Source organism: Idiotropiscis lumnitzeri, chromosome 4 (assembly GCF_059441095.1).
Source record: "Idiotropiscis lumnitzeri isolate Australia: NSW breed Sydney's pygmy pipehorse chromosome 4, RoL_Ilum_1.0, whole genome shotgun sequence".
NCBI classification, from domain to species: Eukaryota; Metazoa; Chordata; class Actinopteri; order Syngnathiformes; family Syngnathidae; genus Idiotropiscis; species Idiotropiscis lumnitzeri.
The window spans coordinates 24,055,300-24,199,478 of record NC_142394.1 but is presented as its reverse complement, the minus strand read 5'-3'; the positions used below and the strand labels follow the sequence as shown (position 1 = coordinate 24,199,478).

The window sequence follows — 144,179 nt, the reverse complement described above, 5'->3', positions numbered from 1 at the left end:
GAAGGAGTAAGAAAAGTGTCCAACGCCAACGTGAATTTATTGAAGATGGAATGACAGCCGTCAAGGCTTTCGATGCCTTCTTCGCTGGTCTCACATAATCGAGAAATCGTGATCGCATTCTTCACATTGTCATATGATATCCTAGTGTTTTCATTTTAGTGAGAGTTTTTATCCAATCAGAATTCAGCTCGCTCGTGTTGCCAGGCAGATTTCACAATACCGCTAGCATGCACTATTCGTCCGAGGCCTTCAGATACAATCGTACTGGCGTATGTTCTGTGCCCCAAGGGAGCTTTTACACTCGACAGACAGTTGCGATAGCCAATCAGATCACGAGTTGATGACCGTAAGGCCTTCTCGCTGGCCTTACCTTAAAGGTGACATTTTGCGATCGGATACTCACCCGTGGGGGGGGGCGGCACTCTGCGAAATCAACACACTCGAAAGTCGTAACTGGCGACCGTTGGAAAATCTCAAATATATTCTTGCTTTTTTAAACCGCAATGGCTGAAGGAGGGAAAAGTGTGGATTGAATTGCAGATACACTTGCAAGGCCATTTTTCAAGGGAAGCTAGGTCGTCCAAAACTCACTCAGTGGTGCGTAAGTGTGTTTCTGAATATAATTTGTCCAGCCGAGGTGTCGTAAACGATGGTATTATGAGGAGGATTTATTCAAGTAGGACTAAGTAGGACTTCACTGAAGGCCAAGGTGTGAAATGCACGGCCCGCCACTGGCTTTTACCTGGCATGCATTCCCTTATCATCAACGACTGGGGACATTTGCATTTAAATTACGACGCGCCGAACCATCTCAAAAGTCGAAAGGACTTCACCATTCACAAATAAAATAAAAAAAAAAAAAGGAATAAAAATGTTCTCAGTGAGCTTTACATCCTGTGCATTGTGTACACAAACTGCAATTTGAAGGATTAAAAAATAAAAACGGACATTGGAGACCAGTGATTAGAATTAAAAAAAAAAAAAAGTACCATAATTGATTTTCTGGTCCAATATTAAGTAAGGCAAACCAGTTGACGTCAATCAAGTGCGTTGTAATTATGTGACGGTTAAGACGTAATTAAAAGCATCCCGGTAGTGTTGCAAAACCGTTTTTCATTTGACTGATGACAAAATCGCGACATAAAAACATCTTTCTAGTGTTCACAGAGTCGGGAACGATGAATGAATCCGCACGCATTGGTTCATCCCCGACGCCCGAATGGCGACATTTACGGCAGAGGATATTTTAAGGAACCGCCTCGGTTGGTCCGCTTTAAAATGAAACTGCTCTTCTTAAAAATAAACACGCATGCTCAGAAAATAAGAATGATCCCATCCCAGCCGTGGACGACATGACGGACTTGCGCGTTTCCTTCAACGAGCTCAGCAGGTTTGCGGCCGGAGGCTGATCCAAAATAGCTCAGCCTTACGTCACACGGCAAAGCGTCGACGGCAGACGCTACACATCAGCCCGTCATGAACGAGTAAAATCATGCGCGGGTGTGAGTCGCGGTCGTGATGTATTCCGTATTATCCATCTCATTCCATTTTTGACTCGGTCACACACAGAAAGTCGCATTTCGTGAATATCGCAAACGGATTCTGACTCGTAGTTGCGCAACTCGATCTTAGTTCGGGGTGAAAAATCTTCAAGCCTTTTTCTCCGGTTCAAGAAAATGTTTGCTAAGGAAAAAGATCTTGATTAATATTCTTAATTTTTTTTTTATTTTATTTTATTTTTTTTTAACAGAGAGCTACTTTACTTTTTTTTTTTACTTTTACTTTAATAATCGATTAATACCTATTAATTTATTATTTGATTAGCAAACGGGACCCAAAAAAAAAAAATAAATAAAAATAAATAAATAAATATATATATATATATATTTATATATATATATACAATTTATTTTTTTTAAACAGAGAGCTACTTTTTCCAAATTTATTTAAGGCCGCAATTAATGATAACTTTAATGATCGTTTAATACCGATTAAATTATTATTTAATTAGCAAACAGGACAGAAATATACATACATACACAGATAAATGCATGATGATTCACTTACTGGTTTGGTGGTAAAGTCAAAAATTCGGCAAAAATGTCGATAATTATTTTGTTGGCAAATGTCTTATTTTGTAAAATCAAATCTAATCGACTTCAGAAATTGAGAACATTTACTTCAGAGGCGGTAATTGCAAAGATCTGAAAAATTTGAAGTTGAACAATTCATGAAATGAGTTGTCGATTTATGTGATAAATGCTGTCGATTAATCGATTACTTGCCGCAGCGCTTCTTCTCACATCTATGAAGGGATTGTGATATTACGAAACAGCTATCATGCTTGAGGTTGAAATGAATCAATAAAGCTGATTGGATCGCAAAAATAGTGTCAGGGTGTCGGCAAGCATCCGCACTGGCGCATAACGCGAGCGTCCGTCCTCCACGTGCGGCTTATGAAAGCAGAAGCGATTGGTCGTCCCGCGCTCGTCTGTATTGTCCCGCCAAGGCCGAAAGCCCAGCTGTGCTCCCGCGGGCGGCGCCAACAGATGCAGCGGCGCCGACCGGAGATGCACTTTTTCTTTTTTCATGCACGTACACCCCCCACCAAAGAGAGTGAGAAAAAAAAACAAAAAAAAAACAAAAAAACAAAATCTCCTTTCGAGTCATCAAGCGCAAACGTTTGACTTCACGCTCGACGGGAGACGTATTTATTGAGGTTATTCATTCCATGAATATTTGCAGCGAGAAGTTTCTATTTGGTCAAACGTGTCCCGCGGCCCGACGCGCAACTTTTAGCGCCGCTTTGGCCTCATCCATAAAACATGGCGGCACGCATGAGTGGCCGCGCTGGCGCTAATGTAGCGCAGCGGGCTAATTGCAAATATTTACTTGTTGATGTAGCGTCCGTATAAATATTCATGTTGTCATTCTTCATTGTGCTGAAGCCGGCATCCTGCTGCGGCCAGCCAGTGCTCATCAACACAAACAAATCACACTTTATTCCAAAGAAATCGTATATTTTTTTTTTTTTCCACCTCGACATCTGTTTTCAAAACATTACACAAGCTCTACATTAGCGACAACTGTGAAAATTCACGATGTAGAGCTTTCAATACTTATAGGAACATGCTCACATCTCCAAACAAGAGGCTGAGTGGGCTTGATACAAGTTATTTGTCACGCATACGTCAACGTTTCTGTAAAATTGACACATAATTAAATATTGTACATTTGTACATTTCGTCTAAAAAAGTCAACGAGCTTGATGCTAATATATATTGCGAAACATGATAGAGAGGCTAATGGAAATTAGCATAAATGGTACGCGAATCACAAACTACACAATTCATAAACAGAGGATTAGGCCAAAAACTACCCATATTTTAATTTAAAAAAAAAAAATATATATATATATTTCGATTAATGACTGAATCGGATTTAAAAAAAAAAAAAAAAAATATATATATATATATATATATATATATATATATATATATATTACATAAAAATATATTTATTTATTATATTTTGATTATGTATAAATTAGAGGTTTAGCTCATAACAATATTCAGAAAATCGGTAAATACATTGATAATTGTTGTCCTAAGTAAAGAAGTTTGCATAAAAAAAAACAAAAAAAAAACAAAAGCAAAGATAATCAGTCAGACAACAGAAATTGGAGAACAGTTGCTGTCGAGACGCAGCTGAAATTCAGAGAAATTGGACCATTTTAAGTGAAATAAGGTTTCTTAACAATCAACAAATAGTTGTCGATTAATTTCATAATGGATTAGTTTTCGCTTAATTGTCGCACCTCGAGTATACGTTTAATAAAACAACTAAAATGTTATTATAGTTAACGAAAACTAGCAAAATAAACAAATTTTGATCCATAAATTTAGAATTTTTTTTACATGTATAAACCTGATTATAAATATATTTAACTAATAATTATAGTTCTAGTTCATAGTTTGGATTCAGATTTTTTTCAATAATTTTAATTGTATTCACAAATTTTTTTTGTCAATTTTAATTGTATTTATTGTCTTAGTTTTCGTTAACTTTAATAATCTTAATTTAAACTCGCGTCTCAATATGTCAATTTTGACCTATCGCGTGCCTTCAAGTCTCCAATTGCGTCGCATAATAGAGCATCATGTCAAGTTTGTCCTCAATCGTCGACAAAAGCGACAGGAAGTGAATGCTCAGCTGGGCCTTTTTGGATGTTGGACTGCAGCTTTGGAAGTTGCGAAGAGAGTTTGTGTTTCAAGCCGCCGTCTCACTTCTTTATTTCGACGCGTCCTCACCTCGCCTGCCGTGCGGAAGCCGAGTTGGAGCGAAACAACACGCGCGGAGGAAGCGAAGGACGGCCGGGCTTACGGAGGAGAGGCGTTACGTAATTGCGGCTGTCGACTCGACTAAACCCGACTGGGCCCGCCACTGGCGGCCATATGCTGCTGCTGCTGCGAGGAGGAGCGTCACTTCCACTCGTGTGCGCTGAAGGTAAGGAAAGCTGCGTGCGCTGGCCGACCCTGACGCTGATGGTGGATGACGGACGAGCCGGACGAGTTGGACTCATTAGACGTGGACGTGCCCCCCGGGGGCCCGGCGCTCGCCAAACACGGGAAAAGCGCTCCCGTCTTGCCGTCGTCACGACAACGCCGCCGTCACGTCAGAGACGAGGGCGAGGAGGATGAGGCTCTAAACGATGTTACGCTTCGTCCTCTCACATGAGTCATGTCGTACGAGAGCCGCGCGGGTTGACATGCCAGCGCGCATTGTGCGGGGCAAAGGTCAACTCGCCCCGCGGGCCAAAGATGGCAGACGCGGCCGCCTGGACATTATCAGAGACACAAAAAAAGAGGACATTGACAAAAATAACAGTCACAAGCGGACTGGCTCGGAAACTAAACAAACGATTAAGCCGTCAATTATTTTTGGATTAATCTGAATTGTTTTTTTCATCTCTTTATTCAAAAACTAGATGCTTCAATTATTGTTAATACTATTATTATCATTTCTCTCTCTCTTTCCCAAATAGTCATTAAAAAAAAAATGTAAAAATTGAGCCATATCGGTGGCTGAATTGCGTTGTTTAAACGAAATGAGTTGACTCGGAGGCTTTGTACATATCCACGGACGCTTATACAAGGCGCGTGATTGGTTCCCGGCGCGAGATCGACCAATGAGAGCGTGAGTGGATTTTTCCTGTGAGCTGATTGGTGTCTTCCCTTGTTGTATGTTGCTAGTCACGTCCACGTTAATAAACGAACGGCACTTTTGAACAACGTTCTGTTCGGAAACTCATAACGTTATTCAAATGAAAAGACACCACTCTGAATATCGATAAATGTAATATTATCCAAAAGGATTCAACAAAAAATCTCGGTGTTATATTTGACGCAACTATGTCTTTTCAAATGCACATTAAAAATATTACTCGAACTGCGTTTTTTCATCTGCGTAACATTGCTAAAATTCGCCCAATTCTATCAACGTGTGACGCGGAAATCTTAATCCATGCGTTTGTTACGTCTCGCCTCGACTATTGTAACGCTTTGCTCTCGGGTCTCCCCATGTCGAGTATTAAAAGTCTGCAGTTAGTTCAAAATGCAGCAGCTAGACTCTTAACTAAGACGAGAAAGTTTGATCATATTACCCCGATATTAGCCAATTTGCATTGGCTTCCGGTCCACTTGAGATGTGATTTTAAAGTTCTGCTACTTACTTTTAAAATATTGCACGGCTTAGCACCTTCTTATCTCGTTGACCTCGTGGTACCATATGTTCCGTCCCGAAACCTTCGCTCACAAAATGCTGGTCTTTTAGTGATCCCGCGAGCCAAAAAGAAGTCCGCAGGTTCTAGAGCGTTCTCTATTCGGGCACCAATGCTTTGGAATGCACTTCCCTCAGATATTAGAGGCGCCACCTCAGTAGAAATGTTCAAAACACTATTAAAGACGCATTTATACTCTTGTGCATTTAGCTGAAATATTTGTTGGCCTGTTTACTGCCGCTTTTTTTTTTTCTTTTGTTTTCTTTTCTGCCCCCTTTTCCCCCGGCTGGGGGATTAGGTGACGGTGACCCACTAGGAAGTTTAAGGCATTGACCAACTGGGCATGCACCTGTTCCAGTGATGTCGTCTTCCTGCAGCGCGACATTTGATCAATTTATTTATATACTTTAGCATCTAATTTAATTATTTGTTGGCCTGTTTACTGCCGCTTCTTCTCTTTTCTGCCCCCTCCTTCCCCTGCTTGGGAATTAGGTGATGGGGACATGCTTTGAAGATTACGGCACTGACGAACCGGGAAGGGACCTGCTCTGCCGAAGTCGTCTTCATGCAGCGCCTTTTCTGATTTCCTTATATTTCAGCACTTCATTGAACTACTTGTTGGCCTGTTTGCTATTTCTGTTCTTTCTTTTCTGTTCCCAATTCCCCGAATTAGGTGATGGCGATTCACTTGGAAGTAGCTGTACTGAATTTACACCAACTGACCGGTACAAGATCGAAGGCTCATCTTCGGATATGCTGCCATGGATATTACGGCCCTGGATGAGGACCCACTCCACTGAAGTCATCTTCCTGCAGCACTTCATTCAATTGACTCTTATATTATCTCATCTATTATTGCATAGCATCATTGTATGTGTCAAATGTTGCCCAGTTGGCATCCATTGCAGCCTGGTCATCCTGGAAGGGGGATTCCCCCATCTGTGGTCCCTTCTCAAGGTTTCTCACTTTTCCCCTAATGAGGTTTTGTGAGTTTTTCCTTGCCCTCCTGGGGGTTAAGATCGGGGATGTCGATTGTGGCTATGTAAAGCCCTTTGAGACTGTCTGTGATTAAGGGCTATACAAATAAAATTGACTTGACTTAAATGTGCCGTTCAGTTAGTCCGAGAGTCTGGTCCCCATTTACCATGATAAACGAGAATATGTGTGTGTATGTGTGATCTTGCTGCATATTGCTGATTTTCACGGGAACATATCTGAGATAAATGAGGGCCGAGTGCATATTTCATCACGTTGACTTGTATTCATGACAAAGCTTAAAAGCTGAAGAGGGGCCGCCGCAATGGGAGCTCTGCACCTGTCTGCTGGCATCATCACCATTTCGACTCAACGCGCACTTTATTATTTTACACACACTCACAGAGCACTTACGACCACACTTTCTCAAACACACACAGACACACCTCCTGCTCATTTAGTCGGAATTAATTACATCCATCCCCGTTGCCATCAAGTCCAGAGAGCACCTTTAAAGTACAGTTGAGCATCGTGACACAATTTGTCAGCGCCCTGCCTGACACGTTCTATTCGTCTCTGAGCATTAGCAATCGGTCCAACAACTGATGACAGAGGGGACTTCTTTTCAGGTCCCAGCAGAATGAGCTCGGCCTCCACAACCATTCAGTTATTAACTTTTGATCCATGCAAAAAAAAAAAATGCTTTTTAGCCACAAAGTCGTTGATTGATTTTGAGGAAAAAGAAAAATTTGGTTCATTTGCTCTCAACCCAAAACAACTTGAGCGTCTTCCGGTTGCTGAATTTAGTGATGGCTCACTTGCAAGCAACCATATATTGCAGTCTTAAGACACTCAACCAAAGGAGAAGTTATTTTTATTTAAATTATTTTTTTTTGCCAATGGGGATGAAAACTTGTACAAATGAACAACAATTACATGTTCAAATTAGAACACAAATGTTGTATTGTCCATCAGCAATGATTTTTAGAATTCAATCCCATTAATCGAATGGTTTAAAAAAAATGTTCGCGGCATTTTTTTTTTTTAATCTCATCTGCATGCAATGTCCTGAGATAAAACACCTCACTAAATTTCCATGCGCATTTCATTCAATTTATTTCAACAAGTAGTCCAATCATTATATTCATGCATGAATGTAAAGAGTCTGTCCGATGTTGTAGTCGTTCAATATTATCGTGACTTATTTCAAGAAAATCGCAATATTTGACAATTTGTATATAGTCGGATTCCCTTTGTGTAATATGATGGATATAATATAAAAATGTTTGATAACACAAACTTCAATTGCTCATTTCACCAAAAATTTGTTTAAATTAGTGCTGAAAAAAATTTAATATTTTTTTTAAGCAATTAATCGCCAAAAAAATAAATCTGTGATTAATTGTGATTAATCACATTTTTCAACTACTATTTTTTTGGTGAAACTTGTAACAGATATTTACTTGAATAATATCCTGGAATTAATGCAAACATCACCAAATATGAAGTATATTTTAATTCAAAGCCTATTCTAATAGCTTTCTTTGATTCTTGAATACGATCTAGACGGAGTTATCTTTACAGACATCTTTATTTTTCTTAGAATCTTTTCTCCAAACTTAAACATACATTCAAGCGTTGCTGCAGGCCCAGCGCATGTACAGCTAATATGGTACACTATTTGAATTTGGCTTTGCAAAGTGTGGTCAAGTCAATAAAACAGAGTTAAAATATTTAACTGAGTTCAAATGTTTTAGGTTCAGAGTTAATACTTTGACAGCGCTAGGTTATATTTAATTTATATATTTATATTTAATTAAATTAATTAATTTATTTCATTAAAAAATCATCCATTGATGTTCACGCTAATGGTCAATTTTTTTTATTTTTAGAGACTGTGCAGAGATCTGTGTCGCGTTTCAAAAATGCTGACAAAACGTGTACCAGACGTACGTGATGTATCAGACGAGACAGACTGCCTCTTTGTCCTTTGCGCATTCCAGCACAGTAGCAACGCTAAGGCCGGGCGGCCGCCGCCGCCGCCGCCGCCGCAATATTGTCCAAGCAGCCCTCTGAGTCCATATGGCACACGGACGCCTCCTCCAGCATCGCGAGAGGCGTTAAGATGGAATCTTCCTGAGTTATGAACCCTGCAGGGAAGGCGGCAAATATGGCAGCAGCGGTGGAGGTAGAGGGGGGGGGGGGCGGCTTTGACCCTCGTACACGCTCCAAATAGCAGCGAGCGTATGGAACAACACGTCTGAGGCGCTCTCGGACAAAGCGGCAGCTCAGGTGTGTGCGCAGTGCCAAGGCGCCGCAGCCGCGCTGCCGTTGGATGTGAAACATTGTGACGCCAGGTCACCGAGACCAGTTGGGGCGTCAAGACCGGAAACATCCCAGCTCGCGAAGATGTCAAGTCCGCCGCGGAGGCGCGTCTGATCGCCTGATGCAAATAGCAGCTTACAAGGCGAAGGACACACTCGTGAAAGATGGAAGAAAGATCCTGATACGAGTGTACAGTGAGTCTGGGGATGGCTCGTGAGGACGGAAACCTGGAAAGCGCCAAAATGAGCCACAAATAGCAGACCTCCTGCGACTTTTTCATCATAACTTGAGACATTGTTGATGAGTTAACTCATGATCGATATGACTGCAAAATGCAACGTTGCTAAGTCAAACTGGCTCCAGGGGCTGAATTTTCAAAACATTCTGGGACTGCACGGCTGAACTTCCTTCCAAGTTGGTAGCAGTTGAACTGGAACATTTCGAGGAGTTTGGTCTTTGAAGAACACCGGCACACGACATAAATAATCCTTTGAACTAAAATGGCAGACGTTGCTTCTTGAGACTTTCTGCGGGTTGAGTCATTATAAGAGTGTTTCTCAATTATTTTCACCCACTCTCTTCTGCAACTCGAAATAATTGCATTTTCGTTGCAAAAATAAATAATCTACTTTGTAGAGTTAATACTCGCTACGCACAATGGGCAAGAAGAGCGCCACTGCCAACTACTGGAGTGGATGTGCAATTACACTTAATTGTAGTACAGCGGGGAAAAAAGCATGTTCCCCGGGATCACATGCGCATCACACTGTTTTTTGGGGGGTCTGAATTTAAAAAAAGACAATTTGAGTCTGCTTTCAACCAAATTGGCTGACTTTTCAGGCATGTCGACTTGATACTTTTTTTTGGTGGATCGACTTATATTAGAAATGTCTCCAAAATATCACGTTGCTCAGTGAAACAGGTTTTGTGGGCTGCATTAAAAAGAATAATCCAGGATGGCCTCACCATAACAAAATGGAAGACTTTCTATTTCTTCTGGGATCTTGTATCTTCAGACTTTTTTTGTGGGTCTACTCATAAACACGTTCACCAAATTTTATGTTGCCAACTAAATCTGGCTTTGGGGAGTAAAGGGGGTTATAGTTGCTCGTTTTAAAACTGTCTAAGATGTGTGGCTCATGACTGTTTTTTTTTTTGTTTTTTTTTGTGGGAGCTGGCCCTCGATGATGTCATCATTTTTCTGTCTTCTGATTGGCTGGTCCGAAAAAGCTCAACATGTCTGTCGTGATCGTCACGCATGAATAGATTTAATAAAACATCTCTGGTGTGTAGGCTGTATTCCAGAACGAAAGTTAACTGAAGGTGACGAATGGCCGAGTGTTGTCGGATCCGAGCTGGCTCACGAACATACTGCAGAGGCGGAGCTTCCAAAGGGGAGCCGAACGGCGGTTCCGGCGCCATCTGCCGTGTAGTAAAAGCACGTTATTGTTGCCTTATTGTCGCTTTTTATGGCACTGTTGTGATTTTCACAGAACATAAAAAGACACAAAATTTCATTGTCGAAAATGTCCTGGGAAGACCTGACTTATATTCTTCTTCAGCGCCTGCTGTCCTCTTGAGTCAAATACCGAGAAGCTAATTTATGCTTACTCTGATTTTTATTGTGATTTTTATTCTGATTATTATGCACCAAGCAATGGAATTGGCATTCCCTTTAGGGGGTAAAAATTTTTTTGGCATGCGTCTCGATGAAATTTTAGAGATCCTATAAAGAAACCCCTAAAAATCCTATAATATTCCCTCCTGGAAAGAAAAAAAATTAAAATAAATAAATAAATAAAATAAAAACATAAAAATAAAAACAAAAATAAAAATAAAATAAAACATTAAATTAAAATTAAAATAAAAACAAAAATAAAAATAAAATTAAAAGCCCCCAACAAGCCATCTCAGATAAAATCAAAGCCTTGTAAATTTAATAAATGCATTTAAATGAGATCCAATCAGAAGCCAACCGACGCCAGCGAATGTGGGTGGAGCATGACGGAAAAGCTGGATGATGATTAAGAGAAAGTTTAAGAAAAAAAAGCACTACCAGCCCTTGACAGAAGTTTGACTGATCGACATGTTGACCACAACAGAACACACAAAATAGTCTCAAGGACCGATGTGTGAATTTGAACGAATTCCATAGCGTGAAATTCGACAGCCTTATTAATATTATTTTGATGATGAATAAGTTCTCCTCTTTGGACTGCAGCTAAATAGTGCAATTTGCAGATTCAAACTTAAAAATTTGCTCGGGCATTAGCGTGACTTCCCTCGTTAAAGCCAGTCGGAGGACGTCGGCACGTTCCCGTCTGGCCGCCGTCTCTCCGCGGCAGAAACGGCTCGTTTGGCGCTTGAGCGAAACGCGCCAATTAGCCGAGCGCTTTGTCGCCGTGGCAACAGCATCATTTGGCCCAGTGACGTCGGGAGCTCGTTTAACGTCCGTCTGCTCATGTCCCCGACAAGAGCGACCGTGTCGGAATGAAAGACGGAATGTGGAAAGTAAGCGGACGGACGATGGGGAGGAGGAGGAGGAGGAGGAGATGAAGAGGCGAGCGAGGTCAGTGCATGAGAGTCAATCTTTACCACGAGAGTCATTTTATACCTTGGGGCCGTCTGACGCACACATCTGCTACAAAAGAGGCATTTGGCACAGAGGCGCAGAGTTTTATTCGCTCTTGTTGCACAATCGGCACGCTGTGTAAAGTTGTTTGTCGATGAGCGGGAGGAACAGGGCAGATTATTATCGGGATTATTTTAACATTCGGTGAATTTGTTGATTAGTTTGTCCATTAATCCAATTTCATTTCAATCGGATTATTCTATATAAAAACTGAGTATTATTTATTATTAAGTGACAGCGCACAACATCCATTAAACAAAACTAAATATGATTCAGCTCCTAGTTTGTTCTGTAGCGTAAGAAAATGGATACTTTTTCCAAAGTAAAAGCAGAGGTTTACTAAATATCTTATTTTGAAAAAATAAAAATAAATGCTAATCAGTCTGCTTTGATGGAGAGCGACAGAAATCGGACAATATTTACTAATTCGAAGAATTTGAAAATAAACAAGGTCTCCAAATAATTTGATCATCAATTAATTGTCAAATAATAATCATAGCACCTCTAATTGAGTTACGGGGTTGATCTGTAACATTAGTCGGAAAAATCGGCAAAAATGTGATTTTCCAAATAATAAAAGCAGATGTTTACAATTAGACATTTCTAAGGGAGCTCTCGAAATCGGTTGTGAAAATGGATTCATTTTATAATCGGTTAGTAATCGATGACTTAATTGCTGCGTTTCTAGAGTGGAACATGATTGAAGTCTTGAGTCCAGTAAGACGACGTCAGAAAGGTGAACGATTATTAATCTGCATCACGAGCACAACCGTTCCCGGATTATAAATTCGGCGCCGTTGATCCCTTTATCTCTTGGCCAAATTGATGATCCCGACTCTGATACGCTTTCCCGACTCGGAAACGCGAGTATCGATCGTCTCCATTTCACGTCCTGGCTGAATGTTTCGACGTTCCAACCAGGCCGCCAAAACTCACTCCGCATTCCCCCCCCCCCATCGCTCCCTCACGCCTCCACGAAGCAGCCGCACATTTTGCTTTACTTCCTCACCTCGATGAAGATGATGTCAGAGAAGGAGCTGAGTCATCGCTTTCTGTTTTAACGCCGTTCACACATTAACGAGTGAAGCTAAGAACCAACAAGCGGCGCTAAGTGCACATAAAATCTCCGGCATGCCGTTTGCTGCTATTGCAAATGTCGTACGCGCGCTCATATCGGACTTTTACTGATGGATAAAATCAAACACGAACGCACAGACGACCAACATACTCACGAGCCACGCCTCCCGTCTTGCCGTCGGTCGCCCCGAAGTGAAGATGTAACCTTGTACAAGGTGTGAGGTGTTAGCCGTTCAACCCCCCGCGGTGAGGACATGAAGGAGGCCAATATCAAAATGGAGCTTTTGGCTACGGACCAATACGCACGCACATTTATAGACGCACACAAACGCACACGACACTCCAGGTGGCTCTTCATCACATTACAACAAATGGACGGCACGGCTTGAAGTCTTCAAAGTTTATGGAGGTGTGTGAGTACACACGCGGTCTGGAATACCAAGCACACTCTCACAATCGCTCTCTTTCTCACACACACACACACACACACACGCTAAATGCGTTTTTTGTGCCGTCACTGATGAATGTGACGCCGCGGGGAAGGCAAAGAAAAAGACAAAGACTGCGCTGGGAATGGTTCACTCATTCCGTACTCCTCATCACCATACAGTCGATATGATTTGATTTCCTTTTATATACTGCAAAATATAGTTGACTAAAAAGACCGATAAAGTCACTCGGGAGATGAGAATAAGTGAATGATTCCGAAGGCAAGTAACTGCTCCATTTTCCACCCGTTGTCTTGCACTTACGGCATTCGAGACAGCAACTTGAGAAGAAAAGCCCAGAGTTCGTTCTCCCTCGCCACTTCCTTCAGCTCTTTCATGTGGACCTCGAGGACAATTCAGAGACAGTCTCCAGCGTGTCCCGAGTCATCCTGGGCACTCCTCCTGGTGGGGACTGGTCAGGAACTTTTTAACTCGATGACTGAGCCGCCTCATCTGGCTCCTCGCTATACGGTGGCGCAGCGGCTCTCTGACTCAGCTACTTGACCGATCTTTTAAATAAACTCATTCTTTAAGTCCGGACGCTCCACTCGTGAACAGATGTAAGGATGCGAACTAAGAGCAACTGGTAATTTTTCCAGACCGGTGCAGATTTTGCATCACCATTGACCAATCCGCCTGTCGGTCTCCCACTCGATTCGTCCCTTACTCGTGGAAAAGATACGAAGATTCAAGAACTGCACTCGGGGTAGGAACTCCTCCTTGACCTGAAGGGTATGTGAGGACCGTGACCGAAGATTTGGAGGAGCAGCTGCTCGACTCTGAGTCCCTCCAAGATGAACGAGCTTCTCACCCTATCTTTAAGGTAGATCCCCAGACACCCTGCAAAGCAAACTCATTTCGTCCGCTTGTATCCGTGATCTTCTTCTTTCAGTCGACCATAGGTGAGGGTGGCAATATAAATCGACCGGTAAATCAAGAGCTTTGTCTTACGACTTAGCTCCTTCTTCACCTCGACCGAGCGATGCAGAGTCCACCTCACTGCAGATGCGGACCTATCAACCTGTGCACCTCCCGCTCTGTTCTTCCCTCACTCAAACAGCGTTTAGATGGGCAAGGATCTCTGAAGAGGTCACTCAACACTTTCCAGAATGAGGAACATGGCCTCAGATTTAGAGGTGATGATTCTCCTCTCATCTGCTCCAGCGAGAAGTGGAGATCGTGGCTTGATGAAGCAAACAGTACCACATCATCTGCAAAAGTCAGAGATCAAGTACTGAGGCCAGAGTCATAAAATCCCACCCAATGCCTCAGATGGGCCTAGAAAGTCTTTCAATTAAAAATGATAAAAATTGGTGACTAAGAGCAACCTTGACGGAATCCAACCCTCATCGGAAATCAATCTGGAAGGCGGATCAACATCCAAAACCATTTTTACGAGGACGGAAAAGTCCACATTAGGGGGCTCTGGACTCCAAACGCTCAGAGCCCCCAGTCTCTCCTACTGGACTTCTCCAAGTCTGAAAAACGTAGCTAGATTGGTTAGGCGGACTCCATTAATCCTGGAAGATCTTGCTGAGGGTGCAGAGTTGGTCCAATGTTCCATGGCTGGGACAAAAATTTCACTGCCCCCCTGAATCTGAGATTCAATTTCCCGATGGACCCTCCACTGCTGAATCTTTGGACCTCCTCAATGAGGCTTAGCAGCGTAATCGCCCTGTAGTTGGAACATATCCGCTAGTGCAACTCCCTAAAAATTGACCAACTTGCTCAGATAAATTGGCATTATAATTGCTGTGTGTGTGTGTGTGTGTGTGTGTACTTGTTGATTTCATTGTCATTTGAATTGAAAAGGATTTCTTTCCCAGCAGATGTTTTCTCCCTCCACTCTCTGAAGATTATTCTGCTGTTCCTTTTCTGCTTCTCAACCGTATGAAGCCGTTGCTAGCATTTGGCTCGCACCTCGCTCTCCGTGATGGATGTCACCGTGGCGACTGGCATTACGACGGTGAGGCGGAAGAACTAATTCATTAATTAATAATGACTCACCGTGACAGCACCACGCAAATGTCATTCGTCACGTGAAATGTCATTTGTAAACGAAATATGTTTTGCGACTGCAGGAGCGTACGGCATTTCAAATACACGCCGGTAATATTAAACACACACACACACACACACACACACACACGCCTACAGGCCATTGACACACAGTGTTAGTTTCGTGTTGTGACTTTTTCTGGTGTGCACACAACATGAAGCTGGATGTGACAGTTTGTGTCCACTCATGGTGAGACCACCCCGCCCCCCCCACTCCACTCCACTCCCCAAGTCATTTAGTGATGCACACAGTCAATGAAACACATTACAAAGATACACCCACACATTTCCACATGGATGCATGAAGAGTGTAAATAAAGTGTGCGTGCATAACGGGGACAACGAGCGTCAATAAAGTGCTTGCCTGCATGTAGACAACGTTTCAATTTTTAACATTCAACTTCTCCATTCACTCTCTTTGCTGTTGTGCGTGTGTGCGTGTGTGTGTGTGTACAACACCCAATGAACACATGTAGTGGATGTGGATGAATATAGTTAGTAAATAAAACCCTTTTGGTCTTGGGAGGGTAGACAGGACTGTAGGTCACTGTAGGTGATTTTGGGCGCTGGACAATCTTAGAATCAGAATTCTTCACTTCCCGCTTCCTTGAGCTCTGCCTCGACTGGTCACCTCACACACCAGCAAGGCTACACCCGATGAACTAGACAGGGGGAGGTTTGGGTCATGCAATCTATACTTGGAGAGTTGCACCGGGATATCCGGATCAAGAGACCTCAACAAAAACATCTGGAAACAAAGATAAGGATCCGTATATTTAGACTTGGATCTCTGTACAAGAATCGCAGAATTATGATAACTGGACCACGAGATCTTCATTGGGAGACCTGGACGAAGAGATCTGGACACAATGATCTGCACCAGGAGATCAACACCTGGACAGGTAGTCAAGAAGGATGCAGCAGATCAGAACCAGAGGACCTGAACCAAGCGAACCTGAGAAGGTCTGGACTATGCAATCTGCACCATCAGATCTACATCAGGAGCTCTGCCCCAAAACAAAGATATCTAGACTACGACAACTGCACCAGTAGATCTGGAGCGGGAGATCAGCACTGGGATATCTGGACAAAGAGAATGAACCAAGAACACTCAACATCGAAATCAAGCCCAAGAAATCTGAACATGGAGGCCTGCACCAGTAGATCTTGACAAAAAGATGAACCAAGGGAACGGAAGAAGTCTGAACCTGCAATCTGAAGCAGAAGATTTGTCCCAAAGCACCTGCACTAAAACAATCTGGATATCAAGAATAAAATATTTGCACCAACCTTCCCTCAGAGAAATGGATATGAAAGAAATCTGGATTAGCAAATCTGAACCAGGAGATCCGAACCAATATATTTGGAACAGAAGATCGATACGAAGAGAGCTGGTGTGGGAGATTTGAACCAGGAAAATCTCAATTAGGAGAACCAAGAGCCCAAGACATCTTGACTTAGGAATTTCATGAAAAATCTCTCTCTCTCTCTCTCTCTCTCTCTCTCTCTCTCTCTCTCTCTCTCTCTCTCTCTCTCTCAACACAAAGTAAAAACAATCTAGAAAAATTGCAGCACTCATAATCGTGTATCTGATGTGCAAATGTAGCATGTACAGTAGCACATAGCACAATGTGTAAATGTAATTTATAGTGTGCATGTTCCAATTCCCTGCGTTGACCTTGTCTCTGTGGCGTCCTCGCCCTCCCTCCCCTCGCCCTCCATCTTCCCTGCTCGCTGACGACCATCTGGCCTCAGTCAGCCATCTTTAATGGCTTCATCACGGGCCGCGGGAAGCTGCTGAACCGAGAGCACTGATTGGCTCAACGGACCAGCGCTCCCGTAACCAATGAAATACCCCCCGCTGCATTGACCCCCCCCCCCCCCTCCAAACCCCACCACCACCCCCACTTTGGGCGGCGCTACGGTGATAAATGAAGCCTGCAGTGGTGAACGGGCCCGGTCGGAACAAAACAACATAAACACCAAACCCGCATTCACTGTCTACCTACTAAATACCAGCGTCAATGGAAAACAATTCACAGCACTAATAAACAGAATCATCATGACATAAAAACACGACAGACAACCACTAAACACAACTACATTACACGAAAGCCTTGAACGCAAAAAAAAATATATAAGACGTATAAATACGTCTTTGGGAGGCGGGGACTAGGTTTTTGAAAAGGTGTATGTATGTCTTATGGATTGAATGAGTTAAGAACCACTGCGCAGCACATAAAAAACAAACAAAACAAAAAAAACGGAATCATGGCACATTATCTTCACACTCCACCACAACGCACAATCTTGACAGGAAAACACTCCACACAATTCAGACAAATGCAACCACTAAACAGAATCACGACACCAAACCCTTAAAGCACCAAACACAACCGCGACACAGAATTACTCAACAAAACCACCTCACACACAGCCGCGACGCCGACCCACGACACGCAACCTCAAAAAGAAATAGGGAACCTCTTAATAGAAGCAATATACACAGCAACTACACAACACTTCCTTACATAACCACTACACAGAACCTCGACAGCAGGGGCGCCCATTGCGTCGCTCGCGATCGACGCGTTGCTCGCCTGCAAAGCGGGGGTGTCGGTCGATCGCATTGACATACAGAGCAGCTAGTCCCAGACCTGTTGCATGCACATACAAGGACGCTAACTAGCAAAATGAGCACTTTCCATTTTGTTCCGTCTACTCTAAGTGAGAGGAGGAGTTTTGTTTGGTGGTGGGCTACGTGGTGGGGGGGTCAGGCGGGCAAGGGGGGGGAAGCTGGAAGGTGCTGGTGAATGACCCGCGGGATGTAGATTCGTCCAAGACCACAACCGGCAGCTGCAGCACGAGCAAATATGAAGTCCAAGTACCCGTCTAACGTGCCTAATGTTCATTGGGAGGCGTGCGCAAGATTCGCAATCAGCAGCTAGTGTCGGGATGTCATCAGTAAAGTAAAGACAGAAAATGAATTATAAAGAATTATAATTCTATTTAAAAAAAAAAAAGCCTTGACACACAACCACGACACGCAACAGCGGTTACAAACATTTTACACAGTAAAACTAAACAAAACCACCGCACAAAAAAAACGACACAATCAGTTTATGCCGACATCGATCTCTCTGATTGGATGCAGCCTCTGGTGGGCAGAGCAAAGATAAAACGACAAGCTGAAGGATGAAGGACGTGTGATGTCACCAGTCCGGAAATTAAAAAAAAAAAAAAAAAAAGAATCTGAGCTGAACTCAAAATGACCTGAAGGACAAAAGATTGTGCTGCTGCCGATGACGATGAAGACTGTGAAGTCTTCATCTCTAATGACCATCACGTCGTTAATTAATACATTATTACAACACTCATTAATCACACGCTCATTAAGGACACTGCAATTGGGGGCAACGCTCAACTCTCACTCTGCACCACAAAGTTCAGTGGGTGTGCGCGCGTGTGTGTGTGTGTGCGTGTGTGTGTGTGTGTGTGTGTGTGCGTGTGTGCGTGCACGTGCCGGTCAATGCTCATGATGCAAAGATGATTGACAGGTGAGGATAACAAAGCCACATTAAGATCTGCCTTATTTTTTTGTGCCATCTTAATCCCACTTCCTGTTTGTCTACATCACTTCCTGTCAGCTTCATGATCAGAAATATTGCGGAATAACATTTTCACAATCCAACCTCCACACGCAGTCAAATCCATTAAACACGATAATCAACCTCAACACACAACCATTCGATTCAAACTACACAAAGCAAGATTTTATCAAACAAAATCATCAAATCGCAACCACTAGCAACAAGCCACCGCCCACAATTTCTTCAAACAACCACGACATGATGCCGTCAAACGCAAGCATTTCACACAACTACTACACAACCTCTGCACGCACACGACCTGTAAAAAGAAAAACAGGAAATCCCAAAAGAGACGTTTCGCTGTCACATTCATCTTCGCGCTCGTCGTCTTTTCAGGCGGCATCGGTCGTCCCACGAGAGCAGTGTGAGCGGGAAACAAAGCAGGAAGTGGAGCAACCCAGAACAGGAAATAAATCATCGTGCTTCCCGTTCAGGCGGCAACATGCCAAGAAGAAGACGGCTGAATTTTCTCATACATTTAATCAACAAGCCATCCAAATTCAACAAAATTCATTCCTATCTCATAGATGATTTATTTTCTCGTTTGGTAGGCGCGATTGTTTTCGACAAGTCCAGCACACATCAAACCGGAAAATGACCGAAGAACACAAAGCAAAAGCTGACGGAGACGCCGATGACTCCGGGTCTTCTGCGCATGCGTGAGAAGTAGTACCCCTCCATGCCATAGGTGGCGATAGTCAAAGCGTAGCCTTTTGACGTTCTTGCGAAATAGCTTCCATTTTCACAATTTTTCCACTTTTGTCACTCCTCCGGTTCTTGTCCAGTGCACCGATTCGCTAGCGAACAGCCACTCACAGTGCTCATTCAACCCGACAGCCCGACCCGATTCGACATGTTGAATCGTTTACATCCCAGCGGCATGCAAACGATTGTTCACTAAAAGTATCATGGATTTTGGGGAAACATAAAAAAACGTTCAAGTGATGGGGAAGTTGTGAAGGAGTGCTTAAGTGCGTTTGCACAAACATTATTTAAAGGAAAACACAAACGCCCAGATGTGTAAAATAATCTCCCAAATCCCAACCCAGATTGAAGTCACTGGCAGGGCAGTCACAAACTCATTTTTCTCATTAAGAGAAGTTACAAAAAATATTCAAAAGAAAAGGTGGTGTCAAAGCTCATTTTGAATTCGTTTTTCATGAGGACAGCCATTTTTATTGATTGTGTACTGAACATGTTGACCTGGTTTACTTGGATAATTAGGCTTTCCATTTTTTTTAGGCTGACAACTCTTTGATTTAAGAAAAAAAAGGTAAAAGATGTTAACTCAATGCTTTCTGCAGGAGATATTTTACAGTTTTTTTCTGGAAGTGGCACCCTTAAATTCCTGGAGCCACATTTTCTTGAATGTGAAATAAACGCCTTATATTTGTTTGACTGGCAAAGGTGTTTAATGGGAACATTGCTAAATATTTCATATATAAGTGCGCTCTGTTGAAAATGACTAAATATTGAAACTATATAAAAATGTGAACATAGGCTAGACATTTCGGGAAGTCGGACTTTGGTTCGGACCTTTTAATTGGAAGAAATTTTCGTCGTGGACCTCTGTGACTTTTAATTGAATACCCCTGCTCTAAATTCATTTAATTTAATCATTTAATGTATTGTAAAAAAATAAATAAATACTAGTTGTTTGGAAGCCTTAATCACTCTGCATCTCTTCCAGGTGAGCTCAGTGCTGCCACGGCATGTTGTGGCACAATGCGGTACTACAACGAAGGCACACGCAATGTAAAAAATAAAGCGACCGTGCACTTCATATATTACACTTTTTATCTTTTTTAGAAATGAAATTTGTTTTTAAACATCTCCTAATATCCATTCGCTAGATTAACGTTACAGTTTATTTATTAGCAATGCTGCAAAAGGCTAAAATATGTTCGCCTTGACGCGTGTCATTAAGCGCAATCAAAGTGAAGAATATCTGCAGGCTTCAATAAAACAATGACTTCACTCAACTTTAGGAGCACTTTGAACACTAAATCTTGAGTATGTGCGTGTAGTTATTATAAGTGTGTGTGTGTGTGTGTGTGTGTGTCCATTACATGTGCACGTGTGCTACATGAATTAAATTCGCACGGCGCTCCAGAGGCTCATCAGCCTTTGATAAAAGTCAATAGAGGCTTTCTCCATTTTAATCTTTCTTCAAATAATTCATTATACCCAAGTGCGTGTACGTGTGCTTGTGCAAATGCGTGTGTGTGTGTGTGTGCGTGTGTGAGAGAGTGTGAGTGTGTGCTTTTATGAAAAAGGGAGTACACGCTGAGCCAAATGGGATCTTCCTATGTGCCTCCAGGCAACTGTTGACTGTGCTGGAAAATATTGGACTTGTAAATAGCTGACGTTTCAGTGTGTCTCTGCCTCACACACACACACACGCACGCGCGCGCGCACACGTTTCGGCACTCACGTGCAGGCAGTCGAATGAGGACTTCCTGTCATACGATGTCAACTTTATCTTCTGTTAGCACAAAACATGACCACTAATTGACATGCGTGTGCATTCACGCACGCACATTTAGTATGATTGACGCGTGTGTATGCACACACACACACACACGCGTGGGTGATTGACAGACGTGCATCCGGAGCAGGAAGTTGAGGAGGTCCTCATTAGGCAGTAAAATAGATCATACACTCATCAGCCATCTTGTTTCTTTAATTTTTTTTAAATTTTTTTTATTTATCAACTACTTCCTGCTTCCTCTTCGATCCGTTTCCTGCATTCCATTAGTTCTACTTCCTGGTTCTAGTTAGTTCTAGTTCTATTTAATACATTTCACGAAATAACTCCATGCAGGGAGATGGCGACATATCTTTACGCAATCGGTCCAAATCCCGCCGTGTTGCTCGAAGTAATGTAGTAATGAATAATGATAGCTCGGGTCACCGCAGTCAACGGACGTCAGATGGAATCAACTCACTGAAGTCGGTGTAGATATTATCTTTTCTCTGACTTGGCGACTCGGACCGCCAAGCTCGAGTGGCATTCCAGTGCCCTTTTCTTGGACAGAGGTCGGAAAAGTCCAACATCGCATTTTCCTGGAATGCAGCATTAACATCCTTTTCTGCTTCCTGTTAGATCTTATTTCCTGCTAAAAAAAAAACTAAAAAAAAACATAATCCTGCAATGAGTAAAAAAAAAAAAAAAGAGTTGTTGATTGATGTGTTGAGTTTTTATGTCTTTGACTGTCTTAGGGCCAGGCTAGGCGGTTAGCGCGTTCATTAGCGTCCTGGTGTAAAAGAGCCACGAGGCGTCTTTTTACAACATTAAAATGTGTGAATTATTCAAAAGGACCTTTTGCATAATTGCAAGAGATTTTTTTTTTCTTGCTGAGAATTTTATTCTTGCTCATGTGCACTCCACTTGATAAATGATCTTATCCATCCACCAAAGTTCTTGCGGTGCTGCGGAGAAAAACAAAAAAAATCCAACATCCTGGTCTTAATTCTGGTCCTAATCTCAATACAGATTTCTGGGATTATCTTAATCTTTGTCCTAGTTTAAGATTTGATTCTTGTTTTAGTCTACGTCCTGGTTGCGGTCTTATTCCTGCTCGTCGTCGTGGTCAGAGGCCGGGGTCATGGTTTACTCTGAGGTCCTAGGCCAAACTACGGCCCGGGGGCCACATGCGGCCCGTTAAATGATTTAATCTGGCCCGCTGAACTTGAAAAAAATTAAATGAATAAACCTTGATGTTTTATTTTCTAAATACTGTATATTGTTGGAATGCTTTTGTTCACTTTCGTTTAGAATTAAATCGACCATGTGACCAAAACACTCCATCCATCTGCTCCTGGTCCGGCCCCTCCGTCAAATTTTAGAACCCATTGTGGCCCGCCAATCAAAAAATGTGCCCACCCCTGTCCAAGGCTGTGATCTAGCCATCCGTTCAATTCCTACTGACGGCAGTGCGCAAAATTTCAGAACCTTTGAAGTAAAGCCAAAACGAGAAGAAACAGTTGAAAGAATGAGAAAGTTTGAAAACCTGTGTCATCTCGCTCAGAATGTCAACTTCCATTTAAGCAGCGGGCGATCAAGCCAAGATGCCCGGTCAAGTCTGAGGATGACAGCTGCGAAGGCAAGGACAGAATTTACGAAGAGACAAATGTGACGCTGATAAACGACATGTTAGCCAATTAGCTTGACAGCGTCCTCGTTTGTCCCGTTTTGGTCGACGCGGCCGCCCGAGGGATTCCCCCCCCCCACCCCTTACCCTCCGCCGCCGGCTTTGAAATGCAAATGAGGCGGCGGCGTGGAAAAAGCTGACGCCTGCGGGATCCCTGAATGTGTGTCACATGGATGGCGATGGGCGGGGCCAACGTGCTGTTATGTGGCGATGTGTTCGGGTGTGCAGGGACCAGATGGTAAACTCTCAACGGGTCTGCGGCATCTTGGCGAGGACGGAGAGGAGAAGGAGGAGGCATCTGCTTTTTGGGATTCCGAGCCATAGATGTGAAATGAAAATCGGCCTCGCCGTGACGTTGCTACAAAACGTCATTGCGGCAGCCATATTGGATGTGTAATATCTGCTATTGCAAGTCAATGGCATGAACTTCACAGAGCAAAGTTATTTTGACAAAGAAGGTTGTTTGTTGTAGAACTAGAGTGGCTCCAACTACCTGTGACAAATGACTTGTGTGTTTTTAACATGACTTGATTATTCTTATCTCCAGGCAGCAAATGACTGAGACATCAGAACAGGTTACACGTTTTGACTTTCCCACTCCACTATGGCAACGAAATTGATGTATGATTCAGTGCTGAGGCGAGTCTTTGCATATTTGATGACTATGTTCCAAATGTGATGCCTCCCACCGGGCCGCCATCAAATAGATCCTCCGTGGCACTGCCGGGACGGGCCTTGTCTAAAAATAGCGCGGTCTCCAGTGTTGTCATCGTCAAACGACAGAAGAGGAATACCCCCTAAACTCCCTATCGGTTCTTTGGACTTTCTGGAACTAAAAGTTCCAATCCAAATTGTTGAGCCACCAAAGGTTCCTGGACTTCCAGATGATAAAAGATGTAGTCAAAGAAGATGTATATTAGAAGACTATGAAGAGGAAGATGAAAACGACGATAAAGAAGAAGTTGACATCTGTCGAGTTTGACAGTGCATAGCCCATCCCGAGAAGTCGTCGGCGACCAGTCAGCAGAATGCAAATGCTTTGGCCAATCAATCTCATCTCTTTGGCATTGACCTGGTCAAAGAAATCAATACGTGATCCCGCTGATGCCGACCTTTCCCCCCCCCCACTTCAACGCGTCCAAGATGAACATGCCGACATTATTAGACTCATGTCCTTTTGCATCACAATGCTAATAATGCGAACACGGTCGCACCGGTTACATCGTGAAGATCGTTCCAATCAGATGTGCGTGGTGACCTCAGTCTATCATGGCTGACTTTAACTCATTCACTACCATCCAAGTAAAAAAAAAAAAAAAAAAAAAAAAATGGATCTTTGACGTCTTTAGTCGTCAATGGCAGTATATGAGTTAAGGTGGCAGGCCCTGGATTGGTCACCCAAACAATATCAGGGCAAAAATAGCAGACAGTCAGAAGGACTCACACTGATCCACGAAGGGGAATCAATCTGTGAGACGTTTTGCGAAGTAATTTGTGTTTTGCTGCGATCATCATCATCAATACATAATGTCCATCGGCGAAGATCGAGATAGAAGTGCTTTAACCTGCTATGGTCTACGAACCCGATGCACAATAATCCAAAGTAATCCACTTTGGCCTACTGTGATTCTATAGTCTTTATGACTCAGGTAGTTGTGATCCCAAAACAATGCGATGTAATCCCACATGATCCATCGTAATCCACGATGATCCTCTGCACAGTGCATTGATTGACGCCATTGAACCCGCGAGGACCCAAACTGACGTAAAAGGGGGTGTGGGGGGGGGGGGCACGCCAGCGCACGGATGCCCAGACGGAATTGAAAAAAAAATGTAAATGCTTTCAAAGTCAACGCTTTAGTCGTCAAAACGGGAAATGTGCGTTGTGCTCTCGCTTGCTTCCTGCCGGAGTGAAACATCAGGGGAACACCAGCGGTGTGCTGATAGTGGAGAGGGGAGAGAAGGTAGGGGGGGGGGGGAATCGAGGGGGTTGCACCTGAGAGGCTCAATGATTTATTGCGAGGCGAAGCTGAAGCCAAGTCGCCGGCTCTAATTAGAAAATCCTGCACAGGCAGCAGCCGCTTTTAAATCTCAACGCCGTTACACTGCGGCACCATTGTCGGCATCGCAACTTCGGCACCGCCGCCATTTTGACGACGGCGTGCGCCGGGCGACGTGATCTAATGTGACAGAAGAGGGCGACTTGGAGTTGGAGGCGGACCCTCACATACTTCGAGATTTACTTCAACGGAAAATCTTCTGATTTGTGGCCATGCGACTGATTCAAGTTATCCAATCTCATCCGCCATTGATCCTTTCCACAAAAAAATGTAACGTGAGGTAATGTTTTTTTTTTTTTTTCGTGAGAAACCTGTCTTATTGAAGGCATTCCTCTTTAGACGTTATAATATCCCCCAAAGGAAAACTCTTTCATTCCCTGTGCCAAGATTCTCAACTCAGACCGTGCTCATTTGAAATGTTTATTTTTATCCTTATTTTAGAGAAGCAATTTGTTCAAATTTAATTACTTATCCATTCCTACCGTTAACACCGTCATGTTTTGCCTTAGTTGCTTTCTTGCACGACAGTTTCTCGCCGCCTCGCACTTTGTTAGAAACCCGGACACCCGTTCCATAGGTCAACATCAAATAAATTGGATATCGATTAAACTATTATGATGTTCTAACCTTTCAACAGAATTTTGGGGTCACTGACCCCAAAAGAGGGGTAATATTTGGCAGATGGAACAAATCTAATCGAATGGACCAACGGCAGAGATGTCATTTTGTACAAATATGAAAACGTTCATACAATGACCTTCCATTTTAAGGGAAAACCTCCCTTCATGAGTTTCAGAGTGACCAGTTAACCTTGGAAAAATCGGCGTGGGCGACCTTCGATTGTGAGCACATCGAGCATGTATAAAATGTTTATCTGTTTTTTTTTTCCCGTAAAAATCAGATCTTCACCTCCAATCGTTGATCTGTGCTTTATGGGAGTCATCTTTTAAGGCACGAAACTGCCCGTAGTGGCCCCCTGGGAACAGTAATAAACTGTACATAAGTACACTTTCTTGCTGAGGATTAAGAATATATGACGTTTGTGCTCAAATAATCACCACTAAAAGAGTTAGCGATACGTTTCCTATTATGTGTTAGCATTAGCATGAAGCCTCAACATTTAACTCTTGAAAAGTGAGTTGAGCTGACTGCCACCGTACGGCGCTCTCATGTCAAGAACAAGCTTGCAAGATAAAGAGAGAAATCTCTAAAGACCCACTAGTTGGGTCACTCATATATCAAGGCGCCATTGTGATTTACTGAACCACAAATAACATGGCGGCACTCATGACTCCTCTCATCTGGAAAATTTCTCGCTTATTTTTAAGGCCCGACTGATTTGTCGGCTGGGCGATTGAAATGGCGGATATTATGACTTTTTAAATTGACAAAAATCTGACAATTTATGGCAGGATTTTGCCCATTATTTTTTTTTTGCTAATTAGCACATAACAACATTAGACAGAGCTAGTCAAAGATTACACTCTCCCCCCTAAAAACTTGCCCCGCAAAAAAAAGCATTTTTTTTATCTCAATTGTAAAGTTAAACAAATTCTATAACAACAAATTATAAAATGATCATATGTTTTGCTTTTAATTCATATTTTTATTTTTGTAAGCATTGAGAGCCCAAACGTTTTATTTATTAATTTCTTTAAATCATCAGATCGTATTATTTTTTTTAAATTAATCGCCGAATTAATCGGGTATCAGATTTTCAACATTTTATTCTGCCAAATATCGGAATCAGCATAAAAAAAAAATCAGTTGAGCCCTACTTAGTCTTCTTCATTCTACTTCTTATTTCCGACTAGCTAAAAACATCTTTCTAATCAATCAGTCATGCTGGGTTACAAAAAAGACATTTATCTGTTTCAAAACCCACCAAACTTGTCCAATACATTTGCCCGTTGGAAAGAAAATCCATCGCCTGTGGAGTTTTACGAGCAACTTCCAACTCTTTCTGCCAAAGCGCCACCTGTTGCCGATATACCGCAAACGCTGTAAAAAAATGACACCCAACGAGTGTGACACTGGGCAGCCGCTCCAAATTTTGTCAACAGGAAAAAAAATCATTTACACACACACACCCACACCATCATCCATCTGCTCTGGTCGTTGTCCTATGACCTGCGCACACCTGCTAGCCGCTAATGATGCCAGTAAGGTGCGTGTACGCTAACGTGTTTGTCGTTTGTGCACTAATGATGGCAAAGCTACGTGCGGCAGAAACAACAGCCTGCGCTTGATACTCTCTTCAATGCGCTCGTTTACTCACAAATAGTCTGGTTAGAGTTGCTCACGTAAACAATCATCAAAACTCATTATTACTTTTCTTATACTGTCCGTAACAACATTTGTGAATACTCTAGTTAAGAATCTCAGCATTATCATCACTACTCTGGTAAATATTCGTTGAAGGGGTACTCACCCACAAATCAACTTTTTTGTGCTGATAAACTGGCGTCATTATTTTGATATTGTATTTTAGTGGTTTGTTAAAATCTTGATTTTGGAGAAAAAAAAAAACGTCTGTTTGGCTTTCTGTCCTCTTATTTGACTAGCAAGAAATCCTGACATCACTTACGGAATTTTGATGTAGTCGCACTGCCACCGTTTGGTACATATAAGCTGACCAGTCTCCGTAGCGGGTTGGAGTTGTAATCTTTATATCGATTTTCAGTTTAGTGATTTATTAGCATAGCATTTGGTTAGTTAATTTAGCATAGATTGTGGTAGTATCGAAATTATTTAGGTCAAAGTTTAGTCTTGGGTAGTAATTGTTTAGTCAGAGCACGACCAAGTATAATATACAATATGCAGTTAAAAAAAATACTCTGGATACTGCTTTCTTATTTTTTGGATACTCTGATCAGTACTCTAGTTGATACTCTTGTTCGTATTATTGCTAAAACTCTGGTAAACATACCTGCTAATAGCCTCATTAATATATTTTTTTAATACTTTTGTTAAAATTATCTTAATTGTAAAGCCATATTTTGGACACTAAGTTGTGAGTGTTGTCTTGCAGAGGGGCCAGTACGCTGCCTTGAGGTACACCATTTTGTCATTTGTCGTTCAGTCACACAAAAAAGCTTCTCTTGATTTCCTGCGCGGATGCCGTAGCGTGAACACTAACGTTGTCGGGCGTTTTTCCACTGGAGGATTAACGACACGAAGGAAAAGTGCCGAGTCATGCTTGGTCATCGATAGTCATCAGCTGCTCGATAACAACGCACCACATTGCAAAAACTTGACTAAGCGGCCGGCGAACATCAGAAGGTCCGAGAGACTATTCCCGCGGACTTGAGCTAGCCAAATTGTTTGTGTTATTTCCCGCCTGTCCACAACTTCATCAGTAAACAGAAGCTTCCTGCTCGTTCTCCCGCCTCGGTCTCCCGAGAGCGGGGGGGGGTTAGAATGAGAGTGGGGAGGTGGGTTGGCATGATAGATTGTTCTCCCCCCGCCTCAGTGGCGGGAAATTGCTTTGTTTTGTTAGCGGCCGGTGCTGCGCGATAGAGCGCCATCTCTCTTTTTCTCTTTGCTTATCTGCGAAATATGGAGAAGAAATGACGAGCGCGACGGGCGCGACGGGCTCGGACGTGCGCCGCATGCTCACCGCCGCCGCATTAAGATAAATCACGTCACATACGCATCATAACACCGGCGCACAGAAAGAGGGCTTTTTCGCTTGAACAAGATGAAATGCTTCCCCAATTGTAAAAAAAAGTGTTTGGGGGTGTAGGAATTTTTTCCAGCATAAACAGTTGAGCACGACAAGGAGACGACCAAATCAAAATGGACAAGGTGACGGATTTTTGGAATTGACAAACATGCCCTCCAGACAGCTCGTTAATGTGAAATATGGGCAACGATTTGACAGCAATTCCTGAAGGAGTTTGAGTCTTGTGCATGGAAGGATGTTTGCCATTAGCAAAGCTATTTTGTAAAATATAGAATGACGATGATGACGATAAAAGTAATAAGGAACGAGACTGGAGGCTCATTTGAAAAGAGTAATAGGCTTTAAGAGCATAGAAACCGTTTTCAATTTACTTGATTTCATTGGTCGCATATCATTAAATTGTGGTCAACTGGCATTTTTTTTTTTTTTTTTTTGAAATACTGACTTCTACTCAAAAAAAAAGGCATATTCACTGATTTCATTTTTTTTTTAAATCTTTTCTTTTTTTGACAACCCCAGTTTTTCAGGTGAAATACTAACTGACAGTTTATCCTTTTTTTTTTTTTATGGCAATTTTTACTATTGTACTATTTACTATTGTTAATTCTAAATTGGATTTTAAAAGAGAAAGCAGTTTGAGACAATTATGTGATTTCTAAAGAAAATAAAATGAAATCAAATGACAGAAATCTGATCGTAGGAATGTGACTAGATTGGAATAAAAGTTGACAGCCGAGGACGAAGAGGGAAATCAAAAAGGACAAGATGACAGAGTTGGATTTCACAAACCCATTTCGCATCAGCGCCTGAGGAATTTTGCTTTTCTTTGTTTTTTGTTTTATTTTGGTTGTTGATTTTTTGGTTTGTTTGTTTTTTTACATCTTAATTGAGGCATCCTTGGAAACAAATCAGATGTGATGTGATGTTATGTTTGTTATGTTACTCCGTCATTTGCCTTAAGACCAAAACGCTCTCCCTCTCTCTCTCACACACACGCACGTGCACGCGCACACGGACACACATTGAGCATAATTCTTGTTATTCTTTGTTTCCATATTTTGTAAAATGAGTTTTTAATGCAAAACATTGACTCTTCATTCAAAATCATTGTATAAATTTGAATTGAAAATTGAAAAGAAATGCAAATTCACATTTATTTATAATTTAATTATATTTTAAAACCCAAAATGTGGTTTGCCGCAAAAAGGAAAGGAAATGGAAAAAAAAAACAATAGCTACCCATTGAACATGAACAATGTAAAATACACACTTTATTTTAAAGGTGCGGGATGAAAATGTGACAAAATATTTTGAGCAAACATACTGTAAAATGTAAAAATTAAAATACATTGGAATAAATTAAACTATCTACTGAAAGTAAACTGCTTTTAAATTTGACACCAAACAGAAGCTTCTGGTTTTTAAATCACATTTCAAATTAATATAATAAATATACGTACGTTGTGTGTGCGGCTTTTGGCTGAACTGCACTTTATAAAACATAAGCTTGTTTTTTTTTTTTACATTCTCCTTTATTGTTTCCTGTTACATTTGACAACACTATTTCTCTATTAAATACATGCAACAGAAAAATGATTTGTTGGAGGGTGAGGGATGGGGGCTGGAACGGATTAATGTCCTTTCCATTGATCTCAATGTGGAAAGCAGCATTGGTAACGTGAACGTGATTTTGCGGTGCGTCTGCAGGTTGTGCGGATGCCACGGCCCTAGAGGACTCTTCACCTTTGTGACCTTCCACACTGCTTAGCTGTTGATGTGCACATATATGTGTGTGTGTGTGTGTGTTTGTGTGTGCGTGTCCTTGGGGCTGACGCGTTCGCCGCCAAAGTGAAGTGACAATGGAGGCGGCGAGCGGCGCGCGTGCGATGCGCGTGCACGGCAAGTTGGCGCCTCTTCCCTCCTTCGCCCTCGCTTACGTGACACGCAACATGCTGCCAGGCCACTCTGTCACTGCATATTACAGGTACACACACACACACACACGCACACACCCCCACTAAGTACTTATCACCTAAATAAAACTGTAGTGACACAAGGAAACACATCAGCAGAGTTTGAGGGGAGGTGCGTGTGCGTGTGCGTGTGTGCGTGTGCGCATACCTGCATGCGTTAGCTGGAAGCCACTTTTAAGTTTGACTCGAAACTTAACTTTGTTTTTTGACTAGATCTGGGCAATCTGTACTGTGGGTAGACTGATGTCCCGTAATGAAAGTAGTGACTGTGTTGAGGGTAGATTGCTGTCCCATAGAGGTAGTACAATTGAATTTTGGGCAAATTGGTGTCCTGTAATGGGAGTAGTGACTGTGTTGAAGGTAGATTGTCAGCCAGTGCGGTTCGTGGTCTCTGTGTTGAATGTAGATTGTTGTTCAGTATTGTCTGGAGTGACTGTGTCGCCGGTCGATTGTTGTCCAGTAGTGTTGGTAGTGACTGAGTGGTAGATTGAATGCTGTGGTGGCTGTGTTGTGGGAAGATAGTTTATTATTTACTCGTTTTCATTTGGTTTTCATTTCTCTCGATACCAAGCGAGTTTTGAAACGCTGTTGTACAACCAAAATGAAATAAAATTAAAGTCAAGGTGGCTGATCTGTTGTGGATACAAGGATTCCACACACTTCTGTCCAAATGCCATGTTTTTGTGATTCACGCTCAGATAAAAATTGAGGTGCAATGATTAATTGATAAATCAATTTTTAATCATTTGTAGAAACCTATTTTAAATTAAATAGTCAGAATTCTCAGAATTTCAGCTTTTTAAGAATAAATGCTCAGATTTCTGTCATCCTCTCTGAGAGCAGACTGATTATTCTTGCAGGTGGGATTTCCCTTCAAAATCTGGTTTTATTTTGCAAAAAAACAAAACAAAAAAACAATCATCAACATTGTTACCTATTTCCAACATTTTATAGATCAAACCGTGAAGTGAATTTTCGTGAATTTATCTTAGGGCATTTCCTGCGCTGTCAATTTCAAATTCTGTCCTGTTCTTGAATATAGGGATGGAAATTACAATTTTTTTTAATCTAATGAATTGATTAATGATCAAAATATTAGAGCGATTAAATCAATTCTGAAAATAATCCCGAGATAACCTTTCCACCATTAATATGACCCACGTGACCTGTTCCCGCCGTCTAATAATTGGGGACGTTCACAATGAACCAAACAAATTCAAACTCACGTTTAAATGCACTTGACACCATTTAAAGCGCCTCAAATGAAACTCAAATAAAGCTCAGATGTTCTAGCACACTTTCCTGACATTTTGAAGGTTTTGTGCTGTTGGTAATTCACTCTGACAAGGTTGTAAAATATACAAATGCCGAATAAGTGAAGCACTGGAAATATTTTTTTACACCTCATCCATAAAATGGACAAATGTGATTTCACTCACACACTCGATCGTAGCTCATTCCATCACAGGGGATAATCTTAAAATCAGCACATTCACACACAAACACACACACACACACACACGCACGGGTGACAAAGTGCGGCGAGAGTAGAGGAGAGCTGGATGCTGAACTTGATCTTTTTTTTCCAATTTCCTGTCACGACCCGGATCCATCCATCACGTCCCACACGTGTGTGTCACATGCACACACACAATTACACACTCTTGAGTAACACACACTCAGGCCTGGCTGAGGATACAAAAGCTCTCAAATGAGCATGCTAATATGCCACCACGTCGCGTTGAGAAAAGACCTTTGGACTTCAGCTCAGGTCCTTTTTTTTTTTTTTTTTTTTTTAAGACAAAACTTGAACAAAAAGGATTTTTACTTTACCCACGATTCATCGTCTTTGTGTTTGTCGAATGGCCGAGCACGGTCCAAATCCCAACTTCGGAACAGCTGTTAACGATCCGCTTATCTGGCTCCAAAGTGCCACGTTCAACAACAGCGGATGATGCTGGCAAAAATGTTGATCGTTGTTTCTCAAATGTAAAAGCGTTTGTTTGCAAATGTTTGATTTGAACTAAAAGGATTGCATTCATGGGGAAAAGTATGCAACTGGCATGTCGATAACAAAAACGATCAGTCACACTTTGTGCCTTATTGGCGGTGTATCCACTGATTCTACTTTTTTTTTTTTTTTTTTACTCATAAAATTATTTCAAAAAAAAAAAAAATATATATATATATATATATATTGTTATCTCCGGGTACTCCTGTTTCCTCCCACATGACAAAAACATGCACGTTAGGTTAACTGAAGCCTCCAAATTGTGATTGTGAGCCAATTCAGGGTGTGCCTCTGCCTCCTGCCCGAAGACAGCTCAAAAAGAGACTCCAGCACGCCCGCGACCCCCGTGAGGAGAAGCGGCTTGGATAATAGATGGTTGGATGGAGATATTGTCCCAAGTGTAATTTCTGTTATTAATCAAATAGAATGAAAGTGACCCATGGCTGAGAGCAGGATACCATACAGCTCAATCCATTTCCAAAGGCAATAGCGCCCCCTGTGGTCTTGACATACACTTGACAGCCGGCCTGTGTTTTTCCTTGTGGATGCACGAGTGTGTGTGTGTGTGCGTGAGATTGTATCCAATAGCCTTTGACAGCTTCGCCCCACGGCCTTAGCATGTGGTAGCCGGAGTGTGTGTGTCTGCTTGAATACAAAAACATTGTTTGTTGATTCATGAGCGTCAAGGACAAACGTGTTTACGTGCTCTTCTTGATAACACGAGTGCGCTCTCAAAATGCCGCTTAGCCGTTAGCACCGACGCAGATAGCATCCATTCTGCTAAAGACGACAACACAGCGAGCGCGGATTAAGCTAGGAGCCGACGCCTTTAGCGGAGATTCGCGGCAGCGCACGTCAACTGTTGTTCACGTCCGTCGAGACTTTGGGGGGGGGGGGGGGGGGTTTACCCCTTAGGTCCGCCACCAACTCCGCCATCTCTGACACACCAATAAAACTACTGGACAACAATCTACTCTTTGCTACCACAATTGGACACCTACAATATAAATACAAAAGCATTGAACAACAATCTCGCTTCAACATAGACACCACTATCACTACTTGACAACAATCTACCCATATTACAGTCACTAGTAACAGTCCTAAACAACAATCTACCTTCAACATAGGCTTTTCTACCACTACTGTACATAAGTCTACCAACAACACAGTCACTACACATGGGACAACAATCTACCTTCAAAACAGTCAATACCACTACTGTAATACAATCTACTCACAACATATCCACTACGAACAGTCCTGGAAACCAAACTACCTTCAGCATGGTCGCTATTCATAAAACTGGACAACAATCTACCCTAACACAGTCTACAATCTCTACTGATTAGACTTGTTTCCACCTGTCCTCTTTCTTGTCTCGACCAATTAAATCCACAGCTACATAGGATAGGAAAGGTTCACTGATAGAAAAAAATTTGAAATGTTGTCTGAGACAGTTAAGGTAGTGAGTGTCAACATATGCGGGAAGTTAGCATAGTGGCTCGTAAGGTTAGCGAGCAACGGGCACACACGCAATGTGGGCAAAAGAAACAAAAGTGTGCAAGGAATGCTTCCCTGAGGAACACCGTGTGACATCAGTTGCTTACAACGCTAATTTGAGTTCATGCTTAATAAAATATGTGACATCACAAAAAAAGCAAAATGTTGTTTACCCTTTTTGTTTGAATTCAAACACACATTTGACAAATTACAAAATTAAACCAATTACAATTCTGAGTCGAGGTAGCTCTATGACATCATTTGATGACGTCACAAGTCCGTCAATCAGGCTCCTGAATAATGGCACAAGGTGAGGTTCAAGCGCGGCGTCCATATTGATGAAACTCATGAATGATTGACACGGGAGCCAGGCAGACGTTCGATCGCTGCCCCCACCTCCGCATCCACTCCTCATTCATAAACAATCGTATTTGCATTTATATTCACAAGTCAGCGTCGAGTCACAGTGAGCGTGTAAGAATTACATGGTGAAGAAGAAAAGCTGAGCGTTGCAGACCACGTCAACTTTATTGAGCTTTGATCTACTTTATTGTTCTGCAGCACACCGCAGATCAATCACATATTCCTGTGATTGTATTTTTGGATTATTTAGGACCTAGATTAAACATCAAGGTTGTTATTTGAGTATGTACAGAATTTCTCGATACGAGCAAGCCGCCTTTCAGCAGAAAGTGCTGCAGTGCAAACACAACACACGATTACTTAAGTCATCATTGTTCATCAAACCAACTAATAGACAAAAATGGAGATGAAATAAACAAACAAAAAAAATACTGTAAAATATTATATTAAAATATTCATTATATTTTAAATTAAAAATTGAAAAAACAATATATATATATATATATAAAATAAAAGTGTGCTGTGTAATAATGAATACAATATAATAGTAAAAAGAAGATACATCAAATAAATTGAAAATAATATAAACTAAAACAAGTACATTAAATGAATAATTATTAAATTATTGGTTTAATTAAAAATAAAAAATGTGATGAAGACATTTCTAAATAAAATAAAACCAGAATAAAAGTTAAACTGCTAATATAAAAGAGATTAGATTAAATTGACTTTAAAAACTCAAATGGGTAAATTAAAAATAAAGAAAAAAAAAATTAAAAACACCTTTATATTTCAATAAATTAAGAAAATTAAAAAAAAATAGAATATGAAAAATAGACAGCTAAAGAAAAGTAAGAATGAAACATCAAATAAGGGAATAAATGCTGAAGTAATTATCGAATGAATGACCTGAAGGAAGCACTTCCTGTTTGCTACGCTTCCACTTCCTGCGTGACTGCGGCGGCTGGCGGCGACGTGAGGACGTTGCAGATGTTGGGGGAGGAATTTCAAGGCGACTTATGGACGGGATGCATTTGGAATATGGAATTACATACGGCGCTGCCGCCGCGCCCTCCCCTTGGCGGTCGTCAAGCTTTTACTGCTGATTGCAGCCCCCCCCCCCCCCCCCACACGCACTCCACCTTGCCTCGCCTGTTTACGACGACCACGTGTCCGCCTTGTTTCCACTCTCCCGCCGCCGTCCATCACCTTTGTCTCAAACGGCAATGCGACGCGTTCCGGATGGGACGTCGTCAAGGTGAACCTCCTTTTGACACCCCCCCCCTTCTCATTTTGCGCCCTTCTCCCCACGTATCAGCGGCGTGTGGCCGTCCACAAATCAATGTGAGAGTCTCCGCAATGCGACGCGTGCACAAACCACAGCGGCACCTTCGCCTTCCTTGTCGACCGTTTCGACCCTTTGAACGCTGGCGGCCATCTTGAGCAAAAACACATTTGCGTCATCAAAGGCGTTGTGCGTCTGTATGTGGCGCTACCTTTGCGTTCCCGAGGGAGTTGAGTGTAGGGCTAAAATGAGACCTCACAAACTGTTGCTCACGACTTCAACAACACAATGACGCTTCTGAAATAACGTTCAATCACTAATTTAGGGCGTTAAAGAACGACTTAATTATGCTGACACCGTATTGTATGGCGGCTTTAGCCGAATCTTTAACGGCGGCTCCAGCGGTAGTAGCGCTAGCAAATGCAAGTAGCGCTCAAATTCCGCATACAGGCTGGCGAGAACCGTCAGATTGCTTTTCAAAGGCAGATGACTCCGCAAACTTTGAAGCTGACAGCCTGAAAAGTTGCCGTTTCAAAATGATCACTTTTTAAACAAGGAAGTTTACTCAGGTGTATTGTTTTAGCTGGCAAAATTGCTACAGTCGTTCGAACGTCGCTTCATCTCATACACCAAAATTTATCCGGAGAGATTATTTATGTTAATTTTCACGGGTGTATCTCATGACCCCAAAAAAAAAAATATTTTTTAATTTTTTCCGATGACCCCATTATTCAATAGAATTTTATCTAGGACATCCGAATAGCAAAATATCAATGGCTGCAGCCCTAGTTGAGTGTACTGCATTCTAATTTTTCAAAGCATGTGACCAAGGAAGTTTTTCTTGGCTGTCCAAATTTTAATGTGCAAAATTTCTGGTGACAAGAAATTTTTTTTTCTTTGCGACCTTGAATGCATTCGCTAATTTCGCAAATCTTCGCCGCTCAGTGGGATACGGTTTTTGCTGCGTGTGATTGGGCTGGGGTGTATGTTTGGGTGACAAGCTAGGGTTTGAGTGTGTGTGCATTTAAGTTTTTGGTGTGAGCTCGGCATTCAGGGTTAAGTCACCCCGGCTGAAAAGCAAGCCCCGTCGTCTGTTCGGCCAATCGTCTGCACCTCTTAAGTTTACGCTGGAACATTTGTCATGTGCCGGTGTTGACCTTAAACGACCAGCAGAGGTCACATGCGCACACACACGCCGAGTGAACGCGAGCAAAAAGTTATTGTGCAGTCAATAAAAGGCGTTGAGCGGCGCACACCAAGACTCTCGCCATTTAACCTGTCACAACCGCTTTAGCTGAATCGAAATAAAGCCCGGGCGGAGGCGGCGGCGGCGGCGGCGCGTGGACTCGGGTGTAGCTGCAGCGTGACACTGGCAGCTCGCCGCCTCCATCGCCGTCTTCGCCACTTTTAGTTAAGCATCCCTCCGACATATTGCAGGTTCTGCCTGGCCGTCTCCACTACCTGGCAGGACAATGGCAACGACCCTGACGAATATGTGTTTTCAGCAATACTTCATATTCTGACATCATATATTAATATTAAAAAGTGCAATATTGTCGCGTGACATAACGCTGGGCAATGAATCGAAATTCACTACCAGCCCAGGTGAAATGAATTTACTTTTTGACTTCTATACCCGTCAATGGCAGTGAATGAGTTAATCGAAATTCAATCACGATTACGATTATTACACTCAACGATTACAAAATTGGCATAATTTAAAAAATATATCAATTATTATATACAGAATATATATAAAACATTATTAAAATTCCATACTCATTTCATGTCTAATACTATAGCGAGTACACTCGAGTTTAAAATTTGAGTGTTACAATGGTTCTGTGGCAATTTATTTGTGTATCGCGCACAAACTCCAATGCACTAAGGCAGCCCTTTTTTTTAATTATTTTAAAATAACTACATTTTGTTAGGTCCACAAGGAATAATTATTGCAGAATTATAGTGTTTCTTTTTGGTTTTGTAACCCCGGGAAAAAAAAATCATTGTTTTTAATTTTATTTTTCATTTTTTTTATCATAATCAAGCAGTCCTAGCATCACATCATGATGTGACATTGTACGAAGACATCTTGATGTAACAAGTAGCATCATAGCGTAACATTAAAAAAAAAAAAAATACAGTTTGTTATATCACCATTTACCACTAGATGGCAGACTTGTCTTAGATGCACTTGCGCCATGTCTACAATTATTTTGGGATTTGGGATTTAATTTTGATGTTTGAGAGCCTGTTGCACTGGGGGAAAAAAACTGCGAGTATGTGGTTATTTTTTTGATTGTTCCAACCCTTAATTGTGGAAGGCTGGATCTTTCATACATGCATTGAAGTTAAACCTATTCAGGAACTAAATCGATTGGTTCCATAAAAAACAGACAAATCCATGCATTTGGGCCATATTTGGTGTGACGTCATATCGGATGATATAGTGTGTCATCATCTTGGCATATCATGACACCATGACATTGACATTGACACGCCCCTCCGCAACATTCGAGAAGAAAACCAAAGCGCTGGCATTAAAGAAATATTTGAATGAGTCTTTCATCAGCACATTCGGTCAGCGAAACACGGTAAGATATGAAGGAACGCGGTGATCGTGTTAGCTGAATCCAGAAGCGTGTCACGTACGTTGAGATTGAAAAATAGTCACGCATTGGCGAGCTTCCCCCTCGTGATCAATAACGCACTTGTCCCTTTCTCCGTCGTCATCCTCGTCGCGGTCTTCGCTCCTTCGTCACGTGCTGGCATCGCGGCCAACGCTAGTTTATTGCTCAGCCGGCTGGCAAATTTATTTTTCCAATTTACTCGTCTGCGCCGCTTCCAAACTTCGATTGTGTGTGCGCATGTGTGTGAGGGTGTGTGCACGGGTGCCCGCAGCTCAGCAAATGGAAATTGATCGGCGACGCATCTTGTTAATTGTTTTCTGATCAGCAGGCGTTACCAACCTCAGCTCTCTTACAAATCTTGTTACCATGGTGATATGTTACCAATTTCTGAATACTGTTACGCAACCGAGTCACCGCTACATGAAGATAGAGAAATACAGATACCGATTATTAGTAGGCCGACAACCGATATTTGGAGCTGATATTTAATTTGGGTGACCGGGAAAATATTGGTTTAACATTTTTAAACTCTTTGTTGAAATGCCTTTAGGCATTTTTATGAAACCACTTTTCAGATTTGCAACTGTTTTTTTTTTTTTTTTAAGTTTTCCAAAACTTCAATTTACAGCGTCCTCCATAATTACGCTTTTGCCCGCTGGCTAATGTTTGATTGTTTTCAAAACTCAAAGTGGAATTGTCTTTATTTTATATTGACTTTTAGTGTAAAAATGATGTTGTAGGTGGAGTCACTCGCATCTCAAAGCATTAATGTATCTAACAACGACGAGCTGTGTCAACACCACAGACTTTTTCTGAAAGGCCCACATGAATACATTCCGGCGGTCGTTCGGTAAAGTCTGTGTAAAAGGGGGCTGGAGTTTCACACGGGCATGCAGCAGTGAGGCTTGAATGTTTGATGAGGACACGGCGGAGGCATTTCCCCGCCCGCAGGAGACAAATAGCGAGCAAACGCGGGCGGAGTGAAGCCGACGGGCGCTCAGGTGTGTCAGCCCCGCTAAAGCGACCTGATGAGTGGTGTCAGCTCCGCTTCCGCGCCGCATCCGTTTTGGTCCCTCGCCACGCGACGCGCTCCCTTGCGTCCTCGCAGCCAACGCATCCTGGCTCGTCCCTCGCTAACCTCGCTTTCCCTGCGCTTCCTTTGCGTTACCTTCTTGTCGGGGCGATGCGGCCTGAAAAGAAATCACTGTTTTTTGTTTTTTTTTACTAGAAAATCTGATTTGAGATTGTAGATGTATTACACCGCGTTCCCTCACCCCCACGCCTTCTCCCTGTCGCGTATAGAAGAAGTAAATGACAATTCATGCCCAAGTTTTGCTTCTTTATTTTTTCCTGTACTGAGATTTGCTTAATTTCTATTGATACAAGTTTTTTTTCCCGTCTAACCTAACCCAGCTGCCTTCAGGTGAAAGCCAGACTACGCCCTAAACTGATCGCCGGTGCCTAAATCTGCCGCCAATGGGGTGGTGCTCGCCGCATATTGCACAAAGCGGGCTTCATACGTAGTCATACTCAAAAAATTAGCGTAATACGCACCAGGCAATTAGAATCTTAACGTGCATCTAGAGTCCGATGTAACGGGGAAAAGTCAGTCACTTTTCCAAATAAGATATTTTTGGGCCTCAAGTAATAAATACTGTATACCAGAAGTACTACAAGATCCGTCCAATGTGCCCCGCGGACCGGTCGTCGGGTACCACTGACTTACATTTCAAAAAACACTTATAAATGTGCCTAAATACTATATGAGCCGTAAAAGTCAATGTAGTCTCTACTACCACCACTGGACAACAATCTATCTTCACCACAGTTAGTACTAAAACTAAAGGACAACAATCTACCCACAACACAGTCTCTACTACCCCTACTGGTCAACAATCTACTCACGACGTAGACTCTACTACCCCTACTGGTCAACAATCTACTCACGACGTAGACTCTACTACCCCTACTGGACAGCAACGTACCTTCACCACAGTTTCTACTAACGCCAAAGGACAACAATCTACTCACAACACAGTCTCTACTACCCCTACTGGTCAACAATCTACTCACGACGTAGACTCTACTACAACTACTGGCCAACAATTTACCTACACCAATGTCTACAATCATTAATGGCCAACAATCTACCCAATACACAGTCGCTGCTACCACTACTGGCCAACAATCTAGACACAAATCATTCTCGACTACCACTAACAAACAACAATCTTCGCACAACACAGTTTCTACTACAACTACCAGTTAACAAGGACTCCTATTACACAATCACAATTACCACTTTCTCCTCCATGTTTTCTCCTCTCACAATCCTTCACTCTACACTCTTTTTTTCCTCTCATCACGCTAACACGCTACATGTGTCGGCCATGTTGGAATGCGGTCATCAGTGGAGTCACGCCGACGCACTCCCCGGGCGATGACCTTTTCAAGCCGTCAATCAAAGTGACAGAGGGCAGATTGTCAAGCCCACATGATTTTGACTGACAGGCCTTCTTCCAGCCTGTGGTTACCGCGGTAACCATCTTTCCGTCCGTCCGTGCTTCCGCCCAGTCCGTTGGGGTTGTCACTCGAAGATACGGGAAGTGAGCAGGAGTGAGCGGACGCCGGAGGAGTACGACAGTTACCGCAGCAACCGGAGACGGTGAGGTCTGCGAGGTGGCACTTGGAGGGGAAGACGATGGCAAGGTTTGCGCTTTTGCAGCCAAACTACTTCCTATCCGCGGGGTGGGAAAAAAGAAGCAGAAAAGAGGACGAGACGAGGAGGAGGAGGAAGAGGAAATGCAGTCAGGCTGAGTGATGATGGAGCCGCGGAGCAGATGAACATCTCTGAGGGGACGACCGCTCCATCAATCATACGCCGTAAATCTTCAACATCCATCAGCATCTTCAGCATCCATCTCACTGATGGCCAGCATCGAGACAGGCCCTTCGGGGGAGGCGGAGGGTGAGACAGAGAGAGAATTGGGAGAAAGCAAGGGTCAGCCGGAAAGCGGAGGAGCGTGACCGATAAGGGAGGAGACAAAGAGAAAGAAAGTGGATGATGGACAGAGTGAGGTGGAGGGAGAAAGTTGGATGGAGAAAGAAAGGGAGAGAGAGAGAGGCAGTAGGGGGAAAAAAGGGGTGAGAGAGAGAAAGAAAAACGGGGAAAAGCTTGAGAGACAGTGCAACAGAGACCAAGCGATGAAAGAAAATTAGGGGAGCGCGAAAGTGAGAGAAGAAAAGGAGGAGAAAGAGCGGGTGAGATAGGGAGAGACGATGAGGGAGAGAGCAGGAGAGAAAAGCTAGAGATGAAGAGAGAATGGAAGGGGGAGAGTAAAGAGGGGAGGGACAGAAAGCGAGAGGGGAAGGTGAGAGGCAACGACAGAAAGAACGAGGGCGAGAGAGGAAGAAAATGGACGTGTCAGCGAGAGACAGAAAGACAAAGCGAGAGAGAGGAAGGGAGCGAGGCCTCCATCGCCAGGACCATTGAGCACTTTTTATCGATAGAACTGCAGCAGCCATACTCGTGCGCACACACACGCACACGCACGTTCACAGCAATTAGGCGAGTGGAGGCAGCCTGGCCTGAGGCAGCGAGTGCTTAAGGGAGGAAAGCGAGAGGGACTTTTTTTTTTTTTTTGCACTGTGCTGCTGACAAAACTTGCCACTTTTTACACTCACCAGTCGGCTATTGCGCCATTGTCGGGGTGGGGGGGGAGTGAAATCTATGAATACATAAATAAGCTTCTCTGATGCCCTCGCAGTTGGGCAAGGAGAGCCAGTGTTGTCTTTTATCAAATGGGACAAACAGGTAAATACAATATAAAATATATGAAACGCTTCCTGTATCACTTACATAAATACATGAATCTGAGTTACTGCACATGACACGATGACTTGAGTTTTTGTTTACTACTCTGCCTGGGTTAGTGCCGAGTAGCTTTCGTTACCATGACAACGACTCGACGACACAATGACTCGGGCATTGCAACTAGGCTTCAGAAAGTTGCGCTAATAAGATTGTGCGAAAACAATTATTATTTTTTTTTCATTAATTTTAAAAAATAAGCGCACACCCGTGAAGGCGCGTACCAGGTGGACGACCTATTCACCGCACCACACAAACACGACAAAAGAGCACATTCACGTTCCGTGTACGTCGCTAAAGTGCACTTTTGTCATGTGACGCAAGATTCCCATTGCCGTCACGTGACTAAGTAACATGAATTCATGCGTGTGTGGGTGTGTGCAGGTTGCTGTGTGGAGCTAACATGAATATTTCAAGACTATTTTGAAGACGCTTGGCTTTCATTGGGCACCAACCAAATAATGATTTTGATCGCGACCGAAAAACACGTGTGCATCAACTGGTGAGTGGTGAACGTGCTCTGGGGCCTCGTCGACCACATTTTTGGGAGCCACCGCTGGCAAAAAGTGAGATGGGGATTATTTTCCAAAGATGCACTGCTCCAGTGGTGTCAATTACTCAGCTCGGAATGATTCATGGTAGTCCTTTGTCCTCCTCTTCCTCCTTGTAGTTTTCCTTTTCAACACCCTTCTTTTCCTCCCCTGCTTTGTTTCTCCTCACACTCATCTTCCTCTTCCTCATCCCATTGTAACAAATTCCTCCTAAACCTTCTCAACCTCTTCCTCACCTTCTCTACTCGTCATACATTTTTCAAAGAACGCCTCATGTGTGGAGCGCCTCAAGGCTCCATACTAGGTCCGGTCTTGTTTTCCTTTCATATGTTGCCACTCCGCTCAATTTTTAGGAAATATCCACTTTTTTTCATTGTTTTAAGACGTTTGTTAAGTCAGAGATATTTTTGTAATATTTCCCACTTCCACATCTTCCTCCTCCTCCTCACCTGCTTCCCTTTTCCACACACTCAACCCTTCTTCCTCACTTCTACTCAACACACCTCCTCTCCCTCACCCTTTTCTTCCTGCCCACCCTCCCAAAATGTCGCCCTTCTTTCCCCAACCTCCTTCTTCCGGACCATGGTCTTGCTCACTTTCTGAAGGACCCGAGGAAGATAAGAGTGACCTCATGGTGCGTGTGTGTCAGGTCGATGTCATCAGTGAAGTCTTTGACCTTTGAGGTTTCCACGTGAAAACAAGTGAGCTCACTTCCAGTGTGACGGACACACGTCCAGTCCGCTCGCTCACTCACTCACTCACGCGTCATCCGCCAAAAGCCTCAGGAACACACACACCCCCCCACACACACACACAACCAAAAAAAAAAAAACTTTCAATTCCCATCCCGTCCAGTGAATAAAAAAGATGCACGAATGCTAATGATGAGGTAATGAATGCTTGCGTTCACCAGACACGATGTTGTCCTTCCGATGCTACTCACCAAGAAGTACAAAGCAATCCCGCCAGCTGAAGTACGAGTAACCCGATTTATTTTTGCGGAAATCGGAACTGCAAAATTAAATTCTTAAAAAAGACAAACACAAAAATTCATTTGAATTTGTATTTGTCATTTGCACTGAATACTTTCTGAGGATTCCAACAGCCAAACAAATGGGGACTTTTTTTTGCCACCCCGCCCCTCTATGTTTAAAAAAGTACTTTAGGTCATCTGAGGCAACAACAAGTTGCCGAAAACAGGCGAGCGCACCTTCGGCAGATGCTCGGGGAGCTTCAGGATCTCCCACACTGCCTTGCGGCCGCCCCCATGCCCGCCCGGACCGCAAATTCCCCGACAAGTGTGTGTTCAACTGTCACTACACAAAGTAGGATAAAGAACAAATAATGACAAAAACAGCCCAAAACTGAACAAAAACAAGTAACATTAAAACAACACAAATAATCCAAAACAACGCAAAACACAACGAAATATGGCACAAAAGCAAAACAAAAAGAGAAAGAATAAACACAAAAAAAAACACAAATACAAGTTAATATTTCCAAAAGTCCACAAAGCAACACAGAAACACACAAAAAAACAAAAAAAACGCACAAATCATCACACAAAGAAAACAAAAACACACAAAAAACTCAGAAATACAAAAAATTAAGCACAGACAAACGATAGGCCACACGAATATCCAAACACAAGATAAAACCACACCAAAAAATAAATAACATCACACGCACACGCTCGTAATATCCTCGTCCTCATCATCATCATCACATGCGATGGAAATAAAAAACGCGAGCGTCGATGTCGCAAACGAAATGGAGGCGAGCGTGACGTCGACGACCCCGCGGGCAAAGTTCACCGACTGACGACTCAACTTGTCACCGCGGTGAAGGTCACCGCTTTTCAAGCGTGGCGTCAAGATGACCTCAAGCGCAAACAAACCCAAAAAAGGGGGAGGGGGGAATTGGTCATGTGGGTGAGTGCAAATGTCAAGCGTCACGCGCGTCACCTCAAGATGTCGCGGCGCCCGCCTGACAATCACACGAGTCGGCTAGAGGACGGCCGACTCGATTGGTAGCCCTCATCTCGGCTCATGTGTGATGTTCATGATGTCATCAATGTTGCCTGACAGCGCCTCCTACTGTAAAAAATTTGAATAAAGCCCACGAGCAAATGGGAACAGGTCACATGATGACAAGTGAGCTCAGCCAATCACAAGCTGGAGTCAAGTCGGGAATGGAAAAGACAATAACAACTAAGAGACAAGTAGACACAAAACGCTCATAGCGAACAGCCAATGTTAAAATTTGGGAGCTAGCTTTTTTTTAAATGGCCAAAATCAGCCATTTTTTTATTATTTTTTTTCACACCACCCCAAAATGAGAAAAAATAAATAAATAAATAAAAGAAAACCAAAACTAACAAAAAAAGCAAACAAAAAAATATATAAAAATCGATCGATTTGTTGTAAAGTCAAACAAATACAAAAAAAATTAAATGATCTGTCAGTAAATATTTTTTGTTGCAAGTGTTAAAGATCCATCCAGCTAGGATGAACCATTTTTAAACCAAGCTGAATTTGTGTTTGTTGTTTGTTTTTTTAATCAGAAAAATTATATTAGCTTGCATTTTTAATTTTATCAATTCGTTTTCGAGAAATCAATACAAAATCAATACCGCCGACCAGAAATAAGCATCATGGCCACGCCCCCTCCCATCCCGCCGTGTCTTGGTGGGAGTCACCGGAGGGACAGATTACAATTTGTCCATTCAAAGTCATTGTAAACACGTCGCATGGGCGTGCCAATTCAGAGGAAATCTCCCCCAATTCACTGCAGTCTTTTTGGGGGAGCGAATTTTAGTCCTGATGAATTTTTACATGCATTCCAATTCGGTACGTGCCAATGTTCATCCCTAGCCCGTGACCCTTTCAAGGAACAATAAAAAGTTATATTATACAGTATATATATTCTTTACGTAATTAGAATTCAATTTACTAAATCGGCCTCAAGATTTCATTTCGGTCAGGCCCTAGTACAAATATTTCACTAACAAAACACATAAAACATGCAAATAAAAACAACGTTACGTCGCTTCAAATGCGAAATACGTTTGTCTTTGTTGCCGTTTAGCCTTTGGCCAGTGCACAGACAAAAAGCAACGTTTTCTATTTTCTTTGAGAGACAAGCTAGCGGCGAGCGACACGGCGTCAACATATTTAGCACCCGGCTGACATGCGTGTCCGCGCGCACGCCGGCGCCACAGGACAGGCGGCCTATTGGCTATAGCGACTGTCACTCCACATTAAGCGCGCTCACCCTCAACGTGGCCGGAGGCCGAGCCTGCTTTACATAAGCACGGATGAGTTATAAAGTGCAAACAAGCAGAAAGTTTACCGTCAACCAACCACCACAAACATATACGACTGACGCCAACTAGCTACCTTAGCAAAATGGTACCGTTAACTCGGTCGGAGCACGAATCGGTGCTGACTTGATTTGAGTTGCAAATTGGCCGTCGTAAAAATAAAAAAAAATAAAAAACGCCAGATCAGGATGGTCTGATTCAAGTCAGAACGGCGGATGAAATGTGTACGTTTGAGAGTGATCATCAGTAGCGTTTAAGTGTGGATTGCAATATTTGACGCTTAGCTTCGTGCTAACTTGTAGCTGACACAATTTTAAATGTGGCTAATTTTAACTGAGCACAACGCACCAAAAATTCTGTGTGCCACGCCAGGTGATATTACGAATTGTAATCGGCGGGTTAAATGGCGAGCGCGGCGTCACGTCAGATAGCTTCTGCTCGCTGATCGAAGTCGTTTGTCTCATTTCTGTGTGTTTGTTTTACTTGTGTGTGTCATTTCTGTGTGTGAGCGTGTGTTTGTTAATTGGCAATGTGTGTCTTGGCAATTTTTCTCATGTGTGTTCAATTGACTGTGTTGTGTGTGGGTGCGTGTGTATGTCTGTGTGCGTGTGCGTCATTTGGGATCTTGTCTCATAAATGTGTCGTTAAGTGACTGCGTGTACCTTTATTTGTGTGTCTTTTGTATGTTTGCGCCATTTGCATTATCTTGTCATTAGTGTTGACTTTGTGTGTGTGCGTGTGTAATTAGTGTGATTTTGAAATGAGTGTTTTTGTCTCTGTGATTGTATTATTTGTCTCTTGTGTGTTAGTGAAATTTGCGTGCATTTATCATATGTATATATTCGAGTAATTTGCTCAAACTTTTTCTATGTATGTGTGTTCTTTGTATGTTAACGTGTATGTGAGTGTTTGTTTAATTTGTGTTAGTATGCATTTTTATCATTTGTGTGTTAGTATCCTTCTAATGTTGGTTCCATCAGTGTTTTTCTGCGTGTTTGTGGGTGTGAATGTGCGTGAGTGTATCTTGTGACAATGTGTTGTTGATGTCTATATATATGTGTTTGTTAGGGTCCATTTTGTGTGTGTGGGTGTGTGTGAGTGTTTTCATCATTTGTGTGTTTGTTTGTTTGCGTGTTGCACACATGAGCAGTTCCTTTGTCGGCTGCACATTAATCATACAGAGCACACACAAGCTTGTGCAGATGGGAGTGTTGTACCTTTGAGTGAGTGTGTGTGTGTGTGTGTCCATCGTCTATCACAGAATTCCTGGTCTTCTTCTTCTTCTTGTTGTTTAGGAATTCCGTGAGCTTCCAGGATCCGTGACACGCATGCAGCCAGGTGCTTCTTCCTAATGGGAAAGGTGACATTGACAAGTCAGGACAAAAGAGAGAGAAAAGGGTTTCACAAAATCGTTGGATGGGTGGATGGTTTAAAAAAAAAAAAAAAAAAAAAGGAATTACGACCAAAGTGTAGTAACGGTGCCCCCTGGTGGAACTTTTTTGATCCACCACATTGTACATTTTCGCCTCCACAATTTTAAAGTGTTAAGAAGCTTCGTGTTCTCGTTCCCAGGCACACAATTTACATTTAATAAACAGCGAGATGAGCAAATATTAATTTAGTTGCTTAAATTGACACCTGGCGGGTGGACTTTCATACAACACATTAAAATAAGACTTTTACCCCCAAAAAAACAAGAAAACAAAACACTTACCTCATCGGAAGAATTAAATATCGCTCTCTCTTGCTAGCTTGCCACTATACCTACCTTGCAAGATATCCAATAACGTATGCTCATGACATTAATAACTATTTAAAACACATTCACGTGTATTTTCGCCGGCATTTGGCTGCATAAAAGAGAAAACAATTAATACCTGCTCCAGTGTAGTCATGTTGGCCCTTTGCTTCTTCGAAATTGGTGAGCAGCATTTTGTTTGGTAGCAGCGCCATCTAGTGGACAAATGCTGAATGCTCCTTCCTGAGTGTATCAGTCTTGGGAGATATCGGGTGACTGTCATTAGTGTGTTTTGTAATAGTGACTCCATTTGTAGGTCATTTGTATGATATGAGTATGTGAATATGTGTGCACGTTTCATTAGTGTGTTAACTTTTGTTTGTGTGAGTGTCATTTGTGTGATCGCGTGCCTTTGTGTCATTCGTGTGTGCCAGTTCTGTAATCATTTATCATGAGTGTGTCATTTGTGTTTGTGCTCTGTAATTTGTGTGCATGTATGTCTGTTTTTGGTGTTTGTGTTTTTTTTAACTGTGTTTTTGTCTCATTTGTTTGTGTTTTTGTCAAATGTGGTTGCGTCATGTGTGTTTGCCACACAAGACAAAAAAAATTAACTCTACTCAACCAGAAACCAAAGCGAGAGGAATAATGGATGCAAACTGAATGCGTCTCACTCACTCGAAATCCGGTGTACATTTTTTTTTATCAGAACAGGAGGCACAAGAATCCCTGACAACAACAATTTTGCTTTGACATTGCATATTTTCACAGATATTTCTGATTTGAAAGATCAAAATAGAACAAACTCCTCTGGAATTTTACCACCAAAACTAAACTGGTCCAAGATCAGTGTGTGTTCACTTAGCATGAAATATGGAACTCATTCTCATGACAACAGGATCCACAAAAATCAATATAATGTAAATAGAAGAAAATTTGACCATTGAAAAAGTTTCAAATTTACAAAATCGCCACCAAAATGCAATCTGGTTTGTTCGCTGTATTTTTTTGTTGTTTTTTTTTGCATCTGTTTTATTTAAAAGCCTGATGAGATTTCTGATTGTCATTATTTTTCCATGCAAGTGAGTTCAAAGCACTTTTTTTGATTTCATGGTGAACACTTGCAGACATGTCTCCGTTTCCACTTAACACGCACGAACAATCAGAATCGCCCTCAAAACACAAAGTCCACCGCATATCCTCTCAAAAATAAAATGTTATTTACATTGCGGTGGCGTGTGCGATAACGAACCCGCTATCTGCCTCAGGTTGCATGTTGTTATCATACGCTCACGTGGTGCAGATGTACAGATGTTCTCTCTCAATATCACGCACGTTTTGGGTGTTTTTTGGGGAACATTGATGTTGCCACGGCAACATATGCACGCCTTGCTTGTCAATTGCACCTGGGCCTGGCAGCCAATCAGATGTCAGAGCCAAGCACTCAAGAGGGCTTCGACATTTGTGCTGATGCTTAATGTCGGGCAAAAGTACATGCACTTGTGTGAAAGGTGACAAAGATGACGCTCAAAGGAGGAGTTCTGTTTCAACTGCTACACTAAAGTAAGAGTTAAAAGCCAATTATAAAATTATAAATAAAATATTAAATTATACAGCATCACACGATTTTGATAACTTGGCACAATGAATAAAAACTTTTTCAGACGTTTAATTAGGAACACCCTCCATTCAAAAAGGGTTGTCAGTTCATGTTCATTTTTATTTATTTATATTACATTCTTCCTTATTTATTATCTTGTCTTCAAACAAAAACACCAGCAAACAGTGGGATTTTTTTTTGATTCGGCATTTTGTTATAGGAAATAAATAATGAAAATATTTCTGACCGCTACAAACAACCCCCCCCCCAAAAAAAAAATTATAATAATAAATCGAGCTGTGTTCCACGAGCAAATACTTTTAAAAAAGCGAACAACTGTGAGCAATTTTTTTTTGCTTTTGCTTTTTTTAAGCGACCTACTTTTACATCCTCACAAGCACAACACTACACAAAAGCACTGGGACACTTTCAGAAAATGAACGAAATGTGGACTAAATGTTTGGAGTGAAATGTGAAGGTATTGACAAATGTATAGGACGCGAAAGGAAAATATGCAGAAAAGATTAGGACACTTTCAGGATGTGGGAAAGTAATTGAACGAAAGTATTGGAACACGGATAGGATGTAAAAAGTGAAAACAAAAATGTGGGCGAAAGTATTGGGACGTTGGGAAATGAAACGTGGAAATTGGGAAGAAATGATTGGAACACTTACAGGACGTGAAGTAAATGTTAACAAAAGTTTGGGGACACTGCGATCTGCTGGCAACCAGTTCAAAGTGTATCCCCGCGAAGACAAACCGGAAGTGAAACGTGAATCAAAGTTATACAAAAGCATTGAGATTCCACCCGGAAGTAAAAAAGTAGAGACAATATGTGAATGAAAACGGATTGGCACAAGGGATAAGATTTTCTTTCTTTTCTTTTTAAACATTGCTTTATATCCTCATTCATAAGAGTTGTCAGTATTTACTTCTCCATACAGTATTTGTACTATTATTGCTGAACCAAGCGTTTTAAATAAACCACTGAATTGAATTACAGTATCAAATGTATCTGCGTGTGCGTGTGTTTCTAGAAATAGCACGCAGCATATCATCGTTCAGCGGAGTATGATTTATGTTAATAAGTAGACTGGACAGCACGGCTCAGCGCACTGCGAGGGAATGGGGGACGTGTTATGGAAGTAAAATGTTTACTTGTTGAAATGAGACGCACGCACGCGCGCGCGCACACAAATGTGGGTCATAGTTACCATGTTTTTACCACCTGAAAGTCATCTGAAGGCTGCTGTGAGCATTGTGAAACTCTCACATACAGCCGCTAAATATGTTGGTCAAAATACCATTTACATTGGATGGCATAGAGCATAGGTGTCAAACTGTGGCCCACGGGCCAAATTTGGCCCACAGTGTAATTATATTTGGCCCGTGAGGCTATTGCCAAATGACTACTATACCATTTTACATTCTATATGATAATAGTAACATTCAAAATGTTAATAGTAATTTTAAAAGCTATACATTGTATTGTATTAATAAAACCACTTATAATAAAAAAATCTGAATTTAAATTGTTTTAAAAAAATTAAATGCTGGCCTGCGGCTTTGTTCAAGTTTTACTTTTTGGCCGACTGTGTATTTGAGTTTGACACCCTTGGTATAGAGGAAAAAAAGGTTCATAATGTAGCATTGCTCATCAGTCTCGTGAAGGGATGTGCGCATTTTTTTTCCCTCTGTGTGGCACATTCTGAAAGATTTTAATGTATTAATCACTGGCTGTCAAAGTTTAAGCATGAATTTTGGAGATTAATTTAAATTCTGTCATGCACTAAAAATAATAAACTCAGTTAACTCAGTTGTATTTACTTCCTGTAGCAGCTGACCTCTGCTCACTTTGCAGTCAAACTTAGAGAAGAGTTACTGTCGCAAAGACGGACTTTTAGATCGTTTTACTTTAAAAATTTGCTCAACTGCTCATTGGAGAAATCCAAAATAATTTGCACACTTTGTGGAGCGAAATTCAAATACCATTTTAGTTTACGTCTTTGGTGCATTGTTCAACTGTTTTTCCAGTATTTTACAGGAAAAGAATCCTATTCAAAGGTCCAAAAAAAAGCTATTCGAACAGTCTGAGTAGAAATACAGTTTTATTTTTTTTTCCAAATTAATTCCAAGATTTTACACAAGTAAATACCAGAAAAAATTGCAATTGAAAAAGACGATTAATTGTGATCTACTATGTACATTTTTGTGATTAATTAGTTTAAAAATGTTAATCGCTTGACACTATTAATCAGTCAATCAACCAATTGTATATCGTTTATTTTTGTCTGCTATTTTGATAAACTGGCATTATAAAATGGGATATTGGAACTACTTAATGATTTTTCACAATATTCGGACGGCTGGGTCTTGTTTCCGTTATAAAGTCACCCCTGCATTGAACAGCACCCGAATCCCATCTTTACACTCAGAACCAAGAGCAATCTGCAGTAATAAGGCCACTTTTTTAATAATAATATTCCCTTTATTAGTCCCACAATGGGGAAATTCGAGATTCGAACCCAGGCCTCCTGGGGAGACTGGGTCCTGAATGCGGCGCCTTAGACCACTCGGCCATCCTTTAAAGCTGTTACGAATCATTCTTGATGAATGTTGCTTCAAAAAATCAAGTATCCACTATGAAGAGAAATGTTATACTCTTTGAGTTGTAAACAGTTGAATTGAATCTTTCTACAGCTTGGCCTCTCACCCAAAATCATTCCTAATCGTGTCCACATTAACAAGCGAGCACCGAATGAATCAGTTACTTATTTTACTTTTCGCCAAAACGGCTTCATAGTCCAACAAATGAAAAATCCAGCGCGATCAAAATGGTAGATGATAAATGGAGTGCACTTAAGTAGCACTTTAGCTACATCATATGCTAAGCTAGCCTGCAATCTATGGTCCGATTAGCGTCCAAGTTGCCAAATATCCCTCGTATGCTGCTGTGATGGCGTGACACGCCAGCAATGATATCACAACGACAAAGTTGACTCACTGCCAAGATGGGCTTCATCGACTGATTGCTCAGCAGTTGAGTGTAATGGTCCTTAGCTAGCTAAATAATCCCATACACATGCTAACGTCAAACGCAGAGCACTTTCATGCACTCCCCATGTACGTACGGTAGCGCGTACGTCAATCTGAGACGCGAGTGGCATCCAAACATGCCTCTGTGACAAAACACGTGATAAAAAAACTTTAGCCTTACTCAAAACCCCCAATTGTGATTTAGCATTCGATTTCAGTGGGAAATTCTCATCTCAGTCTAATGAACGTGTTTCAACAAGCTTCTAAGTATTGAGCTATGGAACTGGTCCATCATGACCGTTTCAATTCCTCGCGTGTGTTACTTTTTGGTGATAATCCAGAACCAGGGCCAATATTTAGCATTTTGTCGACAATCGGCATCAGTCTTTGTAATAACTTTCAACGCAGATAAATTTAAAGATGCTTTATTTTGGCTTAAACTCTCTCTCACTCTCTCTCTCTCTCTCTCTCTCTTTGCTGTGCTGGTGGCCCTGCCTGCAGAAGCAGAGTGTTTCTATTTTCCAGGACCGAAAAAAGCTTTAACATGTTGTAAATCACTAAAGTTGTTTCATAAATTTAATGAATAAAAATGCGCTTAAAGGCATTTAAATGAACTCAAGTTTTGTAGTTTTTGTTTTTCAAGATTTTGACACCATTCTCCCTTTTTTTCAACGAAAGAATATCGGTTTGAAATGTCGGTTAGTGGTCTCCATGACTACTAATAATCGGTATTGGTATCGGCCCTTTAAAAAAAAAAAAGTTTACTCAGTCTATCACCAGTCATGATACAATAGACACGTCCAATCATTTTTGTGTTGATCTGTAAAACCCGAGTTATTTTTTCTCCCTAACTTTGTACGGGGCTTTACTGAATGAGTTTCAGAAGAATCCCTAAACACTAAACGTTTCATCAAGATACACGCGTTGGCCAAATTGGGTACTTATTCATACTTCATTTTCACTCATCTGTTATTGAGTACTTTTGGCTGCTTTGTTTTTCTGGAACTTTCTATCCAAGCGTGACGTTTGTTTGCTATCAAGCGCTTATCTCGGGAGGTGCGGATGCGCTTGAGCAGTTAACCCAAACTGAGCTGAAACATTAACTTCAGAAATGGCAAAGGTACGAAAACGCAAGTACAAGCGAGGATGCGTGTGTAAATAAAACAATTCCAACTTTGATATGGTCACAAAATTCAAGACATCTTGAGAAGGATATGTCACATTCCCCATAATCCTGAATATTTAAAGTAAAATTCTTCCATTTAAGAGATGTTTGCCATATTTATCTTCTGGTTCCACATTTGGCAACACAAATTCAAAGCATTCCAATTGAACAATATTCAAAATATTTTGGACATTGTGGAAATTCTTCCACACTTTACCGGAATTCTCAAATTTTCACCCTTCATAAAATAAATAAATAAATAAATAAATTAATTAATTAATTAAAAATCTGCAATTCTGGATTCTTGGGTTGGGGGTCCGCCCGTGACGGCCACCAACCTTTAACGTCAAAGTCATGTTTGTGCTGATAAGCGACATAATATTTAACATACTGGAAGTCACATCGGTGGAAGCTCCGCCCATGCGCAGCCTCAATTGAAAAGTGAGCAAAATGCATGCGTTGAGAAATCGATTTGTGGAAGAGAACAACGAGTGCTAGGGGGCGCTAACGCACATAAATATTGATTCAAATTGTAGAAATGAACTTTGAACTCTCATACAGCAAAACATCACTTTGGACGTTTCATCACAACAATGAATGTTTGGACCAAAAAAGAAAATGCCTTGAACTTCTTATTCAATAGTTTTTATATGTTTCGGTTTGCTGATTACTGGTTAATATTTCAAATCAACTTTAAATTTGAATTAAGGGATCTAATTGACGCAAAAGCAGAAATGCAAACACTGACGAGACAAACAAATTTGCTCTGCATTTGACTTTGTCTGGCTTGTGTAATGATCTCTCACTTGGTTTTGTTTTGCTTCTATTTGTCCACATGAAACAGGCCGATGGGGTCAGAATGAAGAAAAACAAAAAACAAAAAATCTGTCTAAATAAAAACAAAAATAGCCTTTATTAACTTCAGATTATAATGAAAATAAAAAATAATTGAACAATATGTATTTTGTTACCCTTTTGTTACCCTCAGACCAATAGATGTTCCTATTCTTTTGACCACCGTATTTGGCTCCACAAGAGTGTCTAAATATTAGGAACGTCTCTCAGTGTGACGTAGTCCACTGGATCAAGCAATAATTAACACATTGTCCAATTAATACCTCTTTATTTTCATTTTTAAAAATTACATTTTCATACAGGATCACAGTACATAATCATAATTAGATAATATGATATAAATTTTAAAAAAATAGATACATATTTTTGTGCTGGCTTACCTTCCTCATGGCTCATTTGCGTATCGCGCGTCGATTGGCTGGCAGCTTGTCACAGCTGGCGTCCGATTGGCTGGCAGGCGCCTGGCTCGCGCTCTCATTGGCTGCCGGCCCGGCCGAGCAGCTGTGCGCTTTGTAATCAAATCGTGGTGATGCCTCTCGCTGGACTCACAACACAAACATACACACGCGAAGACCTGCGAACTCTGCAAACTCGTGTATTACTTTGCGGGAGCGTGTGCGCGTGTGCTTTTGCATGAAGTTTGAAGCGTGAAGAGGTAAAAATGACTTCCAAGGGCTTCCGGATGGACGATTTTCTTGCTGGATGGGTCGGAGGTCAGTGGATGACACTTCCTTGTGTGCGCGTGTACGCGAGCGTGTGCCCGTGCGTGTTTTGCTCAAAAATATTAAGGACACACCATACACGAAAATGATGCAGACTACTGTATTTTCATCATCAGTTTGTGTGTGTGTGTGTGCGTGTGGTGTAAGTGTGTACGCGCGTGTGAAAGAGTCAGTAATCTATTATTTTGAGTTCATGTGTGTGTTTGTGTATGCATAGTGCCCCCAAAATTAGGAACACCCCTTTGTGATAAATTTGAGTGTGTCACGGGTGTGTCGTTTGTTTGCGTATTTGTAAAACGTGTGTGTTTGATATACTTGTAATTGTGTGAGAGTACTCTATTCAGACACATGAAAAGGTAAAAAAAAATATTGGTGACACGTTGAAATAATTTGTGTGTGCGGATATCATTACTTGTTTATTTTATTTACTCGTTGGTATTTGTCCCAATCTGCATCATACAAAAGTGTTTCTAATATTTGGAAGTGGTGAAATAAGGTGCCATAATAACGCAAAATTTGCATGAGTGGTCTGTAAGAGTGCCCTTGCACTGTTGTTGTTGCAAGCTTGAGGTCAAGTGGGGCCTTCCCGAAATAACTTGAATGTCAAATATAAACTTCATTTGCTCATCAAACATGTTCATAAACAATTAATGGAAGGAAATGTAAAAAAAAAAAGTTATCGAGCTAGTTGTTGGCGCTTAAGAGTTAAGTCCAAATAATCATATCGTTTGTTATATTTTACCTCATTTCTGATGAGTTCTATTCATGTGTGTGTGCGTGTTTGTGTGTGTCTGCAGGAGCTTCTAGTGTGGTGGTGGGACATCCTCTGGACACTGTCAAGGTTAAAAAAATAAAATAAAATTCAAAAATAAAACTGAATAAAATCCTGCGCTAGTGCTAACTGTAAGACTTCGGATTTGGCAGACACGACTGCAGGCGGGGAAAGGCGACCAGAACATGATAGACTGCATCATCACCATCTACAGGAAAGAGACGGTATGACAACGACATGACCCATCTTCGTCAGAAACTTTTCGCAAGTCGTAACGTTTGAAGAGTTTTTTAGTGAAAGGATTAAAATGAGTCCATCTAACTATTTTTTATCAAGTGTTTTAGTCAGCTTTTGCATTTGAGCTCTTCATTTGTGTCAAGTATCGTCCAATACAGCGGTATTGGGTATTAAATGTATTTATTTAATTTGACTAATAAATAATTTCTTCATTAATTTCAACGTCAAATTTAAGTACGTGTTTGAAAATAATTTTCTTATTAGCCACTATTTATTACATTAGCCATCTTCCCTTACAAATTGTTTAGATAAATTGTGCGCAATATATATATTTTCATGTACTTTTCATTGTGAATTCCGCCCTAAGAACTGTGTGTGTATGTTGTGTTGCCGTCAGACGCGGGGCTTCTTCAAAGGCATGTCCTTCCCCCTGGCCACCATCACGGCGTACAACTCACTGGTGTTCGGCTTCTTCAGCAACGCCCAACGCCTCATCTGCAAGCGTCGCTACGGCGACGAGCACCACCCCGCCAACCTGAGCGACGTGGCGGTTGCCAGCATGCTGACTGGCTTGGTGTCGGTGGGCCTGGGCGCCCCCATCGACCTGGTCAAGATTCGCCTGCAGATGCAAACGCACACGGCCGTGCTGGCAGGTAATTTGTGTTTACGTGACGTAAAAATTAAAAATCTGAAAAAATGGACAATTGTTATTCATAGGACAGTAATGTATTTATATGCATAAAAAATATGAATATGTAAAGCAGCAACTATTGCCGACATAACTACACATGTTTTATATAGTTTATATAAGCATTTGAGAAATGGAGTATACATTAAAAAAAATCATGAACAAAATTCTTTAGTATGAATACAAAAAGTTTGAAGACGAAAAGCGCATCATTAAACAAAATTTTTCCCATTAAAATGAATGGAAATTCTTGTCATCTGTTACAGTTTACTCCTCAGAAAGTAGCAAATAATGTTGCCGCGTCTTTTTAATGAGGAAAAATATTGTAATATTTTTTAAAAACAAATATTTTTAAAATTGACATTAAGAATGAATCGGATTTTGTCCCACTGCATCAATTCAACGATGTGCCACCGGGGGGCAGCATTGACAGTTCTCAACTCCTCTCAGATAAAAAAAAAAATATACGACCGAGTAATCGGCCAAACAACTCTTCGTATCTCGAGGCACCGCTGTACAACATACGCATTTGGATGTAAAGCGGCAAGAATAGTCAGCAGCAATCCAAGTTTTGGCTGCAGCAGGCAGCCAGAAGAACGCTTTGGTAAATTTAAAACAGATTTCCTCATCTCAAGGATTTTTGTGGTCTGGAAAGACACATGAAAGCACTTAAAGCTGTCAAAATTGGCATCAGTGTGGTGAGTGTTGTGCATGTGGTGCGAATTTTAATATATATTTTTTTTGTTTTATGGGAGGGAGGAGTTGGGATATTTTGGATGGGGAATGCCAGATGGCTGTGAGCTGGCCGGCTGAGATGGCATGTCATGGAGCAGTTTTAAGTTTTGCAGACGTGGTTGCGATCTCAACGCGCACGTGTCACTGGCTGCTGTTCCATGCGCGCGCACCAGAGCTTATCTGTAAAGTTTTTACTTGAAATGAACTTTTCATATCATCGCGGGGAATTGTTAATGAGTAAACACCTTTTCCAGTTACTGTGTGAAACATTGATGATCTTGTTTCGCTTTATGGCACGGGAGTGGTGTGCAAAATATCATATAAGGCCAATGGAATATTTCTTTTCTTTTTTTTTTTTTTTTTTTTTGGGGGCAAATCTTCCTGAAATTGCTTGATTGAAATCAAAATGTAAAACACCTGAATTCAATTCTGCATATGTTGAGGTCTTTCTTCTATTTTTCCCTCCTTCAATCCCAAAATGAAGCATGTCGTGAAAGAAAATGTTTTGTTGTTTTTTTTTTTTTTTTCGTGTGTTCAGAGAGTTTCCAGTTGGCGGGCGGCGTTTCTCACAACATGGCGGCCGCCGCGGCAGCACCGGCGGGCGTGCGCTCCTTGCACGTTTCCAACGGCGGCTGCGGCGGCGCTGTGTACCGTGGGCCGCTCCATTGCATCGGCAGTGTGTTGCGACGCGAGGGCCTTCCAGGCCTCTACCGCGGGGGCGGGGCCATGCTCCTCAGGGACATACCCGGCTACGCCCTTTACTTCGTGCCCTACGCCGTCTTCTGCGACCTCCTCAAAGCAGACGGCGCCATGACACCGCACCCTTGCGCCATCTGGCTGGCCGGTGGTCTCGCAGGTCAGAAATATGAATTATTATCTGACCAAAATACTTTGAGTCAGTTTTGAGTTTGTGCTTGCTTGAGATTAAATTATTTGGCATTGTCTTGCTTCAGTAACATTCATGACAGGACACTTCAACAGCAAATATAATTGATAAAGACACAAACGATATTCAAGACACAGAACACTTGAAAGAGAAATAATCCACATGAAAAGATGAGTGACAATACAAACACAAACGCTCGTGGACTGAAGTTAATTGAAGGCGGCGATTGCAGATGGTCTGTCACATGACTGGACATCATTTTGGACTTTTGCGACTTCGCCTTTTGCTCTCAAGTAGACTTTGCACAAGCGCAGTTTGTTTGTTTGCTTCTTTTTGGGGGCTTTTCAATATCGGCTCACGTGTCGTCCGGTCGGTCGTCATCTGGAATCCATTTTGCCAGACAAACCACGTGGCGTCTTGCTCTGTTTACCCAAAAGACAAAAACATGGTCTATTTTAACGAATGTTTGGACTTTGCGGCGCATTTACTCAGAAATGCACTTTGACACGCTCGTGAATGACTCCAAAGCATTTGATTTATATTTTTGCAGGTTCCATTTCCTGGGTGACAGCCACGCCCGCCGACGTGGTGAAGAGTCGCCTGCAGGCGGATGCTCACCTGCACAGGAAGTACAACGGTGTCCTTCACTGCATCCTGCACAGCTACAAGACAGAAGGAGTGCAGGTGAGCTCGTGAGCGCCCTCTGTTGGACGCTGCCATCAGCGCATTCAATGCCATGTGACACGTTAACGACCGCCTGTTGAATTTCCTGGAAGATGTTGGCCGACTAAGTGGTTTTCTCGGCTTTCAGCCACAAACATATTCATGGAAATGGATTGTAAACTGTTTAACTCCAAGTGTGCCCACTTTGAACAGATTAGAGTTTTAACACTTGGCGCGGACAAGACTTTATCTCCTCACGTTCACGTGTTTTAACAGTTAAACACTGGATGTGAACTGTTTTAATAATAATTTAATATTATTTTATATTAATTAATTCTTATAAACAAAACCTGGTGTGATCAAATTTAGCTCAAGTTTTAACAGCATGTGCGAATGTTTCTTTAAATTTTATCCCTCATTGAACGCAATGGGCGTGTTTGTGTGTGCGCGTACGCAGGTGTTCTTCCGCGGAGCATCGGTGAACGCCATCCGAGGCTTCCCCATGAGCGCCACCATGTTCCTGGGCTACGAGCTCTCGCTGCAGTTCTTCCAAAGCTTTTAAGGGCAAAGCTGTTGTGGCGGCGGCGCTTCTTGCCGTTGATTTCGTGTGGTTTGCGTCGTTGATGAGAGTTCAACAGTCACTCATGCGCGTCAGTTGAGCTTGGTGCTAAAGGGAACAAGCTAGGCTAGGCTAGGCTAGGCTAGGCTAGCTTTAGCATACATCCCCGTGCAATTAGCAGATTAGTTACACACCTTTAAAGTTTTTTTATTTTTTTTTCAACGTCTCTGTATGACAAGCGCTAACTTTTGTTACATTACAGACCCACAAACGACAAGAAGAACTTTAATTTGGACATTAGTTATTTGAGAAAATGTCTTCATAATGTAAATGTTTTTTTTCTTATATTAAGAAAAGTGTATTATATTCATATTCATGCATGATATGTTACTAGCGCAACTGTATAGCCTGAAATACCAAATATACTGTGTATATGAAACTAATCGGTTACATTGAATCAGGTGTATTCCAACATAAATCACTAGTTTGTTTCGTTATGATGTCTTTGTTGCTTTGATAACGTGCAAACTGCCATTCCAGTGTCTTTGTACTCAAATAAAAATCCATCTTTTATAAAATGTGCGTTTTTCTCCCCCAATTTGGCGCAAACCTGCTCAGTGGGTCAAGTGTGGACATTTGTCCTCTTGTCTGTCAGTAAAGCAACCGGCCGTCCACTGGACATTTAAAAAGTCTCTTTCAAAATAATTCCTGTCGAAAGATAATACACGCTTTTTAATGACACATTTATTGTTTGAAGTGAAATATTTGCATTCATCCACTTCGTATTTTTATTTATTAAACAATATTTGTTACAAGCATGTAGAAAATGGTTTAAATTGATGAATTAGCTGGTTAAGTCTAAGTTACTGTAAATGCATATAAATAAACTGGGGGGGGGGAATGAAGATGAAAGTTCTTAAAAGCTGTTCTACATTGCAATTGCATTTAGTCGCTATATTAAAAGACTGGATAGTTGAAATGTATTTTTTTTATTTGAGTTATTTCTTATTTTAATTGACTCAACTAATGATTGATACAACCGTTTTGTGAAATCAACCATTTATGTACATTATTTACATTTAACAACTGTTAATTTATTAAATAATTGGTCATTATAAAGTAGATAATGAACATTAAATATTTGCAATCAACACACTTTAGTTTTTGCATGTTTTTTTTCTACTTCACATCAAAAGATCACTTGCCAGATGTCAAACCAACATGGATACTGTTGTAAAATATCACAAATTAGTCAAAGGACTTTTCCCTTAAATAATCAATTTCAATATTTTATTTTTTTTTAAAACATGACATCCAAAAAGGACAAACTGAGCTGCAAAGGAGACACACGTTCGTTAACACAGCTGAGCGCCACACGGACAACATGACATGCAAAGCACACATTTGAAAGATTTTTTTTCCAAAAGTGATTGATGACATTCTGCTGCACCTGAAATTATGTTCACCCTCAACCAAATAAAGAAAAGTCCCAAAATGCATCAGGAACCGCCATGGCACAAGACTTTCATTTGCTAACTTGTCTATCACTGGCACGGTGAAAAATAGGGAAAAAAAAAAAAAACAACAACAACCCACTGACAGGTTTGATTCCTCACGCGATGTAAAACTGTGCGCAATGTAAAAACCTTAATATAAGAAAAAAGGCAGTTCAGAGCAATAATGGCAGTTAATTCCGATAACTCTGCGGTTGAGCTAAGCGCTAACGCGCACAAACTTGATCTAACGTAACGTTAAAGCGTGCTCACACGAGCTGATTCCAGCTAACGTGCGCTATAACACGTGCTAACGTGACCTTAATTATTTCTTTGAGCTCCAGTCGTGCAGATCACACTTTCACGCAGATTTAAATACAGCGGTGCCTCAAGATACGAGCGAGGCATCGCACACGTTTTTCAAGATACCAACTGTCCTTGAGCTCACGGTCTTTATTCTCCTCGAAGAAAGATGAGCTGAGAGGAATTGTCGCCTTTATGACCCTAGCGAAGCGAGGCGGTTCAAAAATGGATGGAAGGATAGATGGATGGATATTGCCCCCCCACCCTCACCCAGGTGGTGAATGCGTTCAGATTTCAAGTGAGACGCGACAAAACGGTGACAATGGCGATGACAGACTCATGCGTTCGTTCATCTTGTGCATCCATCCTGCTCAATCCCGATAAAGTCAAAGAACAAGCATATGCAAAAAACATGAAATAGCCCTTTTGGAAGCCAATAGGAGGACAGTTGAGCAAACGTGACCAGTGGAACAGGAAACGTAGATGAATGGACCAATTTTAAAAGAGGGTTCGTTTAACAAAAGGTGGATTTTAGTCCGGCCCACGAATCGGCCCCCGTGCGTGTGATGAACCGACTCGCGTCTCGCGAAACGGGCAAACGACAAAAATTGCCTCAGAGCGCGTCAAAAGCGCCAATACGAACGCTTTGTGTCTGAAGAGACGGCAGTGTGCGTTCAAGCGTGCCTGTATTTCCTTATCCATCATCATCACGTGACCCGGAGGGAGCCGGAACGGGGTCAGGGGCTGATAATTTTTAAGAATAAGGCCGGAAGGTCAAGGCCGGATGGGTACTGAGATAGCGGCCGGGGGACTGACCGGCAAAAAAGGCTCAAGTGCCAAGAGAGAGAGAGAGACAGAATGTAAAAACGTAAAAGCGATATGCACGGCTGTGTGAAGAAGCGATTGAGAACCAAAATAACCATCTAAAGTTGCAATTAATTGTGGTAAAGGAATAAAGTTCAATAAATACTGCCATCTTTACACTGCGACCCTGATCCAAGATCATTTCTGCATTTGACTCGTGAGAAGTCTAGGGTCATCGGGCCATCACTAAACATTTAAATTCATTTCATTGTGTTAGTTTATACAAGGGCGGCATGGTGGAAGACTGGTTTAGCGTGTCGGCCTCACAGTACAGAGGTGTAAGGTTCGATTCCGGGTATGGTCTCCTTGTGTGGAGTTTGCAAGTTCTCCATGTGCCTGTGTGAATTTCCTCCGGTTTCCTCCCACAGTCCGAAAAACGTGCATGGAAGGTTAATTGATCTCTCCAAAGTGTCCTTAGGTGTGATTGTGAGTGAGAATGGTTGTTTGTCATTCACTACCAGTAAAAAAAAAAAAAAAAAAAAGGATCTTTGACGTCTTTAGCCGTCAATGGCAGTAAACGAGTTAACGTAGACATTTGACATCTGAGAAAGTCGGGCTTAAGGGGCATTGTAAAATATGTTTGAACACAATGGGGCAAAGTGACGTTAACACTCAGGTGCGTTTACGCAAAAATAGCCGGCTTTGATGCGCCACGAGAATCTGCCACTCCCAACACATGTGACGGATTCAATTCAACACAAAAAGTCAAATCGGGCAGTGTTGCAAGTTCCTGTTTGTCATTAGGCCTAAACTTTGCTGAGATGAAGGCAAACTTGTCTCGAGTTCAAAACAAGAGAAACGCAAAACGCAGTGTGGAGCCTCCAAGAAATACTTCGGATGCTAACAGATGTAGCAGCATGTGCTAAGTGTCGCCTACCTTTAAACATTTAAGCATTAAGAAGCGAAATCCTAAATCCAAATATATCAATCCATAAATACGGTCTTCCGTTTGCAGAGTTCATGAATAAAGGACACATCGACAACAAGACACTTTCACACGATGATGGTTTCTTCCGACCCGCTCACAAAAAGCAAAAACATTCAAGAAATTATTGCAAAAAGTCGAAAGTTTATGGCTTTGTGGTCAAGTCCCACATCGTCTTCTTCTACTTTGTCACCGTTTAAGTCAAAAGCATGCTTCTTAACTTCTGAGCATCTTAGCCTTTTAGCTTCTGAGCTCTTTAGCTTCTTACCTGTTAGCCACATGCTAACACCGTTAGCTCATCCAAAGGAAACGCTACATTGCTATTTCCTCACCGCTAATGCACCAGCGCCGCAATCCTGGTGCGCCACTAATGTGCCACCAACGCACCGGAAATGCATTACCGATGCACCACTAATATCGTTGACTGATAAAGCGCAGCTAATGTACCTCGAACGCAGCACTAGCGCACCGCTAGCACACAGCTTGACGTCATAGTTCGAGTATTTTTTTTTAAGGGGGTGGGAGTGGGGGAGGTGTCTAAAACAATTGTAATCTTTGGTCTCCATGGTGATAAATTTGAAAGTTTAAACCTCGTCCTCCGAACAGCAAACACACACACACCTCATACCCTAAAATTTCTCATTGCCCAAAATGTGTATTGATTGTCTAAACCACCGGAAACACGTCCAATTTTTAAATAAGAAGCTTGTCACTACGAGGCCCTTTCATACAGATCATGCAAAATTTGGGCTTCCGACAGAATCCAGTGAAGGGGTACGCTTGAACAAAGAGAAACAAAATCTCGCTCGAAAAAAAATACAGGAGTCCAGAAAATTTCCAGGTTGTCAGTACCTTTTCCCAAAGGACAGAAAATGGCAGGATTGAATTGGATTTGGAGGATTGTGTTCCTCAGAAATTTGTACAACAGAGACAAAAGAGCAGAAGCCTTTCATAAATTTGCTTCATGAAGCAGTTGGTATTTTTGACTCCACTAGATGGCACTGTTGGTTTCAATAAAGCAGGGGGGTCAAATCCAAATACACAGTGGGCCAAAAAGTCAAAATTGAACAAAGCTGCGGGCCAACATTTATTTTTTTAAAAACAATATAAAACGCAGATTTATTTTTTTAATTGAAAATTTTCATTATAATTGGTTTTATTAATGCAATACAATATTTAGTTTTTTAAATCACTATCATATAGAATGTAAAATGGTATAGTAGTCATTTGGTAAAGCCGGGCGGGCCAAATATAATTACACTGCGGGCCAAATTTGGCCCACGGGCCAGAGTTTGACACCTATGTAATAAAGGGATTTACGATATGTCAAGTCGGTTTTCTTTCAGAGTGCCATCTAAAAAAAAAAATACAACAACTGGTTCATGAAGTAAATTTGAAGCTCCGGTTTCCCATTAATATAAAGAACCCATCAAACGCAGAATATCAGCAGTTTCCATTTCACACGGTCACCATCCTGCCTTTGCTACGCCTCTGATAAAACCTCGGATGTCGATAAAATTAATAAACAAGCCCCACCTTTAGATTGAGTTATAAGGATGCTCACCGTGTAAACATGTTTGCAAATAGTGACACTATGAGCTTTTCCGGGTTTTCGACTCCCGACTCAATGCAATGTAACATGTTTAAATTGGCAGTGTTACTACTTCCTGTTTGTCAGCTGTCCAATCAGACGACCGAACATTAGCATGCATTTCCCACATCAACTTGCGATGAAGGCACGTGTCCCGAAAAATATATCCAACTTTGGATTTGGCGGCGTCTGCCTGGCGACGGGTGACGACCGATCAACCAAGAGGCCTGATGGCGTCAAATTAAATATTAATAATAAAAAAAAAAAAACGATGGAAGGACTTAAGAAAATCAAACAAATGACACAGAAATTTCTAGAAAAGGCAGTGTGAAGCCGCCAAAAGCTTGGCGAGACCAGCCCTCCCTGAATGTGAATCCTCTTTCGCCCCTATCTTTCTTCCCCATCTACTTCTTGAACATATCCTGCAGAGGACCCGGAAGAAACTTGAGTACGGTATCTAGGATACTCTCATCCTCGTCCTCGTCGTCATCCCCACAACCCCTGGGGATGGCCTTCTTGGGGCGCGTCAAGGAGCCCTCACAGGCCTGCTCCATTGCCGCTTTCTCCTCGGCCTCCTTCTCCTCCTTCTTCTTCAGGCCGTACTACAAACACAAATGACCTCCTTAGCTAGCTATATAGCTCACTATAAAAAGTCCATGAAGGAAATGCAACCACGCATGCATTAGTGTTAGCAGTCGGCTTGAGATTTCCTGTAACGCTAGCATTAGCATTGACAATGCTAAACATGATGTCCATGAGGCTGACTCAGGAGGTTCTAGCCCTTTCACCAATACCAAATGCTCATTAGCATTAGCATTAGCATTAGCACGCGCTAAGGAGCTTGACTGGAAGGCTGACAAAGGAGTTTGCGCTACCTTGTCCCGAATGCTCTGCCGGACCTTTTCCCTCTCGGCCTCCATGCGGGCGTGTTTGGCCTTCCGTTCCTCCTCCTGCTGCCTCAGGGCCTCCTGACGCTCTTCCTCCTTCTTGGCCGCGTCGGGGTCCTTCTCCTCCTCACCGCCCAGCATCTTGCCCATGTCCTTGGTGGCACCTGAACCCAGCACCAAGACGGACAAGCGAAGAGAAGATGGTGAGAGGTGATGGAAGTCAGATGATGGAAGTCCACGCGGCGGCTCATAGTATCGAGAAGCATTGATGGTGTTTTGGTATTACCTCGGTGAGGTCGATAGTGCAGGACCACCTGAGTATATAAATTATGGATACAGCGGCAGAGAAACAAAATTGCCGTGTCTAAATGCTCTAGAAAATAATTTCATCAGCTGCGGAATATATTATAAGATGTATTAAAATTGTTATGTTATTCCTCATTGCAAACATGCAAATTTGTTATCCACAGGTATTGTAGACTATCCAGTATAGAGCATATATTGTAAGTTTTGTGTACTCTACTTTTGGGTTTTGAAACAAATATATATTGCGAGATATGCACCGGAATTCGTAGATGTTGATTCTAAATAATGGAAGTGTTGTCTATGTAATATATGTATGTATACTTATTTATATATTTGTAATTGTGTAAAAAATACAATATAGGAAATGTAAGCAAGTGTTGTGAATTGACTGTCTATATTTAAAGTGTTATTTATTTGGGACATCGATGCGATGGCGGTGTCACAGAACCACTCAGCATCGTCATCTTCAGGCTTTTTCCCGCCTGCGGCGGAGTGCGACAGCAACAAACGCGAGTGTGACAAATGACTGCTCGGATGGTGAGAAAGCGGGGTGGGGGAGTTCAGCGCTCAGCATGGGGGCGGGGCTAAGGTCAGCCTGTCCGCTGCGGGGGTGTGACAGATAACAAAACAAACATCACAAGTGGATCGTATGCGGGGAGTGTCGGCGTTTAATACCCCCCCTCCCCTCCCTCCACAAAAGCAGGCTGAAGGGGATACCTGCAAAATTGGTGGAGCAGTGTTAAACACTTCAGGTTCTTTAAAAAAAAAATGGTACATTCTATCGCCTCCAAATACGAAATTGGCTAATTAACATCATCCCACCGTTCCATGTCATGCCTTTCACACAAAACAGCAACACGTGTAAAATCCATCACCACATACGTGTGTGTATGATATACTGTAGTAACTAACATGTAATAACCTTCTTCTTCATCATCATCATCATAGTTATGAGGATGAAATTGGGGGTTGTGTAAAGGGGATTAAATCCATCCCCGTCCCTGCACTCATTTTTAACCTTTACTCTTCCCCCTCTCTTCTTCATCCTTTCTTCATCCCTGACACCCCTCCCCTTCCTCTCGTCGTCCTCATCTAGGTCGTTAGCATTAGCACAAAAAAGGCCAATTGAAGTGCTCCTCGTTACTCCATTGACGGCGTGGTGCGAAGAATCTGAAGAGTCCTCGCGATTATGAAAAAAGATGACTCGACACAACAAGGCCATCTTATCTGTCGGAGCATCACTGGATCTCGCTGTCCAATCGGACGTCTGCTTTATGTGGAGGCAGGAAGCAGGGAGACAAGCTGGCTCGGGATGGGAAAGGCTTCATGGTGAGATAAAGAAAAGCAAACAGGAAATGAGCAGGGGTGATTGGACAACTGATCCTGGATCAGCTATGCTTTTTATCTACCTGTCCACACTTGATCATATGTATGCTATAAATAGCTCAGACTATATGGTCTACATTCGAATATTGTTCCACGGACGCTTTCCACGACATGTTGGTGATTGATTTTCAGCCCACTGGTCATTGCACAGGAAATCAAAGGCAGAGACTTCCTGTCTGCTCCACCAGATAAAATCCTCGTCATCTGCAACTTTTTTTTTTTTTTTTTTTACGAACGTTTGTTTGATATCCTGCGGGAGGGGAAGGAGAAACCCGCAGGATATAATGTCAACCCAATGAATCCGTTCCAGGCAGCCAAAAATCTTGTCAATAAATACATTAGGATACGTATGTGTATGGATTTATTTCCGTTTATGCAGTCTATTCAACTCAGCATTAGATTTTTTTTTTTGGCATGGCTCATATAAACCAGGCGCAAATTTTGACCAATGTCTTCTAAGTGTCCTTGAAGATAATCTTTAAGTGTGGGGGAAAGCCGCCGACTCTCGAGTTATTTGACCTCATGAACTGTGACAGCGGAATGTTGCCAATCAAAAAGAGCGCTGACTGACCAACAAGGAAGCTCGAATAAATCAAACAAAATATGTCCAACCCAATATTGTTTTTAGTAGAAAGATGGGTTGATGGGAAGAAATGTTTTCAGAATCTTTCAGAATTTATTGCCATTGTCAGTGAATGGTACATTCACAATTTGGATTTTTTTTTTTTTTTTTTTTTAAACATGAAACATGGTGTTCCATTTTTGACGGCATTGCCATTTTTGAACGCTCCCGCCTCCTGTCCATTCCAAAACGGTTTGATCATGTGAAATTTCAGCGTTGGAAAAGAATATTTGTGTGTGGCGCCATGTGTTAAGATCATCAAAATTATCGGAGCACAGCTCACACAGTCGGAGGCAAACTGTGAACTGGGGGTCAGTAACAGATAATCTTTGAAGGTTTGAAAATTATTTTGTGTGCTGCTGAGATATTTGAGGAATAGTTTGGGAAGATAATGTAATACAGATGTTTATTTTTGCCAAATTCCAATAGCAAATTCTTACTGAATTAAATTTGTGATTAAACATGATTTTGTGGTGGTGATGTTGGTGCGCAATGCTTTATAAAATATCAACTTGTTGTTTGTTACAGAGTTTAGACTTGGTTAAAAGTAGTCATTTGGGAAATGTGAGGTTTCTGCCCAACAGCGATGATAAGGATAGAAAAAGAAAAAAAAAAAATCAAGAGAAGCCCACATTTGCTATTACAGAGAAACAGAGTGGACAGAAAACGAGGGATTGAAACGGCAGGTATATTTTTGAGATAGCACACACGGGTTGAGGTGTTTGAGGATTTTGTTGCTTGTGCAAACATTTAGTTTGCGTTTGTTGTTGTTGTGAGGCCAACGTATTGATTGGTTTTAGATGAGCTTCTGGGCTTGTTTCTAATGAAACCATTATTGGATAAAGAAAAAAAAAACGGTCGATATTTCCCTTCCAATAACATTCATTTGCATCTCCTAATCACGTTAGCGCATTCGGTTCTGCGTGCGTGTCGCCCTTTGTTGACATTTTGTTACGTCCTTTACAAGGTCAACATGTCGCTCAGTCATTTTTCTTGATTTTACCGTTGCGTTAATGCTAATGCTAACCACACATGTACATACCGACATGAATCCAAAAAAATGCACCATTCATCTCCAAAATCTGCGGAGGATTTGTGACAGGATGAAACCATCCTGACTGAGACTACACGAGATCACCCCAGACTGATGAACCCTCCTGAGTCCACCTGAGATTGTTTGAGATCACATGACTGCTGGAAACCACTTGGGTCCACTTGCCACGATATGAGACTTTATGAGACCAACCGAGACGCCCACCGCCACTGGGTCCGACTGTTGTAGCAATTAGCGCTAGTATAGCTAGCACCTCGGTTTTCTCTTAGTCGAAACCGCTGGTTTAAAGCCGTGTTTAGTCCTAGCCGGGTGAAACAAGAGATTGGATTTGATATCAGAAGAACGAGTGTGTGCAAGCAGAATTTCTGCCCACATGCGCCGCAGCGGTTTGGTTGAGTGGACTTTAATTTTTTTTTTTGAGGGGGGCGGGGCGCTAAGTTTACAGCCAACAGCACCTGTTCATTGGCTCAGCAAAAGAGTTTGGGTTCACCCTTAACTTTTGGATCGAACGCTGAACCTAAACCTAAAACTAACCTTGAGACTAAACACAACCTGAAACCACGTGCGATAATGGCTCACAGCTGGTGTCAGGAGCGTGAATGTGAATGTCATTGTATTTACCCCAAGATGAATGTCAACATAAAGGGAGATGGATGGATTATTCATGTGGAAAAAGAGCAAAGGATGAATGGATGGATGCAGGAGGACAGATGGATGTGACAGAAGCTAATGGAGGAAACGGAAAACGGAAGGCAGAAAGGACGAAGATGGACGAGCAGAAGCGCGAAGGACAGAAAATGAACGTGAACGTGACCAAAATGGAAGCCATTCACTGTCCATTTCCTGTGAATAGGTGTCCAAGTGACTGTGGCTCTCCTTGCCTGGCATGCGAGGGCATTACACTATCATAACTCAATGACAACCAGCCATTTTAGAGCTTTGTGACTGATTTTTCAAGATCCACAAAATATTGTCTTCTGTCACTGTATAAGCAGTGAACCTACCAAAATAGAGCATAGACACTTCTTCCTCGAGGGAAAAATGTTTGTTTATACCTCTTTCCATTCTTTAATAATCATCAGTAGAATAAAAAAAATGTTTCTGACCAGAAGTGGCGCATTCAAACTACGTAGCTTCAAACTAGCTTCATTCAGCGCTAACAAGTAGCACTTTAGTATGCTAAGCTAGCATGATGCGTTGATTACTCACCACCTAAAGCTTGTTTCATCACAAAGTCCATCTTGAGATTTGGGGTGTGTTGATCTTCTTCTTCTTCCTGGATGTCAAAGACGAGCTAGCATGTAGCCTCCGCTGCGACGCCTCGCGCTAGGATCTGGATTTCTCTGGATGCACCTGCCTCAGGAAAGAAAGACAGAACTAAATCAGATTTGGTCATCACAAAGAGGACAAATGTCACATGGTCTGCAGAAAAAAAATGTCCTGAGACATCAACAAGAATCCGATAATCTAAATTTAGAGTTGCTCGCCTTCAGTGCAGTCCCACCGAGATTATAATTGGAAACGAAAACGATCAAAATAACAAGGACCAAAAAAAAAATCATAATAATGATAACGAAATGAAATAAAAAGGCAAAACTGTCTAAAACGATATTGTCTGCTCACAAAACTAACTATCCTTCGTTTTCGTCTTTGCAAGCTTTCTGTGATCACTTCAAACGTACGCAAATCACGGCGCTGCCGGATTTACGACAGTTGTACAGCGATACGGCACCTTGCCATCCTCAATCACGCAACGCGTTGACAATGACGTTTCATGGGTAGAAGACAAAAATCAAACAACAGCATAATGGCGAAAGTTGGGAGAAAACGGCAGAGCCCCGTTTTGGATTATTTTGATAATGATTGCGTTCGGACAAAAGCAAATGCATCGTCACGGAGATAGGTCTCTCTCTCTCTCTCTCTCTCTCACTCTCTCTCTCTCTCTCTCTCTCTCTCTCTCTCTCTCTCTCTCTCTCTCTCTTCTCTCTCTCTCCGCTCCAGCTCATGCACACTTTCAATATGCAAGGATTTAAATTTGACGACTATGTATAGTGATTTAAGTCTGCACACTCCTGTCCAATTGCCAGGTTATTTATGATTAAAAAATGAGAGACCGTGATAAATAATTTACCCCAAATTTCCTCCATTAATGACCGCAATAAAATTTCCCGAACCCATGGGAAGTGTGTTATGGGCTGATAAAGCCATGACTGAACCTGAAATAATTTAATTTAGTGTCATTTTTCATGTCACAAAAAATAGCATTGGAAAAAAGGAGTGCTTAGACTATTACCACTAAGTGTAGCAACATTTACACCATGTTGTGTGTTTCATCTGCATTTGATGTTAGAAGAACAATGCGCTGGACTTTTCTTGGTCTTATTGCACATGCGTTTAAGTGAACAGTTATGTTTTATTTTTTATTGGCTATCCAGTATTATTGTTAGTAAGTTAATAACATTTTCAAATGATGTCTTTTTTTGGAGTATTTAATGAACAATACTTGTTGCCTTTAAAAAAAATCGCACCTGACAAACATACAACATAATACAAAAAAAACAGAACTAAAGCTAATAAAAACAGTTCTACAACTAAACATTTTCTAATTGAAATGTAAATAAAATAAAAACTAAACTAAACACATGCAGCGCAATTCAAAGAGGCAGAGACAATATTTGCCTTTGGGTGTGGTTTTCTGCTTAGTCTGATTTTTTTCCTGGGTTTTCACGTCCATTCATCTTTCAAATGTCTCCTTTCTGCTTTGTTTGGCTCATTGTGGTCACGTGATCGAAACACGGATATAATAGTGAATACGCGGTCGCTGTGTGCTGAGGGCGTGACAGCGGAAAAAACAGATGCACGTACTTAATTGAATAGTCATTGAGTGTCGGGTTCGCACAATACATCAAGTGACATCTTGGTGATTTTTTTGTTTTTTTTAGTTTTTCTTTTCAAATCAAAATGTCCATTCAGACGTTATTGCTCATTGTGATTTACGCATGAAAAGCGCCATTTCCAAGCACCAAGCAGAACTCAGGGCAGCGTTCTCAACATCCTCCTTCCATCCTCCCTTCTTCTCCCTCGTTTTCTTCTCTTTTAATTTGATCGTCCTGAAGGCTGGCAGCTCCGTGACGCAGGATAATCTCATCAAAGCAACTTGGCCTGCGTACTCATTTTTTCCCCCCACACTATTCTCTCGTTCTCTTGCTTTCTTCCTTCTCTCCATATCCATCTTTTGTCGTCTTTGTTCCTGCCTTGATGTTGGTCGAGATTCGTTTGTTTTTTGGGTGCTTAATTTTCAAATATTTGTTCCCCTTTCCCTCTCTTTCCTTTTCGCTCTCTTGATCCATCCACATGTTCTAATTTTTCCTTTCATCCTTTCCTGTTTCTGTCAACATTTCAGTTTTTATTTCCTAATTATTTTTTGATCACACGACTTTTTGTGTTATCTATTTGATCCATCCCAGTCCCCCTTTTATTCTCATTCTGTTTTTGAAAATCAAACTGCGGATTGTGTCCCGCCCTTCTCCTTCCATTTTGATTTTGGCCACATGTGTCCGAACACTCAAGAACGGTCTTGGTTTGCAAAGCAACTAAAATGCAGTCGCGGGCCGTGCATCTCACACGTAGGCCTTCAGTGAAGACTTTCTTAGTCCGACTTGAATAGATAATACTCATATTAGCATCATTTATGACACCACGGCTGGATGATCCCTTTAAAGTGTAATCTTTAAAACTATATGTATTGTACTTTGTACTTGAAAAATAAAAACTAACAATTTGTTGTAAATCTCAAAACAAATTGAATCATTGCAGAGTTTTTTAAGGGGATGCATTTCATTTTGACATCCATACCTATTATACAAGTGCCAATGTTCAACTCAATCAACTGTCCCTTTAAAGCAGGGGTAGGCAAACGTTTTGATTGGCGGGCCACAATGGGTTCGAAAATTTGACAGAGCGGCCGGACCAGGAGAAGATGGATGGAGTGTTTTGGTCACCTCACCTCATCTGAGAAAAATAAAACACATTTAATTTTAAATAAAAGCATTACAACAATATATATGTATTTGAAAAACCAAAGTATTTAGAAAATAAAACATTAACAAGGTTTATTCAGTTAATTGTTCTCAAGTTCGGCGGGCCGGATTAAAACGTGTATTGGGCCGCATGTGGCCCCCGGGCCGTAGTTTGCCCACGCCTGCTTTAAAGCCACATGCCATCCACCATCCTGTCATGAACGATACCCTCACAACACCCTACCCAGCAAGCCCCCCCTCGGGCAACCTCAGATTGACACCAATAAGAAATCAATACGGCGCGGAGCAAAAGCGGACAGAGATTGGTCACTGCGGGTCAGTGGGACTCAAACAATGATCAATCGTTACCTGTGTACCGTTTTATATGCATCTCATTATTTCTTCTCATCAGCTTATTAATAACAACAACTCCAGTCAGGAAGACAACAAGACAGGTTGGCACGGATACGCCAACATTTCATTCTCATTGAAAAAGAAAAATAGCAGCGGGCATATGCCGCAGATGAATTATTGACCAGCTCCTGGCGGCCTCCTGACTAAACATATCGTTATATTTATATATTATTTATTGTAATAAATAGTATAATTTATGTTATTTGCACATGATTTAGTCAAGTGAGCATGTGCTGACGACTGATTGGCCGCAGGCAGCTGGGCGGAGAAGTCACATGACCGAATTGCAAATGACAAATCTGGTGTGCTATTATAATCATTAGCATTATCTATTCATCAGCGTGGCTAAAACGATATGACGGGGATCTTCAAATGGCAAACTGCGGTGCGGGCTCGATATCGAGTTGCGCTATGTTCATAATCACGACCCCAAGTTTTTCTTTTTTTTTTCTTTTTTCATACTGATCGCTGTCACAAGCATGTACGCATGACTAGCATGAGTTGTGATCAAAGCCAATAAAACTGTTTATTTTTAGACATGTCGGATCAATGACATTGTTTGCTTCCTAAATCGTGCATGCTGCGCGCACACACACACACACATTTTCCCACTGAGTCAACACTTCTGTCGCTCATTTGAACTTTGAACCGAGCAACAGGTGTGAGGTGCCCGTTGCCATGGCAACAATGAGGCTCACAGTCCAAGCTCCCTGCGCAGGACGGCAACGCCGGCATGTTTACACTTGGCAACAGGAGGCGGCGTTAAAAGGTAATGCACGGAACATGATTATCATTTTTAGTTGTATTTATTTATTTATTCGCAGGAAGACCCACAGTCGCCGTTCACCTTCATGGCACAGCCAAACACGCAAAATCCAAAATCACAACTTTGACAAGGAGCTGCTGTCGACCACAATTCACTCCCAGATGCTCACACACGGAGCAGCTGATGTCACTGATGAGGACACGCCCCTTTACAGCACACATGCAACACACAAATGTTACATGACGTTACTTTTTATGAAAAGCATATTGATTTGCTTCAATTGCATAATGAATTTGAGCACATTGAGGTATTTGAGACACGACTTTGAGAATTGAGCAGCAGTGCTTGCTGTGTTTTACAGTCCGTCGGATCTGCTTGGACCACCTTTGCACTCCCAAGCTAGTGTTGCCACTCAGGCCTCATTGCTAAAAGATGAGAGTGTGAATTTTTCATGCGGTCGCGCGTCGCTGGCGCTAGCAGCGGGACGAATTAACACTGACAACAAACACAACTCGAAAACAGAGACCATGGACTGTATATCCTGTTTCTGAACAATCATAGAGGTACACTATGAGCAAATATTCCAAACCGGTGATGAATGTATTGATTTCAACCATTCATCCAATTTTCATCAAACATAAAAGCTCCACCCACGAGCAATGATAAAAACACAAATGCTTGACCTAAAGGCCTCTGGCGACTTTTTTTTGTGGGTCTACTCATGATAGACATCCATCCCTTATCTGGACCGTTTCTCCTCACAAGGGACACGAGGGGTGCTGGAGCCTATCCCATCTGTCTTCGGACAGTCGGCGGGGTACACCCGGAACTTGTTGCCAGCCAATCACAGGGCACACACCGACAAACAACCATCCGCACTCACACTCATACCTCGAGACAACTTAAAGTGTTCAATCATCCTGCCATGCATGTTTTTTGGAATGTGGGAGGAAAGTACCCGGAGTACTCGGAGGAAACCCACGCAAGCACAGGGAGAACATGCAAACACCACACGGGAAGGCCAGAGCCGGGATTCGAACCCACGACATTTGCGCTGTGAGGCCATCATGGGACTGAATTTTCAAAATGAAATAAAATAAATCAAATTCTGAGGGGCAGTGAGTTCCTCATAATGCCGATTTTTCTGGGGCACAACAAACAACACCCATCTGCACACAAAATAAAGGACACGCAATATTGACGAACACCAATGCACACACACACACTATTGCAAGCATGGTAGTAGTGTTCATTTCATTGTGCCATACGTGTCACAACACCAACACACACCAGACAACAATGGTATGCACACAAAGTAAATTGTGGATGAAGCACACTCGCACGCGCCTAACCAAAGCTGCTTCCCGCCATCCAACCTTCACATCCTCCTCCTCCTCTTCTTCTTCCCGCCAATTGCAGGCATCAAATGATGATGGTGAGGAGGAAGATGACCAAGCCTTGCTTTCCCCTGTGTGCACAATGCCGTTTTGAAAAAAAAAAATCTCGTTCTTGTTATCATCTAAATTCAGCTAAAGCCCTCGAGCCCATAGCGTGTCCACGCGCATGCTTTAAATCTCCGGAAGGTTTAAAAAAAAAAAAAGACGCTATGGAGGAAGGCGTGCGTGTTTGCGTTTCTACTGACCTGCTGCTGCTGCTGCTGCTGCAGTCGGAGCCCGCCAGTGTGCAACCGACCCCCCCCCCCCGCCTAACCGCCTCATGTAGACCCACTCAAACGTACACCCATGCGTGCGCACGCACACGCGCAAACCGGCTACACGCCTTTGTCTCTCAACCCGCCCTCTGGAGCTTCGTCACCTCACAGCGGCGCAGCATATGGACGCGCTCACTCACTCCCACTTGCGTGTGCGTGCGCGCGCGTGCCTTTTATTATTTTTCGACTCGAACGTCAGGTTTAAAATTCACGAAGTGAAGCGGTTACCTTGACCTGGAAGCTTTTCAGGGAACTTCACGACAAGCAGCGGTTTGGCCCAGAGTCAACCAGTCGTGCGAAAAAGTAAAGCGAAGACGGTTAGCCGAATGCTAACAGCCGAATGCTAACAGCCGAATGCGAAATGCCAATGACGGGCTAAAGACACAGAAACCTTGGAAGCAGAGGTGCCCAATCTTTTTCAGCATGCACCTTTGGGTGCCCTAAGTTGAAAAGTCAGATGCTGCCCCCCCCCACCCCAACATTTTATGACAATTTTTCGTGGCCCGAAATTACACGATGATTCTCTACCAAAGAAAGCAGTAAAAATAACAAGTAGAAAAGTAGTCGAGATTATCACGCTGCAAAATAGCAAAGATGATGACATCCTCCCGCGTGGAAAGGTCCGGCTAACTGTGCGGCACGAGAGTACAGCAAGGTTGCGCGAGTTCCCTCGATTGTGGTGTGCGCAAGTAGCCAGAGGGCAGTGGTTCTCTTTTGTCAAGTGTTTTACCCCCTGTGAAATGTCACCTGACCTCTCAAGGGTCAAACCATTCAAAGTTCCGGGAGGGGGAGGGGTTATTGAATAACCTACCTACATAAAATTCGTTTTATGACCTTTTTTTTTTTTTAAGCATTTTTGTATGTTTTATTTGAAATCTTGCGTACCCCCGGGAGTACTATGAGAACCACTGCCTTCGGGAACCCACAAACCATTTTAAGGGGCCAAATGTGATCAATATACCAGTAGGAATGAACACAGCCAACAAACAGGGGTGCAGACTTTTGTATTTTTTTTCAATACATGACATCAAAGCCAGGGTAAGACCACCAAATTCAACCAATCTAGTCTAGACCAAAAAAAAATTGTATTGCTTTTGTCTGCTGCTTTGAAAGGGACTCTGCCACCATCGTTGGCGGTCGGACGCCGTGCCATCAGGAGCGTCTGGGGAAAAGCAGATGGTCGCCAGTTGAGAAAAGCGGCGGAATGGCGGTGAGAAAAGCAGCAATGGCGACTCACCCGGTGGCCGCCGGGGCTACACCATCCAGAATAAGAGATGAAGGAGGCCGGTCATCACCAGCAGCGGGACGGAGGGGAACATGGCCCGGGCGGCTGAGGGCACAAAGAGCAAACATGGCAAACGTTCGTTTCAAACATGGACCTGCGTGAGCCTTGAAGGGGCGGGGCTTGCTGGAGTGACATGGGAGTACTCACCAGCCGTGGCTGCGGTGACAATGGCTTTGTTCACAACAATCATTGAGCCGGCATAGCCGACGACCTCACAAGTGTAGGTGCCTGCGTCACTCGGATTGACAAGCTTGATGGTCAACGTCTCGCTGTTGATGGTGATCCTGTCACCGGTGATCGCCTGGCTGTCCTTCTTCCAGATGTAGTTTTTGATGTCCCCTTGGGCAGAGCACGTGAGGGTCCCCTCACCGTTGTCAACCATACCTTTCACTTGGATGTTGCCGCTGCTGACGCCAACTGTCGGAAACAGGAAGTGAGGCTCTTTAAGGGGCGGGCATTGGCATTGCGTCCTCAAGGACCGCTTGATAACCACGTCAATGGAAAAAAAAATTGCATCAATGGGTGGGATTCGGCGGGGTACTCAAAGGACTTTTGGACTTTGCCAAAAAGTTTGCGCGGCTAGCACACCACTTCCAACAGCCGCGCTGTGTTTTTCACAAGGACGGGTCGCATGGAGCGGTCCAACAAATTCAAACTCACCTCGTACGTTGACTTTGAAGGTCTTCTGGGGATCCGGTGCGTGGTTGGCTGTGTACGTCCCGGCGTTTGTTTGTGCCACGTTGTAGAGCCCCAGCTTTTGTTTGTTTTCAGTGAACGCAGTTTCCGGAATGGGAGTCGCAGTCCCTCCAGTTTGCGTAAATGTCCAGGTGACCTGACCAGTGAAGGTGGTCTCTAACTTGATGCTGGTGCCCATCAAAACGTCAGTCAACTGTGTTCGGGCAATTAACTGAGACAAAAAAAAAAAGTTACAAAGCGCACAGATTGGACTCATGTGACTTTCTGTCCCACACAACGCAGCAAAGTTGGCAACACAATTTCTGCTCTGCTGTCCAAATCAAGGCTAACATGCGTTTGGGTCGCAATAGGAACAGGCGGCGGCAGGTGCGCAACAAGGTGGCGCCACAGTCCTGTCCAACTGAAATGTCGTGCCCCATACGCGATCATGAGCCTGTAAAGCCAACCAGATGTTGCCAGGATCAAAAGTGACCTTTTTCGGAGAATAAAAGTTTTGGGTTTTTTTTTCAAACACATTTCTTCTGAGTACGTTATTTTCACCCAGGTCACGCTGTGAGGAGATCTAATAAGTCATCCCAAAAATGTGATTGTGCCCCCAGTTAGCACTTGTGTACCTTTTGAGATTTTGAAGAGTTGCACGTTGAGTTTTAACATTTACGTAGTCTTTTTCACAAAAAGGACCGGTCGCATACAGTGACAGCAGCGTGTCATGAAACTTACCGGCATCAACAATGACTCCGAATGTTTGCTTGGCGTTGGTGTCGTAGGAGACCTCGTAGTAGCCGCTGGCACTTTTGGTCAGAGCCGGCAACGTCAGGACTTGTTTGTGTGTGTGTTGTCAGGAGCATATGTAGCCGTTGTTGGAACATCGTTTTGGTTAAAGGTCCACGTGGCGCCTGCAGTAGCTGTAGATGTTAATATGAGCGTGTCTTCACGGTTGCAAAACGCCATTTTGCCGGCTGCGCCATCGCAGTTTGCTGAAAGAACTAGGAAAGCAGAAGCGGCCAAAGTATTACTCCTCCTCTGCGCCCGAGTAAAAGTAGAGGAGTACAAGACTGATAATTAGTACAATACTGATTGAAAAAGTACAGACGAATGTACTGAAGTCAAGCTTAATTCAACGTGTACTGACTGTGACAACTCGGCACAAAATGAAAACAAAAAAATCACCCAACATTTTATTAATTATGCACTTTTTTCTTGTTGCCTGCACGCATGACCAGACAGGCTTCGCATGGCCTCCGTTCATTCTTCTTGACCATTTGAAACAATTCTCATCAAAATGGCCATGATGGGGAATGTCTTTTATGCTCATTTGGAGATGAATGGCTTTGAACCCCCAACCCCCCCCCAAAAAAAAAACACTTTTAATGGCTAAAAGCTTTATAATGTGATTGAAGGAAATGACCAATGCCAAAAACAGGATTGAGCCCTTTTTGGCCTTTAGTGAGCAACGTTTCAACTTTTAGTGTGCCATCCAATCAGACGTAACTTACTTCCAAAGAATTCACACGATATGATACGAACAAAACACAACTTCAGTGACGAATTTCAAAGTCAAAAATATAAACATTAAAAACAAACAAAAAAAAACCATCTACTTTGGACTGCTGGGTAGGCAAACTGGAGCTGTCTCATAAAGTTGTTAAAAGTGTGAAAGTGTCGCCACCTGCGGAGAAGGCGCACGCCAGGATGATCTTCACAAATGTGGCCTTCATCCTCACGATGTCCAAATCTAGTCCAAGACGACAAATCTTCACGACGGTGGCGGCAGAGAACGAGGTAAGCGTCGGCTCCTGAGACGAAAAGTGAGGGACAGACGCGGTCTGTGCCTGCTACCCCCGTCGAGCGTGACGTCACGCTGCTTTGTGACGTCCCGGGCCGATGAAAGGACACGCGTGCACACGTCGGGCGCGCGCGTCTTTGGCTTTGGTCTCAAAGCGGCCGCTGAGGAGGACGCTTGGTCACGTGACGACGGATGCAAGTCGCCAACGGCTCCATTTGCTTCACCAGCCAAAAGATTTGGACTAAAGTCACTAAATTATCAGGAAAAATGTGGCAAGTGACGTCACGGGACCCTCTTTTCATCGAAAAGAGTCCAATAAAAACTGTTAGCTGAACACTTTTTTTTTTTGGTTGGGTTTATTTCTAGAATCAAATTTGTTTTTTCCCGAGATGAGCTTCAGTTGCTGTGTGTTACATCAAAAAATAATATATTAAAAAATCCAATTTATTTTGTCTATAATAAATAAAAGGTCATCTGTTTTGCATGTGTTTTGGTGTTTTAGTTTGTCTTCTAATTTCCTGTTAATTTATATTACACCAATTAATTTTATATTTTTCCAGTTGCTGTGTGCTACATCAAAAAATAATATATTAAAAAAATCAAATTTATTTTGTCTATAATAAATAAAAGGTCATCTGTTTTGCATGTGTTTTGGTGTTTTAGTTTGTCTTCTAATTTCCTGTTAATTTATATTACACCAATTAATTTAATATTTTTCCAGTTGCTGTGTGCTACATCAAAAAATAATATATTAAAAAATCCAATTTATTTTGTCTATAATAAATAAAAGGTCATCTGTTTTGCATGTGTTTAGGTGTTTTAGTTTGTCTTCTAATTTCCTGTTAATTTATATTACACCAATTAATTTTATATTTTTCCAGTTGCTGTGTGTTACATCAAAAAATAATATATTAAAAAATCCAATTTATTTTGTCTATAATAAATAAAAGGTCATCTGTTTTGCATGTGTTTAGGTGTTTTAGTTTGTCTTCTAATTTCCTGTTAATTTATATTACACCAATTAATTTTATATTTTTCCAGTTGCTGTGTGTTACATCAAAAAATAATATATTAAAAAAATCCAATTTATTTTGTCTATAATAAATAAAAGGTCATCTGTTTTGCATGTGTTTAGGTGTTTTATTTTGTCTTCTAATTTCCTGTTAAATTATATTACACCAATTAATTTTATATTTTTCCATCTAGCTGTCTGTATCGATTTTGACACCTTTTCATCTATAAATCTATATCGTAGTGTTGTCTAATATTTTCTTTATTTTCCATCCATCCAGAGTCCAACTATATACCCAGAATAAGGGTTAAGAAGGTTCATTCTTGATATTTTGGGGCTTTTAGATGAAGACTGATCACTGATCAATAAACATTGGCTCAACAACATTGTGTTATTATTGAACTTTGTCATTCTAAGATGCTTTTGAATCTACATTTTATTTTGGTTGAATTAGAAACTGTGAACGCTCAATGTTTAGTTTCAACGTAGATTCGGTGCTTAAGCCAAACAATATTGCAACATTGAGTCACCCATATTTTGCTCTCTGAGTAGTTGTATGTAACTATTGCTAAACCTGTGAAATTATGAAAGCTCCCCAAAGCCTTGAAGTAATCAAAGTCATAGAGGCATAAAGAGAAAACAATCCTTCTGTTCCACAAGTTTTTTTTTCTCAAGTTTAGCTTTAGGGGGGGGTTCTGCTAATGTTTCAATTAAACACGGATGACTTTGTTGTATTGGAAGGCAGTCTACACCAGGGTGTCAAACTCATTTTAGTCGCAGGCCATATTGTCTGACATCACATCAATGTTTTACAATCTTGGACTAAGTTATTGTCAAAACCAAACAAGAAAATGGTCCTTATCAGAAATGTTGCTAGATTTAAGCAAGCGTGGAAGTTCACAAGGAATTGCTTTTTCATTATGCCTGACACCAGATCAATGTTTTATTACTTAGCTCATCAAGAAAATCGCAATTGGAAATTGTTCGATTATAGAGAGCATGGGAGTTGACGTGCAATTGCTTTTTGCAGGCCACACGCGCCCTGGAGTGCCTGTGGTCTAGACTAGATTGGTTGAATTTGGTGGTCTGACCCTGGCTTTGATGTCATGTATTGAAGAAAAAAAATACAAAAGTCTGCACCCCTGTTTGTGTTTGCTGTGTTCATTCCTACTGGTATATTGATCACATTTGGCCCCTTAAAATTGTTTGTGGGTTCCCTAAGGCAGTGGTTCTCATAGTACTCCCGGGGGTCTGCAAGATTTCAAATAAAACATGCAAAAATGCTTAAAAAATTAAAACAAAAAAAAAAAAACGTCATAAAACGAATTTTATGTAAGTAGGTTATTCAATAACCCCCCCTCCTCCTGAACTTTGAATGGTTTGACCCTTGAGAGGTCAGGCGACATTTCACAGGGAGTAAAACACTTGACAAAAGAGAACCACTGCCCTCTGGCTACTTGCGCACACCACAATCGAGGGAACTCGCGCAACCTTGCTGTACTCTCGTGCCGCACAGTTAGCCGGACCTTTCCACGCGGGAGGATGTCATCATCTTTGCTATTTTGCAGTTTCCAGCGCGCCACCATATGTCCACAAGGTGGCGCCATACGTGATTGACACCCGTTGTTGCGGGAGTCCGAACGTGAATTCTTGCGGCCACCTGCCGGATTTTCAAACGCGTTCAAAACCGTAAAATCGAGAAGAGATGAAGACGAGCGATGGAGAAAAATAACAAGTTGACCATACGAGATTTTGGAAAACGAGTCTTTCTACTTGAACAATGTCACATTTTTAGTTAAGTGAAGAAAAGCCAAGAAAAATTAAAGGAATGACAAATATAAATGGAAACATTTTAAAGAATGTGACAATGTAAAAAATAAAGATGAATAAATTGGGGAAAAAAACAAAAAAAGAGAAAATACAATAAAAGAAATAAAATGGCTTAAGAAGGACATGGAAAAAAATGCCATTTTTAAAAGTAGAATAAACTAAGACAATTAAAAAACAGTAAATACACAAATAAAAAAATACCCAACACTGTATTAAAAAACAAAAAATGTCCACTAAAAAAAAGACTTTAAAAAAAAACACAAACACAATATGCTAAAAAAAAATACCTAAGAATAGAAAATACTTGAGAAGTATTATACAAACGCGATTACAGGAGAAATAACGAGAGTACTTTACAGTAAAATGCGAGTGTCCAATCAGATTCCCGCCACCATTTTTTCAACGGTCCACCAAGATAATTGAAATTTTAAAGAGATCAAGCAAGAGATGAGAGTGTAAAAACAAAATCAAGTTTATTATCAAAAGCTGATATTTTTTTTGTACATCATATTTTACAACAATGCCACCTACTGGCGGCTCAGGCCATCACATCATACCCATGCCCCTCAGTTGCTACCATTTTTCCACTATTAGTGACACTTTCGGCCTGCTCCTACGCAACTTCTCAAACTAATAATCGCCTGTGCTGCAATACCGTCAAAACAATACAAAACTTTGAGTCACGTCAAGAGTCATTGGGGAGGCCGAAGAGCTTGACGGTTCCCGCCTCGCGGCTGTTGTCGTACTTGTCGTCTTTGTCGTCGCAGGAATAGGCCAGCAGATGGCGCTTGGGGTGCCAGGCAACTGTGAATGTGGGCGAGCACTGCACCTCCCACAACTTCTCGCCTGCCCAACACACACGGGCGCGCACACGCACACAAACACACGTTTTAGAACGTTCACAGAAATGTGCAAGGTATAAAGAATCTCCTTAAGTTTAACAATTTTTAAAAATTAAAAAACGGCCGACATGCATAAAATTGCCAAATGTTAGAGCAGATAATGGCGATTTGGATTTTCAGAGTTTTGAGGAGGGCTGCAACAAGGAATCATTGCAAATCGATTCTGAAAAGCCTCATTAACGAAGTACCTCATTGATTCGTGGCGCCGCTAATGAAATTGGTGCTCTACGCGTCTCGTTGGTGTTGGCGTGCCGTACAAACCTGTTTCCACTTCGGCGATGTCAATGAAGTGGTCCTCGGACGCCGACGCCAACATCTTCCCGTCGTGGCTGAAGCTCAGCGTCCTCACGGGCCAATCCAACCTGCGGCGTACGTCACGTCAGATCACAAGATTATTATTACCCATTTGGATTCACAGTTGATTTAAAATACAATACCAATAATGAAACCAATGCAAAGCCATAATGGAGGCATTTGTTCGTATTCCGTGACTCTGACGTCCTCTGACGGTAGACGAGACACTAAGGCCACAGGAAGCGTCAGCCACGGATGCGACGTAGCGCTCACCTGGAGAAGCAGCGCACACACACCAGCTCATCCAAGTCCCAAAGGCTGACCAGCGCGTCGTTGCTGCCCGTGGCAAAGTATTTGCCCGTCGGGTCGAACTTGATGCAGATGCAGTTGGACGGGTGCGCGTTGATGGACTGGATGGTCTTCAGCTCGGGGTAACTGCAAGGACAAAGCGTTAAGCCGCAAGTCCGGCCGTCCGAGTGCCGACGTATTGCGTCGATCACCTGAGGATGTTGATGCAGCCGTTGCCGTTGGTGAGGAAGAACATGTCGTTGTCGTTGTTCCAGGAGATCTCGTTGACCTCGAACTTGAACTTCTCCTCGGCTTTGGTCTTGTGGGTTTTGGCGTCGATGAAGGTGACCACGTCTTCCTTGTTGCCCACGGCAACCGTCTGACCATCCGGACTCCAGCAAATGTTGATGTTCTCGCCTTTGGTGGGAGTGGGGGGGTGGGGGGGGTAGTCAGTGTTCGGGTTTTTCAAGACAGAATGACAGTTTCTATTCATTGTTTGAAACTCAGGTTAATGTTCCAAATCAAGGTTTCAAGTCTGGGTTACGCTCTTAAATTAGGGTATTAAATTTAATCTTTGAAATTGGGTTTTTATTTCAAGAGCATGAGATTTCTAGGAATTGCTTGAAATTCAAAGGTTTAAAATGATGGTTTTCAGACCGGATTGGATTTTCACAGTCGGGTTTCAAGTGGGTTGAAATTATTTTCAAAACCGACTAATAAACGATTATTCTTTGCAATAAGATGACGTATTTTAGATGAGATCATTTGAAAATTTCAAATGAGGGTTTTCACGCCAGGTTAAGGTCTTCTTATAAATTAGGAAAATATGACTGCATTTCGAATCAGTCACTCATTCCCTCATCTGCGTATATGCATTTTTAGACAACGCACTATGTTGTTGGCTGTTAGCCTGAAACAATAAACCGAATAATACATTCTGAATGCTACATTTCAGTGAACGAAATAGGTGCACCATTTGTGTTGTCGTTGGTTTTGCCAACCTTTGGTGTTGACCACTGCCGTGCACTTGGTGGTGCGTACGTCCCAGATTCGGACGCTCTTGTCGCCAGACGCCGTGACAAAGAGATCCGGGTTGGTGGGGTGCCAGCACAGCTGATCCACGCTGTCGCTGTGGCCGCGATAGTTGTTCTCCTTCACCTGCGCATGCAAAAGGGGAAACATGGTGGCGCATTAGCATGCTAATCGGCACTTCAAAATGGGCGGAAACCAGTTTGCAAAAAATTCCATGACCAACAGTGTAAGTCACTCACCGGACCAATTTTGATCCGAATAATTGATTGAGTGATGGGACTTCTATTCCATTAGCTTTTTCCAGCTAAGGCAATTGAGATTGTCATTGGCAATGGCTGCAGTTAGCAGAGTACATATACTGGAAAAGTTTCAAGTCAGGGTTTTGAAATGAGGGTTAGAGTTTCAAATTGGGGGTTTCAAGGAAGAGTTAAGGTTCAGAACAAGGGTTTCAGGTTTCAAATGAGCGCTTCAAGACGTAATGGAAAAACATTACGGTTTCAAGCCAATTTTCAGATTTTAAATTTGGGTTTGGAGTTTTAAACAAGGGTTGGAGTTTAGAATTAAGGTTTCAAGCCAGGTTCAGGGTTTCCGATAAGCTTCAGGGTTTGAAATTTGGGTTTTACGCCAACGCTGTGGTTTCAAAGTAGGATTTGAAGTTAATTAGAAACTCAAGCCATGGTCGGGTTTTAAATTTGGGTCCAAGCTTGGGTCTAGGGTAGGGCTGGGCGATAAACCGAAAATTTACCGTTACCGAAATGTATTAGAATGACCGACATCATTTTGCCCATGTCGGTAAATTCGGTGTCTAAAACAAAAAAAAAGAAAAAGAAAAGTCTTTTCTGTCTGCGGCGATGTTCATGCCTCTTTAAGACGGCTCCAGCGCATGTAGTCACGTGACTCATGCGCTGTAGAAGAATGTAAACAGAAGAAGAGTTCGTAGCTGGCGATTCAAATCCTGAAGCGGCTGACACGGCTGCAGACGAAGTAACGTTAGTTGAAATTGTTCCTGTCGCGCTTGTCCCGAAAGGAAATTGGACATCTGTCGTTTGGAAATGTTTTGGATTCCATAAAGACGATGTTTGAGCAAAAGAACACGAACTACAAAGTGCGTCGTAAGCACCTGAAACAGCGCGTCCAACCTTTTCTTTTTCACCACCCACAACACAACCATGCTGTTGACTTGGAGCTTGTGCTAAAAGTTCAAAGTGAGAAGCAAGGTTGGACAAGTGACAACAGCCCACTAACGGAGGCGACACCATACGAGAGAACGTCTCAGAGGTGGACGCGATAGCCGAGCACATAGCTCTAAAGATAGAGCTCCTCTAGTTACAGTGGAGCGCACAGGATTTAAACGCCTCAGGAACGTAGCCGACAAGAGGTACGAAAATATTTGTTGCAAACTGCACTTCCCGATATGGACAACATCGGGACGGGAGCGGAAACATGTCGAGCATTTTGCATCCACATCCGACTTGTGGTCGAGTCGCAACATGGATCCCTGTTTGAGCCTGAATGTGCAGTACATAGACGACAAGTGGCGACTGCGCACCAGAGTACTCGAGACGGCACATTTTCCTGATGAAGCACACGCGTTTATTTGGCATTTCATTGACATTCTTTTCATTTTATTTAGCATTTTGTTTACAGGCGACTAGCGCCTTTGCACATGGCATTATTTATATTGTTTACAAGATACCTTTACACAAATCTAGGCCTTTGCAAATGGCATTACAGCATCTCGGCACAATATATTTACATAAAAAGATTTTGTGAGAGGTACCCTTTTTCTCCTGTTCTTTGTGACATTGTTCAAGTCATGCAAAGCATGCTATTTTGAATGTTTATTCAAATGATTTCTGTACTTCTATTTTTCATTGAAAGTAATGTGTACCAGTTGGTCAATAAAAAAAAAGCAGTTAATATGCATTTCCTGCATTTATTTTGATTTTGTTCCTCAGGGGAAATTTATCGTGCATTTATCGTTATCGAGGTAAAATTGCCCAATTTATCACGATATTTATTTTAGGTCATATCGCCCAGCCCTAGTCTAGGGTTTCAAAAAGTCTTGGTTAGGGTTTGCTATAAGGTTTGATGCCAAGATAATAGATATGAACATATTGTTTTTCCTATTCTTACGTGTATAAGTTGCTCTGTGATTTTGTTGTCGCGTCAGATTTAAAAAAGAAAGCTAACAAAAAAAACAACGTTTGTTTATTATACCTAACGTGTTGAAGTGTTGCATTTACGTCATTAGGGAACGTTTTACGTACGCCAGACGACGTCATTGCTTATTTGATAGTCAATTATTCCATCACTTCGTGGTTAGAGAATTTGTTAAATCATTTGATCAAGTAACTTTACCCTGACTAGTGCTCTTACTACTGATTGCAATATACTTAAAAGTAAATGGAGCGGCTGGCTAAGGTTGCTTTTCATCCATTCATCGTTCCAGTCGAACTCACCAGTCTGTCTTTTTCCAGGACAAAAACGCTGGCGGTTTTGTCGACAGAACCCGACGCCAGTCTCCTACCATCACAGCTCCACGCCACCGAATGAACTTTAGCCGAATGCGCTGGGAACTCACGACTTTTGTTGTTAGTTTTGAAAGTCTCCTGCATCGTTAGGTAGTAGCGCGACGCCATTTTGGTTCCACTGCGTCAATAGAGGAAACAGGAAGTGGTGGCAGAGAGAGAGAGCGAGAGAGGGAGGTAGAGAGAGAGAGAGAGAGAGAAAGAGAGCGAGAGAGAGTGAGAGAGGGAGAGAGAGAGAGAGAGAGAGAGAGTTGTGCCGTAATTTTGCGCGCCCCCTACTGCTGCGGAGACTCAACGCACAATTTCTCTCGCCATTGGACTTTTGGTTGACTTTCAATAAGAAAATAATATTTATCATAATTTAAAAATGCAAATGAGAAGTAAGACCACACTGAACTCTCCACCCCCAAAAACCCAACAACTACAACAAAGACAACAATAACATGACAGCCGAGAGTCCCTGTTAGTGGTGTGGTACATCCGCCTGATTTGTGTGCGAGTGCCACGGATTCGGTTCCCACTCACTCATAATTAATCATTGTATTTCGTCTTAGTTTGACAGTTTCTGAATATGTACAAGAATACAGTTACATACGAGACTAAATGTGTATACAATAAGTAGTTATGGAATGTGTTTACAATAACTAAATGGTTTTGTTATTATTATTATTATTATTATTACTTTATGTTCTCATGGTAATTTATTAACGGATATTGTTATATTGTATATATATATATATATATATATAAACTAAATATAGTGACAACACAATTGACAAAAATACATTAGTGTTCTACGTTGAAACTCCAACTACTTTTGGATTACTACGAATAATAATAAAATAGATTAATAATAATAATAATAATTGCCAATATTGTTGCAGCTTCAGCATTTGAGGGTTAGCAAGAATAGGGGAGGCTGGTGATGACGTCAGAGAAGAGGAGTGGGGGTTGGGATGTGTGTATTGGGGTGTGTGTGCGTGTGTGTGGTTGTGTGCGTGTGTGTGTGAATGGTGGTGGTGAAGCTCGTGTTTGCCGGCTGTGTACCGAAGTGTCTCCTCATCCCTCCTCCACGAGAACGAACGATGACATCTGGACTAGTGGAACCGGTCTCCTTTTAACCCTTTCATACTGCCTCGTCCAACTATTGCATTTCTTTTTGTTTTAAACTAAAAATACGTCCATCAAAAAATGCTTTCCTGCTCGTCGTCGCCGGTGGAAGGATGCGAAGAGGAGGAACAGGAGAAGGAGGAGGACGCGCACATGCAGATGGAGGTAAAACCAACAATTCATTCATTCATTCATTCATGAACACATAAAAAAAGACAGTAAATGTTTTTAGTGGATGCCAACGCACGTGTATGGAGACAATATGCGGTGTTTACTGAACAACGTGATGGAGGATGATTTCTTGCTGTGATTTACGATCTCACCGGCCGGCTTTTTCTGGCTTTCTCGACCCCTCCCTAAATTAATGTGCCCACTCAGCACATTTGCACACACGCATGCATATAAACACGTTTTGTATAGCGACAAAACGTACTTTAATTTATGAATTTCCCCATCTATAAACTATCTGGATTTTTATGACAGGAACAGCTCATGATCCAAATCATACCACAGCGTGTGTACATGTTTATTATTATTATTATTTTTTTTAATTTTTGCTTTTGAAGGTCTTATTTTTTTTGTCTTTTACGTTTTAATGAGAGAGAGCTAACGTTTGCTAGGCAATTAGGGTTTGACCGAGGATGTGACAAGTCATCACCGTGACAAACATGACGACCAATCTTGGGATGCGGGTTTTCGCCAACAGCTAACAAAGCCTTGTGGTTAGAGGTCAAGCGCAGTTCATCATGCTTCAGCTAATATAATTTTGCATTCAATACAAGACTATACAATACAATACAATTTTATTGACACCGGAGGTTTGTTACGTTAAATGTTCGGACTGTCAAATGTTTAGAACTTGATGTTTCATGTTTGTGACTTTAATTGTTTCTGCTAATATTTATTTATGAATATTAGTAATGTTTGTAGGGTTAACTTAAATGATTGTAATGTTGAAAATTTATGCATTTTTAAACGTTTGTAGTGGTTAACAAATAGGAAGTTTGTAATGTCAGGCACTTGTCATTTTAAATGGTCCTAACATCAAATGGTTTTGCAAGTGTTCCTAATTTTAGCCGTTTTTAAAGTTTGTTTGTGAAGATTGTGTAGACTGTTTAATATTTATAACATCAAAATGCTAACAATGTTTGACATTAGTGATATTACATGTTAGTATTGAACGTATTGTTTAATGTTTGTGATGTTCAATTTTAAATGTTCGAAACATTGAATGTTTATCATGCTGAAAGTTTACCATTGTAAACTTCAAGTGTTCCTTTTGGTAAATGATCATAACACGGAATGTTTCGCGGTGTTGTTTGCAATGTTTAATTGCACCTTGGTTGCTAATGTTAAACATATCTAGAGTTAAATGCTTTCAACATTCGATATCCATCACTACGAATGCTCATGATGTATAACGTTTGATATTTGAAAATGTTACACGCTCCAAAATATTCCTAATAAATACAATGTTTCAAATTCATCATTAGTGTTCCTAACATTGTGAACGCTGGGAATAATGGATGTAACGTTGATTATGGCTAACGTGGTCAGAGAGGCACATGTCCGTGCCGACTCCTTGGGGTTTTTGCTAATGTTAGCCATTAGCGTGAGCGACTGCAGGTATGAGTCTCAAAAAGTGGGCCAAGTGCTTGCTGCTGCTGGGCGATGGGGAAGGGGGGGTGTTCTGTTCGGCAAGTGAATGTGAGCCAGGATGTTTCGCCTCGCCGCGATGCTGCCCCAGCTAGACGTAGCGTCCCACCAACACGTTAGCTCACTCACGTTTGGCTGGCTAGGTTATAGCAGAAGCTAACGTCATTTAATGTCGCCAGTAAGTTGTTCGTAGTTAAAAAAAAAACATTGTGTAATGTTTTGTAATACTGTCTAATGTGTAACACAAGACAACGCTGCGAGTAAGTCGTGTCAGAGAGTTAAATAGCACCTTGAATAACGCGTAGTGTTCGTTAGCATTCTGTTTAATGTGTTAAGCTACATGATGTTGTGTCACGCAAGATTAAGTTAGTTTTAACTTGCCAGGCAGTTAGTACAAATATGTTAGTATGCAAGTAGCATATTATACAATGCAACTTTATTTAAATAGGGCATTTCCCAACAGCTGCAGCTGTGACAAAGCGCTTTTCCCATATGGTGTTATGTAAATTAGCGGGAAATTAGAAGACAAATTTAATTCAGTTCCACTTCCTGAAATTCAAATTCAATCCTACACGCAGCTGGTCGGAGCCAATTTAAATTCTGACCCATCCATTGGACTGAATTGTGAAATTATGAATTTTGCACAAACAGAAATTTGTGTAACACTGTGTAACATTGGGTAACGCTTGCCTCCCGCAGTGCAGCAGACTAACAGAGCAGAGGGACGAGGCTGAGAGACAACTTAAGCACATCAAGCGGGGTGAGTCTCACGTCCGCCCCCCCACCTCACCTTACTCTCATTGCTTATACACACACACATAAACACACGCACACGCACACCAACACACACACTGCCCTCCAGGGTGGGCGTGACCCGGAATGTGGTCAGCACAGTGATGCCAGGTTGAGCAAGTCAGTCGCAGGTATTGACTCGTTCCTGTTCCTGCCATGACGATCCACACAGGTAAGAATATACGCTCAATGAGCCATATTTTCTTTATTAATGATGGATGGTTGAGTACCGATACCAGGTATCGATATCGGTTGTTACCAGCCTGATTTCGAGTACTCGGTACCTGACATGGCGGCAGATACCAAAAGCGGACTGAACGTTTTTTTTAAATGAGCTGTATTACGGTGCACTTTCTAAAAGAATTGTTCATGAGGCTTCCTGCTACCAAACTTAAATTAATTTACTGAGAGAGCTTTTCATGCGTGCATTAAGGTCTAATTTCTATACATTTGTCCATGTTTGTAATGTTTATATTAATGCTTAGAGTGCATTATTAGTTTTCCGTTACAAATGTTTATTTGCTAACTCAATTTGGGTAATATGATGACTATTTGTTGTATCTAATTCTTTTTATACATTTACCTGCTTTAATTGACAGAGAACAATACAGTATAATCAGAATATTATAATTTTGTATTATTCGTAAGTGTACTGTACTTTCAGCCAATGGTGTACTTAAATATTGACCAATGATGTATTTGTTTACCATTACAGTACTTTGCAGTACTTTTATCATTGCAGTATTTTCTATCATTGCAGTACTTTTCTTTCATTTCAGTACTCTTACCATTACAGAACTTTTATCATTGCAATATTTTTATGATTGCAGTATTTTCAATCATTCAGTAGTTTTTATCATTACAGCGTTTCCCCCTCTGTATAATGGACAGGCATTAGGAGTGTTTCCTTACACTTAGATACGTTTATACTGTGTATATTTGCATGCTTTTTATGAATGTCTGCTGCTAATGTTACACATTAACGGCTACATTACGCCGCCGACTCTGTGTGATCTATATCTTTGCAACTGTAACACTTCAAATTTTCCCATTGTGGGACTAATAAAGGACATCTTATCTTATCTTATCTTAACACAAACCAAAACAATGACATGAGACAGACACACGGATATTTGCAACGTTCGCTTCAAATATTTCGACAGATGATGCTTATTTTCACAGATATTGTAATCTTCAGTTTCTAGGAATTTGTTTCATTTGCTTCCGAGTAGTTTTCAGTACCCCCTCTAGTGGTAAAAATTAGGAACAACAGTTTATTTTGTTAAAAAAAGAAAATCGCAATTAATGTTCTTCTATCCCCGCGGGTCTGATTGGACCCCCTTGTGCTACTCCGTACTTTGTCAAACTAAACTTGTTACCTTTTTGTTGTAGGTTTTTTTTTTAAGCATCAAATTCGTGAGTGACCTTTGCCCAGCCAGTGTGAGGTGTTGAAAGGTGTTTGTCGTAAAAATACCTCCGGTGGACGTTCGCCCCTCTTCACTTCTCCTGTGCTGAATTATTGAGACTTGAAGAGTTGAATAATTTACGTCACTAACAGCACCGCGGCGGCGCACATGAATAAATGACGGCCAAATGAACGGGTGACACCACAGAGCGTCACCACGACCGTTTTTATTTTATTTATTTATTTATTTATTTTTTTGCTGGAATAGTTCTGTGTTTCATAACACAAGACTTGGGCTGGTGTCCGTAAATTAAAATTTCCTTTACCCATCTGCGCTGGAAATAAATTACAAGTGAACAAAAAAATGCTTTTGCTTCTATTTTCCTTAGGCTGACCTCAAAGATTTTTTTCCCTCTCAAATGTTGCGGTAAATATGTTTGGTGAACACCTTTTATTGCCAAGATAATCCATCCGCAGGTAATAATTCTTCTTTAGCTGCCCACAGTAAAGGTTTGTGCAGTTTTGCTACTGTTTTATGGCGCCAATGGAGAAATTGTCACAAACCCCGATGTACTGGTGAATACATTTTACAGCACATGAAAAATGGGAACAAAAACCAAAGTTTTGCAGTTGATTTTCTTACTTCACTTACTTTTATTTCACATTTGAATGAAACATATTTAACACACACACACAGAAGCACACGCTGACGCGTTTAATATAAGTTGAACGTTGCTTCAATATTCCTTGAGCGGCACTTTATTGTAATTTTCATTTAATGTCACTTTTCTTGTAACTTTTATTTCTAGTAAATTCTATTTGAATATCTTGTGAGCATGACAATGCTTCAATACTCATTTCATATAACTTAATTTGCATTCAGTGTGACTTTTCTATGGGTTTCCCTTTACAGGGAGTCTTACTTTTAAATTGCCTTGAGCACCATCCATCCATCCATTATCTGTACCGCTTGTCCTCGCAAGGGTCTCGGGGGGTGCTGGAGCCTATCCCATCTGTCTTCGGGCAGTAGGCGGGGTACACCTTGAACTGGTTGCCAGCCAATAACAGGGCGCACATAGACGAACAACCATCCGTGCTCACACTCATACCAAGGGGCAATTTAGAGTGTCCAATCAACCTGCCATGCATGTTTTTTGGAATGTGGAAGGAAACCGGAGTACCCGGTTTTTGCTAACCCTTAATCATAAGCAAAATGATTGGAAAAACCGTCTCTTCGAAGTGCTTGCGGCAAAGAACACTCATCGACAATGGCTTGAAAGTCACTGTCTTTGCCAGAAGGAAATTGGTCCATTTACGTGCCCTATTTTTTTCTTTTTTTTTGGGCCAGTCAAAAATATGCTTCCCAGAATGCAAACAATGCATCGCTACACAGCGCCGAGACATTTCGCCCAAAAAACGCAAAAACGATGTCAGTTGAGCAGCTCACCGGACAATAAGAAATGCAGTACAATGGCGACTGGCGACTCATCGTTCTTTAAATGACATTATTCCCAAAGAATACCGGATGTTGCCGATCAAAAGCATTTTCGTTAATAGGGCGGTGCTCTGGGTCTAACCCTGAGTCTAGGTCGTTTGCGTTAAAAAAAGTCTTAAAATGGATTTATTAGTCCAAATATGGTTGGTCAAGTTTACTTCACCCATGGTATTAGAGCGGAACGCTCAAACGGATTGAATGTAACAGTCATCAATAAAACTGCTTAAAACCTCGCACATGATAGCAACTTAAATTATAATTATGAATATCCTTTTTCTTTATTTACACCACAACAGCACACGGTGTGATGAATCAACATGTCAGGTGACAGGAAGTTGCCTTGATGAAAAATAAAAATTGTTAGTGGACAGGAAAGAATATAAATGTGATAGGAGATAGGCTCACAAAGTGGATCAATGATCTTTAAAAGCTTCTCCAATGTGTGTCTGTGTGTGCGTATGTGTGTGTCAGTTTCTCAGATGGTGATCGAGGAGGTGAGCGTTCTGCAGACTCAGCTGGAGATTGAAAAATCATGTCGGGAGAACGCCGAGGCGTTCGCCACCAAGGTTCGTCAACCCGTCTGCGTAATCCTCGGCGGATTAGCCGCCGTTTGCGTTCTCAGCATGACTGGGCACAATGAGGTTGACATTTTTTTTTTGCTGCGTTAGCAAAAAAAAACATCCCACTACTTCATTTGGTACCCACACATTCCCAAAAGTTTTTTTACTCAACTTAATTTTTAGATAAAGTACGAACAAAATAGCAAAATGTGTTCGTGAAGTATCTCAGAATGTATTTTAATCATATAATTATTATATTAAGTCCTGAATTTAAAATGTGTTTTAATTAATTTAATTTGACCAATCATTTAATAAAATCTGGCAATTAGGCCTATTCAATTATGCGCAAATGATAAAATACAATTGCTTGGGTTGATTTGACTAAATGGTTGTAATATCAATTAACACATTCATTAATGTAAAAATGAATTGAAAAAGTTTTCAAATATAAATCATTTCTCGATTTAAAAAAAAGTAAAAAGATTTTAGGATTTTCATAAAACACATGAAATGCTAAATGTACTGATTATGTAAACTCATTCAAAAATGAATTTGATTATTGGATAAGGTAAATTGCATTTTAATGACATAATTTTAAGGAAAAATCCGGCAAAATGACTCAATATACAGTGTACAGTGTAACTATAGCGCTGCTAATCATAGCAACGTCCGACCCCATCGAAATATGCCCCTTAGTGGCTTTAAGCGGTATCACCATGACAACTGAGCAATCGGATAGGGTGCAAATGCGTCACGCGTTAACATTGATTGACACCTGTGATGCACTGCTCCTGACAGCTGAACAGCGAGAATAGGAAGTTGAAGTACATGAGCCTGTCGTCACGGGCGCCGTGCCTGGACGAGCTGCTTCCCGGCATCTCTGACTGCATCGCCATGGAGACCGACAACGGCGAGATGGCCAACGACGATGAGGACGCAGCGCCCGACGCTTTCGAGCGCTACCGGCAACAGGTCAAAGGTAACGTGCTGCAACAGCAACAGGAAGTAAAGAGAAAATGTAGACAAATGTATCAGGGCATACGGGAGTGGGTAATATTTACATCAAAGTATCGGGACTCACAAATTAAAAAATGTGAAAAAAATAATGAATTATGAATAATATTAAAAAATAAAAAAAATAAAAAAAAATTAAAGCGTTGCCAAAAGTATCGGGACACACCGGAAGCCCGAACAACATATAGACAAAAGTATTCGAGAAATAAAAATGCGGACAAAAGTATCAGAACACAGAGAACTGAAAAGAAAAGTGTTCAGACACACAGGAAGTTAAAAAAAAAAGTATTGTACAAACATTTAAATGTGTGTTTGTGTGTGTGTGTGTAAAGAGCTGCGCGAGGCGGTGAGCAGCCTGTTGGAAGAGAAGAAAAACTTCCTGTGCCAGATTGAGGAACAGCAGAGAAGAATCAAGGATCTCGTCGACAAGGTCGGCCTCTTTTGCGTCTTCTTTGTGTTATCTATTTTTTTGTCACCAACGTAATGCAGACGTTTGATAATTGACGATGGCAGTCGGCGCAAGACGAGAGAGACGTGAAGGAACTTCGCCTCACCGTCGAGCGGCACAGCAAAACCATTGAGAGCTTCAACAGAGGTGAGAGTATGGCGACCGCTCTCTTTAACTGTTGACCAGTTAATTCTTTGTCTGGATGTGCAGAGACATTAACTTGCAACCATTCAAGTGTGTGTCTATAATGTGTTTTTTCTGGGCCGCTACCGATACCGATTATTAGTAATCACGGGGGCTGATAACCGATATTTGAAGCGGATATTCGTTTGTTGAAAAAAGGGGTAAAATGGTGTCAGAATTTTGAAAAACGGCATCTTCAAAACTTGATTTAGTTTAATTGCCTTTAAGCACATTTATTCGCTAACATTTTTTTGAGATCTTAGGAAATAGACAACTTGGTTTTAAAAGTCTAACAAAAAGGAGCAAGGAGCTCCCAGGCTCCCTCCTGTAGTGCGTTTGACTCGAGGAGAAAAAGCAAACAGGCACCTTACTGCTGATTGGCTGCGACCCACGGCACAAGGACCCAATCTGATTGTGCTGTGGGCGGGCCAATCTGTTTCTGCATGCAGGACCACCAGCACAAGTAGAGGGAGAGAGAGAGAGAAGTGTGCTGGAGCGAACCAATATAAACCAGCTTTTGATTTATTGGCCTTGAAAGTGAAAGAAAATGCCGATATTTGTCATTTTGCCAATAATCGGTAAAATGACAAAAATTGGCACCGATAATCGGCCCGGCTGATAATCGGTCTATCACTACTGGTGACCAGTCAGTTGTTTGTCCGTGTGCCCTTAAATATATTGCCGATTACTCCATTATTTGTCCATCTGTGCGAGCACATGGATGGCGACCAGTACATTCGTAGGCATGCTCAGTCATGAGCAGATCCGCAAAACTTCTCACGATTGGCGGATTTTGTGAGGCAGATAGGCACGCTGGCTAACACCGTTTGTGTGCGGACAGTGTCAGTGATGGCGACGCGGGAATACGAGGATATGAAGGAGCAACTGGATTTGGAGCAGAGCCTTCGCGTCAAAGCCGAGACGTACGCGCACCAGGTCAGAAAACACCAAAAGCACTAAACTAAAACAAATCGCAAAATGCCAAGTGCGGAATTCAACAGCCAAGCCAATTTCAAATGAACCGACTATTTGTAAAAATGTGTCTGTGCACTTCTGCCCACTGCGACATCACAAAATGGCTAATTTACATAATCCCGCCCCCCAATAAAGTTTTTCAGACAATGACTTGGAAGTTTAACTGGAAAAATAACTCGCATCATACGCACTTGGCTGGCTAAACGTTGACTTGGTCCAGACGGATCACCTGCAGAGTTTTTGCATGGAGCTAAATTATGCTAACATCATGCTGCTGTGTGTGTGTGTGTGTGTGTGTGTGGAACAGATGCTGGTAAAGCAAAAGGAGGCCAATCGTCAGAGCGCGTTGCTGCTGCAGAGTGCCGAGCCAACCCTGCAGCTGCTCAGCGCCTTGGAAGAGGTCGCCGTCCTCACCAAGACGCTGGAGGAGGAGCGGCGACAGCATCAGCGACAGGTAACGATTAACACATTTCAGTGTTGAAATATCTGCCATTGCTTCTAAGTCTTGAGGTGAGAATTGAGATCTGGTTGTTGCAAATGTGGGCACACCCTTTTGTAAATGGGGATGTGACTGTGCTCAGAATTGACCAATGTCTCCTTTTTTTTTTTTTAATTTAAAACAAATGTTGAAACAAAATCCAGGCTTTCCATGCGGAGTGTGCATGTGTGCACGGGCATTTTTCTGGGTTCTCTGGCTGCCTCCACACGCTTAGCGACCGACCTGTGTGTGCACGTGTGTGTGTTTAGGTGTGTGAGCTGCAGGCCGAGCTGGATGACAGCGTCGTAAAGGAGAATCTCGAGAGTTTGCAGAGACAAGTGGAGCTGCTGGAGGAGGAGAAGAGAGACATGGAGGCACGATTGGAAAAGATGGTGAAGGACAACCAACAGTTGACAACCCAACGTAAGTACAAACACACAACCTAGCGCATCTCGCGACTACTATCTGTGTCTTGTTGTCAGTCCTGCATTCTTTCTTTTAAATATTGTAATCTGTGTTCTAGGGCTACTCAATTAAAAAAAAAAAAAATTAGTCCTAATTGAAATCACCATTATTCCAACAATTATTTTCTGGGCGGGAACAAAGCAATAAAATGTTTAAATATAAACAATATGAAGACGAATCCAATTGTTGGAAACATTATAATTTTGTAAGTTCCTTTTGGATTGAGTGTTTCTAAACCCCGTTATTTTCGAGCAAAAAAAGTGCAAATGTATGAATTCGAGTATGGTTTCCTGGTTTAAAGGAACAATGTATTGAAGGTTACTCGCGATACAAATCGCCATAGAACTTTTGTAACATTTAAAAAATAAAATTTCAATAGAACGCTCAAATTTTGAAGTCAAGTATGAACTGTAGTTTAATGGAAATTGTAAAATTTGTACTATTTTAACAATGTTGTATAAGTAATACTGAATATAATAATTTTTTTTTTTTCCGATTATGCCAATTTTGGAATCATTGTGTTTAATTATGGTATGTTTTGTCTCTGCTGTTGTCGGCACTCGGCCTAGAGCAGATGTCACCTTCTTCTTGTTCTCTTCCGCAGTCCGGCAGCTTCAGAGGGTCGCCGTGACAACCAACACCCCACTCCCTCCTGCGCCTCCTCCCCTTCCCGCTCCGATGGCCCCCGATGTGGCCTCACCCCCGGCGCCCCTCCCTCTACCGCCGCCCCCTCCCCCTCCACCGCCTCCTCCTCCTCCTCCTCCTCCGCCTCCTCCGTCCAGATGCAACCCCCTCAGGTGAGGAGCACCTGCGATATTGTCGTGTGTGTGTTGCAGTAGGGATGCATTTAAAACAGGCTGGACTTGGGATCTCTCAAGTCCTTGATGACTCTTTATTCTCCCAATACTCTCATCAACGATGACTGCTCTCATATCAGAGTTGGCTCTCATGTTCTCATCTCGTTCAGTTTTTGCATCAACCTTCACAGTGTCTCATATGTCTGTCACCCTCCAAATGGGCAAAACATAATCCATCCATTATCTTAACCGCTTCTCCTCACAAGGGTGCTGGAGCCTATCCCAGCAGTCATCGAGCAGTATTGGGGGACACCCAATTTAGAGTGCCTGCCATGCATGTTTTTGGAATGTGGGAGAAAAGAAATGCAGGCACGGGGAGAACATGCAAACTCCACACAGGACGCCAGACTCGAACCCACGACCTCTGCCAAGCTGCTAACCAGTTGTCCACTGTGCCATCTGCAAAGCATAATGTGTTTTCAAAGTGACGAAAGCAGGTGTGGGCAAACTATGGCCCGGGGGCCACATGCGGCCCATTACACGTTTTAATCCGGCCCGCCGAACTTGAAAGAAATTAAATGAGTAAAAACCTTGTTAATGTTTTGTTTTCTAAATACTGTGGTTTTTCAAAGACATATATATTGTTGTAATGCCTTTGTTCACTTTCATTTAAAATTAAATGTATTTTTTTTCTCCGATGAGGTAAGGTTACCAAAACACTCCATCCGTCGGCTCCTGGTCCGGCCCCTCTGTCAAATTTTAGAACCCATTGTGGCCCGCCAATCAAAAAGTTTGCCCTCCCCTGGACTAAAGAGTGATCATTGCAGTCAAGTGTCATTAAAATGTGTTTTTTTTTAGTTCTCTGATTGCGATCATGAGGAAGACATCCAAAGGATCCAAAACTTCTTTGAAGGTGGAGCAGCCGGCAGGTAATGGCCATTTTGTTTCTGGGGTGAAGAAGCTAACTCGCTAGCAGAGCTGTACACTCGACCCTCTTTTACTCGTCAGTTCCCCGCCCTCCGGCCGCGATCTGGGTACCCCACCCTGTGCTGCCAATCCCACCCCCTTAAAAAAAAGCATCCGTTCATGACACCGATGATAACGGCAGAGCTTTTTTTAAAAATTGGCTCCGTGACGGACTGCCCAGCTCTTCTAGCTAGTACATGCTAACTATCATTTACACATCTGTTAGCATCTGATGATTTCACCCGCTAATGTTTGCACAGGCTAGCTAATTGTAATGTGTTTTTAGCATGTAATAATGATGCTAACGCTAAAGTTAGCAAACGTTAACAAATTGTAATGTCTTTTTAACATTTGCTAACGAGCTGGATAGAACACGTTAGCTCAAGCTTGAACGTCTTTTTAGCTTCAGATGATGCAGTGAAGGTGAAGGCCGTCAACGAGATGATGGAGCGTATCAAACATGGCGTGGTGCTGCGGCCCGTTAAGACTCAGGACAGCAAGGTGAAGATTGTAAGCATTTTTGACGTTTTTCTAGTATAAAGCTGAAATTTCCTGCATTTTCTCTCCCCCCCCAATCCCAAATTTAAACGATGCAGCAGAGAGTTGCCGTCAAAGTGAGTCCATTGTCAAATGTAAATGGCTAACGAGTACGATTCGTCAATAATGAATTGTTTTGTTCGTCAGCAACCTCCAACCAGCGAGGAGAAATCTCAAGAGACCGCCATGGACGAACTCAAAGGCATCCTGGTACCACGCACGCATGTTTGCTCACACACCTACGCGCACACGCACACAAAAAAAAAAAAACGACCCGCATTGTGTCTGCCTCCAGGAGACGGTGAAACGCGGCCCCAGTCGAGGCTCCCAGGAGGCGCCGTCGCCAACGGGGAAGAAGGACAGCGAGCTGGAAGTTATCCTGAGAAGACGACGGAACAAGGCGGGAGAGACGGGATCCGGAGGTACAACAACTTCAAACTACCGGAGTTCATTCTCACGATATAATTTCCTCTGTAGGCGTTCTCTTGGCGCTCATGTTGTAGTTAATTAATTTTGCTCCATGTCATTGGCGAGTCTCTCGTCTGTCATCTCATTAAGTGTGAACAGAGTGATGTTCAATAAATTGAGTGATGTTTAACAAGTTTTACACGGAGCTCATTGACCGAGCCGGCGGGTTGAAATGAGGTCCCAGCGCCAATGACAGCGTGACGCTGACAATTGAACACGCTTACTTCACGCTTCGGGCGACGTCATGTGACCTGCCGTTTCAGCATGTCTTCAGTAGAGTGCGGCCAAAGTCAGGTCATGCCATCGGTTGATTGACAATTCCACAGAGAATGTTTGAACCGACTTGGCTCGACCCCATTCGCCCTTCTCATTATTAGAGCAGGATGTTCCAGTGTTGTTTTTAGCCGGCATTTTAGATTTAGTCCTAGTCTTCGACTTTTGGATGAAAATGCTTTTTAGTTTTTGTCACGTTTAGTCAATCCCATTTGTGATAGTTTTAGTCTGGTTCGAGTTGACGGAAATTCAAAAAGGCATGCTAGGTTTCCACCCAAGAGGAAAGACATTCTGATGGACTACTAACGATTGAACGATGAAAACAACATAGACTTGCAGTAGACTTGTGGTGGGCGTGGCTAAATGAGGACTGGTTGCGCCAGCATTGCGATTTTTTTTAAAGACAGATGACACGTCATAAATTTTGAATGTCTGACGGACCGCACGCGAACAATTTTGTCCCGTCTTGTTTTGTCAATGAAAATTCATGTACGTCATCAAAGCACCACGCTTAGCTCGTCATCGTCTCGTTATCGTCAGGTATAAAAGGGGCGTTCACGAAAGATTATCGTCATCGTTGACAAAAACAACACGGATTCGTTCAAACCTGATTGGATGCTTTCGCTCACATGTACGATGGAAAATGCAACACAGTCTTTTGGCTCTCGTATCGTGGTTCCACAGGTGTCAAACTCAAGAACAGGCCCGTCACATAATTTTATGTGGCCCACGAAGGCAAATCATGGATGACTTCATGTTTCGAGCTAAAATACCAAAATTGCAAATTGATGTCAATTTTAAAAACTTTAAAATATTGCCAACATTTTTTCTGTTACCACTTTTAAAATGAATTAAATAGTAGTTAAACATTTTCTAGGATTCTGATTTTAAAAACTTATCCATCAGTTTGTTGTGTATATGCAATCATAATATTATGATTATTTATATGGGTTCACTTTCATAATGGCCCGCCGAGCTAAACCGAGTTTGACTCTCCTGCTCCAGTCTCTCATTTTTGATTCACTGTTCATTCTCATGTTTTCCTGAAATTGATTCTGAAAACTGATATTTTTATATTTTCCTGGTCAGATGAGCGTGATGGTCTTCTGAGTCACGTGTCGTCCTGCGACAGTTTGAACGGGAGACGTGCCAGCAGCGAGTCGGGCAAAGATCAGGATTGTTCCGTCACACCGTCCAACCCCGCGGTGGCTCCGTGGGCGGTTGGGGAGAGGCGAGGATCCGGTCCTGGACCCGTGGTGGCGAGGAGGAGGAGCTCGGAGAAATCGGGAAACTGGCAGGAAAGACGTTCCGGCTGCTCCGTGTCGGAAAAAGACGCGGCCGAGTCTCCTGTCGGAAACGGCTGTGAACGCAGGTAGACGAACAAAGCGTGTCTTTGAAGAATTATTCTTGATTGTGTCGCTTGTCAGTCATCCAGGTCAGGGTCATCTGGGAAAAAATGATTGGAGGCAAGTACACTAACTTGGTTGTTGAAGTCTTTTTACATTTAAGGCTCACCTGCCTGATGGCAAAATGGCTTGTCAGTGACTACTTTTCTCATGAAATGAAACAATCTTTGTGCGAGATGATTCCGATTTGTAAATGCCTTTGATCTTTTATCGGGTGATGAAATGGTGGTCCCTGTTCTCGCGTGACCTCAACTAGTCAGATGTTTAGAACCTTGGCAGCGCTGTGGGCTTTCCTTCAACACTCGTCGTCAGTCCATCGTTCTTGCTCGCTTCACATTCCAAGCTGTTGTCGTGATTTAGTTAAAATCGTACGCTCTTGTGATAGACCGATTATCGGCCGGGCCGATTATCGAGGCCGATATTTGGCATTTTGCCGATTATCGGCATGAGCCTTTTTTTTTAACATTCAATTGGTTTATTTTGGGTCGGTGCAGGGCACTTTTCTCTCTGTCTCGCTGCTGTGCTCGTGACCCTGCGCGCAGAGGCAGATTGGTCCTCCAGGTTTTAGACAATGTTGTCGTCAAAGAGAAATTCCTTTCGTAGAGTTGTTGGTTCTTATTTTAACTGCTAGACAGTAAAAGTACTGCATAGCCTTGTCTCCCTGTTCTGATCGCTCTATGACAGTAACATGTCGAGGAGGTGGCTGTGCTTTGCCTCGGTTGCTTGACCCTTGCTCATGTGGAATTCTTTTATGAATCTGGTGTAGTGGCCCTTCATCTCCCTGTGGATTTGACAAAAGCCCAATTGGGATAGCCAGAGTTAGTTTAAAAATGAAGAATCCTTTTGGATTCAAGATGAAACGTCTTCAACAAGCATAGCGAGTCCAGTTGGCACTGTTTAACTTTTGCAATTTCACTCTGGAACTGGTGACTTGTTTCCCCGCCCGCAGTGTCACAGAGAACACCACGACAGCAAAGACGCCCGTCCGGTCCAATGGTGTCGACCACGCCGAGGACACGCCATCTGCCACCTTCGTCGTAGGCGACATGAATGGCGGTGATGCTGACAGTGACGGCCAGGGGGCGCTCTGAGGATGTTTGCGTAATCTGCACGTCGAAGTCAAAAACAATGCCCAGTTGCTGAGGCTTTACCAGTTTTTTTTTTCTTTTACAGTAGACACGTGAGGTTTTGCTTGGGTTTATGCTAGGGAGGCTATAAGGCGAACATGCTAGCGACCATAGCCTGTTAGGTTATATGACTGACATTATTTGAAATACCGATGCAATTGAATACACATTACGTTCTCATAAAAAATCCACAGACCGCTGTGCATTTGTTTACAACAAATGTTGAGTTTTTTTTTTTTAAACTAATATGCTAACAATGCTAGCCTGATTGGTCACATTTCTTACATGCAGACGCTCGCAAACAATCATTATCTCATAAAAAAACAAAAAAAAAAAAACAATCCACAGTGTAACTCTTAAAACAGGAAAAAAAACCCAGAACAAACAGGCCCATGCTAAAATAATGACTACTTCCTGTTAGGTCACATGACTAACATTGCTGACACACTTCAACCCTTACATTAGCTCATACAATACATTAAAACAAAGCATAAAAAAAACAATAAAACAAAGCATCAGGGGGTTAGCCACACTTGCTAATGTCGTCACGATATTCAGACATGATTAAGAAAACAACACACATCACATCACAACATGATGTCACCCCCCTGTTGGCAAATGGAACTGATGCTAATTTAAAAAAAGGGCCTTTAAAAATATTTTTGGTCACATTATGCAAGTGGAGGTTTTTGTTGCCTTCCGTACGTTTTTTCCCCTCTTTTTTAGGATGTGTGTTTGGTGAATTTTCTTGCTTGCGCGAATGATGCCTTTGTCTCACTTTGTGTTGGATTTTGTTAAAAAAAAAAATCACTCAAAATTGTGAGATTATGAAATGGGGATCGATTACATTTACTGTTTGATACAAAACAAAAAAGCGCCACGGAAAAGAAAAAGATGCAAAAAAAAAAGTGCATTCCTTCCCATACACTCACGGACCACGTTTTTAGTTTCGTTTGCAACTACTTAATATTCATCCATCCATTTTCTATAACCAAAGCTTTGCCTAATATCCAAATTGTGCTTTGGTGCCATCTAGTGGTATCTTTTTAGAGCGGCATCCAATACACGAAGAAACCTGATTTGAAACTTTAACCTTCTCTTAAAATACTAAACACGTGTTTGAAACCCTCATTTTGAATTGTTTGAATCCTAACTTTTGGTATTCAAATGATCTTTTGAAACACTAACCCTGATTTGAATACTGGATTTAAAACCCTCACCTTCGTTTGCAATGCTAAACCCGGAATTCAATCCCTAATCTGGAAACTACATCCTTGTTTAAAACTTTAAATCAAGGGTTGGATCGCTAACGTTTGCTTGAAACTTTAACCCTTATTTGGCACCCCAATTCGGAACCGTCACCTTGAAACCTGCGCTTTTCCTTAATAAATTGCCCACTCATGTCTTTTTTGAGGGGGTTCCATGCAGGTGCGTATCGGCGACTTCTCCTCAGGTGAAAACCTTCTCACTCGTGAGCACTCAGACGTCTTCCGTCTCGCCGATGTGTCTGCATCCCTTCAATTTGATTTTGTTTTGTTTGGAATAACTTGACATCATCCAGCACATGTCTAATAATTTAATTTGTTTGGTTGGTTGTGACGAGAGCCTCTTATGCATATCGAGGCCTCCTGCTGGCCTCCCATACGAGGCTCCTGCTGCCATTACTTTTTTAACATTTACTCTTTACTTTGGGTGACTCTTGATGTCGTGTGTGTGTGTGTGGGTGTGTGTGTGTGTGTATTTGGGATATATATACTTAAATATATGGAGTGTTGAAGGGTTTTTTAATATTCATTTTCATGTAAACATCACTTGAAATAAATTGCAATGCAAACTACAATTTGTGTCGTCTATTTGAGAGTAGAAAGCAAATATTAGGAGACAATATTGGATGTCTCGGTTGTTTTCTCGTTTAAATCCACCCCCAAATCAATGACAGACGTTCAAATGCGCTGCAAGTGACACTAGCGCGTGTAGAGCTGATAAATCCGCATAGACGTACAGTGCTGCTCTCTAGTGGACAGTAGTTGCCAATGTCATTTTAGTACTCCAATGTGGGTCACCGAAAAAAATAAATAAGCAAGAAAAAAAAAGTCAAGAGGTAGTGATAATATAGTCGATTCCTTTGTTGGCGATTAAAAGCCCTAATATTAAAGGTAATGATTTTTATTTCATTTTTTTCAGGAAAAAAAAGAGATCACAACAACAGCAAATTAGAATAAAGAGCCAAAAAAAAAGATCTTTTGCGGAAGAAAAACGGCACAATGCAATAAGAATGCGCTGAGAGTTTGAGTATTTGTTTTACATTGTTCTTTTGAGACAACTAAAGCCATTTTGACAGGCTTAAAAAGCAATTTTACATCTATGAAGTTAGATATTTCCGTTTTAATAGTTTGATAGTATTTTGGGAAAACATGTAATTTTACAAAAATGCTCATAGTTATGAATCGTGCAAGAATGAAATGGTTTGTTTGGACAAAATGTTTTAATCTGAAATTGATAACCACAACACAAATGAAAATAATACTTTAATGTATAATGACATAATGATAACAATAATAACCACAATAACAATAAAAACAATAATGTCAGAACGTAAGCGTGAAAAATGTATTCAGCAAGATTTTTCAGAAGTAAAATCTTTGCACCTTTCCACGTCACGTGACATGTCACATGACCTTGGCTATTTGATGACGTCAACACGGAAGTAAACAGCAGTCGGAGTCGGGCAGACTGTCGAGTGACAGTTGTTGACATTTTCAGCGGCCTGCATTTTTTTTTTGTTTGCTAGTTTTTTTTATTTTCACCAGGACGGAGCAAACATGAGGAAGATTGCGATGTTTGGCGTGACGCTGAGCATGCTGGGTGTTGTAGTTTTTACGCAAAGGCAGCACAGTTGGAAGAGAATCAACAAAGTCGAGGTGAGGACCACTCGAAAACGTAATCAATTTATTTATTTATTTATACAGCCCCTACTGTCAACATAATAAGCATATTGTTGTGTAAATAAAAAGTGCCCATTATGTGTTTGCCTGTTTGTTTTGTTGGACATTGTACCTAATGACGTGTCCGGTGCGTGGATTTCAAACGTAGTCTTTCCGTGTGCAGGTTTCAAGCTTTGCATGGAAGAATTGCGGGAAGCCAGACGCGCCAGCCGTGCTGAAGACCCTCAGCGTGTCTCCGGACCCCATCAGCATCCCCGGAGAACTGAAAGCTTCTGCGTCGGGATCCACGTCCGTGGAGCTGCGTGCTCCTCTCACCGTCAGTATTTGGTACACATACACGAGTGGTCCTTCTCAAGGGCAACAAACAAAACAATAATCGCATTAAATCAAAGGAATTTTTATTAATCCATTTTGTTGTTGTCGAGGTGGAATTTTCGGTGATTGCCTTAATAGCTACATCCGGCCCAGGTGGAACTTTTGCCACAACTTCTTCTTTTTCTGACTTGTTCCTCTTCTTGATACCACTAACACACTTTTGACTTGAGCAGGCTTTTATTGAGCTGAGCTTTATCAGCTCAACAGGTTGAAGATACCAACCGTCTCAAGGCGCTGCATTGAAACCCAAAGTTGAAGCTCAAATTGTAAAGGTGAAACCTGCCTTGGAAGTTTTGTTTGAAACCTTATTCTGACCCAAATCTTGACTTGAAACACTGACCCTCGTCTGAAATCCTAACCCTGGCTTGAATTCCAGCTCGAGCTTGAAACCCTGCTTCAAAACCCAAATCCTGACTTGACACCCTAACATTTTTTGCAACGCTAAACCTGTCTTGCAACATCATATGAGACTCTAACCTTGTTTTCAAACCCTACTTTGACACTCAAATCCTGATTTGAAACCCTAACTAACCCTTTTTTGAGACCACAGCTTGACCTGAAACTTTACTTTGAAAGTGTCAATTGACACATTCACCCTGCCTCGGAATGTTAATTTAAACCTTTGTTCACATCATAATTTGACTTGGAACCTAAACCCTGAAACTAAACCCTGTCTTGAAGCCCTCCTTTCAAATAGAGATAATCTGACTTTGAAACTTTGACCTCGGCTTCCACCTCTCATTTGACACCCAAGGCCTTGTTTGAAACCCTACTTTCGACGCTATCTTGTCATTTACTCCGGAGTTCATGTGACACTCGTGTGATGGCACCATAAACATTTTTAACAAGTCAAATCAAGTGCCAGGTCGTCGCGGAAACAATCAGTCAATGAGCACCACTATATTTTGTTGGCCACAATATAACGTTAACTACCTTCAAATGTGTCTTTGAACAAGTCGGGGATGTGTCTGTAAACATCCTGGCGGGATCTTCTGGAACATCGTGCGCATGTTTGTATGCCTCGGCCAGGTCAACATAACTTTGGAGAAGGAGGTGGCAGGTTTTTGGGTGAAGATACCGTGCTTGGACGAGATGGGAAGTTGTCACTATGCGGATGCCTGCGACATTTTGAATGAGCTGATCCCGCCTGGACAAGACTGCCCGGAACCGCTACACACCTACGGACTGCCCTGTCGCTGCCCCTTTAAGCCTGTAAGTGTAGCTGCACACTCCGCACCAGACTAAAGTACACAATTGGAATGCTTACCTCCACTACAACTGGATTAGCATAAGTACAAGCTAATGATCCCGTTCAGTGATCACGATAAATTTCAGATCGATCTCGGATGCTTATTTACTTCGTCAAACATGGCGACAATTCCAGTGACAGCCAATCAGAGTGAACCTTTTCCTGCTCTACTGTGGTTTGTGTAGTGTGGTGCACAAAAGATTTAATTTATATATGTATTTATTTATTGTAATCTACAGTCATGGTAATAAAATGTTACTCTACTATAGTTTGAGAAATTAAGGACAATGACCAAATAATAGTCTCATTGGCAACAAAATCAATGAATCATTCATGATTAGAAAGAAACCAGAAAACGGGCCAATAAGAGTCGTTGGGTTTTTGTCCAATGTGTCACTTGTTGTTAGGCAGAATGTGAAATATCAAACAATAGTTTTCCACCCAATTACATTGTGCCTAGTAACAGCGCCATCACTGGGAAGCCAGGAACAGGAAATCAGTCAGTCCAGTCAGTGTGCATTGCAGATATTTAAATGACGACTTTGTATTAAATATAAATCTTGTGTTTATTGTTTTGAGGGCTCGTACGCGTTGCCGCAGTCGGACTTCGTCCTGCCCTTTGTGGAACTCCCGTCATGGTTTACTAATGGAGATTATCGTCTTCAGGGGATCTTGGGGGACGGCAGCGAGGAGCTGGGCTGCCTAAAGGTGGCGCTGTCACTCCACTCGGAATAAACGCACAACCAGCCCGTTTTGAAAGAAATTAAATTCTTTAATTTAACGCTGATTCTGGTTTCTGGTAAAGAGCACTGATGTTTGTTTTTATTGGCTGTAGACGTATTTTAAAACTACAACGGCCACATTCTTTTGCTTTTTTTTTTTTTTTTACCTAGTAATGATCTTTTAAGTGGAAGTTGGCGAATAAATGGAGGAAAATGAAAATGCGCCGTTCATGATGACGTCATTTGCTGTCAGGCGTGTGAAAGTGTGTTTTCTAATAAAGGTGACCACATTAAAACGGTCGTTGATCATTTATTTCCCGTGAAAAGAAAAAGATTCGAATGACAGCTGGATAAAAAAAAAAACATCTTAACACTCGTTGTCCACTAGAGGGCAGAAAATTGAGCACGTTTGAGAAGTGTAAATAGTTGGCATAGTTTTTATACGTGAGGTTTTTTTTCGACTACTACGAACACACACACACACACACACAGAGTGAAACGTGAGTGCTGGCGGGTGTGTTGGGTTGTGCAGGAAGTCTCACACTGACTGGAAGGAACAATGAAGGCCTCCACAAACACACACACAAAAAAATGAATTTTTATTGTCTCATGACAATTCTGTTCAAATCTCCCAAAACACCCAAACATGTTCCTTTAAATTCAATCAACTTTGTAACGGGACAATAACATTTTTTTTTCAGTATTTTGTCATTACAATCAGTCATTTAATGTCACGTGACAATCGTTAATAGTGTCATGTAACTGTGCATTTAATAATGAAATAATCACATTTAGCATTGTCATGACAAACATGAAAGTCAAGTTGTCCCACAAATATACATGACGGTAAACAGGAAAATGTCATGTGACCATACATATTGCCTTCAACATCAGGTGATTACATCTTCAATAGTCGTGAAAATAAACACGCGTGGCAAGAACCGCATTTCATAATGTCGCGTGCCTGCAAACCCGTTTAATAATGTCTTGTTTCCCAGCTGCCAATGTTCTCACGTTAGCCCCCGTTGCGAGCGCACGCCACCCACTTGTAACGTAGCACCGAGTGAATGCTTCACCTTTGACCCCTATCTTAATGTTTGTTTGTTTGTGGAGAGTAGACCAAGCCGCGGGATGGGGGGGGGGGCTAAGGAGGGCAGACGATATTACATATCTGTCAACACTTGAGGAGGAGGGGGCTGACAAAAGACGTCAGCCATCGACTATAATAAGTGATACATCTGATGTATGCGGTATGAAGGAGACCGTTGACATAATATTGATACGCATTTTATTTTACTCACATGTGATGTCATCAGTTGTTTTAGCTGGTGTGCATCCAGGCAGGTCAGATGTCAGCCAATCCGATTAGATTACCAGCGAAAACAAACACACATATAACCTCCTGTCACCACATATCATTCTCAGCGCGTGACACGCACGCACTCGCACACGCACACACACACGCAAAAGCAGAGCAAAACATATAGGACCAATATCTACTCGTATCACAAAAATTGTGTCTCCAGGCACCACTATATAAACTCCTATTATAGTAAATAAATACTTTTCCATACTGCTTATGCGTCAAAACTGACATGTAAAGCATATTTACGATTATTTCTAGTAAAAACAGAATGAACGTTTGTTGTGTCTCATGCCACCCCAACAACCTGAACCCCCCACCCCCCCAAGCAGGATTTCCCGTCTACGGCCTTCACCGCCCCCCCGACTGCTTCCTTCACGGGAAGAGAAAAGAAATACGAGCGAGGAGGCGAGCGAGATTAAGACGGGCGAGGGAGTCAAAGGGGCCGAAGGAGGCGACCGGCGTGGCGACGGGGGCGTGGAGGTGCTGATGTGGAGGGAAGGCACGGGGTCAGGGGTCAGCTCGCAATCAGCGGTACAGAACAATTGAAGGAAAAAAAAAAAAAAGGGGGCAATGAGTTCAGTGGCTGTCAACACGGCCAAAACATTCTGTCATTTGACTCTAAACACATTTAATAAACTTACACGGAAAACACAAAATCATGAGACATGCGTTTAAAGCAGGGGAGGGCAAACCTTTGGATTGGCGGGCCACAATGGGTTCTAAAATTTGACGGAGGGGCCGGACCAGAAGCAGAATGATGCAGTGTTTTGGTAACCTCACCACATCAGAAAAAAAAAAAAAATGTAATTTTAAATAATAATGAACAAAAACATTACAATAAAATATCTGTCTTTGACACACCACAATATTTAGAAAATAAAACATTAACAAGGTTTATTCATTGAATTCTTTTCAAGTTTGGCGGGCCGGATTAAAACATTTAACGGGCCGCATGTGGCCCCCGGGCCGTAGTTTGCCCACACCTGGTTTAAAGGAACGTGACATGAACGTAAAATAAAGCCGTGTGAAAATAAACACATTGACTTGGGAACAATTGGTCATATTTAAGTGTTAATAATGTTGTGGAACGAGACAACATAGTATTACACGTTCTTTATTTCTAAACAAATTCACGACTTTGCCTTCAAAATTGCTCTGTAGCATAATGCTAACATAATGGAAAACGCCAATGACAGGAATAACGGCAATTTGAACAAAAAAGGTGGAGCGATGCATCTAATATTCTCTTTCATTTGTGTCAACATGCCAGGGCTTATACTGCCCCCCTGTGGCCAAATCAGGCACATCAGAAGGAGCAGCGAAATGGATATGATTGCAGCATTGATATTATAATTAATTGCGTTATTATGACTCTTTGTCTTCCACATTCCACAGTCACTTATGTTTGTAGACAAATATGCATCCAATGCTAAACTTTTTGTGCATTACAATTGAAGCTAAATAAAGTCTTTTGTCACTTTTAACATTCTTGTGTTTGTTTCAGTGCTGCCGTCCGAGACCACAGACAACAACTCCACAACAAGCTTTGCGAAAAGAGTCTGAAAGCAGTAATTATACCACTGCGGATGCACGAAATGTGTCACTTGACGACAAATTTAAACTGTCACCACATGAACGTCCACCCAAAACCGCCAGCGGTGTCCTCGAGCTGCCTTCACTCCACACACAAAACTTTGGGAATCATCATCAGGATTGGGGAGAGACTGCACCCGGGTGTCAGGTTTCCTCCAAACGGGGGGAGGATTGTCCTCCCGCTTGTCTGGGATTCATTTACATACTGCCCTCCCCACCTGCTCTCCCATTGGCCGAGCCTGCTGGCATGTGGATACTCTCTTCCAAACTTCCTCAGTCAAAGAAAAACTTTCCAGCGGTGAGGAGGATGATGAAGTGTGCGGCGAGATGGTAGGAGCAGCTGTTGGAGTGAGCAATGCCAGAGGGGATCAAAATGGGAATGATGATTCGCTCCTGGACCGAAAGTAAATCTGGGAAAACAACTTAATTTGTTTTACAAGTGGAAAAGATGATCTGCTCTTCACTTTTAGTCCGAGCACATTTTTGATGATTTTTGATGATCTGCTCCGAGCTGGATCTATACCTGAACCTAACCTTTGCCCCAAAAACTTAACTTTTTGTTTTGCAACCGGAAAAATTATTTGATCGTGACTTATTCGTAAAAATATTTGATTAGATTGTATTTTTCTGATGTCGATTAGTCAGTAGACATCTTCGTCATGCTTTTTCTGTATCTCCTTCTGGTTCTGAACGTTTGCTGGAGGGCTTGCTGCTCTGAGCCATCATCCATCACCATCCGGTACCGTGTCTGGGAGGAGCAACCTGCGGGAACCCGGGTGGGCCGGCTGGTGGATGACCTCTGGCAAATGGACCAGGTGGGCCCTCTGGAGAACTTCCAGATTGTGGAACATGGGTGGGCTCTTCCTTTTGGTATCAACGCCGGAGATGGCGAGGTCTCCACCCAGGGCCGCCTAGACCGGGAGGAGCTGTGTCGCGGTGCAGACGAGTGCGAGGTGGCCTTTAGTGTCCTGTACAGGAAGAGCGGGGCAGTGCACTGCTTGCGAGTTCACGTGGAGGTGATGGACCTGAACGACCACAGTCCCAGCTTCGCCAGCCCCATCCAGGAGGTGGAGATCTCTGAAACGGCTGGATTACGGATGCGGATCCCTCTGGAATGCGCAGTGGATCCAGATGCGGGTGCCAATGGACTTCAGACATACTCGTTGTCTGTCAACCATCATTTTGCACTGGATGTGACTTCTGCGCTGGGTGGGACCAAACAGGCAGAGCTGGTGGTGATCAAAGAACTGGATCGGGAAGTTCAAGGGTCCTTCGCGCTCACCCTGGTGGCGTGGGACAAAGGCGACCCCCCTAGGTCTGGAAGTACTTTAATTCGGATTCATATTCTGGACTCCAATGACAACAGTCCGACATTTGAGAATAGTGCCCCCACAGTGGAGATACCTGAAGACACAGAACGTGGGACAACCATCATCCACCTCAGAGCCACGGACCCTGACCACGGCGCCAACGGAGAGGTGGAGTACTCGCTGAGTAAGCATTCGCACCATGACGTTCAGAGACTCTTCTTTGTGGATCCACAGAGTGGCGCTGTCAGCATCAGAGCGCCTCTGGACTACGAGGCCCAGACCTCTCATGAGGTGGTGGTCCAGGCTCGTGATCGCGGACCCAACTCCATTCCTTCACACTGCAAGCTCCACGTCAAACTTATAGATGTCAATGACAACGCCCCAAGGATCCACATGACCTGGACTCATCCCAGCTCCCCAGCTGCGACCGTGCTGGAGGGCGCACCTGTCGACACCTTCCTCGCCTTGGTGATGGTTTCAGATGCTGACTCAGGAGAAAATGGGAAAGTGTCTGCCATGATGCAACACGGTTCCGGCCCCTTCCGTATTAAAAAGATCCATGGTGAAAATTACATGATAGTGACTGCAGGTATCTTGGATCGAGAGAAGGTGATGGAATATAACATCACGCTGGTGGCGCAGGATCACGGCGATCCGCCTTTGTCCTGTGTGAAACACCTGCCTGTTCGAGTTTTGGATGAGAACGACAACACGCCGGTGTTTTCCTCATCCATCTACAAAGCCTCTTTCGAGGAGAACAATGTCGCAGGGTACCACGCCCTCAAAGTCGAAGCCCATGATGCAGACTTGGAGCTCAGCGGCAGAGTTTTGTACCACCTTCACAATTCCAGTGACATAAACGCTTCCAACCAGCCCTTCTCCATCCACCCAACCAGTGGCGTTGTCAGCGTCCTTCAACCTCTGGACTACGAAGAGTACCACTCCTATTTATTCCTGGTGGAGGCCGTGGACCAGGGCCACCCACCTCTTAGGACCACAGCTACGGTGCAGATTGACATCCAGGATGTGAATGACAACTACCCAATTATAATAGAACCCCGACCCAAACAGGGCATGGCTCAGCTCAATGTTCCCATCAACGCGGACCGTGGGGACATTGTGGCAGAGTTGGGTAGGGACGGTGACGAAGGATCGACCACTTTGCCCGCCGAGCACTCAGCCCGAGCGGAATTCAACGGATTTCTTGCCTCCGCCATAAAGGCTGAAGATTCCGACTCTGGACTTAATGGACGACTCCAATACTTCATCACTGGTGGAAATCCCAAGGGTCTCTTCTGGTTGGACCAGGCCACGGGACAACTGTTTGTAAACACCACCAACGCAACCCAGCTCATTGGGAAAACAGTGAAAGTGGACATTTCTGTCTCTGACATGGGAACACCCATCCTAGCAACCAAGGCCACACTGGAGGTGACGTTCATGAACCTCAAGGACCACTTGAAGAACTCATCCATTGGTGACCGGGGGCGGTTCAGCTTCACCATGATGCTGGCCATCTGCTTGGGGGCGACATGTCTTCTGCTTCTTCTTGCCATCGCCTCAGTCACAACCTTCTGCCGACCCGACAAAAGGGACTACCGGGCTTACAACTGCAGGCAGGCGGAATCCACTTACACCTGCCACCCTCGCCGTCCACAGAAGCACATCAGAAAGTCGGACATTCAGCTGATTCCTGTAATGAGGGACCGCAAAGAGGAGAGCCCGCTGCAGGAGTGTGGGAAGACGCCAATCACTCCGTCACATGACCAACACACGGAGAAACTCTTTGAATTGACGCCACTGAGGATGAACTCAAGCTTCCAATCCCAAACGCACCTGGAGGGCAACGTCCCTCATGCCAGAACTCTCCGGAAACCTGGAAACATCCAACTCGACGCCACTTTGCCTCTGACACCGACGACTTCCTATCGTACACTTTGTAAGGCAAGAAACCCGTCATCGTCTTCTCCAGGATCCCAATCGAGTACGCTGAAGCGGGAGACGGCGGAGACGGCCGTTTCGACACCTCGGGCGACGCTCAGGAGGCCAAAGACATCAGACGGCCGGGGGTCCAGTGATGCAGAACAGAGACAGATGCTCCGGAACCTGGTGCGACTGTCCATGGCGGCCTTTGCCGACTCCATTGAGCTTTCGTCTGCCTCCCCGGAAGTGCAGGTGAGTCCTCAAGCTTTTTTTTGGGAGGGGGGCATGTCCCCCCCCCCTCTTGGTGGTTCCTATAAAATCAAGACTTGTTATAAGTCACATAACTTACATCAAACAAGATATTCAGAACTTGATTTACGTGACATGAGTTTCATATGGCAAACAATGTCCATCAAGGTATATCTCTTGATTTACATACATGACATGACTTGGCTGACCTGAATAACCTTAATTCCATGACATGAAACATCACTTACATAACTGACATGACTGACACATACCGCGACTTGTACATGGAGCATAACTTACATACATGACATGACTTAAATACGTGACAAAACGACACACGATGTACATATGTATCATTTATAACTCCTTCACAACCTGCCAGGGTAAAATGAATGAACTTTTTGGCGTCTATACCCGTCAATGACAGTGAACGAGTTTAAATGACTTGCTTTTCATGATTTTTAATACATTTTGTAACTTACACACACCACATGACTAAAATTAAATGACTTACAATTTTTTTCTTTTAATTTTTTTCCATACAGCACAACTAACAAACATGACTTACATACATGAACTGACTTCCTCACACTGTTGACACTGGCGGAGCTAGAGGGGGGCGGGGGGTGCAGGGGCACTATCCATACCCCCTCGCACCCCTTGCATGCCAAATTTGAAGAAAGTACGCTGTGATGTAAATGAGTCTGTGCCGTAAACTCTCAAGTGCTTCTGAGCAACATTGTGTGACATGACTTCCATCTTCATTCCAATTGGACGTGAGCAAGGCTCCTGTTACTTTGCTTTTAATGATTCCCCTAAATCTCCACAATGTCTTTTTAAAGCCCGTTTTATTTACGCTCCCACTTTCTCTGCTGCATTAATTGTGCTCGCCCGCCACAGCCAATGTGTGATCACTTAGGATACAACATGTGCTTACAGTTAGCGTGTCGCTAATTAACTTGAACCCCCCGCCACCCCCCTCCCTCTTTGCCGTCCTCTCTTGCCCTCCCCCGCAGGCTTTGAAATTAATCTCAAGTGAAGTCCATAAGAGAATTGGGAGTAACACATGCACGCGCGCACACACACACCCGTGTCTGAGTAAGTCATCAAACAGGGGCCTGGAAAAAAAAGCAGCGAGGGAGTGTACGCGTGTGTTTGCGTGTGCGCGCGCGCGCGCGCGTGTCAGGTGAGTGATGAGTGTGACGGCCAAAAGCAGAACGAGTATTCACGCGCCGGTTATCATTCGTCAGTGTCATCTGCCTTCAGAGACACTGCTTTCAACTTAAGATCGCATTTCAATGCACCACGTACGTGCGTGCGTGTGCACGTGCGTGTGCGTTTAAAGTAACACTATCGCTCTGCCTCCCGCCCAAAAAAAAAAAAAACAAGGCAAAATGTCACGATTTGTTGTTAAACCCAGTGGTGCTTCACAAAAGAGTGTTTGGATCAAGAAACATTTTTGGAAAAAAAAAAAATGGCAAGAATGGTTGCCTGAGTCTTTTTTGGCGAGTTGTGCCATTTTAAAACATATCTAGCACATTTCATGTCAATTGGTGGAATTTATTGCATGACTCCCGTACATCCCATCGAATGTATAATTCAGTCGTCATGTTGTCAGTCGTGGTGGTCACTTATAGTAGTCAACAGTGATAATCGATGGGCAGCAAGCGTGGCGGTAGTAGTCAAAAAGCCGTCGTCAGTAACCAGTAGACCACAGGTGTCATCGTTATCAGGCTCATGTAGAGCTTGCTGATGAGCGGATCATTCGAATCAGCTCCGTGGGAGGAGGGAAATATCTCAAACATGCAGGATAGTGGCCCCTGAGGACATGGCAAGTAGTTAGTTGTAATTTGACAATCGCTTTTGACTCAACATGAGTGGCCGCTCTCATGCTGCCTTCCTGGCACATCAAAGGCGTCATTTATTCACCCATTCGTCACCTTGACGGAAAGGAAGCCGTCAGCGTTTCGACCCAGCATGCATCACTCCTCACCCGCCCTCGTGCCCCATTTGGCACCAGAACCGCTTGGGATGTCGGCCTCCTCCCTCCGACTTGGAGAGGAAGTTGCCTGTTATGCGCACGCACGCACGCACGCACGCGCACTCATTTCAGCGTCCATCCTGGAAGGAAGGCAGCCAGAAGAGAAGAATAGACTTTTTTTTTTTTTTTTAATGTGAAGGTCACTTCCTGCAGAACACACGTGCAAAAACACACTAGGTCGTATATTCATCGACATGCACGCACACACACGTTGACAGATTAACCTTCACTAGTGAGTGTGTGTGCGTGAGACGGACTTCAGCAGCTGCTTCTCCCATAACATGCACTCTCACTGCGTGATTGGTTGGTGTTATTTGATTTGAGCTCACATTTAAATGCCTTAGGTCACATGACTTACATACACGACTTACAAATATCATCTCACTTACACTTCCATGACTTATACGGCTGTCACATGACTTTTTTTTTTTTTTTTCATGAAACCATGACTGTGGATGGTTAAATATTTATATATTTACTTCAAAAATAATTAGCATAATTTTCCAAGCCAGATTCAAATATTAGCTGTACATCTTTAGTACATCATCTCAGAACAAAACAGCGTGCTCGAGTTACCGCAGGGCTTTGCTAACCAACACTGTTGGAGTTTGGCGCTGGTGGGGAAAACTAAATCGACTGTGGAAGTTTGGAGAATTGTTGCGAAGAGAAAAATGCTCAACTCCATTTTGATCATATTCATGCATCAAAGAAAGTTATTTGAACAGTCTTTGATTTAAAATAATATTTGGTGATTTTACATTAATTCCAAGATATTATTCAAGTAAATATCTGTAACAAGCCTCACAAAAAAATAGTCGCTGAAAAATGCGATTAATCGCAATTAATTACGGAATTCTATTTTTTTGCGATTAATTAGTTAAAAAAATTTAATGGCTTGACAGCACGACCCAAACACACTCGCAATTATCCTGCTGGTATTTTGTTGTTGCTGGACTCGAATTTTGCTGTGGTGTCATTGTGTAGCAGATTTCTCAGCTGCTGTCGCTCCTCCGTCAAGGTCAACTTCAGCCTCGGACCAACTTCCGCGGAAATAAATACTCACACAGAGCTGCCGGAAGGTCAGTCTGTATCCGCTCTCATCTTCTTCCTCTTTGGTGTGTGCGTGTGCGTGTGCGTGTGTGTGTGTGACAAACGTTCCATACCTGAAATAAATGTAACAGACAAACAGGAAGTCAAACAGTCACGGGGAGCGGGTCATCACCCGACACTTGAATTTGAGCAAATATTATGCAGAACAATTTTTTTTAGGTGATGGGTGTGTGTGTGTGGGGGTGTGTGTGCACGCAGGTACGCAGGTCAGGACTGTTCTGACTGGCAGAGCACCAAGGACAGCGGGCACGGCGAGAGCGAGGCGGGTGACATGGACTGGGAGGCGGGCAGGGACTCGCCCATTGACCCCCAAATTGAGGAAGAACTGCACAACCTGCTCAGCCACTCTGGTACACGCACACACGCACACGCACACACACACTTATGCACAAACACACACAAGTCAAGGGTTTGAATGCTCAGACATGATTGCATTATTCCGTCTTTTTGCAGCATGCGAACGAAACTAAATTGCAAATTACGGAATGTGCGTTATGCTTGTTCAACACTTTTTGACGTAAACATGCAAGCCTCAAATTTTTGGTGGTGACGTTTTAAGTGTGTTTGTGGGTCATTGTGACGCACACGTGCATGTGCGTGTCTTCCGACTATTGTGGTGGTCTGAGCCTTGAGGCCCCTTAAGGAGGGAATTACCACCAAAACCAGCACCCCCTCCTGGACAAACAGTGTGCTTATGAGTGTGTGTGTGCGGGTGTACGTGTGTGTAACACACACCTGTGACGGAGTGCACGTGTGTGTGTGTGTGCGCATGCTCGTGTGGAACCTTTTATTCCGCCGCCAACATTCCGATGGTCTTTTTTCTTTTTGGGCCCTTTACTTTTTTTCTTTTTTTCTCCTGCGGGGTGGAGATTTGGTTACACTTCAAGAGGAGTAGAAATGAATTCATGCACTATCCATCTTCTGTACAGTTGAGGTATGGTTGGCAGGCTCGCAGGTGATGTGGTCAAGAATCCACCCCGCCGCCCCCCAAAAAAATAAAAACATTCAAAAACCAAGTTGACCAATTACCGTAAATACAAAGAGAACAAAGTCAAAAAGCAACAGGGAAGTAAATGTGAACCAAGAAAACACGTTAAGAACCAATTCATTAAATAACATGTAAAGAATATTTGAGGAACCAAATTAAAAAAAAAAAGTCAAGGCTATCATAGAATTATTTAGAAATATGAAGTTTACGAACAAGTCAAATCGAATAACAAAAAAAGTAAAAAAAAGAAATAAATAAATAATTGAACCAACAACAGGCAAAATCATCTTGGAACACCTTGAAAATGTGAACCAAACAATAATATTAAGAATCAAATCAATCATATAAAACTACCTCTAAAAACCGCATCAAGACTTAAGACCAAAAACAAGTACCCCCCTACCCCAAAAAAAAAAAAAGATTCAATGAATTGAATTGTCACAAACAGACAAACAATGGACTGGTCGCCAGTCACTTAAAGACAAACAATCATTTATATCTTCAATTGCGTTTTCATTCACGCGCATGCTATCCGCATGACTCAACGTGCTTTTTCTTTCTTTCTTTCTTTTTGTTCAAAGCTGAAACTTTAAAAGGTTTTCAAGTGGATTTAAATTTCTTAAACAAAGACAGGAAAGAAGGGGCTCAACCGAGTGGGCGCCAGATCCCTAACTACCGCTTGTGTGTGTGTGTGTGTGTGTGTGTGTGTGCATGTGAAAATGTGTGTGTGTGTGTGGACTAATGGCTTGCATGTGTTTGCGTCCAAACAAAGAAGGCAACCGAGTTAGATTGTTCGGCGTCTTTTTTCAAAACGACACCTGAGGCGACTTCTGTAGTTCAACTGTTTGCCATTTGAAAGTTTTTATTTGTTGTTAACATCTCATTTGGTTGTCATTCTAGACTTTAAATGTGCTTGACTTTTAGAAGAGAAATGCCAAGTAAAACACTCACTCAAGAATAGGATAGGAGAACAAAACCTGGCCAGAGCAACAAAAACACTGACAAGAGAAGCACAAAAACAGGACAGGGCAGAAAATGGCAATAACAGGACACACTGGGACAACAGGAAGAAGCAAAATCAGGAACAGGGCAAGAACAGGCAAGGGAAAGAACGGAAAATCCAAGGTCCAAACTAGAACAGGACAGAAGAGTGCAAAGAAAATACAAAGACAGGACTAGAACAAGTAGGAATGAGAACAGGACAGAAGAACAAGAATAGAACAACCGACCAGGACAGAAGTTAAACACTGACAAGAGAAGCACAAAAACAAGACAGGGCAGAAAATGGCAATAACAGGACACACAAGAACAACAGGAAGAAGCAAAATCAGGAACAGGACAAGAACAGGCATGGTAAAGAACGGAAAGGCCAAGGTCCAAACTAGAACAGGACAGAAGAGTGCAAAGAAAATACAAAGGCAGGACTAGAACAAGTACGGAATGAGAACAGGACAGAAGAACACGAATAGAACAACCAACCAGGACAGAAGTTAAACACTGACAGAGAAGCACAAAAACAGGACAGGGCAGAAAATGGCAATAACGGGACACACTAGGACAACAGGAAGAAGCAAAATCAGGAACAGGACAAGAACAGGCATGGTAAAGAACGGAAAGGCCAAGGTCCAAACTAGAACAGGACAGAAGAGTGCAAAGAAAATACAAAGACAGGACTAGAACAAGTACGGAATGAGAACAGGACAGAAGAACACGAATAGAACAACCAACCAGGACAGAAGTTAAACACTGACAGAGAAGCACAAAAACAGGACAGGGCAGAAAATGGCAATAACGGGACACACTGGGACAACAGGAAGAAGCAAAATCAGGAACAGGGCAAGAACAGGCAAGGGAAAGAACGGAAAATCCAAGGTCCAAACTAGAACAGGACAGAAGAGTGCAAAGAAAATACAAAGACAGGACTAGAACAAGTAGGAATGAGAACAGGACAGAAGAACAAGAATAGAACAACCGACCAGGACAGAAGTTAAACACTGACAAGAGAAGCACAAAAACAAGACAGGGCAGAAAATGGCAATAACAGGACACACAAGAACAACAGGAAGAAGCAAAATCAGGAACAGGACAAGAACAGGCATGGTAAAGAACGGAAAGGCCAAGGTCCAAACTAGAACAGGACAGAAGAGTGCAAAGAAAATACAAAGGCAGGACTAGAACAAGTACGGAATGAGAACAGGACAGAAGAACACGAATAGAACAACCAACCAGGACAGAAGTTAAACACTGACAGAGAAGCACAAAAACAGGACAGGGCAGAAAATGGCAATAACGGGACACACTGGGACAACAGGAAGAAGCAAAATCAGGAACAGGGCAAGAACAGGCAAGGGAAAGAACGGAAAATCCAAGGTCCAAACTAGAACAGGACAGAAGAGTGCAAAGAAAATACAAAGACAGGACTAGAACAAGTAGGAATGAGAACAGGACAGAAGAACAAGAATAGAACAACCGACCAGGACAGAAGTTAAACACTGACAAGAGAAGCACAAAAACAAGACAGGGCAGAAAATGGCAATAACAGGACACACAAGAACAACAGGAAGAAGCAAAATCAGGAACAGGACAAGAACAGGCATGGTAAAGAACGGAAAGGCCAAGGTCCAAACTAGAACAGGACAGAAGAGTGCAAAGAAAATACAAAGGCAGGACTAGAACAAGTACGGAATGAGAACAGGACAGAAGAACACGAATAGAACAACCAACCAGGACAGAAGTTAAACACTGACAGAGAAGCACAAAAACAGGACAGGGCAGAAAATGGCAATAACGGGACACACTAGGACAACAGGAAGAAGCAAAATCAGGAACAGGACAAGAACAGGCATGGTAAAGAACGGAAAGGCCAAGGTCCAAACTAGAACAGGACAGAAGAGTGCAAAGAAAATACAAAGACAGGACTAGAACAAGTACGGAATGAGAACAGGACAGAAGAACAAGAATAGAACAACAGGCCAGGACAGAAGTTAAACACTGACAAGAGAAGCACAAAAACAGGACAGGGCAGAAAATGGCAATAACGGGACACACTAGGACAACAGGAAGAAGCAAAATCAGGAACAGGACAAGAATAGGCAAGGGAAAGAATGGAAAGGCCAAGGTCCAAACTAGAACAGGACAGAAGAGTGCAAAGAAAATACAAAGACAGGACTAGAACAAGTTGGATTGAGAACAGGACAGAAGAACAAGAATAGAACAACAGGCCAGGACAGAAGTAAAACAGGAACAGACATGACCAGAAGAAGGACTGAACAAAAACAGGACAGAAAAACAAAAGCAAGAACATCACAGGACCAAGTACAGACAAACCGAAAGAGTCAGGACTCGACCAAAACTGAAGAGGACAGAAGAAGCATCAGGACAGGATATATCCAGACCAAAGCAAACATTTTCTGTTCATTGACTTTCTCATGTCAGTAAAAGATTTCAAGGTTGTCGTCATGGCGACAACAGAAACAGGAAATGCGGACAAAAACAGACAAAAAAAAAAAAACAGCGATAACATGCCAACGCGTGTTCTTACAGAAGACGTCAGTGACCCGTCGTGGATGGCGCGTCTGTCTTTGACCCTGTCGGGAGATTACCACGACAACGTCTTCGTGCCCAACGAGCCGCCGTCCTCCGACACAGAACTGATGCCGCGTCACGCCTTGGACTCCTCGTCCTCCTTCTCCACTTTCGGTACCGAAACAGAAAGTTTTATCTGTCGTTATGTCACTTAACGCTGTTTGACGATATATTTCGATTCAGCTCCATAGTCGACAACGACCTCTGGAATTTATTTTAAAAATTCAACCAATAATATCAACATAACATTTGACAGGTGTGTTTATCATGAGTAGACCCACCAAAAAAATCTGAAGAAGCCATGCACAAAAACATTCAAGAGATCACCCATTTCATTTGCATTTTGACCATTTGTGCCTCGTCGAAAAATTTGCCCCTGTAACTTTTTTCACTTAGAATCATGACATTTAGCGGGCATAGCTATCAGGACTTGACCCACAAAAAAACCTTAAGAAGCCATGCCTGAAAAGACACGGACAAGTAATTCGGCCATTTTGGAATACAGCAGGAATTTTAAGGGGTCATTCCAAGCATCTTTTTTTTCAAATTTCTTTTCAAATTTCAACCGATGAAACCAGTTTGCTCATTTTTGAGCACTTTTCCAAGGATCCTTTGCTCCTACATTTTTTGTTGTTGAAAATTCCACACACAAAACAACATTTACAGAGCAACATGAAATTTGGTGGTCGCATATTTTACGAGTAGACCCACTAAAAAAGTCTTTCCATTTTGGATTGAAGTGACCATTTTTTGAGTGTTCTCCAAGCATATTTTCCCCTGGAATTTTTTATAAAAAATTTTTTACAAAGCAATTTTAAGTTTTATCATGAGTAGTCCAATAAAAAAAAAAAAGTTTCAAAAAGCCATGCCCGAAAAGACTGCCTGCCTTTTTTCGTTTGAAGCAGCCATTTTTGAGTCCTTTTGTCAATTTTCATGATATTTTCGGGCCAAAAAATGACGACCTCACACATTCATGAATACCTTTTCAAATGTTCTGAGACTACCCGTTGACATGTTCTTCTTTCTCAGGGAAAAGCCCAGACAAGGACGGCCCACTGGGCGGGGCCTTGCTCTCGGAGGTCAGCACGCTTTTCGAGATGCTGATGACGCAAAAAGCCGACGCCCACCCGGGCCCTCGAGCCGACGTCCTCTACCGTCTGTCTTCTGCGTATCGCCGCTCATTGGAAGCGGACAACGCCACGCCCGCTACGAGCAGCCCAATGAGAGGCCTGGCCCCGCAGCCTGGACCCTTTTAACACTGGAAACCAAAGAAATCACAGCAAGTCTTATGAACTATCATCTCATGTGTTGTTTAATTTAAACCACTAAGTGATTTTTTTTTTTACTAGACAGGAAAGTTAAAAAAAAAAAAAAAATCGCACAATGTCAACTGGAGCTATGAAATAGTTTTGTTTGTTTCGCTGCATAATAGACTGGCCAACAGGTATAAACAACATTCCAAAAACAAAATCAAAATGTGATACACTTTTACAAACTGAGAAAAACATTTACATATAGTATTCAAAGTTTTCATGCCCCGCCCACCCTCAATGACCAAAATCAAGATTTTTGTTATTCATCATCGTCGTCGTAGTCTAAAAAAAAAAAAAACGCTTAAAATGGCCGTCTCAAAACAAAAATGACAGCTTCTTTTTATCTTTTCAGGTATTCCGTCTTGAGACTTTTATTTTTATTTTTTTTGTATGTCATCTTATGATAGACATGCCGACCAAATTTCATGTTCGGGGGTGTTTTTTGAAGAAATGGTGAGTTAAGACTTTCACAGATGTCATTTTGTTTTGGGTGTTTCACATTTTGTATTTGAATTTTCATTAAGTCGTTCGGATTGTACTCCCGGGGCCACCGTAGCACAATGACAATCAAAGAAAGTCATAAGTTGTAAAAGATTACTTATGACCCGTTTGAGATTTGCTTTGTGTCAAACTTTTATTGCACTGACAAATGAGCGGTGTTTCAACGGAAGCCAATTTTGTTTTGCGTCAACACTGAATCAAATTCGACGTTTTCACTCAAACGAAGAAGAGGAAGACATCCACTTTGAGGACAAACAGGCAAGTTGTCACGAGAATGTCGCTGGGTGGAAACAATGAAGAGGGGAAACAGGAAGTGTGAGAAAGGAAGTCGCTTTAATGGCAAAGAAATGGAGCGAGGCCAATGGCCACCAGACATTTTTTAATTTTTTTTTTTGGCTCATTGAGTGGGGTGTACCTTATGTATGTGGGCGTGTATGGGGGTGGCGTTTTCTGTTCGTCAAGGCAGCATGTCTGATGTTCACTTGCTGAGAACACATGTTGACCACGTTGGATGAGCAAACTTGAGAATGTGACAAAAGGTTTGTGGGAGAAAAAAGCACTCTGTACATAATGTTGGTTCCTTATTTACACCTTTCTGTATTTTCCTTTCCAATAAACGGAAGCTGATGTTTAAACCCTGGCGTCTGTTTGTGTGTGTGTCTACATTTTAAACTGCATGGTTGTTTGGTGCACTGGTTCCCTCTATCGGTCATTACGTGTTATTACAACCTACATCGAAACTTCTTTAGAATGCCAATTTTTAAGACCGTGGCTGGATAATGGATGCCAACTTTGGACTTTAGAGGTTAAATATTTTTTTTTTTGTAATTTGTGAAAATTGCAATTAATGATCATCTACAGAAGCAAAGAGCTGATGCCAATAGTTAAGATAAATAACAAGACAAGAAAATGATGATTTAAAAACAATGATATATATATATATTTATATATATATATATATATATATATATATATATATATTACCTAGTTTAGCACGTCATCACACTGGAAGCGTCACAGAAAGGCATACAAAAAGCAGCCATCCGATGGAAATTTGACGGCTTTGATGTGGCTTCATATACTGCCTGAGCTTTGTTGTCATGGTAACATAAGTGAAAAAAAAATATACTATAAATGCTTTCAAAGCGACCAAATCCCCTCTGCCAAGCTCCCATCTGCCATGTTGAATAGCGTGTGTGGCAAATTTAACATCCGTCGCACATTTGTCTTGATGATGAGGTGAAAAGGTTCCCGCGCAAAGCTCTCCCCGGCTCGGCCGTCAAACATCAGCCCGCTTTTCAACGAATGCTGACTCGGCTCGCTTCTTCTTCCACTTAGCCGTTTGTTTGAAAGCCAAATGAAGATTTAGAGCGCAGGCGAGTGAGCGAGCAAAAAAGAGCAAAACAAACACTTTGCTTCCCTGGCGGCGGAGACGCTCGTGCGCGCGGCTAATGCTCTTTGCTATTAAATGTGCCACCCTCGACTCGGAATGTGAGGAGAAATGTAATAAAAATCTGATTAAAAGCAGTCCGCTATTGAAGTTCAGAGTGCGCCGGCTCGCTCCCGGTGGAGCGGCACATGCATAAAAGCAGCGGAAATATTAGCCAAACAATAAAAGTAGAACAACAGGTGTTTAATTTTGTTGCTGTCATCTTGCGATGGTGAAAAATTGCAAATATGCCACCTTAAACCGGAAAGGAATGTTTGCAGCAACGCAATAAAAAGGTCATCATTTGAGTCAAATAATGTGCATCGCTCTCGAGGTGGGAGCTCACTTCATATTTCAACAATAACAAAAACTGCAACTACAAAAATACAGAACAACAACAACAAAAAAAATGACACTTGAGAAAGATGCCAAGAACAAAAGAAGAAAAAGCATAACTGCAACAGAGACAGTGAAAGGAACTGTCTTTATTTCATCACTAAGACCAAAAGAAAAAGATTACAAGAAAAGCAAGCATGACAATCAGCAACAAACAATGAAAGCGTTAACCATGAAAACAAAGACGGCAATAACAACATTGGAATTAAAAAGACAATAAAAGGACCAAGAATGACAACAATAAACTACACACACAATGTAGACAACACAAACTATAACAAGAATGACAATGAACAACAAGGCAATAAAAACACGAAAAGATGACAATGAAAACGTTGCATAGATAAAAAAAAAATCTATAAAATATCTTCTTGCACTTTTTAACCAAAACAATTGATACGACCACACTGTCAAGGTTTTCGTGGGAAGTTGTGGTGGACCCAAATTTAATTGAAGATAAAAAGGCAAACAGGGGACGGGTAAAATTAAAAAAAAAATACAAACGTACTTGATTAAACTTGCAAAAACGAGACTGGCACGGAATGAATCGAAAGCAAACTAGGGAACTAAATACAAACAAATTGACGAGACAATGAGAAACACCTGGGACGAGTCGCAAAGAGTTGGAGGGAGCTGATTGTTTAACACTGCGGCTTGGGTAAACGAACACAAGTGGAAATAATGAGCATGACGAGACACACCAAACGCATGGAAAAAGATTCAAACAAAACAAAATTCGGAACCAAAAACAAACAGACAATGACAAAAGAATAGAGTCAAATCGTTTACAAGTGTCCGCTTGTGCTGTTTGAAACTCCAACCACCAGATGGCAGCAGACACCAGCAGATAAACGTATCCGACTCGGTCCAAGTGACAGAACAACACTTGCGAGCGTTGACGCTCAGTCACCCAAGCTTCTCAACAAGCAACAAACCAGTCAAGGTAAGATTTCTCTTGATTTTGAACGGAATGTACTCCAAGAGGTGGCGAGAGGAATCTACGCAGAAGACAGCGACAGTAAAGATGACTTTAAGAACATGACAAAGATGACAATGACGACGACGACAAAGAAGAAAAAAAAACAAAAGCAGTAAAACATGAACGAAAATGACCACAGAGACAACATTGTAAATGGCCAAAAAGACATTGTTAAAAAAAAAACAAAAAAAAAACTGTATACCAGACAGTAACAATGATGACCCCAGTATTGACAATGACAACCAGACCAGAATTTCAACAGTAGAAATAATTTTAAAAAATGCTCATAATATTTTGCGCCATACTTTCGGCGCTAACAAAGCCCTTTGGAATGTAAGACTAATAAGCGGGATCCGTTGTGGTTTGTGTTAGCGTCAGCAGACAGCAGGAGCTGCTGATAGGGTTCCGACCCGCCTCCATTCCCATCGGGGGCGGGGGGGGGGGTCTTTGAGGGAGGGGGTCCGATTCCAAATGATGAGAGATTGCCGAGGCAATGCGGGAAAACAAAAGTCGGCGGCAGAGATGGATGAAGGGAAGCTCACATGTATGAAGAGCGCCGGGCGCTGTGGAGGCCAGGACCCTCTTCAAATTGAAAAGTTGACCAATCTCGGGCCAAATAAATCAACATTTGGAGGTTTTCGCATCCTCAAAATTGTTGCAGCTGTGTTCGAGGGGGCGGATGTTTCCATTCAGTATTTATGGTGCAGGTGAGAAATCCCCAAAATGACTCCAATCACCCTCCACCCAATCCACCCTCTTCCCGAAAATATTGTTTGACTTTGCAACATGAAATTTGGTAGGCATGTTAATCAATAATAGAGCCAACCAAAAAAAAAATCCTCAAGAAGTGATACCCCACAAAATATAGGAAGTTTGCCATTTTGTGTTTAAAAAGTGATTTTAGGATGATGTCAAGGTATCCTTTCCGCCTGTATTCAATTTCACTTATCAACATAAAATTTGGGAGGCATATTTATCATGAAGAGACAAAAAAAAGTCTCAAGAAGCCATGGACCGTTTCCCTTGCGTTGCGTTTTAGGCCCAGTTAAATGTGGAGAGCCATTCGAGCCAAAGCCACACGCAAACTCGTCATCTGCTGGCTCTTTTTTTATTGGCTGCTGCTTGATGATGTCGCTTCCATGCGGTAGACTTTAACGGAAGATGAAAGCAGCACATTTTCTATACAATTATAGTTTTATAAACGTAAAAAGGTCAATTCAGTTCATTCCGTTTTTTTTTAAATTTTTTTTTAATGATTTTAGTTTTTATTTTCTTTTGTTGCCAAAATGTTTTTTCAAATTTAATTTTTGTGATTTTCTTTTCATTTTTGTTTACTAAAATAACCTTGATGAGGGCGGAGGAAAATGATTTTTCTGGATAAGGATGGAGGGACGATAAGGGTGCCGAGGTCAGCGACGGAAGACTCGGGACGGATTGGCAAAACGGGGTAATTCCACTTAGCAACGTCGAATTTGGGCGGCATGCCTATCATGAAGCGACTCACCCCCCCCCCCAAAAAAAAGTTTCAAAAATAGATAGGAAGGCTCCCATTTTAGTTCGAAGTCAATATTTTAGGATCATTTTGCCCATTTCCATGCATACTTAAAAATGGAAAGTTTTTCCGGAGAGCTTGTCTTTTCTGAACTTTGATTACAAGACAGATGGACAAGCCGAAATCACAAAACAGTTCCGCTGAATTTGTGTTCAACAACCACTCTAATCTCGTACAACCACAAAAAAAAACAAAAACAAAGGCCGCTGATGGAGTTGAGCTTGTTGGCATTCCATTTTTTTTTTTTGCTGCGTTTTAAAGTGTTGCCATGTGCTCTGCTCGTCAAGTTGATGAGCAAGCGACAACAGCTGAGGACGAGCCGGCAGCTGTAGCATGTCGACTTGATGAGCAGCACATCTGGCCAATCCCACAACGCAACCCGGCCAGTCACGACAATACACAAGAACATTTCAAATTGGACTTTCACAAAATGCCAGAGTAAACACTGGATGACAAAAGATACACGTCATGTTTTCTTTTAAGATAAGGACATGAAATCCAGCATCGACTTTTATACAATTTGTAGTCGTTGTTTTACGTCTGACTTGATCTTTGCAAACGAGTAGTGTGATTCCACGGTTGAAACGTCTTCCAAACAAATTTATTTGATTTGTCATCTTCATCTCGTCATCGTTGAGTCGCCATCTTTAAGTCCGCCATTGTCGAGTGCGTCGACTCCACGTTGTCTTTATGCGTCGTCATCAGCGTGTCATTTTTGCCGTCTTTGCATTGCCGTTTTCATGTTGCCGTCCCCGCATTCTCATCTTTGCCGCCGCCATCCGCTGACCTCATTGGGCGGGTTAATGACAACAAAAGACGGACGGCGGGCTGCGGATTGTTGAAAGGTTGGGCGGCTTCTCCGCTGCCGAGTCGCAAAGCGTAACACCTCGTAACGCCTAAATGCCACCCATCAATCACACCAGCGCCCAGCCAACACTATTAACCACGAGAAAAACTTTGCAAGCGCCCTCGGGCTAATGCACAATATCAACATGAATACCATTCTCAAGATTCATCTCCATAAATATCAATATCGGTGTGAAGCATGTGTGCAGGACACAAACAATGCTGATGGACACCAGACCTGTAAAGACTTTCAAGGACTCTTTCTTGCCGGGACTTATTCGGACTCATTTTTTACAGTATGAATCAAAACAATTCAGGACGTGATGGCACACAAAACATGTGAATACTTGTTTGCAGTTTTGAGTAACTATAAGGACAACTGAAGACATAAAGGAAGTTTGGAGGACGGAAGACCGACGTAGTCTGAGCAATACGCCCCAAAGCTGACTGAATTCTCGCTCGTTAGAAGTTTTGAGGACATGTAAGGATCATTGAAGACTTGTTGGAAGAGTTTCGGAAACTTCTACGGACTTTTAGGGACTCATGAAACCTTGTCTGAAGGCTGGGCTCCCAAAGACTTGTGAGATGCTTGGACAAGTCGTAACGACTAGTGAGCACACCTTGGCGAACTAGTGAAGATGAGTGAAGGCTTGTTTGAGGGCTTTGAGGACTCTGAAGGACTAGTGAAGACTTGTTCGAAGTTTTGAGGATTCATGCAAATGTATTTGAAGTTCAGAGGGCTAGAGCAGTAAAGTCTCATCCAAATTTTTGAAGACACATAAGGATCACTGAGCATTTCTTAAAGGTTTTGAACATTTCTGAGGACTTTTAAGAACTTTAACTCGTTCAATCCTTAAGACATACATATACGTTTTCAAAGACCTAGTCCCCGCCTCCCAAAGACGTATTTATACGTCTTAGCCTTTTTTTTTTTGTGTCATAGCTCCGTGTTTTTATAGCATTAGGACACAATATTCAATTGGCCTCGCAAAGTCAGTCAAAATCCAGAAAAACACTGGGATTGAGGAGTTTCCTCTAGTGAAAATGTCTGAAATTAAATGAGTTAAGAGCCTTGCTACAAATTTGGAGGACCTGTGAGGACTCGTAAGGACTACTGAATACTTTTTGAATGCTCGGAAACCCTCGTGAGGACTTGTTTACTGGACTCGTAAGGACTAGTGAAGACTTGCTAGAGGTTTTAAGGACTCTGACCGGCAATGTTCTCATGTTGTCTTGTCACTATGCCACTAAACTATATACATGAAAAGACTGAATTCTTTCAGAAGAAGCTTGAAGAAAGTATCTGGATTTTTTTTTTTCTTCATTTTTTTTCAGACAGAACTTTTCAGGTGGCTGTCATATTTTCTCGTGAAGAATAAAAATATGGTGTGACCTTGAGACAGATATCAATTATGCCGACAGGACAGGGGATTCTTTTTCAACGACTTTGTCAATAAACTCTTGTTTCACTTCTCTTCCACTTCACACTCAAAGACGTTTTCGGACCAACCTCAACATGTTGATACACTTTGCAGGGTTTTCGGGGGTCTGGACTTAGGTTTTTGAGTGGGCTCAGGTTCCCTTCATAAGGGTCTGGCTGATTTTGGGGGATTTTTTGGGGGGGCTGGGGTACGTTTTGTTGGATTTTTTTTTTAATGCTGAGGTGCACTTTTGGGGGGCCTGGGGGGGTTTTCTTTTAGGGGTTCATTGGGGGGTTTGTGCGGGCTCAAGTTTAATTCGTGTGGTTTTCGTTGCACTTGGTAGTTTTTTTTGTGGTCTCATTCCACCTTTTCGGAGCAGAGTCGCACCTCACGAAAGCTGGCCATGGGGTATTTTTGAGGCTTGGGTGTCTTTGTGGTAGCCCGAAATCACCCGAAAGCATGAAAATGTCACTCGAAATGTTAACGTTGAATTTCGTGGATTCCAAGCCAGCATCTGTGATCGTGTAAAAATCCGGAAGAAAAAAATTAAAGTGATGAGTGTCCGCGACATTCCTATTAAACAGCCTGAGTGTCGGTCTATTGTCGGAGGTGCGAAGGTGTTCTGCGGTGCAAACATCCCGTGGCTGTATGGCGTGCCGTTGACATTTGGCGGTGAGTGTTTGCGCTGATTTGAGCCGGCGGTGATTTAAACCTTGCCGTTTGTTTTGCTTGAAAGTTGGCCGGGCAGCCGAGCAGAAAATGACATTTTAAAAAGCGTCAGACGCTTCTGCCCGGTCGCGTGGCCTTTTTATGCCATCGCCTCGCAAATAGGAACATAAACTATTACTAGATTCTTGTATGCCACGCATTTGGCTTTTTCACAAACAACAAAGATTTTGACACTTTATTTTTCAGTTTGATTAGTCAGTGGCGGGAATGACTAAATTGGTAAATTGTTTTTTTTGTTGAAATTAGCGGCCTGTGAAAGTTATCACTACTCTTAGCACTGATAATTAAATACTTAGCTTACATATCTAAACAATGGGGGTGGTTTTGTCCTGATTTTGCCCTATTCCACGAACAAAGACATGAAATACTGAACATTTTTATCTCTTTAAGATTATCCAATAAGCTGATCTTTAGTTCTGAGGTGCGTTAAGAGAGTATTTTGCTTTTTTGGGGGGGGAACCTTGTGAGGTATGCTTGACCCACCGAGTAATAAATAATGAGTAATAAATCTATTATAAAAATACTCACGGAATTTTTTTTTTTTTTAACGCAAACGTCCTATATTCATCTTTAGACCCATAGCAATGCCCTAACAATGAAAATTATTTTGTTCCGCAATCTCCGGTATTATTCGGGAAACATGAGCTGCCAGTCGCCATGGTAATGCATTGCCAATTGTTCGGTGAGCTGCGCGACTGACATTGTTTTTGAGTATTTCGGCTACATGCCTCGGCGCTGTGTGGTGATGCAGTGTTTGCATTCTGGGAAGCATCTTATTGAGTGGACAAAAAAAAAAAAAACGGGCACGTGAATGGACCAATTTTGTTAGTTTTGTTTCGTCATTTACAGCACAGCAAAGCATCAAATTTAAAACAATAACGTAAAGTTAATAAGCCCAGCCTAATATATCTTACCATTCTTCCAGTCATCGATGAGTCTCGTCTCCATTCCTTCGGTAATTCAGGCACAATATGGTCGGACTCCTGAGCATCTGGCTCGTGTATGAATGGTCCAATTCAATTACCTGGATCCCCTCAGATATGTTTGATATTTCGTTTTTGGACACAATTTCTCGCTGGCTTTCTGTGTTGAGCTCAGCCATAGTACGCTTGGAATGACGTAACGCTTCAGCGTTTGTCGATCGGCAGAATCTAACTTCGGTCAAACTATTATTTTGTCAAATATACCAAATGTTTTTTTTTTTTCACGCTTTATTGTTTGTGTTATGTGTAATTACTTGCGACACAAAAAGATTTGACTTGCCATTTTCTGAACTTACTTCACACGAGGTCATTTCCACACGTTTAATTTTAGCCAGGGGTCAGCCTCCTGCTGTCCTCGTTCGCTCGCATTAACTAGGAAGGAAAGTTCTTGTTCTTTTTCTGCACATTATCGTTTAAATAACAGATTTGTGCTGCCATCTTGATACAAAATGAAAGGTCACTGTGCGAGAGAAGTAAAGCTCAGCGGACAGGTGCGACTGACAACAGCAGGATGGTTTCTTTTTAGGGTCACACCCCCCTCCCAAAAAAAAAAAAAGACAATGAAGCTGAAATGGTATGAGAATAACTTGGAAAATAACATATAAGTAGATGAATAAATAGAAGATTGAGTTATTTTTGGGAAAAAGAGTCCAAGTTGTTCCGAAAATATAAATTTTATTTTCTTAAAAAAAGACTTAGTTTAAAAAAATGTCCTTATTTTAATAACATCAAGATATTTCTCAAAATTGTAGTCATATTTAGGACATTATTCTTTAAAAATGTGTTGTTTTTTAATTTTTTAAAGTACAAATTTAGTTACAATAAATTCTTCAGATTTTCTGTGTAATTTTTTTTCTTATTAATGAATTCTGAATTTTTCTTCACAAGATTAAAACTTTATGGAAACTATTTTTTTTCTCCAATATACAGTGAAACCCCGGTTATCGCGGTTAATGGGGACCGAGACCACCCGCGAAAACTGAAAATCCGCGAAGTAGCGGCGCCCCTTCAAAAATGCTTAAAAAAACCTAAACAGGTATACAGTACACCATATAGAATACGGGTAGAGACAGAGAGAGAGAGAGTGAAATTCATGTTATAACAAAAAAAACAAATTATTATTAAAACTTATTATTTTTTTATTCCCCAGCCATTATTTTTGTATTTATTCAATTACTTCTTTTTGTATTTATTTAATTACTTCGACTTTTACCTGCTGGTACGCCGTCCGGTGTGCCCTGTGAAATGAAAGGTGGCATTCTTCATTTATTTATTTATTCATTTATTCATTCATAACTGACAGCCTTGCGCTCCGCTCGTGCCCGGGCGGAAGAGGTGCTCCTCTTCGGCTTAATTGTCACGCACGCCGGACCTGCTCCCTCGAAGCGTGTCTCCGTTCGGTTGAACTCGGTTTCATTTCGCCCCGCTCGTGCCCCGGGCGGAAGGTGCTCCTCTTCGGCGTAATTGCCACGCACGCCGGCCGGCCTCCTCCGGAGCTCTCGTACGGTCCCGAACGGAGTGAAATGTCGCCCCGCTCGTGCCCGGGGAAGGTGCTCCTCTTCGGCTTACCTGCCACGCACGCCGGCCGGAGCTCTGGTACGGTCCGAACCGCGCGAAACGTCGCCCCTGATCGTGCCCGGGGGAACGTGCTCTTCTTCGTCCACTCTCCTCTTCGCCCACGCTCTTCTTCGGCGCACGGCGGCCGTCTAACCGCTCCAGCGCCCCGTCGTGCCGCTCGGCGAAACTACAATGCCCCCGCGGAGCGGAGCGAATGGAGAGCCCCGATCGTGCCCGGGCAAAAAAGTTTTTAATTTTTGAATATTTTTTTTAGACCCGCGAAGCACTGAACCCGCGAAAGGTGAACCGCGAAGTAGCGGGGTTTCACTGTAGTTCTTTTTCCTAAAAGAAAACAAAAACTCCAAAACTTGAATTTTTAAAAAAAAAAATTTACCCTCACAATGCAAAAAATTTGATTTTATTCATTTCGAAAAAATACAATTTAAGTCTCAATAGTTCTAAGAGTTTTTTTTTTTTTTAGATCTCCACAATTCAAGAATTTTCTAAAAATTCTAACTTTCTTTTTTTGTAGAAACATTCAGTATGTTTTCATTTTTAGTTATACTAACACCGTTCAACCGATAAAGTCAAGAAACCGTGTTCTGGTTATAACAAGTTACTTACGCAAGTTTACAACACTTTTTTATTAAAACAAAGTCAAAAAGAGTTATTTTCGCGTCTTGAATAAAATATGACTTAATTCTTGAGTAAACTAACTTAATTGATTAAAAAACTGTATTTTTCCCCCATAATTTGTTTTTCACTCGCACGTACACTTGTACTTGCACTCGTTACGTTAGCTTGGACTTTAGAACTTTTTTGGAATATGTGCATTCGGAAAATAAAGACAAGTGAAGCTAAAAACTTGACGAACTTGTGAGTTTCAATCGCAAGGCGTCTCCGGCAAACATTGCCAACGCCAAACGTAAATCATTTCAAAATATTTCCAATCAAGACAACTTCTGCAAAAGTCACTTCGACCGTCTGGCCGCGCATTTCCCGGCTGGAACGTCCCGAGATTTCGCATCCGTTGCCGTTATGTGTCTTCATGCTTCCGCGGGCGCGATTGATGGCCCACTCTGGGGGAAAGTATTTATTATGAAAGCTCTCATTTTTTAAACAGCCCTTTTAAAAGCGGCGGCCGCCATCAATCAGCAGCCGCGCAACGGCGGCCAATCCCGGCACGCTCCCTCAGGAATCCATTAGTGCTATTATGTCAGCCTAAGTGGATGGAACGGCTTAATCCAGTATCGATCTCGTGCCGCTCATCCCGTCCCAACTCGCCCTCGGACGGCGACCGCTCACGTGTGCTGCTAGCTGCGCTAGCTCATTAGACACCGACCAATCTGTGTGTGTGTGCGTGTGTGCGTAAGGTTCAACTCCAAAGCAAGATTCGCTCCTTATATTCTGAGAATATGTTCCATTTCACTACAAAATGAGGTCATGATCCCGTGTTTGTTTGTTTTTTAGTTGACTTTTTGATGCAGGAGAATATTAACTCATTCACTCCCAGCCGAGTAAAAAAAAAAAATGGATCTTTGACGATTTTAGCCGTCAATGGTAGTAATTAACTAGTAAGTATCATTTGCCCGGTTCTTGTTTCTCGTTGTGTTCCAGTAGCGTTAATATTTCAGTTCTTCCGTTCCGCGTTACACAATCGTGACCCGGTCGCGTTTTCTTCCTGACCTGCGTAGTTTAGCTTCTGTTTATTTCCGTGCAGTGGCGTGGCTAGGGCGGGGCGGCGGGATAGGCGACGTAAAAGTCCGTCACCACAGTGACGATTGGGGTTTGGATCAGGAAACATCAATCGCGATTTGTTTCGATCAATAATTTGCTAAATACAGAGAAATTCTCCATCCTGCTGAAAATCTCACCAAGTTGCTCTTTTTGCGCCACCTTGTGATATCTCGCCTCCAAGGAGCTAAGTTGAAGTGCGTTGAAGAGCTTCATCTAGTTGTGTTTTTAAGACTCAATAGGTAATTCTCTTTTTTTTTTGGTTACATTTGTTTTGTTTTTTGAGTCAACCTCAACTGGGAGTGGCAATATACAGCTCGAAACCAAACACATTTCGTAGGGTCTTCCATTTTCCCGGGGTCCATATTTTTGAGCGATGAGGGCTGCTAATTAAGAAAGGGCTAGTGATGAGGTCGTCAACGTAAGAATGAAGAATAAATTAAATTATGCAACAGCTCAACAGCTATTTGGAAGCGTAACAGGAAGTGGTCCGCCCCTGTTCCTAGTTTGACGTAGGAAAATGAAATTTGGTAGGTATTTTTATCATTAGTAGTCCCTCAAAAAAAATCTCAAGAAGCCAAGTCAGAAAACACCAAGGAAGTCAGCCATAATGTCAAAAATAATTGATAGAAAAAAAACAAAACACTGTCACAGTCTGACACATACAAATAAATGGGAACAATCAGTAAAACGTATCATTTTCCCGTGGTCTCTTCATTTTCCTCAGTTTTCTAATCATTCTCATGGTGCCCATTTAATGAGAAATGAACTGAACGAATTTCATTTATGTTGCTGACAACGGCGCCGACGTTATGAAATAATAAAACAGAGTATAACAGGGGCTTTTAAAACGGAGATTCAATGACAAATTGTATTTATTTTAATTGCATTCTGTTGTTTTGCATCTGGGGAAAACATTGAGGAGAAAATGAAGCCAAAGTTGCTTAATGAATTACCTCCACTGAGGTGAAACATCTCGGGAACACCTGACACTTTTTTTTTTTTTTTCTTTTTCTTTCCCGCCCCCCCCATTCCTCCACCAAAGAGTGACGGATCCCAGGCAGCACATTATTCTCAAATCTGAATGTAGCTTTCACTCAATTTGTGTTGGAATGTGATTTTTATGTGACACTGCCCACACACACACGCACACACGCACACACACACGTGCAGTAATGGCCTCCCTCCTCCACGTCATCTATAAATAGGCTGAAGCCGAGCGTGAAATGAAACGCGAGAGAACAGCGTGAAATGAGAGCTAAGTTGGGGAAAATGGAACATATTTATCCTTTTGTTTTTGAAGACAGGCGGCAAATAGCACTTTTATTTTACACGCGGCCACGCAATCTTCCCAAACACGCCCGCCATTATGCTGATTCCGCCGCCCGGCTCACCTCGTCCTCGCCGCAGTAATGAGTCCTTTTGCGCTCTCCCGTTGTTTGAAAATAACAGGAATTATTTCTTGCAGCCAACGCAGCTCACAGCAGGAATTTTCTTTTACATATTAGACTTTCTTTATGTTTTATGACAGCAATCCGTCTTTTGCTAACACAGCAAACATCAAATTCAACAGTAGTTTTAACTAAGAAAATTTACAAGATGCGCTAGATGGGTGATTTGTTTCAAGTATGCAGATTTCCTGCATGTTTAAACTTCTGCCAGTTGGGGATTTCGATGAATCTCCCTGACGTCACACGAGACGTTGCTGCTTGCTTATGCTTCTTTTCAAGCATGGCTCCCTTTTCCATTTTTTTTGCGGCTCGAGTCAACATGTTGCTAAGTCGAGCAGGGTTGCGGGTGCTGATTTTATTTTATTTTAAATATATATATATATATATATATATATATATATATATAATCTATCAAAATGGCAGACTTTGTGTCTTTTTGGACTTGGCTGCGTGAAACTTTTTCGTATGTCTATTCATGCTCTACCAAATTTCAGATTGTCAAACTGGTTTCATGGGCTGTTTTTTTTTTTTTTTTTTTTTAAATTCCATTGGTGCATAATTGACCCAAATTGAAATACTTTCTGTATCTTATCTGGCAAAGTTTCTTGAAACTTTTTTGTGAATCATCTCATAATAGACGCAACTACCAAATTATATGTTACTAAGTCAAACGGATTTTTTTTAAATAATGGAGTGCCCTGAAATGTCTGCTTCAAAACAAAACGACACTCTTGTATTTTTGGAGAATGTGACTTTTTTGTTGGTTCCTCTGGCTTGGACAATTTTTTTCTCATGATATTCATTTCATGATCGTAGGGGGCGCCACAGGACCACTTTCTGAAACGTATGCCATATAACATGTTCAGCATGCTTAAATATGATCTATCAATACAAAATAAATAAATAAATAAAACAATATCTAAATCCTGAAAATAGAACATTTTCCACTACGGAGGGGGCGTGAAGCTGATAATCGATGCACCAACTCAGCAAGTTTGCCGTAAAATGATGTCTCCTCATGATGAGTGCTGTAAACCTTACAAAAGATAATTCCTTGGGCTCAAATAAGCGTCAATAATTTCATGAAAAGTTGATTTATCTCACGGGTAATGTGGTGTATTCCGTATGCAAATATGAACCGTGCGAGAGAGAGAGAGATGATTCATCAACTCGCTAATGCGCTCACAAATAATTCCTCAACTGTTTTATTCTTCTTGGAAAAGTGAACCTGAATTTGCATAATGAAGAATATTTTTATCTCCCGCAAACAAACAAAGCAGCAAATTAGTTACTCGGCAACATGCCAGTGACATGCCATTGATTCTAACAAACTTGTCAAGTACCTGCCACTGACATGCCAGTAAGCTGACTTGCAACCAATTTGACAATGAACTGACACTACTGTCAATAACCTTCACCACTTGCCCCGCCACTGTGACCCGCCACTGACACGCCACCGACACGTCACCCAACTACCTGGCAGTGACATGGCACTTGACATGCCACCAACCTGTCAATGACTTTCTCCTTAATTGACAGTGATCTGACACTTATTTCATTTTCACCGATCGGACATTTCTTTCATAACCTGTCAGTGACATGCAACCAACTGTCATTAACTCATTAATGACTTGGTAATAACTTACCACTTAGTGAGTTGCCATTGACCTGTCACTACTATGACAATTACTTGGCAGTGACTTGGCACAAGACTTGCCACTTCCCTGCCTTTCATCTGTCAGTATGCCATCAAACTGCCACTGACTCACCGCGGACTTCTATCAATGACCTGCCACGTATCAGGCACTGACATGACAGTACCGCGAGATTTGAATATTTGACACTGAAAACCAAAAAGGAAGTGGTTGTGTCATGACAAGAAATATTTAATATTACCAATGCTTGATATAAAAAAGAAAAAATGTCAACAAAGTTTGTTTTCAACTTTCGTCACCCTAATGGCAGCGGCTGTGGCGGCGCGCAGTCAGCTAGCAAAGTAAATGATTATTTTCAGCAAGGTGGGAAAAGGTCAAACGCTCAGCCGGTGACGTTCATCACGGAGGGCTGCAAAGGTCGCGTCGTGTCTGCGCACGTGCGCACGCAGCCTCGGGCATGTTTACCTCCACCGCGCGCCTCCTCCCCCATTCCGATCGACCCCACGGGGGATCCGCGTCAGCATATTTAGCATCTTCTATGAGAAGCTGCAAAGTTGACCCGCTTCAACTTCACGACTGCATTAAAGTCGAAGTAAGTTCACAATTCTTAGTTTTAGTAACTTCATTTCAACTATGTGCCATGAATGAAATGGCCTTACCACTGCCACATGACCATCACTGGCAATACAATGCCCGACCAGTGCCATGTGCCACAGTGATCTGCCAGTCACATGCCACTCGGCATTATAACTCACCACGGACTTCACTTAGCTGCTAATGACATGGCAGTGACATGACAGGACTCGCCGCTACACACACCGCTGACAGACCAATTACCTGTCACTAACGTGACAATGACATCACCGTGATCAAACAATGACATGCCAAAAGAAATGACACCGACCTGCCAATTTATCACCACGGACTTCTCAATCACATTAGCCTTAGGCAGGGGTGGGCAAACATTTTGATTGGCGGGCCACAATGGGTTCTAAAATTTGACAGAGGGGCCCGGACCAGGAGCAGACGGATGGAGTGTTTGGGTCACCTCACCTCATCGGAGGAAAAAAAAAATACATTTAATTTTAAATGAAAATGAACAAAAGCATTACAACAAAATATGTCTTTGAAAAACCACAGTATTTCGAAAATAAAACATTAACAAGGTTTATTCATTAAATTATTTTCAAGTTCAGCGGGCGTTTAACGGGCTGCATGTGGCCCCAGGGCCGTAGTTTGCCCACGCCTGGTCTAAGGGGTTTAAACAGAGGCACTTCAACAGCTGAGTAGTTAGTTAATTTACTTATTCAGGAATGCGCGTCTGATGCCATTTTCAAAATGATGACATCATCATAAATAATAGTTGTGGGGGGGGGGCTGCGCGCGGATTATTTTTTTGTAGAATGAAGGTGTCGTCAGCAGCTGTGTTGCGTTTGTATTTTTAACATGTAGGCCGCTGCGCCCATTCAGTCACATGACGCGGCGGTGATTTAGCACGTATGCTTTGGTGTAGCGAGTCTGGTGGTTTGGGGGGGGTATGTGTAGGGGGGGGGTGCATATGCACAGTGCACTTCATCAAGCTTAATTTTAAAGCTGCTCACTCGGCGCGTTCCTCCGACATTCCTCCTTTAGCTGGCCTCCTTTATCCTTTCCTGCCGCCTCAGCAGCTTGCCCGCAAGCCGCTTGCTCAAACACGGCCGTGGTGAACGCCGTCGATGGCGCTGTCTCTTTAAGAGCAAGACCTCTGAGAAGGATCGTGCCCCCTCAATCAGCCAACATTAATTTCTACCGCCACGTGACAGAAGCGTGCCAGTAACGTGCCACTAGACGTGCCACTGACTCCATGTGGACTCTTCATTGGTCTCTTTAGTCCTTCTTTTGGTCTCCATCCTTAGGAGTCCTGACAGTGACATGCAACTGGACTGGACTGATCTGTCGATGACTCAGTGATAACCTTTTAATGACCTGTCACTTATTCGTCACAGACCTGTCGTTGATTCCACACTGATTTATCATTGACCCCGAAGTGACATGTCACACGAGATCCCCCTGACCTGCCACATACCAGTCAATGACATACTTTTCTAACCTGAGCTATGCCATCAATCTCCTGACATTGTTCTCCAGCTCTTGCGAAGCGCGTGACGGTTGGCGTTTATTTAACGGGGCAGAGTGTTTTCCAAGGTGCCGCTCCAGTGGCGCTGGCAACATGGAGAGACTCACCTCCCGCGTGTCACAGATGACAAAGTGGCTGGCGACATCCTGCTTCTCGCCCCCCACTCGTAGTCTTGTCGGCAGGAATAGCAGCTCGAGTTGAAGCTGGTGTTGATGTGGGCGGGAGTGCTTCTTCTGCTCCTGCGTTCTGTTTTTCAAAACATCTTAGTGGGAACAATTCAAACGCATTCAAGTCTGTTTGGCGATGCAGTGACACAAGCGTTACTTTTATGTGTTCCCCTACAAAACGGATTGACTCAATATAAGGTAACAAACGATGCCTATGACGTTTGCTGGCGGTCAAGACCTTCTCTCCCGGCCGACCGTAATCAGAAATATTTTTAGGTGAGAGTTTTTATCCAATTCAGCTAGCTTGTGATCCCCCCCCCAGATTTCAGAGTACGATACACCTTCTGAATAAATCGCGTCTGTGCTGTGGGGGCGAACGGACTCTAGACATTCGCGATAGCCAATTAGATCACGAGGCGGTAACAGTAAGCATTCCGGCGGGCTCTCACGTTGAAGGTCCGAATGCGTCCTGTGATTCGATAATCACTTATATCTTCCCGCTTTTTTAACCCACAATGGCTGAAGGAGGGAAAAGTGTGGATTTGATTGCAGATATACTTGCAAGGCCATTTTCAAGACGGACCTTTCAAGAGAAGCGAGCTGAGGTGCCACTTGGCCACTCCCCTGTCACATACCTGCCGGTGACATACCACTGACCCGTGATTGACTTGCCACGAGTTTGCTCAAGACACGACACAGCTGCTGCCAATTTGTAGTCATTGCCAATGCTACGAGCACGCCTGTGGCCTGGAATTGATCAGCCAGTGATGCACCACTGAGCGGTCATTGACATTTAATGGTGTCAAAAAACAAAAAACAAAAAACAACGCTGTTATAATGACTGTTGCATTAAGCATATTGCAGCTTGTATATATTTATATTTCACGTCCGCGTCTACATTTTCATGACTCGAGGCGGGACGAAAAATAAATAAACGTCCTTTGAGGAGAACTCTGCGCTAAATCCATCTGAATGATTGATTACGACGCAGCCGACGTGTCCACTGTAGCCGAATCATAAAAAATAAAGGAGTACTTTAGATTCGCTCTTGGCTGCCGCTTGCAGACATTTCCAAAATAATCCTGCTCAAATTGCTATTTGGAGAGGCGGAGCGCAGCGTAAAAGGATGAAGGAGCACATAAATCAGGAGCAAAAGTCCATTCTTTTACGAACGGAGCATCATGCCAAAGACATCTTCTCCTTGGAAGTCATCCCAGTTGCCGCAATACACACGACAACCATCCGACTGCAGCGCCCCGTCATCACATCGGCCTTTTATTCCGCCGCAATGTCTTCAAGTAAAGCGAAAACAGTCACAAGGTTAAATCGTGTGAAGCGGCTTTAACACAAGACTGGCAGCCCCACAACACGCACACACAAACCTGCCACCCGCTCGCCACTGAGCAACCAAACACCAACGGCCCGTCACTTGACCTATCATAGACCTTTGAGTGGCCCCAAGTTGACTTGTTGCTGACCGATCAAACACCTGCCACTAACGTGCTATTCGCTAATCTAACATGGCTAACATGCCGCTGACTTGTTACGAACTAACGACCGTGGCACTGACCTAGCAAAGAGCTGCCACATGGGCTAACGTTGACCTGTCACAGACCACTGTTGTTTTCGTCAACCGTGACGATCACATTTCGTTAACGCCCCCCCTTTTTTTTTTCATGACGCCAACGAGACGACG

General features: G+C 42.3%; 6 protein-coding genes across 15 annotated transcripts; 4 read left to right on the top strand and 2 right to left on the bottom strand.

Annotated features, from left to right (window-relative positions):
- Positions 1-49,617: 49,617 nt before the first annotated feature.
- On the top strand, positions 49,618-60,618 carry slc25a48 (solute carrier family 25 member 48). Of its 2 annotated transcripts, none has more exons than XM_088294113.1 (7): positions 49,618-49,690; positions 56,304-56,347; positions 56,431-56,502; positions 56,913-57,168; positions 58,477-58,794; positions 59,375-59,508; positions 59,945-60,618. In XM_088294113.1, the coding sequence occupies exons 3-7, from the start codon at positions 56,464-56,466 to the stop codon at positions 60,047-60,049; spliced, it is 852 nt and encodes a 283-aa protein (XP_088150239.1). In that variant the 5' UTR covers positions 49,618-49,690; positions 56,304-56,347; positions 56,431-56,463; the 3' UTR covers positions 60,050-60,618. The 2 variants fall into 2 exon arrangements, with proteins under 2 accessions (XP_088150239.1, XP_088150238.1); XM_088294112.1 differs by lacking the exon at positions 49,618-49,690 and adding an exon at positions 55,311-55,497.
- A 696-nt stretch (positions 60,619-61,314) lies between these two features.
- On the bottom strand, positions 61,315-76,828 carry LOC148338650 (complexin-2). 4 transcript variants are annotated; one of them, XM_088294481.1, is made up of 4 exons: positions 76,616-76,828; positions 70,687-70,830; positions 66,098-66,273; positions 61,315-65,824 (listed from the first exon to the last, which is right to left on the bottom strand). In XM_088294481.1, exons 2-4 carry the CDS (start codon positions 70,715-70,717, stop codon positions 65,627-65,629), a joined length of 405 nt encoding a protein of 134 aa, XP_088150607.1. In that variant the 5' UTR covers positions 70,718-70,830; positions 76,616-76,828; the 3' UTR covers positions 61,315-65,626. The 4 variants fall into 4 exon arrangements, with proteins under 4 accessions (XP_088150607.1, XP_088150606.1, XP_088150605.1 ...); XM_088294480.1 differs by lacking the exon at positions 76,616-76,828 and adding an exon at positions 76,320-76,375 and having other exon boundaries at positions 70,687-70,834; XM_088294479.1 differs by lacking the exon at positions 76,616-76,828 and adding an exon at positions 76,319-76,364.
- Positions 76,829-83,452: 6,624 nt separating this feature from the next.
- thoc3 (THO complex 3) lies at positions 83,453-88,214 on the bottom strand. The gene is made up of 6 exons (XM_088294099.1): positions 87,975-88,214; positions 85,482-85,638; positions 84,693-84,897; positions 84,466-84,627; positions 84,160-84,260; positions 83,453-83,842 (listed from the first exon to the last, which is right to left on the bottom strand). Exons 1-6 carry the CDS (start codon positions 88,152-88,154, stop codon positions 83,682-83,684), a joined length of 966 nt encoding a protein of 321 aa, XP_088150225.1. The 5' UTR covers positions 88,155-88,214; the 3' UTR covers positions 83,453-83,681.
- A 772-nt stretch (positions 88,215-88,986) lies between these two features.
- On the top strand, positions 88,987-106,038 carry shtn3 (shootin 3). Of its 2 annotated transcripts, none has more exons than XM_088295203.1 (17): positions 88,987-89,318; positions 91,509-91,569; positions 94,973-95,067; positions 95,860-96,040; positions 96,408-96,505; positions 96,589-96,670; positions 97,548-97,642; positions 97,989-98,135; positions 98,429-98,582; positions 99,229-99,421; positions 100,280-100,350; positions 100,791-100,888; positions 100,984-101,001; positions 101,072-101,134; positions 101,220-101,346; positions 102,755-103,037; positions 104,021-106,038. In XM_088295203.1, exons 1-17 carry the CDS (start codon positions 89,235-89,237, stop codon positions 104,160-104,162), a joined length of 1,992 nt encoding a protein of 663 aa, XP_088151329.1. In that variant the 5' UTR covers positions 88,987-89,234; the 3' UTR covers positions 104,163-106,038. The 2 variants fall into 2 exon arrangements, with proteins under 2 accessions (XP_088151329.1, XP_088151330.1); XM_088295204.1 differs by lacking the exon at positions 88,987-89,318 and adding an exon at positions 90,861-90,987.
- Positions 106,039-106,906: 868 nt separating this feature from the next.
- Positions 106,907-109,785, top strand: gm2a (ganglioside GM2 activator). 2 transcript variants are annotated; one of them, XM_088294095.1, is made up of 4 exons: positions 106,907-107,119; positions 107,307-107,459; positions 108,548-108,730; positions 109,347-109,785. In XM_088294095.1, the coding sequence occupies exons 1-4, from the start codon at positions 107,021-107,023 to the stop codon at positions 109,500-109,502; spliced, it is 591 nt and encodes a 196-aa protein (XP_088150221.1). In that variant the 5' UTR covers positions 106,907-107,020; the 3' UTR covers positions 109,503-109,785. The 2 variants fall into 2 exon arrangements, with proteins under 2 accessions (XP_088150221.1, XP_088150222.1); XM_088294096.1 differs by having other exon boundaries at positions 106,912-107,119; positions 107,307-107,470.
- A 2,591-nt stretch (positions 109,786-112,376) lies between these two features.
- Positions 112,377-126,103, top strand: pcdh12 (protocadherin 12). Of its 4 annotated transcripts, XM_088292382.1 has the most exons (6): positions 112,377-113,926; positions 113,993-115,933; positions 118,956-119,050; positions 119,280-119,431; positions 123,613-123,768; positions 124,684-126,103. In XM_088292382.1, exons 1-6 carry the CDS (start codon positions 113,108-113,110, stop codon positions 124,908-124,910), a joined length of 3,390 nt encoding a protein of 1,129 aa, XP_088148508.1. In that variant the 5' UTR covers positions 112,377-113,107; the 3' UTR covers positions 124,911-126,103. The 4 variants fall into 4 exon arrangements, with proteins under 4 accessions (XP_088148508.1, XP_088148506.1, XP_088148505.1 ...); XM_088292380.1 differs by having other exon boundaries at positions 112,377-115,933; positions 118,959-119,050; XM_088292379.1 differs by having other exon boundaries at positions 112,377-115,933; positions 123,616-123,768.
- Positions 126,104-144,179: the final 18,076 nt, after the last annotated feature.

Bases quoted from the DNA above. Each gene is read 5' to 3' on its own strand.
- pcdh12 (XM_088292378.1), top strand. From the start codon at position 113,108: ATGCTTTTTCTGTATCTCCTTCTGGTTCTGAACGTTTGCTGGAGGGCT. The intron at 119,051-119,279 runs GTCAGTCTGTAT...GTGTGCACGCAG, and splicing joins TCACACAGAGCTGCCGGAAG to GTACGCAGGTCAGGACTGTT. The intron at 123,769-124,683 runs GTACCGAAACAG...CTTCTTTCTCAG, and splicing joins GTCCTCCTTCTCCACTTTCG to GGAAAAGCCCAGACAAGGAC.
- LOC148338650 (XM_088294481.1), bottom strand. From the start codon at position 70,717: ATGGACTTTGTGATGAAACAAGCTTTAGGTG. The intron at 66,274-70,686 runs GTGAGTAATCAA...TGCTGGGTTCAG, and splicing joins GATGAAACAAGCTTTAGGTG to GTGCCACCAAGGACATGGGC. The intron at 65,825-66,097 runs GTAGCGCAAACT...TTGTGTTTGTAG, and splicing joins GGCAGAGCATTCGGGACAAG to TACGGCCTGAAGAAGAAGGA.
- shtn3 (XM_088295203.1), top strand. From the start codon at position 89,235: ATGCTTTCCTGCTCGTCGTCGCCGGTGGAAGGATGCGAAGAGGAGGAA. The intron at 91,570-94,972 runs GTGAGTCTCACG...TGTGTGTGTCAG, and splicing joins ACTTAAGCACATCAAGCGGG to TTTCTCAGATGGTGATCGAG. The intron at 101,135-101,219 runs GTACCACGCACG...GTCTGCCTCCAG, and splicing joins ACGAACTCAAAGGCATCCTG to GAGACGGTGAAACGCGGCCC.
- thoc3 (XM_088294099.1), bottom strand. From the start codon at position 88,154: ATGGCGTCGCGCTACTACCTAACGATGCAGGAGACTTTCAAAACTAAC. The intron at 85,639-87,974 runs GTGAGTTCGACT...TTGCATGCGCAG, and splicing joins TCCTGGAAAAAGACAGACTG to GTGAAGGAGAACAACTATCG. The intron at 84,628-84,692 runs GTGATCGACGCA...TTGTCCTTGCAG, and splicing joins GGCTGCATCAACATCCTCAG to TTACCCCGAGCTGAAGACCA.
- slc25a48 (XM_088294112.1), top strand. From the start codon at position 55,446: ATGACTTCCAAGGGCTTCCGGATGGACGATTTTCTTGCTGGATGGGTC. The intron at 56,348-56,430 runs GTTAAAAAAATA...CGGATTTGGCAG, and splicing joins ATCCTCTGGACACTGTCAAG to ACACGACTGCAGGCGGGGAA. The intron at 58,795-59,374 runs GTCAGAAATATG...ATATTTTTGCAG, and splicing joins GCTGGCCGGTGGTCTCGCAG to GTTCCATTTCCTGGGTGACA.
- gm2a (XM_088294095.1), top strand. From the start codon at position 107,021: ATGAGGAAGATTGCGATGTTTGGCGTGACGCTGAGCATGCTGGGTGTT. The intron at 107,460-108,547 runs GTCAGTATTTGG...TGCCTCGGCCAG, and splicing joins AGCTGCGTGCTCCTCTCACC to GTCAACATAACTTTGGAGAA. The intron at 108,731-109,346 runs GTAAGTGTAGCT...TATTGTTTTGAG, and splicing joins GTCGCTGCCCCTTTAAGCCT to GGCTCGTACGCGTTGCCGCA.